We start from the raw sequence: 105,849 nt of genomic DNA, 5'->3' as shown, positions 1-105,849 counted from the left end.
ATGTCATGATTCACAGTCTTGTCTGTCAAGCTTGTCCATGAAATCATTAGGCTATTGTAAAAAATGGGTGGGTTGCAACAAATAGGCTATATTAATATTTATTAATATGCTATTTGCTTTATTTATTGTCATTTTGGTGAATAAAATGCCATAGAAATGATGTAGAAAATATTTAAAAAATTGCATTTTTTTCTATACTAAATTGACTTGTTCAAAATGCTTTTTTGTCCACTCAGCAGTCCAAACCCCCAAAAATATTCAGCTTACAGTTATAGAGGAGCAAATAAAGAACATGTTCGTGGTGCTGGTGAATTTTTGTTTTTAGTGTTGTTTTTCCGATCAATTCATGGACTTATTGTTTCAGTTTAATAGATAACCATAATTGTCCCTTTAACCCGTTACCGCCTGCTAAGATTACTAGCATTTCTCTCATCATAACATCATCACATCACTCTCATCATCACTAAACATTAATGTTAAGTCTCTTAAATACTTGCACTACCATCGTCTGGCACAAACCTGCACATCTGTACAGCTCTTTAATTACACCTGGTGTACAAACTTTGTATTGCTTTTTTATATTTAATTGTTATTGTCTATTTTATCTAATTCTATGCAAGCCCCCTGACAGTAGATGTGCTACTGTTTTATAGCTTTCTTTTATTTTTACTTATTTTTATGTCTGACTTATTTTTCTTCCATTTCTATGTTTATTGTTCTGCGCCTGAACACCAAGTCAAATTATTTGTATGTGTAAACCTGCTTGGCAATAAACTTAATTCTGATTCTTACTGTGATTTGGAGAAAGCACCTCATATGGTATATATTGATCAAAGAGCTGTAAGAAAGCCAAAATGTACGGAAATTAGTATTCTGCTAAATGCATGTATGAGAATTCACAGTGAGGTCCCATATTTGAAGTTAATTTTATTTCAAATATCACTATATCCTTGTTTTTTGTATATACGGTAAGACTAACAAGGTGCCTAATATTATATTCACATATTATTTTCCTGAAACATAGGCTGATAGAATCAATTTCATTCCCTTTGCCTATACATACTGGTGGTCTGATTAAATGTAAAGCACTAACATAAACATGTCTGTGTGTCTTCAGTATGGGACACACTCAGCCTGGGCGGCATACTTAGACAGGTCAGGCGATATTATATGTCCAGCCTCGGGCACAATGTCACGGCTCTTCCTATGTGTCCATTGTGACAGGCATCATCTGTGCCTCCTAGAGTGAAAGAGACAGGGTCGGAGGGGGGCAAGGCCACTGCTGGTTTTATAGGCCATTATATTTGTCATAGTGAATGTGTTGACTGACAGCCCCCTCTTTGAAAACAGCTTCAGGCCCAATCGACATTCTTGGCTTTTCATGCGTTGGGGACAGTTATCAGACTCCTCATTGAACGGGACAGTGCCTTCATAACTTCATATTCTCCAAACTGTTACTTCTTTCCCTGCATGTCTTGCCTTGTTTTGGCTTTCTCAGATATCTCTGGATAGTGGACACAGGGGCAGCAGGGACATGAATGGGGCCTTTGTTTTCGAGCACAGCAGCCTCTTTATTTTGAAAATTAGCCAGGAATTAAAAGAGTGGGATTCATGTGGGACTTCAGCTCATTGTGACTCTTTAAAGACACCTGCAACAATAACTTAATTTTTAGCTTTTGATGCATTATTTAAATTAAACAGTAGTTTGAAAGTTAGTCACAGGCTTTTTGCTTACAAACAGGAAGTCCTCCTTATTCTCTGGAATAAGTCACATCATAGACATTTTCACAGACTGATACACAACCAAACATGTTTTTCTAATTGACACCAAGGCAGGGGTCAGTAAGTTGTCTGCACTGGTGTCTGTCAGACTTATCTCTAGCCTCGGCCTGTAACTCACCAGTAAACAGACCATTAATGTCTCTATAAGCTTGATTTTGTCTTTGACTCCAAGCGAAGGACACGCTGATATGATGTCCCTGCTCTACAATACTGCCCTGTTTGGTTCTCGCTGGTCCTCTGCCTGCTTCCCCACAGGAAATGGCCCCATTGTCCTTGGGAGAGGAAGTGGCCTGCAGCAGACCAGTAGCTCACTGGACTGATTGAAACTGGGGTAAATTATTAATCATCACTTACGAATGGAAGACACGCAGCCAACACTGTGTAGTGTCTACTGAGGAATGTTTTATAACAATGGACAGTAGAGCTGCAGCTGACCACCTGTACAAGGGACAGATCATCTTTGACGATAAAGACATGTTTTAGAGCCTGCAGGATAATGTAAAACAAGAACACGATTTGCAAAAGAGCGAGCAAAACTATTCAATTAAACTTTATTTAACCAGGTAAGAGACTGAGAACAAAATATAATAGTGGCCTTGAGAAAGCAAAAGCCCTCTGAGGGGAGGGGAGGGAGAGTTAAAAGACAATGCTTCACTGCTAAAATAACATTTAAGCACACCTACTAACATAAAATCACGTCAACAATTACATGACAAAAAAGTATTAAATATTATTTTATATTAAATATATGACCTGTTATTGAGACTGCAGACGAAAACAAAGCATATACTCTATAAGACAAATCCACCAGATCGTCCTGTGTTAAACTGTTTATGTAGTTATGTGAGGTTCTCTTCAAACTGTGGCAACAAAGTTCCTCAGAAAAGGACACTAAAGACTCTATCTTTTCATCTTGATTGTAAATTAGTACGTTTTTAAAGGATAATTGTTTTTCAATAAAGATTTCCACATCATTCAGCAAAAAAACAAACAAAAAAACAACTACAATGTTTCTGTTAGTTCAGACTTTCACCACTAGAGGTAGACAGACACTCACGCAATCAGTTAAAACTTAACATGCGAGACTAAAGGCATTAGAACGGGTCAGAGCAGATGTGTGTGAGTGTCTGTGTGTGTAAGTCCGTGCACATTCTCACATCGATGTTGGCTCTCAGGGTTAAAATAGCTCAGCATTTGGTTCAGTCACATGTGGGTGTCCTGAGTTTGGAAGATTCAGATAAAGTAAGAGGAGCAGCTAAAAACAACTCTGGGGGTTCTTTTAATAGCACACATAACAATAGGACAGATACAGCATGCATTGCTGGTGCAATTAGTAGTGCAACCCTTCTTGTGTACATTTACTTTACTTTAAACATTTTTTTTTAGGTATTATAGCTATATATCCAGCAGTAAGCGCTGAAAGTGTGTAATCCGTTGGTCACACACACTTCTTGCAGGCTCCATCTGTGTCAGATAGGACAACCAAAAATATCAACTGGGAGTGATGCGATTTCTGTAGCTTAAAATACTTTGCATGTGACCAGTTGCTACTATAATATCCATGAGTCCACCACCCTCTCATATATATAAAACATATGGTAGTAGTAGGCCTATATAGAGGGCAAGTTACGTAAACATTATAGCCATTATTTCATGTTTTTAATTTTTAATATTGCTGAATGATATGTAGACATGCTCTAGAGTTCAGATTAGTCATCAATTAACCCCCTTTTTCCTTTTATAAACTCTAATGTTTTTGTGATAGAAAAATTAACTTGCTTGAAAAACTACATGTCCCATGATGCCTCGTTCCCAAGATGACCAAATGGAACACGGAGCAGACCAGCCGTTGTGACAGCTGAGCACCAAGTTTGTAGAGAGGAACTTCAACGCCGACTGCGACCTTTAATAAACACGAAGTAAATAGACATGTAAGTTAAATCTTTTCTCCTTTTTCAAGCTTCTGCTGTCATGTCATTGAAAGTTCTATTCACCTGTCGCTTCGGTAGTTGTTTCTGAAACTGTCCAAACTTGGTGAGGGGAAATTTCCATAACGCTGCAGGGTGTGGGGATTCCTCCTGAGTGGAAGTGTTGACGTTACGATTGAAGTTGTCCTCTTTTTAGCTTCTTACCCTTTGATTCATATTAATATTTAATCATTACTTCTTTGACTTTTTGGTCCGGCGTGAATGAAGCATTTCGGAATGATTAAACATGTGCTGTGTAAGGTATATTTGTAGCTAGGTTAGCTTATGTAGTTTGGCTTTATCTTCAGGTTTAGCTAATTATCTTATAAGTCACCATAACACCTAGCGTGAATGCCTGGAGAGTCAAATTCAGAATCAGCAGTGTCAACTACCACCCATTGACACTATGAATTTCTTATGGAGTTTTTTTTTTAATACAATGCACAGCTACTTTTTTCTGGTAATTAAAGGCATACAAATCTAAACACTCTCTTGGACTTAAAATACATCCTCTCCTGTTTAATCCTGCAGGTGTGAACTTTCAGTAACAATACTTCTGTTAACCTTAACTTTTACAGTATAGTCCTACAGCAGACTCACAGAAGGTGCACCCTCTGTACACACACAAACTAGAGGGAGATGAATGGCACCTTTGTTTGCAAACCACATTATTCACCGTGTATTCAACACAGTTGACAGAGATTGAAAGGGCACTGGCATCATCTATTCAGAATGCAAAACACTGCTAAATGAGATGTAGGGATTATATTCTGAATGCAGTAAGAAGCAAATTAATATGATTCATGTCATAAAGGGAGAAATGATTGGTCTCCTCTTTGTTTCTGTCTCTCATAAACAAGTTTTCATGTATAGTCAGAAAAGATGTTAAGTTCGAAGACATTCGAGATCAACCATTTCATTAGCAAATACTGACTACAATGTGTGTGTTTTTACTTTTAGACTCAGTGGAAATGTACCCCTCAATAAAAAAGTGTAGTATCTGTAGATTTATATGGGACTGTTTTGCAGGTCTCTTTCTCTTTTTTGCTTTTCTTTTTCTAAAAGATTAAAAAACAAATAATAATGTGTACAACACAAAGTCATACAAGACTTAACGTTCTGTTATTTTCAGTCAGATAACGTGTGTGAGGTGTTGCTACAGGCGGTTCCAGACTCCGCTCAAGGAGTTGGGCATAGTTAAGGAATTTAAGCTTCTTACTTTCTGGACAACATCTTGAGTGATTTATTTGAGTATTTCAGCCACTTCCTGTGATATCATGACTGTATCAGGTTACATGTTGGATAACAGAGGAGGTCTCGCAACCCCGCTGCTATTTTAGAAACAGGGAAAGATACATCAGAAAGTACAATGCCCTTTTTTGGTAAACATGCCACCTTACATTAGGCTCCCCTAAACTAAATAAAATGTGCCGACTAGAATTAACCATGAATGTAATTTGTGGTGGAAATCAACTTTCCTTACATCACTATGATAGATTTTCTTGCTTTGAGCACATGAGGAGAAAGTAGCATTAATAGCATCGGTCTTTGTTTTACAATGTTCTTTTTTGTTGTATGTTATTGTAACTAATCACTCTCTCAACTTAAGCTTTACGTTAAGACAGCTTTGACATAAACAGTGGCCTCTGTGTGCAGCGTGTTACACACTGCCCTAATGCAGTCTAAATGTGCTATCAAGAAAGTAAACGACCTGATGTGCACATTGGCAACAAAAATTAAGGTCCAAATAATGTTGATGATCTTTATTTTTCTCTTTAGATAATAAAAAACAAACATGCATCAAGAGGTGAAAACATTCACAATATTGTCAATCAAATGTGTCCTCTGTAACAAAATAGTACAGGATTGTTCAGTTTCAGATAGTCAGTAATTAATCACTGATTACTGCCTGTAAATCAGTGACTAGTGCAGCTGGGAAACAGACTGTGTTGCTTGTTGTGATAAAGACTGAACTACAGGCGCAGAGCTGGTTTGGATAATACAACAGAAACCAGAGCCTGGCTCATGCAAATGACTGTGTCCAAGAGGAGCAAGGAAACCCTGACCTCAGGCTGCAATACAATAACCTCGGCAAGAGCATCTCTGTCTGTCCGTCTGTTCTTTCTCAGGTTCACACCATAATAAACCAGTACGCCTTTTCTTGTACGTCCCACTTCCTCTTCCTGCTCCTCCTTCACTCCTCCTTTAGCCCCGCCTCACTGTTCCTCTCTCTCTCTCTCTGTGTGACAGGACACTCTCAGGACAGGACAGAAGCCGGTCGGTGAAGCAGGACTAGCAGCAGAGAGGATTTCATTTGATGGACACACACTGAAAGAGACAGAAACCTTCACACACAGAGCATCACATGCTGAGATAACCTCTGCAGCAGCTCAGTAAGTTTGTTTTATTCTTATTTTTTATTAGTTCTCTAGCTTGCTGGCTTGTTCAATGTTATTAGCATGTAGCATGCTGTTTCTGTGTCTGCTGTACTCAGTTAGTTTTGAGCACTGACATAAAACCTTCTGACAAATATTCACATATCAAGATAACATTGTGAGAGTTAGTCTACTTCACGTAGACAACATACAGATGTGTGTATTTTCTATTTTGAAAGGCTGGGTTGCTCCATGAGCTGCAAACTGATGTTTAAAGATGCCATTTTTTCATTGACTTTAATCGTTAACTTTAGTATGAAACTTAAAACACTTAAAAAACTGTTTTCAGATTTAAATTCTGGAGAAAAGAACTTTACATTTGTCATGAATTTACAATAAGAGACTTGCTTAGGGAGCCTTTGCAGTAGCAATTTACAGTTAAACATTTTGATGGACTGTGGGTTGGATTTTCCATTATTTAAAATACTGCTCTGATGGTGTGTGGAGGACAGTCTGAAGATGCTGTGTTGCAAGTTTGGTGTCAGTTGACCAAAAAATGTGGGAGTAGATGAATTTAATTAGTTTAATTGCTCTGCAAAAACAGAGTGACGGACACCATAATTCCTGACAACTCAAAGTATTCGAATATTTCTGCTCAATTGTTGCTGCATTTTGATATCAGTTGCAACATGGTCAACTGATTGATCATAAATTGTCAAAGGTTTAAACTTTAGATGGCTGCTTCAGCACCACAATTTAACCCTCCGTGCCAATTGAAGAACTTTGGCATAGGACTGGACCCTTGTGCAAAGTTTGGTTCATTTTCACACATGGCATGGCACGCATTTCCTGGTAGGAGGAAGGAGAATAAGAGTTTCTGATCACAGCAATCACAGTTGAACATGTTGACCTCATGCTGTAACTGTTTACAACATTACAGCTGTTTTATTAGTTTGTAGTCTGAAATTGTTTTTTTAGGGATGCATATTTTATTTTTTGCTGATATTCGATATGCTGATATTTTCCAACCCTTTTTGCCGATTTTGATACCGATATGTTAAGCCTGTTTTTTTCAACCTAAGTGCAAAGAACATCAAGTCTCCGCTGTAGTGGAATTGATATCATGCCTATTCTTATTGTAGTGGCCCACTGGCAGATGCAGAAATAACATAATACAGTGCTTTTTAAAATATACACATTCACTTGGCAATATAAGAAAACTACCTAAATGTAGGTTTTGTACAAAATGCCGTATTTATTTGTAACATTGTTAAATGTAACATTTTCTTTCAAATAAAACTGTAATACTCTTACAACTCCCTGAGACAATCCTGACACTAGCCACAACTACAGCAAACTTTACCTATTGCACAGAACAATACATAAAAAGAAATCTGTCCAAAAGGATCATGTGAAACTAAGTTGACTAAATGAGACTAATAGGCTCTAAAAACTGCTATACATCTTGCACCTTTCTTCACGCTTGACAGAAGTGGCGTTTTTTAGATCATTTTTTGGGCCAGTTTTTGCCATTAATTGTTAGGACGGCTGAAGAGTGACAGGAAACATGGGGAGAAGAGAGTGGGGGACATGCAGCAAAGGGCCGAGGGTGGGAGTCAAACCTGCAGCTGCTGCATCAAGGACTATAGCCTCCACATATGGAGCGTCTGCTCCATCCACCGAGCCAAACCAGCGCCCCGCATCCCTAGTTTTTTTTACCTTTTCAGTGTGTTTAATTTGATTGATTACCAGTTGGTGGCGAACAAATATATAGACAGAAAAAACATGCTATTTGTTTATTATAAACACATGTTTTTTCACATATAGTTTTGAGAAATAAATTATCTCTAACTAGCTAAAGTGTCGGGGTTTGTGTTTCAGAGTGACTCAATGACACTTAGTGGTTCTGCAACACAATGACTGCACACAGCTGAGCTACAGTATAATCAGTTTAGTTGAGTTAATGATATGTGGGGTTCGGTGTCCGGTATGTTTTTTTCAAGACTTCAGTTACATATTGAACTCTTGGTTGAGGTTTGAGAACTGTTTAAACTCTGAGGACTTTGCAGCTGAGGTTGGATAAAGAGTTTTCCTTAAAATGATCAAATCAAAAAGGGCTCCAGGTGACCTTGAATCTACTGCGGCTGTCTGAAATAACCTGCTCTTTTCACAACACAATAGCCATCTTTGAAGCCTAAAATCCTGCTCACTATCTGACTGGGGACACATCCAGACTTTTGTTAAAACTGATGGGATTTTGCAGTATGGAGTGATTGTTTCAGCCTTGTATCTTCTTGGTCTGTCAGTCACATATCTGTTTCAAATTTCATGGCTGTCAGTCGGCTGGATCTCAGGTGTGCAGTAGCGCAGTCTTTAACTCTTGAGTCAGCCGAGATGTTTGATGCTTAGAACCAAAGTTATATGTGTAGCTTACAGCGTCTGGAGCAGATTTAAAGGACCTAAAAGATCACATGCTGTGTGAGCAGAGCAGATTGCCCTTTAAAGAGTGAGTACTCAGTAATTTGGTGCCCACTTTCTTTCACGGTGAGTTGTTGTCCAGATTTAGCTCTCCCAGTTGTCAGGGGGACATTCTCGCTCACTTTAAGGTCCTGTGTACATCGGCCTGTTGTTTGGTTCCCATGCTCCTCTTTCTGCAGTGTTTCTGTGTTATCTTTATGCTGTAATACTGTGTGCATTTGTTCTCTCTCCAATTATCTGAACTGTGCACTCTTTCCTAGTACTGTAATTAGCCTATTGATCACATAAATCACATTGTATATCACTTTTATTCGATAGATGAGATGATAATCTATAAACGTCAAAGGTTTTCATCTAAGCGGCCTCTTCTTCATCAGTCTGGTTCTCAGGCCTGTGCAGACCCTTTAATGTGGCAAGCTTCAATATTTGTTCTGCATCAGGCATCATACCCTGTCTTCTGTCATGATGTAGGTTGTGTGTTTGCACTGTGCTGACCTGAGCATGACGTTTTAAAGAAAGATGTATTAGAAGCACAACACATATCGACATATCTGTGTTATATGAAAGTCATCCATGGTCATGACAAAGGAGATGACACAAGTAGTGCTGAATATTAACGTTTAGAAATGTAATCTAAATTTGAAACTCACATTTCACAGTTGTTCTCTCACTCACCTTTATGATTGATATCACAGGATGACTAATAAACTTGTCCTTTTATGGAGACTTGGCAGAGAACACACGGGTTGTTAATGATTAACTAAACAATACTCCTAATTCAACACTTTGGATAAGTCTGGTACTTCACAACTGTAATGTTTTAATAATAAGTACATGATGTAATTTCTGCGATTACGACACGTGGGTTTCATTACAGATCACATTTTGTTTGGTGCAGCTGGTTAGTGTTGGAATAACATTGTTGCAATAGAGAAGCTTAATCTGCTCAAGGTTTTAAAGATATACAGAGGTGGTTTTTGCACACAACATTCATCATACAGTGTGTGTGTGTGTAGTAATGATGATCACTATTTTAACTGAATTTTTGTTATCAACAGCAAATCTGCATCTCACTATGAAGGCAATATGATTACAGAGAAAGATGTTTTTTTAAACCAAAATATAACATTTTTTCATCCTTTGTTTGGATCATTTTTTGAATAAAGCTTCAGTGTGATTGTTGACTTCTGTGTAAATGTCACAGATAGCATTACCTGAGCAGCAGAATATCACAAAGGTTCCCACACAGACTGACAAGAGTAACTTGTTAAACATCGTATTGCAGTTAGATTGATCCATAAAAGTCTTGTGATGCACAGTGCGAGTGTTTATACAAGCAGATTGCAGGTAACGTGGATCGTTGGTGGACTAAACGGTGCACTCAGATCGTGACCTGATGCACGTCCGCCTATCTCTGGATTGTATTACGACATAATGTTGCAGTGTTGGGTCATGTTCTCCTTTCAAAGTTACAATTTGAACTAAAAATGTGCTTGTTTTGTTGGAACTGCATTTTCTTTTTGAAACTAATTTAGGTTTAGATGATTCTGTTGTTTTGCGCTGTAATGTCACTCAACCTTGTTTTCCATAGGTATTTTTCAGAAGTAATTAGTGGTAAACAAGCGCAGCAGAGAATATTTCAGTATTTCTGTAATGCCTCCTAACTCCTGCAAAATGATCTTACAAGTTTTAATCATTGAATTACTGCACTTATTTAGACCATGTGTACATTATTGTCTAATGTGAAGTGAAGGCCTTTATGCAGAGTGGTGCAAGCTGAAGTTAAGCCAGTTTATCTGCACTGCAAGGGATTTAAAGTAACTAACTGTAAAACTTCTTGCACATTTTTATTCTTATAGAAGTTTACACTTTCAAAGGCAGTCTTGTTTTCTACTGACTACTGTTAATGCTCCTGTTATAAGCTTTAAGAATAGAGCATGCTGCCCTGCAGGTTATGAAAGCAAGCTTTTCGGCCTGCTCTTTGAGGTCTGGAGGGGGGGAAACAGAGAATGTGTTTATACTTCCCTTCTTATTCCCTTAAAGCCACCTCTATTATTTTGTATCATCAGAGGCTCTCCTCTTACAATTTTGTTCAAGGACAAGTGAAAGGTAATTTGAAGCTTTGTCACATGACCCAAGTAAGAACCAAGGGCATGCTGACAGCCAGATATTAATTTCATTTATGAAAAGTTCATTAAAATTGACCTTTTAAACTTATCAGCGAGAGCTTTTAGGGCAAAAGCTACACCAAGCATATTAAAAAATAACTTCTTCTTCTTGTCTACATCATTTTTAAATTTAAGCCATGTAGAGAGGAGCGACAAATTGTACCACAATTGTGTTTATTTAAGAAGACTACAACTCCTATAACGTGCTAATCGCAGTAGATGATGTTGACTTTGTTACGTGAATGAACAACTGACAGTTTTCTGAGCAGTGATAAGTCCAGAGTTTTAGATCCCGTCAGCCCGTAACAGAAGAGTAAAAAAGGAAAGAGCGATCTGGCTAGCTTGCAGAATGGGACTTACTCAAGTAGTGACTAGCCCTTTTAATGCATCCCTCTCCCTCCCCCTGCTCCCTTTGCCTCCCTTTGCCTCCTGTGTGCCTCTGCTCACGTACTCACCCTCCTGGAAGGGCATTGTTTACTCAAAGTACCAACGTAGAGCTTTTCAAACACCCTTTACCTCTGTTCAGCTGAGCTCAGGTCCAGTCCAGACTCCAAGGTCGAAGGGAGGCTTTATGCGACACACTTTCAGTTCAGACGTGACTTCAAGCCAGTAGCACAAATGATCCACTTCTCCTACTGCAGTTCATGTGACTAGTTGTTATTTTTTGATTAGATTAACGTCACACTGATTCTGGTAACAGTTCACTTAAAAAACCCCTGATGGCATTTTAAGTCTGTTTTGGGCAGCGACTCTGTTGCTGTTTGTGAACAGTGAGCTAATCTTCTCTGCAGCTCCATTATGTTCTGTATGAATGATGCTCTTGCTGATTACGCGGCTGACAGTTTGGGCTTTTTTTCCTCTGGCTTGCTGCCTGGCACAGTAAAAAGATGAGAATAGAAAGGAGGGAGAGAGGGCTAATAACCATGTCCCCCAGTGTCACCCCTAAGTGGCTGACAGGGTCTCGCTTGGCTGCATGGTTAACAAACCAGCCGTGTGTTTCACTCACTGCTAAATTAGAACTGACAGATTATTAAAGTGAAAAAACATGGACAGGCCTTATTTTATCTTCATGAATGCACAAGTAGTTTTTGATGTTGTTCTTTCGTAGGTACAGGACAAGATCACTCCCCTCAAAACACACATATATTACTGTCAGAAATCCTCACTCTGGTGGGGGTGGATATAAAAGCTGAAGTGTGTGCAGCTGGTGGGTCTCCTCTGACATCTATAAGAGAGGGAGGACTGATGGGGAGGTGTTGGCCGTGACCCAAAACACTCAGCTGATTGGATAAAGTGCAGCAGAGAAGCAATAGACCAACAAGGATAAAGGCAAATGAAGATCCTCTGCTGGTGGTGATAGTGATAGTAGTGCTGGGGGGTTAATCCATGAGTAATCAGGCGGGTGTGTCATGATGTGTACACAACGGCATATGTGCTCATCCTGTACTTACCACGATAGGTGAGACGCTGTTGCTTTAATTGGGCCTCACCCTTTGCCCTCAGCCAGCATGTTTTATTGAAGCAATAACTAGGTCGAGGTATCAGGTGTCCTTCTGTTAGCAGCCTGAATAAAGCATGAAGCCTTCATGTGAAGGAGAATTATCATCATAATACACAGCCTTTTAAATGAGTGAGAATCTTTAAATCAATGTAAAATATCTGTAAGACTCAGTACAGTTAAAAATCTTTGTCATGTGAACATACCTCTATAATGACTTCTGGGCATAATGAGTAGAATTTTCATTAAAGCCAATATATAGATGTCACTTTAGGAACTGGAAGTGTGTCTGTATGAACACAAACTCTGCTCTTGGTATGTGTTTTCCTATTTTGCGTTTGAGGTTTCTAGGCGTCAACCATTGGGCAGTGGATGTGTATCCTTCAGCAAATAACGGCACGTATGGTGTGTTGACCCCAAAAATGTCCCAACTATGTGAAAGACTGTAAGATTGCATCCAAGAGGAACCACTGGTGTCCTTAAGCTTGGAGATTAGGCTGAATGTTGAATGTAGTCAACAAATCCGACTCATTCTGCCTCAGAACAATAATGATCACTTCCAAACACACAAAATAATACTTCCTTACTTGTAGTGTGCTGTTGTATATCATCACATTCATGGTTCCCTTTTAGTGTAAAAATATGGTGCTGTGGCTGCAGATATCACATAAACTTTAAGTTTCCATTATCTTTAAAACAATTCTACCCACATAATACACTCATTTGCCAGCTTATTAGGTGCACCTAGCTAAAACACATGTAGTTCTGAGGGGCTCACCACTAACTTTTAAAAGGTTTACCAGACAAGCAAACTAATATGTTAAGTTAAAAATCTGGCAGAATTTGAATCTTAAGTACTGTTGTCGTATTCTCCACAAATCAATCAAATCAAACAATCAAACAAATGGGTCCACGGCTGCAGGCTGTCTGAAACAACGATCCTCAGGAACCTGTGAGACAAGAGAACATAAAAGCTCCCAAAAGATACAAAGTTAGTGACATGAATTAATGGGACATGATTGCATATGGATAACATGACTGCATACAGATAGAGAAAGAGAGGAGGAGACCAGAGCTTGGTTTATCAAGTCCTGTGTACGTTTATTTTGGGACTTACAAGTGTAGCCTGATAATAGTGAATTGCAATAATCCAGCCTAGAATATACATATAAATATATGTAAATATACAGTATTGTGCAAAAGTTTAGGCAGGTGTGCAAAAATGCTGTAAACTAAGAATGCTTTCAAAAATGGAAGTGTTAATAGTTTACTTTCAACAATTATCAAAATGCAGTGAATGGACAGAAGAGAAATATAAATCAAATCAGTATTTGGTGTGACCACCCTTTGCCTTCAAAACAGCATCAACTCTTCTGGGTACACTTGCACACAGTTTTTTAAGGAACTCGGCTGGTAGGTTGTTCCAAACATCTTGGAGAATTAACCACAGATCTTCTGTGGATGTATGCTTCCTCAAATCCTTCTGTCTCTTCATGTAATCCCAGACAGACTCAATGATGTTGAGATCAGGGCTCTGTGGGCGCCATACCATCACTTCCAGGACTTCTTGTTCTTCTTTACGCTGAAGATAGTTCTTAATGACATTGGCTGTATGTTTGGTGTCGTTGTCCTGCTGCAGAATAAATTTGGTGCAGTCATACACCTCCCTGATGGTATTGCATGATGGATAAGTTTCTGCCTGTATTTCTCAGCATTGAGGACACCATTAATCCTGACCAAATCTCCAACTCCATTTGAAGAAATGCAGACCCAAACTTGCAAGGAACCTCCACCATGCTTCCCCGTTGCCTGCAGGCACTCATTATTGTATCGCTCTCCAGCCCTTCGGCGAACAAACTGCCTTCTGCTACAGACAAATATTTCAAATGTTGACTCATCAGTCCAGAGCACCTGCTGCGTCTACAATCCTCAACGTTGCCCGTTTCTTTGTGCTTCTTCAGAAGAGCTTGAACAGCACATCTTGAAACCCCAGGCTGCTTTGAAATCTTTGTCTGGGAGAGACCTTGCTGATGCAGTATAACTACCTTGTGTCTTGTTGCTGTGCTCAGTCTTGACATGGTGTATGACCTGTGACATGAAACTGTCTTCCACAACCTCACCTTGGTAGCAGAGTTTGGCTGTTCCTCATCCAGTTTTAAGCCTCCTACACAGATTTTTCTGTTTCAGTTAATGACGGTGTTTCAACCTACATGAAATCGATGATCATTAGTACCTGTTTGGTATAATTGGTTGATCATACACCTGACTATAATCCTTCAAAATCACTTACTTTGTGCAAGTGTACCTTGTGTAAGAATTGATGCTGGTTTGAAAGCAAAGGGTAGTAACACCAAATATTGATTTGATTTAGATTTTTCTTTTGTTTGTTCTCTTATCATTTTGTAAATTGATAAAAATAAACAATTATTTATATTTTTGAAAGCATTCTTAGTTTACAGCATTTTTTCACACCTGCCTACAACATTTGCACAGTACTGTGTATATATAGACATATTTGGATCAAATAGAACTCCAAGATTCCAAGTGTCTTGTGCTTGATGCCAGGATGATGGCATCTAGGGCAGCTATATCACTAGAAAATGTATCTTTGAGATGTTGTGGGCCAAACACGATAACTTCAGTTTTGCCTGAGTTAAGTTGCAGAATGTTGCTGGACAACCAGGTCTTTATGTCCTTAAGGCATGCTTCGAGTTTAGTTAACTGATTGATTTCATCAGGCTTCATTGATAAGTAGGATTTTAGTATCACCTGCATAACAATGAACATTTATTGAGTGTTTCCTCATGATATTATCCAGAGGAAGCGTATTAAGGTGAAAGGAATTGATCTGAGCATAGAACCTTGAGGAACCTCATGACTGATAAGGCATTGATAGGGGTCTAATGCAACAAGTGTATCATTTTGGGGTGCACATTTTGCTGTTTGTTAAGTGATTGCCACTGATGACCAACTGTCCAACTGTGTAAGAGAGGTGTTGATTCAACTGCATGGTCATTTTGGAGGATGTTACTAGCCAACACTCATCGGTACAAAAATGGCTGTTATTAGTTTGTATCTCTTCTTGCAAATTGTAGTTTATAATCTGTTGATTGAGTGAATGTTCAAATGCAAAGATTATAAGTCCTACAACAAATAACTGTAAATGACCTGTACTGTAGGGTGCATTATTTCAGAGACAATGCTGTAAGACACAGATCACTGTGACATTTGCCTCACACTGTATTGAATAAGACACACTCTCCCTAACTGTATGTTATTGTGTGTGTGTTATTCATATAGCGTGTGCTGCCACATGCTGTGTGTGTTTATAGGAGTGTCACAGCTATGCTGAGGAACCTGATCTGTGCACAGCTTCTGGCAGTGGAAACTTTATATTTGTGACCCTTAAACGTGGACAGGAGACCCGGACCTGCTTTGTTTGTAGTGAAAGGCTCTTTGATCAAACAAAAGGTCGGATGCTGAAACAGTTCAGATCTTTTGAAAACTGCATAATCTCAATCACTATGGGAAACTGTAGAGTTTGTGTTTTCAATTTGTATATTTCACCATGTCAAAAATAAAGACTTTCTTTGCAACTTGTGCTATATCAGAGATGCACAAGATGCACAGTAATTTAGAGCAGGGCTGCACAAATAATTTAAAATCTTTAAACTATTTGAAAAATACAGTTTGTCCCTCCTTAATTCACAAACCAGCTAAGACTTTGGTTACTCTATTTGATGTTTTTTCCCTTTGTTTTCAAACGATTGTGGTTCTATTAAATATTAAAACATGCAGTACTCAGTGAAATGATTCATTAACATACAGCCATGTATCAAAGACATTACTGCACAATGTTCCTTAAATGTTCTAATGTTTCTTCCGTCTTTTCTTCCCTCTCTTCCTCTTTGTGTTTTCCTCTCTGTAGTCATCACCCACTCAGCCAATCAGAGCCTGATGCCCTGGAAGCCTGCGTTGTCTCCCTGAGCCACCAGGGGGCCTCAGTCCCTCAGCGGGACACCCAGCTCTGAGCTTGTCTTCACCCTGAACCCTCCAGCTGCAGTCAAGCTGTCCCACCCTGCCTCCTCTCCCTCCTCCTCTTCTCATCCTGCTCCTCTTTCTCCTCCCTCCTGGCCCCCACAGACACACCTGGACTCCCAGTCAGCCTTCTCCCTCCATGAGGGACGGGGGGAGGTGGCGGGGGCCCTGGATGTGGCCCCTCAGCTTCTTCGTCCAGTTTCATCCGGGAACCTCCGGGGCTTGGAACAACAAATGCGCCATGATGTCTCAACTTTAACAGGTGAGTCACAAATCACTTTTAAAAAAACAGGATTATAAATAATGAAGACTTTTTCTAAACGTACAGATCAATGACTGTATATATAGATAGACAACGCATCTCCATCTGCTCCCATTGTACGAAATTGATGCCAAAATAGCCCCTGTGATAGGCGCTGCCATCTTGCAATGGTGACGTCGTATGGAGCCAGAGTCTGCGCAGTAGAGATCGGCGGGTGGCGCCGCTGTAGCCACTTTCGCTAACCAAAACACACACTTAACTTACCGAAAAAAACAGCGTGTTTAACGTTTCCTCTTGCCCTTCATCCTCCGCTCTGCTCACCCAAAACTGATTGGCTGCAGCTGCTGTATTTGTCAACAGAGCTGTCAATCTTGACTTTGACAGCATCAAATAACTAATTAAAAATAAAAAAAACTTGTCAGAAAAATGAACACTTGGACATAAATCAGCATGACAATAACTAGCTATAATGACAGAAAAATTTATTTGGTGTGTATTTTGATTTTATAGTTTGACCAACGTCGCACCTGTTAACATGGAGGAGGCGGGCTTTATGACCTAGGCGGGCTTTATGACCTATGCAGCCAGTCAGCAGGAGGAGCTCGAAATGTTTTGGCTTCACTTTTAGGGAGCTATCATGTCGTCCATCTATATATACAGTCTTTGGTACAGATTAAGACTTAAGAGTTATTGTACATTCATGAACACAGAACGATGTATGTCCATGGATCTATCACTAGAGAGCAGTGTGCCATTGTAAATGACATGTCAGACTTGTGGTTGTTAAAGTGCTGCATTCTTTCTCCTTCTTTCTTTTTCTCTCCTCACACATGAACCTTTATACTCATTCATTATTATAAACACACACATGTACAAACAAACACTCTCCACTTCTTCAGACCTTTGCTCTAACCTGCCGGAGTTGGAGATAGTGAGCCTCCTGTCAGAGGGTCAGCCCAACTACACTCTGCGGGCTGACAGTGTGTTTGGATACGACAATGACGACTGGCTGCACACCCCTCTGCTGCAACCAGAGGTCGCTCTGGGACTCACACACGAGCAGATTGAAGAGTCGCTTAAGTACTTCCGTGAGTGTTGTTTATTTTACTCTAAACATGCCAGTTTGTAGTGATAGGATTAACAGAGTCAGGCTCTGTAGGCTTAATTTAAATGATTACCCACTTCCTGTTTCCCAAGTGACCTCATGACCTTTGGTCAGACCTCATTCTTGGGATTTATTTTGCTCACAGTATTTACACACACACATTACTACATTGCTGACTTCATACTGGGTTTTTTGTTCAAATACATTTAACAGCTGAGCAAACATCCCAAATGTCTTTAATCAACAATTTAAATACAGAATGTGACTTCATGTGGTAACATTCAACACAAGAATCTGTTGTGTGTTACAATACAGTCAAAGAAAAACAGTACAATCACAAAGAGGCTCTGCCAACAGCTCACCAGTGTCTTTGTGGTCATTTTTAACCTTAGTTTCAAAAGTTTATAAGATTTGTTGAAAGTTTTTGGTCCAACGTTGATGATGTTCCAACAAATAGAGAAGCGGCATCAGGCAAAATGCATGAACATATTTTAAAGGAAGGTATGAGCGTGAATGTGAGGATGCTTTGTTTTTATTCTGACATTTTGTAGACTTAATGATTTATTGATTAGTCCAGAATCTTTTCAGTTGTTCTCTTGATCAGTAGCATGATATTGCGATTTCCTTCATTGTCATAGTTCCCCCGGTGGAAATGAACCTAAGTCGTTGTTTGTTTTGACACAAGTATTCAAGGCCTAATCTCCTGCCCCCTCTATGCTACGTTTTAGGAACAGATGTCAAATGTCACAAAGCTGATTATCCTGGCGTCACTTGGCTACCTAAACAGTTTCCGCTGGAGCCCCGCAGAGGAAATACCTCAATGACCACTCTGACATAACAATTAGCATCCTAGAGAAGGTTTATCATTGGTTGCACAGGTTGTCTACACTCATAGGGTGATGGGAGGTTGTCACTAACTTTAAGTCTGAGTTTGTAGTAGTGTGCATGGGTGATTTTTTTGTCTGCATTTTAGTGACAAGCTGAAAACACTGATCTGCTTTAAGAGTTAAAAGTCTTAGACATTCTGCTCATTAATTATTAGAAGAGTGTTGTGTAATGTTTAACTCACCTTTTAGAGACACTTTTTAGTTATGGTTTATATGTAGAGAGCCTCACTATAGAAAGATTTGACCTCCATTATGATTAGATGATAAGTGTCAAACAACATTCAGCACACAGATTAGATGTGCAAATATTTGTCATTTTACTTTGCAACACTATATCAGAAAGTCAAGAAACTCTGCTCTACCACACTGTATGCTTTGTAACGTGAACATGTAAATCTCCCCTATCTTAAACAGCGTTAGAGTTAAACAGCGGGCAAGTATTAATAATAAAGTCTATTATACAAATGAATCAAATACAACAAAAATTTAAACGGATTCTCAGGGAAGATCTTCTGACCGGAATTTCAAAGAACCAAACTCCCCTTGCTTTACGGTGAGAGTATTTATTGCGATTGTATGGCTGCACCCTCTTGAGGCTACGCAGGCTTTACTCAGCTGATGCCAACCCACATGTTTCTGTCAGAAGCAGGACAGACTAACCTGGTTCACTCTGATTGCGCCAGGCTGCAGAGTCTGTCTGAGTAGCAGGTGGCATATGGTGTTTGTTTTTAGCGTTCTTTACTTACTGATTCCTCCTCTCTTCCATCTGTTCCTGTTTTATTTCCAGTCTTGTGTTCACAGCTTTTTGCTTTGTCTCAAAATGGCTACACATTCTGTTCATTCAGATTAAGTGACTTCTCCTGGAGAGCTTGAATTTTGCAGTAAGCATTTTGTCTCAAATCGCACGTGATACACAGTTTTATAACCTACTATGATTGTAGTTATGGAGTGAATAAACTACAACACACATTTTAGAAAGTAACCACTAAAAACCCTGATCCATAAAGGAGCACATGGGAAATACCCACAAATCAACATAGACGTGTGGTGCGTCTGAGAGATCTCACTTGTCTGGTTAATAATAAACATTGTCTGCAGCATGCTTTATTGTCATAGTGGGGAACTGGAAGACTGCGGGTAGAGCATAACAATGTGTATATGTTGCAAAGACTTGTACTGGTGATATAGCGCTTCTTATACTCTTAGAATATTTTACAGTAGTGGGTTGAGTTGATTTCCTCAAGATCTTGTTCACATTATACTTATACTGTACTATACTTATGCTACTGCCTCTGTTTGTAGTTTATAGTCATGTTTTATAGTGAAAATGATGTTAACCTCATTCATCCAGGTGGTGTGTCTCCAGAGGGTTGATTTAAAAGGCTGGACTGTAGTGTTTTTCTTGATTTTCTCACAGGGAGGTGTTTCAAAGAGTCCCTGTCAAGTCCTTCCTTGTTATTGGGGGCAAAGTACTTTAGACATTACTTCCTTGTAGCCTTTATTCCCTTGCAAATCTTTTACTTATGTTGTTCTAGTTCTGGCTGTTAACTTTAACTGGTTGAACGACCTCTGTAGAGGCTGGAATGATTCACATTTACTGTATTTGTTTTATTCAGTTGTGCTGCCATAAAGTATTTTATTCTGCAAATGCTTGCAAAGACCGAGCACATGAAGAAATATGATATAACAGTTGGCGAAAGCTGCGTCTCCACTGTCTCTTGCGTGCAGCATTTGACCTGGAAAGAGTCTGTTTGTGACTGAAAAATGAATGAGGAGGTGAATATTTGATTGTAAGAAAACTGCTGTGTATAGGATTGCAACTGCAAGGGCAAGGGACGGACAGAGACAAGACAGTGAACATGAAGACCGGGTCTGGATCATCACTTGTAAATTCAGTGTTAAATCCTTTGGGCTGATTGGCTCTTTATAAAACGAAGCGATACAAGATGAAACAACCTGCTATCTAGGAAAACAGAATATTTACCTACTTTCTTTTTTTACAAAGAAACCTTTAGAGCCTTCATATCAGAAAACAAATAATTATATAAATTAAAACTATTGATTTCATCTTTAAACACTAAATGCATAAATATAATTAAGATAAATACTTTGTAGTTTTCTTGTCGTTTCCTCTCAGAAATTTCAGTCAAAACACTTAAAGTCATAAAATGTATCTTTTTATTGCCTCCATCAGACCCTGTCAGGTGGGTGTGTCCGTGTCTGCAGCAGAGTGATGCAGAGCCCTCTCTCTGTCTGCTATTACGTATGTGCACTGAACAAGAGCAGCCATTGGCATTAGGCGGACCCTACCATCTCCCTCAGGCTCACAGGGGTGGGTGGGCTTAATGCAGCATCCTTTAAGACTGCATCAGCTCTCCCAACCTGGATAATGTTATCAATTAAAGCCATATGATGCTCATCTTTATGTGCTTAGACAAGGTCAGTGTGATCAATATCAGCTTCTATGGTCTGTGCTTTAGATTGCTCTTCCTCCTTCACCCCTCCTCCTCTTCCTCCCCTCTCTTCTTACCCGGTAGTCCAACGTGGCCAGGTGCACGGAGGCAGGCATGACGACAGATGGCCTGTACTGTCTGAGGGATTATACATTAACACCGAGCAGCTCAGATTCCTCTGCTCACACAAACACAGGTGCATACACACACACACAGGCAGGGCAGCGGAGAGGCTTTCCTTCAACATAGCGGCCAGCAGAATGATGCTGAAGACACAGTCGATGTGTCACAGCCCAGAAGACGCACAGTAGAATCAGAAGAACGAGGGATTTAACCGAGTGACAGTTTTTCTTTCACCATGGAGGTGTGGAGCTCCTCTGCCTCTGAGGAGGAGGAAGAAGAGAAGATTGCTGCCAGTCTTGTTGAGGAAGTGGTGGAGGAAGAGAAGACCTGCCACAACAGCAATAACAATAACAATAATAACAACAACAAAGGAGGTCTTTCCCAGGAGGTGTCACAAGGTGAGATAAGAAACTGTGTGATGAGAAAAGGAAAAGGAACATTACAATAGTGAGATCAGTGAGAAAAATGAGACAACAGGCGTGAACTATAAAGTGTCATGGTTGGGATTAATCTTCCCTGCAGGTTACATAGTGCTGTTTGTGTTTAACACTAATTTGCATCGTCAAACTCTTTGTTATCCAAGTGCTTTAATACTTAATAGCGGACAGCATGTACTGCAGACTTGAGTGATGTCACTGAAGGTACATCACGCAAATGTTGAAACCGTTCAACAAAGTGCTTTTTACAGCTCTTGTCTTAACATCCTTTAGTTTAACATAAACATGCACAGAGGTTTGTGTAGGTTTGTCTTTATATTTAGCCTGAATATTTCCTCTTAGTCTGGTGAAGGTCACTGACTGTCTGTCTATGTGTGTGTGTGTGTGTGTGTGTGTGTGTGTGTGTGTGTGTGTGTGTGTGCTGCACCAGCATTATGAAGCCCTGTGTATATATAAGCAGTTTTCAAAGGCGGTCTTGTGAAGTTTTCCTTTGTTGTACTGTTATTATATGAAAGTCTGGCTTTGTAATGAAGGAACAGCTTTTTAACGCTATAGTTTAAATAATATTGGATTTTCCCCTGTGACATGGTTTGACTCTTAGAGAGGAATGAAGCTTTTGTAATTGGAGAGAATTAAATTAGTACAATGAGATTGGAGAGATGACCTCTTCCTAACAAATGGTTGCTGTTAAGCGTCCCAAACCGTTTACTTTTTGCTCTGGGGTTTAGGAGGACAATACCTGCAGGTGCATATGTTGTGCTGCTGCCCTAGATTCAGTCCAGTGTTGTCAGATGTCTTTGCTTAAACTATAAGACAATGACATACTTTGTTACATTTCCATGAAAAATAATATTTTTAGGGTGATTCCTGGCTTGCAGTGGAGATCGGTTTATATTGGGAAAATAATGTGGTTGCAGTGTTGTTAAATGGAAGCATGCTTTTGTAAAGAACATAGTTGCACATCTTAGTATAAAAACGGATCCGCTGCTTTAACCGAGCGGTTTGTGTGTGCAGGGATTCTCCTCTGTTCCTCCTCTGTACGGGCCGTTCTTTGTCTGAACGGGCATGTGGCAGACGAAGCGCACGAATACTGCGACACGGGCACCCCTCCAAAAAAACAGGACACTCTGGACAAATTCTAGCCTTTCTGTTATGCAATAGGATAAATAAAACAGAAAGATTGTCAGTGCACATACTTCATCTGTCTTTGCAGGAATCCCATTGTAGCGTGTGCTCTGTGATGTGTGGACGTCTGTATTGCTGGGATCTCAACGCTGAGATCCAGGCGTGGTTTAAACCAATCAAAAAGGATCTGAAGATGATAATTTAAGTTTTTAATAAAAATGTTTTGGCATTATAAAATGTTTATACACTTAAGACCTTACACTCTTTGTCCAGACAGATCTACATTCAGAATGTCAGTAACAAAACGGACATTTTAGTGTACCTACGTCAGTAGGGATATAGGTACAGTATTAGGCTAGCAGTTCAACGTATCGTCTGGATTAGGCTCAACAAAAAAGCCTAAAACCTGGCAGTGCAGCATCTCTTCTGCTGATCTGCTCTACGCTGAGGCCGGCAGGTCAGAGAGGAAATAGACCAGGTTCTTTGCCAGGTTAGACTTTATGCGTGTACATTTTAGGTGCTTGCAGAAAGCTGCATCCATTAAAGTACATATTCCAGATCCCACAAAATGTCCCAATAACATGATGCTTAAAAGAAGAGTTACAGCATTATAACCCTCGTGCATAATAAGCAGCAGCACTAGACTAGGGCAGGCTGACATTAAGTGAATAAATATGTTGTTATTGTATTGTGCTCTATGAACAGGAGTCTGAAACAGCTGACAGTCCTGCAGCTGACTTTGTTTTAGAGCTATAATCCACTTACAGAGTATAATAGGATATAAGGAAGTTGAACTATTATCTGATTAACCTTTTGTTAATTTATTAATAGAATGTAATTTCATTATGCACTTAACCCTTTAGTGCTCAAGAAGACTTATTGTTATTCTGTCAGCTTAAGTTTAAAGTACCTTAACAAGATAATTTGGTAGTAATTAGTACATTTAGTAAGTGTTAACAATCAGCCAGCAGGATCTTGTTATCAGAAATGATATGATGAAACTCTTTGTGATTAGAATATCTATGAAGAGGTTTTTAGTTGTGTAATAAACCAAATTAATTTGGAGTCTTCAGAGTTCATTCTTGAGATTGAATTAGCAAAATAATTTCATCTGAAGCTCGATTAAAAGCTGCTGCAGCACTTTAATCGTATGATGAGGATCTTTGTCTGCAGACGGCGTTTGGTTTGTGGTCGAAGTGTCATAGATGTTCGATCGTCCATGCTGCTTGTTGTTTCCGCATTCCTTTTCATCTGATGAGTTTAAACATTAACTCTCCAATAAATCCCCTCACAGCACCATGGTAATGTTTTATGTCATATATTCCCTGGTCAGCTGCAGTACACTTTATGCTGCAATAGACCCGGGCACTGATCCAAGGTTAGATTCTTTCCATTAGATTGATTAGACACTGATACAGCTCTCAAATCACTGTGTTTCCAGGCCAAATTCGAGGACCTCGATCTAATTACTTTGCTGTATGGCAACCTCCCGTCTCTTTAGCCCAGCTAAGCTTTCTACCAAAGAACGACAACATAACGGATTTTGATTTAGAGGTGTGCAGTCATTAAGATTCATTGTGAGCTAGTTCAGGCAGATTTTTTACATCCTTAAACAGAGACAAACCAGCTGCAGAATAGCCCCCACAATTGCAAGTAGTTTTATAGTAAGTAGCACAAAAATGGAATGTTACAAATGGTAAATGGACCGCACTTACTGTATGTATCGGCTTTCTACTCTCTCGATCACTCAAAGTGCTTTTACACCGCACATCTCATTCACCTTTCACACACTAGTGCTGGGAATTATGACTCTTTGAAGGGAGCCGGATCTTATGACTCTGAGACTTATGACTTTCTTTCGAACGGCTCTTGGAAAGGAACAGAGTCATAAGATCCGACGTGAGAGAGTGGTCAGACTCATGCATTATATTCCCCCATGTCAACACACGCATATTTAAAATTCTGCACTAAAATTTAAAAGGAAACGGCAGAATAATGTTTGGACAATAATTTATACCTTACACTCTGTATGACTACAAAGATGTCAACAACCAAAAAACAACTTGGCGGAGGGTTATAATGTTGCTCGTTGAGTTGCAGTCATAAAAAGCTGCCCTGCTGGTGGTAATTCGGCATAAAGGGGAGTGGATCTCGGCTGGGCAGTGAAATTTGGGAACAACTATAAAATGAATGGCTCTCACCTACACCTCAATTCCCGCCGTTAGCACCAAAGGGCCGTTCAAAAGAATCAAATCGTTTGCGAATCGCACATATTCACACAATAATGTCGGTGCCATGCATTTTTATACCTGATGGCTATGCCTCAGGAGCAACCAGGGCTACAGTGTCATACCCAGGGATATGTAGACAGGAGGAGCTGGAGATCGAACCATCAACCTCCCTAGTGGAAGATAACCGATATTTTTAATGACTTAAAACCTTGTTAGGAGGTAATAACCTTTGAAATTACAATGAGTGTGTTTTAGTGTTTGGCTCTCATACAGTTCTTTAATCGCTTTGATTAAGCATCCAACATCCCCTCTAGAGCTAACCTGAACAAAAGACAGTTTGAACTTCCATTCATTTGTTTACGTCCGATTCAAATTGGACGCAAACAATCGGATTTAAACCAAGTTGCAGGTCAAAAGGCAGTCACTGCGTTCCCATGCTATACATGTCCCGCTGGTATGGACACAGTCAGATAAGCCCTAGCTGTGTCTCCTGATGAGCTATATCTGTGTCCAGGAGAACGAGGTCTTTTCAGGCGTCTTATCTGGGCTAAAAAGGATCAGGCTAAGAGGATCAGTACGTGGCTGACAGCATAGAGATGTTGTGGTCTGTATCTGTGGGATCTTTAAAAAGAAACAAGACTGAGTCAAGGCGTCATTCATACAGAGATTTCTGCTTTCAGTCTCTGTGAGTTGTTGGTGTTTTTACAGGTGTATATTAAATAGTAATAATGTGACAAGGTCGTGACTATGAGGGCAGCCTCTCTGTCTTCTTTAGGAAAATCAAGAAGAAACTTAAAAGCACAAGCCATGGGATTTGATCGGCAAGTTGATTATTAAAACTGCTCAGACACAGAAATATCCTCTCACTTAATAAAATGAAAGCGGCTCTCTAACGTTGTTGTCTACAGGCCTGTTTACACCTCCATTCATTATTCCCTCTCTCCCTCCTCCCACAGTGCTGTGCTCAGACAGAGTGGGCCAGGTCACCAAGACGTATCATGACATCAAGGCAGTCACCCACCTACTGGAGGAGGTAAGAGAGAGACACACAAAGCAGATGAATGGGATTATAGAGGATTATAGCTATCTGCCTCGCTGACCACCATGTTTGTTGACCCTCTCTGCACTATTGTTCCGGTCAGTGCCGTCAGAAGGAAGTAAATAAAACAGAGCTACAGTTTGATTTTCCTCAAAAAACAGTGATTGTTTACCTGCCAAATAAAAAACCCCATAAATGAGCCATACAATTTTGAATTTCCAGTAAAATACGCATTTTGTGTCACTTTGCAGAAAGAGCGTGATCTGGAGTTAGCAGCGCGGATCGGCCAATCCCTCCTGAAGAAGAACCAAGAACTGACCTCACGTAATGAAATGCTGGATGAACAACTTGAAATTGCAAAAGAGGAGGTACAAACAAACCTTATGATGCAACCGCAATGAAATACATCATCAGTGTTATGTTATAATTGTGGAGCTCATGTAGCCTGCAGAGCTTTAGTGATATCCGCTGACGTTCTTTCTAGATTGCTCAACTGCGTCATGAGCTCACGATGCGAGACGACCTCCTTCAGTTCTATGCGAGCACTGAGGAGGTGGAGAACTCTGAAGCGCACTCACTGTGAGTTTACACACACAAACACACACAAGACATGATTGTACGCAGAGCTTTAGGAATGATACCACTGGTCATTTTTAGCTTCAAATCATAGTATTTAGTTTATTCTAAAGTGAAGTGTAGGTTTGTGACTTGCTCGATGTAGATAAGATTTACTGATATTCATGCAACTAGTTACTTGAATGGATCTTATTTTCTGTTTAAAAACACAGTTCAAGCTTTCAACCTAAACAGTGTTACCACAACACAATTCTTTTCACGCAGTCTTCCTGCTATAATCATTGAGTGGTACAAATGAAGTCCTTAAAAGTGTTTCATCCTCCTCAGTCAGTGTGTGAGTAAACGTGCGTCAGAACTCCACTGATCCTCTCAGCGTTTCAAGCTAAGCTGTCTGCTCGACTCTTTCACATCAGCAGTTAATAATAATGACCTATGTTATTACCACTCTGTTAATTAACGTTCTCTTTTCATTTATTTTCATAGCAACACTTTCACCATTGTTGATCATTTTTTTGCCGTTTTTGCTCAGATGTCTTTCAAAGCCATTTTTTTGTGAGTGAGGAAAAAAGAAAGATATCTTATGCAGACAAATGTTTTTATTTTGTTGTAGGATGAAAAGGAATAGTTCATGCACTTCTCTCAGCAACCTCGTCCACTACGACTTCCTGCAGCATAAGCTGAAGGATTTAGAGGATGAGAACCGCAAACTGCGAATAGAGGTAAGAAAGTTCTCAAAGATCTCACAGTCACACTTACAAGATAAATGAGCACATTTTTATGGTCTAATAAAATATCAAATTTAGCCTTTGTTATTGTTCTACGAACTATTTTATACCATTAGTAATGTTTATTTTCAGAGACTGGTTGAAAATGCATTGATCCCACAATGGGGAAATGTATGGTTTCTAATAAATCAGTGTTTACTACATTTGGTGCAGTAACACTGATTGTTTATCACAGCTTTTTTATGACATTTTCTCTGCAGGCCAATGAGCTCACAACAGAGACGACCAACTACGAGGAGCAAGAACAGGAGCTGATGATGGTGTGTGTGGATGAGCTCAGTAAGTGTTCCCTGGTTTTAACACATGAAAATAAAGCTGAGACGATCAGATGCAGGTTTATTTACAGGACTTTTGTGTTTCAGCGTCTGTCAATAAGCAGGTGGTCGACCTGTCAGAGGAGCTGGCACGCAAAGTAGAGGACACTCTCCGACAACAGGAAGAGATCAGCTCACTGCTCGCGCAGATTGTTGACCTGCAGGCCCGATGCAAAGGGGTGAGGGAAACACACACACACACACACAAGCCCCTTATGTACTGCCAGTTTAAGGCAGGATTATTACGCCTCTCTTATGTTTCATCATCTAAGTTGAGTTCACGGAGGCGGAATGGTGGAGCGAAGTCGTTCCACCTCTGAGCCGGCATTGGAGGTTGGAACTGAGGCGGAACAGAGGTGGAACAGTGTCTGTGTCTGTGTGTGTATTTGAGGCACGCGCTGTTTGTTTACACCTTGCGCACGTTTTGCTTCCACAATGCAGGAACACTGTAAAAATACACCCTGGGGCGGCTTTACGCCAGCGTTTGCATAGTCCAATGTAAAATGGTAAAGCATCAATGATGGCAGAGCTTCGTTACGGTGCTGAGGTGGAACCGCAGTGTAAAAAGGGCTACAGATACTCTAGTCAAGGTGTCATCAAGAACCATACATAAAACAGACTTTTTAAAGAGTTATGTTCAAAATATTTTGAGTCCTTGCCATCAAAGGTTCCCATGTTTATACAAATTGTGTGTGTGTCAAATCACAATAAAACTCTCTTCTCTCTGCCCCCCCAGCTCACCAATGAAAATGACGAGTTCAACCAAAACCTGAGCGCCTCCCGTGAGGACCAGCTGCGACTTAAATCAGAGGCAAGACGCTTACAATCACTTTAACATAGAGATGGTTTAATACTCTGTTAACTACAGATACCAGTGGAAATACCTAAACTTGCTAAGAGTACCAAACCCTTATCCTAACCAGCAGGGGGCAATAAGATTGCTTGTGTTGAACTTGGCACTGAAGCCTTGCATACTTTATACATCAACATTTTACTGCTGGGATTTTGCTCACCTTACACTCCCTGCTTACAACAGAACACTGTTGTTGTTTGATATCATCAAGTGGCAAATACCACAACACTCTAAACGTGTTGTTGCTGCTGGCAGCCATAATACATCCATTGTGGCAGCCCAGTCCGACTTGCTGTGTAGGCTTCTGTCTTAGAGCAGCAAAATTTCCTCTGTTTTTTTTTTCTCCTTTCCAAAAGGCCTCAGTTAGAATGTGGAAACTTTAAACATGACGGGGTCACGTGAACATTTAAAAAGTGGGCTTGGCGATATCAAGGACTGCAAAGTGTAAAAGGAGCAGAGATACAGTACTACAGATTATTGATATGCACATTAATTACTCTGTGAGCCTTTAAATTATTACCCAGAACCCCCTTCTCTGCATCCCCACACAGTCCGTGCATCCTTACAGAAGAACACTCAAACCATAATTTCTCAGTATTCACCTCTTACATTGTGGATGGTACTAGTTTTTCCTGTACTTGAGTTTGACGGTTATGTCTCCCACGTCTTCAGCTCAAGGACCTGCAGGACAAGTACTGTGAGTGTGAGGACATGCTGCGCGAGGCTCGAGAGGACATCAAGAACCTGCGGAACAAAAGCCTCCCCAACAGCACGGTGCAGCGCTACACTGCGCTGGCCTCCGTCCTCCCCATGGATTCCCTGGCTGCAGAGATAGAGGGCACCTTCCGCAAAGGCCTGGACACCCCGGCTCCCTCCGAGTACAGGTGTGTCTGGCATTTCAAACTAATCAACAATCCTCCTGAGTCTCACACATACCAACAGATATAATTACGCGTTTGATCTCACTGAAAATGACAGCAGATAATGGGTGGTGCTGCAGGGCTGGTTTGAGAACTGTCTGAGGGTGTCTTCATATTTTAAGCCTGTACACTTGTTGGAATGTCTTTTAAATGGCATAAATCCAAGATGACTACAGCAGTAACTTCCTGCACACAGAGCACTTAGTTTTGACTAGACTTTAGATTTTACATTTAAAAACTATTTTGTATTCTTACGTTGTTGTTCGGTGATTGAACTGTTTTTCCAATGTGTCTGCATTTGAGATTCACAACAATGATTGGGTTTAACCGACTATGGTCTCCCATGCCCTGTTTCTCCTGGCAGGAACCACCCCTGGCGTGTGTTTGAAACCGTGAAGGTAGTGAACAAGGCCGTGAGGTTGCGGTCTCAGTGCCCCTCCCCGGGGCTGCCAGGCTCCAGCCCTTTATCCACTCGCTCCAGTTGTGCCAGCACGCCAAGAACAAGCTATTATGGCTCCGATAACATCAGCATCACTCTGGAGGACAAGCCCAGCTCTAATAATGCTCAGAAAGAAGACAACAGGTAGGTTACAGTGTATGTTCTTGCACTAATTTAGCATTCAGTAGCTTGAAACAGTGAGTGTTTTTGCGACATGGGGTAATAACAGGTCGGAACCAGTTAAAAGACCTTCCCATCTGTTTACCACAGTGTCAGTGGGCCAAAGCGACTGGGCCAGCCAGGCACACCAGGAGGCCACGACTTGGAAGCGGCGTTGCGCAGCCTGTCAGCTCGTCAGCAGAACCACTCCTCTGAGCGGCCTTTCTTTGACGTGGAGCGAGAGCGTAAACTTCACGCCTTGGTAGCAAACTGCGAGGAGGGCGAGTGCTCCAGTGGCTTCCTGACACCAAACGACAGCCTGGTCTCCAGCCCAGCAGCATCCACAGGCACCAACTACTCCAACGGCAGCTCACGGCACTCCTGTGGCTCTTCGGGGGGATCCAGGTCCTACCTGCCCGACCGCCTGCAGATCGTCAAACCTCTGGAAGGTAAAAGCTGGGACTATGGAACATTATACCCTGTTTAAAATCAGCAAATGGTTATTTCATGTTGAAAATAAGTATTTCTATATAAAGAACATATCCCTTCATTCTATTCCAACTTGTCCCTCTGACTCTCCCCATCAGGCTCGGTGACTCTGCACCATTGGCAGCAGTTGGCCAAACCAAACCTGGGAGGCATCCTGCACCCACGTCCAGGCGTCCTGACTAAAGACTTCAGGGAGCTGGAGGTGGACATGCAACACATCTACAGTCTGAACGACCTGGAGGAGGACGAGCCTGACCTGTCGCAGCTCTCTGGAGCTCATGGCATGGGTACGACACATGCTGATACACAGCTCCACTGGCTTTGTCATTTCTGATCACTTCATGAATTCCATGTTTCCTGCTTTCTCTCCTTTTCTCTTTCTCTATTCTCTTATAGTTTGTCATTCAATTAAATTCTTCATGTGTAGTTTAATTTGCCTTCTCTCCCTCCATGACCTCACAGTCTCTCCATCCGGTCCAAACCTCCCTCAGACCTCTCCCACACATACCATTACCACCTGCCAAGTCCTCCAACCCTCCCTCCTCATCCCCTCCTTCTCCACTAGGTAAGAATACACACACTGTTCATGTGCCTTTGTGCTTTTTTGAGAATGGTGTGGTTATCTTGGTAATTTCATCACAGCTGTGATCAAGCAAATCTTTCTCCTGGATAATGAAATTACGTCTATAATGAATAATGACTTTGTATTGCTGTGATTACCCTGAGTTGCTGTAAATGCTGAACAAGGAAGATAATTCTGTGTTCATTAATCCACAGCGTTTTTGATAGTCCAGTTTTTTTGTGGATATTTCCGATTTCCTCTCTTCTATCCTTCTTTTTCTCCCCACTCATCTTCTGCTCTTTACTCCCCGTAGTGACAGAAAACGCCTGTCGAGGCTCTTTCTCCAACTTTAAAAGGAGCCTTCGGGGCAAAGTAAGAGTTGAGGGTTAAGGAATCATCATGACTGCTTGATTTCAGTAATAATGACTGAGGCTTGTCACCATGTTTGTTTAACTAAATAAGATCAAGGTTAAACATTTTAAGACTCCCCTGCCTAACCTTTAAGAAGTAATAGCATACACTGAAGACATCATACATCAGTGCTTCTGTTAAACACCCTTTGCTTCCTAACATTTAACTTAATGCTGATGAGCTGTTACATCTGTTGTACTTGTTTGTGCTCCACACATACTCTTTGCATGTAACACAACATGTTTAGTGTTTCTCTCTCTTCTAGGTTATTTCTGCAAACCATCAGATCCAGATTTACTTTACTGCCACGCTAACATCATGTTCTTTACCCATCTTACAGGAACTAACAATGAATTGACTAACTGTAACTGTTTTCATGGCGTTTTTTTTTATTATTTGTGTTGTTAACCTGCATGTTTGTGCAACAGAGTGGTGTACTACAAAGCAAGATTAGACGGTTAGCCAGATCTGTTGAGCCTTAACCCGGGGTTTTCTGTGCCACGAAGCTCTCTCTGCAAAGCTAACCTCGGCTGTAAATCGCCGCCCTTTCATTAATTATGTCCTGACGATGTTCTCTGTGGGTAATATACTGTAGATCCTCAGCTGAGTTTATATGTAAATGTAAACTTTAGGAACTGTGACGTTACACAGAACTACGCCGTGCAGTTACAGTAGCACATAATGTATGCATCGCATACCCCCTCCAGTTTCCCTCTTCTCTTTTTACCTGTTTGCTTCAGGTAAAATTCCAGCAGATCATCCAAACAGTAAAAGAGCGATGAGGACACAGCTCCAAGGACACTGCATCACGTTTTATTCTTGGTCCTAATTTCCTGCCAAGTCTGTTTTACGCGGCTGTTTTTGCAGCTGAAACGCAGATAATAAAATTGATGAGTCTGTAGTTGAATTATATATTTGGACAAATACTGAAGTTATTTCCTCACTTTTTTCATGTAGTAAAAGTATCCGACCTAACTGTCCTGTCCCTGACTATACTGAAATCATTTGTACCATAGTTAAAGTGTTTGTTACATTATAAAGAAACGAGAGGCACTGAGAGCATTTTATGTGGTGAAATAAATACATTAATTTATTTAAAAAAAAATAATACATTCATCTCTTGCCTTATTGCAGCAGCAGTGTGGTTTTTACCGTAATAACTTTTTATATAATCCTCATCGCTTCTCATTCAAAGAGTCTGTCTGAAGCAGACAGACGATGATCGCTCCTTTTAGTGCGGAAGAAGCGTCAAATGATGCGTAAAACGCTGTGAGCGCGCACAGAGCCTGAAGCAGAAATCCTGAGTTAACAGAGAAAGTTCATAACCACCTTTGTGATATCCGTGATCTCTAACTGGGGCTTGAGGCTTTGTTGACAAGCTTACAAGAAAGCCTGGGTATGTTGAACTTGCTTCATAGTACACCCAAGAGGAGCAGCTTAGAACGATTATTTATTGTGTTGTATTTCTGTTTTTAACTATGATTTTCTTTCTGTTTGCAGCCTTCACTCTTTCGGCCTGCCACCTTGTCGGAACTGTGAGCTCGTGAGCACTTCATCTCCATCTCACACACAGCACTTTGGCCAGGGAGGCCGGACCACCACCACCACCACCACCACAAATGTCACCACTTCACGACTGGGACTCGTGCAGCTGCTGCAGGAGCGCGGCATCTCAGCCTCTCGTCAACCCCATCACAACCTGCACTACAGCGAGAGCTCAAAATCTTCACGCTTCTTAACGAAAGACAGAAGTGGAGGCTCAGGCTCGACGGACAAAGAGGGGAGAAGGAACATTTTCAGTTTGAACTTGGTGGCAAAGCTTCAGAGTCTGGGGCTGCACAGGGTGGCAGCCTGGGGGATGAAGGGATGATATGACGCAGAGAGAGAGACAGACGTCCCCAGACGGTTTGATGAGGGCACAGGTTCACTCCTCTGTCTTTCAGCAGAGTGACTGTGCATCATGATTCAGACTGAGCAGTTCAGTGCTCACAGCTCTGCTGTCTTGTAAAGCCACATAAAGTGCTAGAGCCATAAGTTAACCTGTCTGTAGTGTACAGTAATATTATTTTCGATGAATGTGTGTACAGTCGTAGTGTGTACATTTGCGTGTGACATCATCATCTCAGGACATCTCCTGATCACCAGTTTGTTTGACTGCAACCTGATGTATGTACTCTTTTTACACAAAAAAAGAAACATATGAAGAAAACATATTTTTATACTTTGTGTTGTGATTATCATTTTACACTTTACCTGCCACTGGTTAAAAAAAACGCATCACCTGTGTTTCTTTGTGAGTTTCCAAAGCGGAACATCAGCTGTGTGTGTGTATAACAAAGAAAAATACTACGAGCTGTAAATTATTGTTAGTTAAAACCACAAACCAAACCAGTGCTGTCACACTGAAGATCATTCACGTGCACTCAATCACACTCCGGTCTTCCTGCTTATCTTTAGCTGCTACATTGCATGTTGTACATAAGGCTGTAAAATATACGAAATTAAATACTTGAGAAGTTGATCAAAAAAGCATTGCAAAGACACCGACTGAAACATCTTGATATCCTGCAGCTGTCTGCTCTACATGTTGTCATGGCTGCATACAGCAAAGTATCACCTGACAGCTGTTTGAATTTCTAAACCTTGTGGACTTTATCTTGAGCTAAAACTCACCAAAAACAGATCAGGTTTCCCACGCTGCATCAAAGACATTGACAAGCAATATGTTTATATATATATATATATATATGTATATTGTACTGCTAAAAATCTTGCTTGTGAAATTCTGCTGTATTTAATGTCATCAGGGGTTTTGAAATCTCTGGGATATAAATGAACTCAACAGTTGTTTTGTGAATTCTCCATGATGTTTTTTTAAAGGCCGCTAGAAAATTATTATTTAACCAGCATGTTTTTCATAACTTTTCTGAACAATGAACTGTAGCATAAGGCATAGGATACTGTAGATTAAAAAGGGAAGAATCATGAACACAGGTAATGATCATTTGTGTTGTGACTTAAATCAACCAAACCTCTGTTTCTCTGCACTGCTGTTCGCTCTATTGTGTTTGCATCACAGCTGTATGTGTGTTTGTGTGTGTACATTTTTACCACCTGTGGATAAAACTTTGCATTTCCACCCACTGCAGTTTTGTCTTTTATTACTAACAACAATGAATGAACACAAATGAATCTTGTGATGAATCTGCAGAATAGTTTATTTATAAGGTTTCAGGGAAAGTAAAACATTGACTCCAGATATAACCTGAACAAAAAGCAGGAAGTCTGAGCTCTCAGGTTGTTGTTGGTCCTGTTGCGTCTCACTCCGCCTCCCGGCGTCCAAAGTCCACCCAGCCCTGGTAGTCCCGATCCAACATGCAGTCAGAGCTCATCATCTCTGTGAACAAACCATTCCTACATGAACCACACACACAGCGTTCAGTTCACACATCAGAGTGTCCTCCTGGATCCCTGCCCACTCTCTTTTATCTTTTTGACAGAAGCGAAGCAAAACAAAGCAAAGATCTCCCACACCCCGACCCACAGCATACCTGAAATTGCTTGCATTATTTGCTTGGTCATAATCTCGCGTTCATCCTCTGATAGGTGTGTCCGTCTCTGCGTCCGTGTGGAGTGAGCCTGGGGCGCTGGCGCCTGTTTGGTGGCGGAGTCTCTGACTTTCATCCTCTTGGCTAGAAGCTGCTGCAGGGCATTGGAGTCTTTCGCCTCTCCGGGTGAGGAGGCTGCACCGGTTATGAGCAGTGCCACCAACAGTGCAAACACCACAACAGCTTTACCCGACATGTCTGTGTACAAGAAGAAAGAAAGTCAGATTTTTATTCACTCAAAGTTACAAAATAAGGAACTGTAAAACAAATGACTATACCTGAGGATGAGATATGTGCTCAATGGAATCCAACAAGAGTCTCACTTCAGTTGCAGTCCTGGTGACTCTGGACACATCGCCTCTTTTATACCACAAGTTAGGTGTGAAAAATCAAAGCCTGACAACAGGGGTCACTGATTGATTGGTGGTCGGATGCATTGGGAGGATGTGCGTAAAGGAAACGATGGACCACTACATCCACAAACCCATTATCGGGCCTTTCACTTACCTGGAAAGGTGTTTTTTGCTCCTTGGTAACAGTAAAACGAGTCAATGTGTTTACAGAAGCAATCCAATACTGCTTTAGAGGCCTGAACAGGTGATCTGATGCATCTGTGTGGCCACTGGATTGGAAAACTTGGCTTTGAAGGGTTAACACATCAACTATCTTATCAGATATCAAATATGGCACTTTTATTCAAACAGATCTAATATGTGGGAACAATATGTGGCCAAATGAGGTGTTCCCATTTCTGTGGTACATCTATTTGCCTTCCTTTAAACACTTTTTGGGCTTTGCATCCTACAAAATAAGAGCTGGATGATTATAAATCAGACAAAAACCCAAGGGTGTATACTCTAATGATTGGTTTGAGGTGATTATTGCCTTCGTAATGTCATGTTGTGATCTGGACTTTCCTCATGACGTACACTCTACCCTCTAAGTGAGAAACACTACAGAGCTTAGTTGACATAAGCGTTGTTTACATACTGTATAGATCTTTGTGCTGGTCATTGTGTGTCCTGTTTCCACTGACAACATGTAAACTGTCTACAAAAGCAAAAAGCAACATGAACATAGCCTGAAAATATTTCCTAGCAGGCAGTGAAAGCATCATCTGTCAGCTGGATTTCCTCCGTATTAATGACTGAGGGATTATCTGCTACACTTTAATTTATACAATGAGAAGAAGTGACAGCAGCACAATGGAGAGAAGAGAATGCACATGCATACGTTCACAGGCAGATTAAAAACAAATGAAACCCTGCTCTGCAGACATGATCCCTCAGGTTGTTCAAGTGATACCTATAACCTTTGTTTGACCTCAGTCTTTAGGTTTATAATCCTGTGATAAAAAGACAATCACAGGTCGTAAGATTTGACATTAATGCTCTCACTAGACTGGCGCGACACACCCACCCATCAGTGAAATCTTATGAACATACCAGACAACACACACTGCAGACGGCTTCCTTTGACCTATAGCCCGGGTTACATTAGCACAGTGTGAGACAGCAGACACTCGTCACTCCTTTTTGTTTTTTCTCTCTGGTCTGACTTTTGGTTTTTGGTCCTTGAAATGTCAAAAAAAGTACAAAAAAGCAGCAACATTTATTCAAAGAAGGCAAAGACAGATATGTTATTAGTCCTAACTGGTAAATACAATTTTCAACTATAGGTAGAACTGCAATGTAAAACTTTTAGATTAGTGAAAGTCCCAGTCGCAGAACATTGGCATGTCAAGTGTTACCTGTCACTTTGATATGATGGGTGTGTCCGACAGAGGATTGAGATGGTTTTTAGATTCCTGTGTCAATCTTTTCAGGAAGTTTGATGCTGACTGAAAGTTTGATAAGCTTCCAGATAAAAAGAGGTGTGACTCTGTGTTTGTGTGTGTTTGTGTGTGTGTGTGTGTGTGTGTGTGTGTGTGTGTGTGTGGGTGTGTGTGTGTGTGTGTGTAGGCGGCTCAGGTGTTAGGTTATGCATGGAGACTTGTGCTTCCTAAATTACTAATTGTGTCAATGACCTTTCATTCTTGTGTCTACTCCCTCTGCTTCTCTGGAAATATGCTTAGCTGTTCTAAGAAAACAAAGAACAATTAAGAAGAACCCGTTTTTTAATGACCACATACAAGTTCCTCAACTATGCTTTTCAAAGGTTTAATTTTACTTGCATCAAAGTTTGAGACAAGAAGAGTATTAGAGTGAAAACCTGCAAATGGCGTTTTTTAGGCCCTCCGAACATCAAGCAGAGAATTTATGACAGTAAAAATCATTAACTTAACTAACAGACATTTTAAGAAAAGGTATTGAAGAAAAGTCAAATTGAGTTAAATAATATATAATACGCTTGTGATTTCTTCCGCGAATGTCGCCACAGACACCCAGTCCATAATAAAACTATAAACTGCAAATGCAAAGGCTTTCCTTAGTGGGCCATAGGCTCAATCACCATTGTGTTACCTCATTCGGCGATAGATAGTGACTTAACAGACATTTATTTAGATGAAAATCTTCGAGAGTTTATGTGTGTTTTCACCATTTCATTATTAAAAGATCCATCCATCCATCCAGCCATTATCTATATCGCCTATCCTGTTCAGGGTCGCGGGGGGCTGGAGCCTATCCCAGCTGCCATTGGGCGAAGGGCGGGGTACACCCTGGACTGGTCGCCAGTCAATCACAGGGCTTATTAAAAGATCTTTTAGTTTAATTATTTACCCCATTCATTAGATCTGTCTGTTTAAATAGAGGGGATTTGAAAGAGTAAAAAAGGTTATTGAATGCAACACTGAGTTTATTAAAACAGTAGCCTCCCCTCTAAGTTTAAAAATGTTCATTGTTAACACATTTAAATTCTTTAGGTCAGACAGGAAATGTCTAGCCCCTCTGAACGTCACTTGAATGTGTCCCTTCAATCATCTGCCTCTATGATCAAACCAAGAAAAAGACTGATATATCTACTGGACAGTATCATAGGGCTGATATGGGGCTATCACAGACATATTGGTATCGGCACATGTGTTTTCAGATAGCATGTTTTAAATAATGTTTACAATGGTTCGGGTGATACACAAAAGGTGTCATCATGCAGCAGTGAGAGTGAGCTCACACCCACACACCCACAGCATCAGTGATGAATTGGTTGACAATGTATATAATCATTTTAAATATTCTTAGTTAAGCTACTTGTTCAGGACAGCAGCCTGAGTTCCTTTGGAAACTCAAATCAGTGTAAAGTCATATAAGGTACATTTTCATTCAAGCTCAGAAATGTACTATATCTGTATTTAGGCTACCGTATGGTTTGTAACCTTAGCTGAACAGTGACCACTGTGGCCAGCAGTGACAGAGCACATTCTAAAACATGGTGTAATAATAACACAAAAGGACAAGAGTAATGTAACTAAGGATGTCTACCTGATGTTTGCTAACATTAGCCACCATAAATGAAATCCGGTTTCATTTTAATACACACTTGCAATTTCTAGGAAATTTTTTAATTAAAAAGTAATTTTAATTTTAACTTATATAATTCTGATGTTTAACCAGATAAATGTAGGGCGTCTAGATCTGCTGAACTGAAGGAATAACAATTATCTTAATGTTTATCAGGGTAATCCACCCATCAAGCTGCCAAACTTGATCTTCAACCTGTTATCACCAAAGCGTCACTAATGTTTCTGTACACACCTTTTTAAAAAATATTATCTGCATTCCACACATTGTTGTGGCATGGGACAGACGCTGACATTTAGCTGCAGACGGCTATAAAATGCCCGATTGTCTGTTGCATAGTCACTCCTCGGAAACCTTCCAGCTCTGCTCATCATCACCTGCAGGTTCACCGCCACCTCCATCTCTCACCATGTCTGTCTCTCTCGTTCAAAGGAGCTACAGCAACCGCAGCATCTCCAGCGCCAGCGCCATGAGCCTGAGCGGGGGGAGGGCCCTGTTCGGAGCGGGACAGAGCCTCGTGTCCACCGGATCCATCTCAGGCCGCTCGCCCAGTATGTTCGGGGGCGCGGGGGGTCATGGGACCCGTATCTCCCAGAGTGTCTTCTCTTCCGGGTCAATGACCTACGGCGACAGTGGAGTGATCACCAATGAGAAAGTGACCATGCAGAACCTCAACGACCGCCTGGCCTCCTACCTGGCGAAGGTAAGCCATGATGACAATGATGAAAACTGCTGCACTTCCTGCACAATACTCTCAGTTGTTGTTAAGTTTATACTGTTTTAATGAATATAAGATAAAAAATTTTCATTAAATTTCATGAATGAACGATGCACGTTTTGATGTGTTCTAACACACACAGGCACACGCACACACACACACACACACACACATTCATGTCTAACATGCATGCAGAGACACAAGTGCAACTACAAATGGTAACCTATAAAGGAGAGGTTCACATTTTTCCATGTCTGTTATACAACAAGGCGTCTAAAAGGCGCTAGGCGATTATACTGACTATTAAGGGATTATTCCTTACACACTCACTGTAAGTGATGGGGTGACAATGCACAGTTTTTGTTATATGTGGAAATGTTTTTAAAGGTTTGTCTGAAGGAAATACAACACTGATGCAATCTTAGTTTCAAAATAAATGTTTTAATACATTTACATATAATGGGGACTGGATTTGGTCCCTTATTCCTATTCATAATGTATTTGGAAGGGATGTGTTAAAGACCAGTGTAAACTACAATAATATTTAATAATATTAAAAAATTAAAATTAAAATTAATTTGCCTGATGAAGACATGGCTTTGACAGTAGTTCATGACAACAAGAGCTACTGGAAATGTGGGTTTGTAGTTATTAAAAGTAAACCTATACCTTATCTCTATATTGACTGTACTGTCTCTTTAAACATTCAGAGTATAAATCATTATAGAATTAACATCCCACCAATTCAAACCTTCAAATAAGCTCCAATACAATTACAACAGAAATGTTTACAAGCTACAGAATCCACAAATCAGGAGTCATGAGCCAAAAACATAAGTGCTTTATGAGAGGCCTGATCCATCACCTGTCACCTGTCATTGTTTGGTGTCACCCTATGGTTGTGTGTGCAGGTGCGCTCCCTGGAGGAAGCTAACAGGAAGCTGGAGCTGCAGATCAGAGAGTTCTATGAGAAGAGAGCTCCTACTGTTTCCAAAGACTTCACCACCTACTTTGCCACCATCAGTGATCTCCGAGCTCAGGTACCGCTCACATTTTACACACTTTTATATATATAGGAATTATAACTCACAGAAGTGTTCTGCAATACAGTTAACAAGAAGCATGTAGTGAGCAAACAAGGATGGATGACCAAAAGCAGGCAACCAAGAAGTATACACATACTTTACACATTTTACACTTAGACGCATTATTGTGAGAGATGAAGATTTTAAACTGCATTTGTAACATGACAATTATAAATTGGATGCATGTGCTCCCAAACTGGTTAAACAGAGACAATGCAGCATAAACTTAGAGACTAGCTATGGATTCCTTGTGTGTTGCATGACAATAAATCTCTTCTATAATCTACAAAGGTTTTCAATGAAATTTCAATTTAGAAATGTGATTTTTTTTGCCAAACAAGACAAGCAAACATTTGACTTAATAACAATTTGATATCTGACCTCTTCCCCTTTCGTTTAGATCATCAGGAAATATTCGGTGAATCAGAGTTTCGTCGTGCAGGTGGACAATGCTGCACTGGCAGGAGAAGACTTCAAGATAAAGTAGGTTTACTACTTTTTTTTAAGTTGGAAAAATTTGACTGAAAAAACTCAAGTAGCCACTGGAAAAGCAGAAAGTCTGAAGACATTTTTTCATTTCACTCAGTTTAATAACTTCGCCTGGTTTCCATCTGCAGGTATGAGTCGGAGCTGAACATGCGGAAGATGGTGGAGGCTGATGTGGCTCGTCTCCGAGGAGTCCGGGACAGCATGACTCTGTCCATCAGTGACCTGGAGGTGCAGATAGAAGGTCTGAAAGAGGAGCTGGCGTACATGAAGATCAACCACACTGAGGTGAGAACCACCTAAATCCAGAGGAACAACTATGATCTGAGGATAGTGAATGATTTCAAAGCAGGAAAACTGTCTGATCTGCTTCCAAATACGATGGCGCCATCTGTTGGTGGTGGCAGCCATTACTTACTCACCTGTTGAAGGCCAACACATAAAAATGCTTTTCTTCTTCATATTACAGGAATTACGCCTGCTGAGAGTCCAGCAGAGTGGCCAAGTGAACGTAGAGGTGGACAGCGCGGCCCCGATTGATCTGACGAAGATCCTGGAAGAAATGAGGGAGCAGTACGAAGCCGTGGTGGTGAAGAACAGCCTGGAGCAAGAGAAGTGGTTCCAAGCAAAGGTGAGGCGGGTGGCTGGAAAACTGAAACGAGAGAATAAAAACGATTATGAAAGGATTTACAGATGTCTATGTCAACAGATTCATTTCATGTATTTATGTGTGTGTGTGTGTGTGTGTGTGTGTGTGTGTGTGTGTGTGCTAAAAGATGGAAAATCTCCGGGTGGAAATCAGTATGAGTACCAAAGAGGTGACGACGCACAGCTCGGAGCTGTCGGAGCTGAAGAGAACCTACCAGGGTTTGGAGATCAGTTGCCAGGGCATCCACAAAGAGGTAGGCTATAGATGAAGTGACAGAATGCACATTCATTGTGTAGGTTTAACTCAGACTTAGATTAAAAGGCAGGTTCACAGTATTTCAAATCTGTTTTTAAACAACAAGCAGCTGCCTTCATGTGCATTTGTGACCTTTACAAAGTTATTCCCTAATAGACTTTAAATGTGAGTGTGAGTTTGATACTTTGGAAATTTTATCCTAAATTGATTTTGGAAGATAGACTGGATATTTACTTATAGTACGCCTTATATTAAAGCTCCTGTGAGGAGTTTTTAGCTGGTTATGAAACAGAACTGAATACCTACTGATGCCTCTGTATGACCCACAAAAGCAAACGAGACCATTAGCAACAAGATTGGTGGATTCTACATAGACATTTTTAATGCCTATTATCACTACCACCGGGTTGATGTCAGGACAGCGGTGTACAGCATGGCAAAGACATTGAGTGATATGTTTTACTGGGAAAAGGAAGCAGGATGAGGTTTTCTTTTTCAGAAATCACAAGTTACACATGTACAGGACAGGATCAACACAGGTCCACCAGGATTAAAACAAATTTATTTATTCAATTTAATAACAGACAAAAAGAAAAAAGATACAATTTGGATGTAATTTCAGCACATAACAAAACACTTGGTGTTTTATGAACAGGGGGAACAATTACAGCAGGTTTCAATGTCCATATTAGAATCTGACAATTGTTTTAAAGCAGACTTGAGAAAATGTTAAAACATCATGAAATGTGTTTTGCGCAGATACATTTTAAAAATCTATAAATATACAATTTGTAATCTAAAGTTTTATTTTATTACAATAACAGCTTTCCTCACATCTTCCCTGTCTGTGCTGCAGCTTGAGTGCCTGCAGCAGAATCTGCTGGAAGTGAAGAATCGCTACAGCGTTCAGCTCAGCCAGCTGCAGCTGTGCATCAACAGGATGGAGGAGGAGCTGCAGCAGCTCAAGGTCTCCATTGAGCAACAGCAGGCCGAATACAACCTCCTGCTGGACATCAAGATGAGGCTGGAACTGGAGATCGCCGAGTACAGGAGGCTGCTGGAAGGAGAGCAGAGGACGGTCGTCATCAGCAAGGTGGTGGAAAAAGTGATAGGTAAGAATTCTGGTCATTCACTGAACCAGGTTTCTGATCTTATAACAATATCAGTAAATTATGCTGCTTACACACGTGATGCATTATGTGTCTTTCATCCCCACAGAGCACAAACCCCACATCGAGAGGAGGGTGAAGACCATCGTGGAGGAGATTATTGATGGAAAGGTGGTGTCCTCCTCCGTTGACACCCAATTGGAGGAGATTCAGTAACACCACTACTGCCACTAAAATTATCCTTAAATATGATTCAGCCCCTAAATGTAATACCTGGACACCTTTAAGTCTTCCTAAAGAATAATTTACTTAAGTCAGCTTTTTACTTATTCCTTCAAGTTGGCCAACCCAAACAAATTAATATTTTCTAAAAGCACTTTTGTATTTAAGGGGATCCCTGGTCTTTTGTCTTTTCTTTTCATACCAGTGATAAAAGGTTTGAGCAAATCTTTCCTTGACACATGCTCACTCTGATAAGAGTCCAAAATATGATTGAAAGCCAGTAAGCAAAGATAAAGAGGCAGAGAAAGGCAGATTATAGTTTGAAAATATATTTTAATGGTAAAATTGAAACATAGATTTATCTTTAAAAAAAACACAAATTGTTGGTGCTTAAGGTTGGTGTCTCTTTTATTTTCCTTTACAGTTAAAATGAATACACTTCCATATCTGGCATTAATACTTGGTGCTAATCAGCTAGTTAGTGCTATGTAGTATTTAGGATGTAATATCCCTGATGACCACCAGGTGTCACTATTGCCTTTCTCTCAAAAAGGGTAGTCCTTGTAAAACTGTGGTTGATTGTTTGCCCTTAATTTGCTTAAAGCAGATTGTTGAAGATATGTTTGGTAACTCAATCATTTAGTCACAGGACAATAAACAATGGTCTGCAAACAGCTCAAAATTGATTCCGTGCTTCATGATTTTCACAGAATCAAGAAAAGAAAAGCTTTGGTGATTTGGTTTGGTTTCAGCCACCCGTGATTCATGAGTGACTGCTACATTTTGGGTGGAGTTGAATCAAGTGGAGACTTGAGAGCTCAAACTATCCAAACATCAATGATTCACCTGCCCAATTAATTAATCCGACAGCTTTAAAGAATCCAATCCTTTCACTGCTTTTGTGCTGCATTGTATTAACACGTTTCTATTCATCAGCAGTGTTATAAGTGCAGTTACTTGAAATTAGTCTCACAGTGTTTGAGAAGTGTTGTGCTGCAGAGCAATATCAAGTTTGGCAAGGAGGCTATGATTGATTTGCCTTCAGGTCTAGACCTGACAAAAAGTATTCTGCATGACAAAACAGGACAAAATAATATGTCACCTGGTGCGTAACATACACAGTCCACAGAAAGTCCCATTTTAAAGTGAAATCCTAGGTGTAGAACTTCATGCTTAAATGTAAAGGTAATAACTTGTGGTACATGATGAGCAGATTCCTTGCACATGTGCTTTTTCTTTTGTACTTTTCACAGAAGATATTTGATTGACAGACGTAGAAAACTCAGTAGCTTGTGTTTCTTCATGGTTCAATGCATCACATGAGGATGCACTCAGCTGACCACCGTCATCTCTGTTATTACCAAAACACAAGCATGTAAGTGCTTAATTTAGTGCACATCGTTCATCCATTCACTCATTCATTAATTTAGTTCACTCACGGCATCAAAGACACATCAAAGCTGTTCATAATATGTTTGGTCCTTTTATATCTTCTTTATGAAAAGTGATGCTCAGTTCTGAGTTCAGATTTCTCTGTTGAAAATTTCCATCTCTCTCATTTTATCTGAGCATCGGAGTTGTTGCGCTGACATTCCCCGCTGCTGTAAAGGGTGTGGCCCACACCTGCAGGGCATACCCGCACAGCAAGAACCAACAGAAACCAGTCTGGGCGTGAAATAGAACAAAATGAAAAACACAAAGGCAGGAGCATTGTAAAAAAAAAACACCTGATGCTGCAGTGAGTCATGGCCGCCCCCTCTTCCTCTCCTTCATGAGATAGAAAGAGAGATGTTGTCTAATGTTGGTTCAAACATGAGAGGTACACACCCAGGTAAAAGCACTCCAGGCGAGTCGTCATGTCGCAGCACATTTTGAACATACTGTTCCTGTTTTCACCACAAGCCAGGGTTATTCGTGTCAATGAGGCACTTCGTACTCACACTTGAATTGGTCTTCTGCATTCTGAGGAGTCTTTCCCATTTACATGAAAAGTGGATGGGGTACGCGACACAGTAAATGTGTCAAAAAGACTTATTGATATGGTTTTTGGCAAAGGCCCTGTAAGTTCAACTGCAAGTAAAACTCCCGCACATGCCGTGTGCACCGCATAACTTATCCATCTGCCAGATACAGGCTGTAAATCAAATACTAGTCTGCTTTGAGGTTTCTGTATATTTTAATCTTATCTTTTGAAAAGCTGAAAATCCCTCTTAGCTATTGGCAAATACACAAGTTCACAGGGTTATCAAATTAAAATGGATGCATACCTCATTAATAGCTGCTTCCCACATGAAAACCACAGACACACCTTACCTTACCGCCACTCATACCATCACCATTACTCACTCAGCTCACAGAAACCACAACTTTGTCCATATTTGTTAGAGCAGAAGGGTGTGCATGGTGTCTTTTCATTGCTGTTCATTGTATTAACAGTAAGATAAGATGAGATAATCTTTTATTGATCCCCAGAAGGAAAATCCGGTTGTTGCAGCAACATAAACACAAAATAGCAAGTAGTAAGTACCAATAAAAGTAAAAGTAGATAAAATAGAATAAAATATGAGGTAACTTGTATACAAGTAGGAGTAAGTGACAAGTGACAATACAAACCTAATTTAATTTTCAAATGAATTCAATCTACTATTGTGTAGGTTGATGACACAAAGGAAGCACAGTGACATGGAGATGCACGCTGCAGGAATGTGGGACATTGTGTTGAAACAAAATATGAAGTCTGTAACACTTTTGTGTTTTTCTTAAACAAGATAGTCTGAATATAAATGCAAACAAATATGTACAAGGTTAGACCCAGGGTAATTAACTTTTATTTGTGGGTTTGCAAACACTCGTTTGCAGCAAAAATATCCTGCCTAGCCCTCAATCCTGAGCAACCACAGATTCATCTGAGCAGCTCCTTAGAGAAGCAGGGAGTTAAGTCAAGTCTGAAGTAAAGAACACTCCCTCTTAACATTCACCGCAGTTTGTGGAGTTTAAAGACGAAAAACTTTAATTCCAACATGAAAGCTGATTCAGTGCTAAATGAAATAGTCCTGCTGGTAGCCTATAGCCAACAATATGACACATATCATATTAAATCTGAAGTAAGATTTGTTTTATTCTGCTGGGCACTGGACTCTTCAAGAGGACCTACAAAGATGTGTCCTTTTTTACAAAGTAGGCTCAAAAAACAGATCAAACGTACCACTGTTACAGTTCAGTTCATGCAGCTAGAACTAATACAAGTTCATAGTCCATAAACGTGAATAAACTAAGTCAAAAGACAAACTAGCAGCTATGTGAGCTGCTAGCTATCTAATACACAGCAGCACGTCAAACTAAATGCTAACATCAGCATGCTACTGTGACATGCTAACAATGACTACACTATCATGCTGATATAAACTATGTGCAATGTTCACCATGCTGACATTGTTAGTTTAGCGAGTTAGCTAGCAAACATGATCTTACTAGAACAACATGAGGTACAGCTGAGGCTGACGAGGATGTCATGGGGATGTCACACAGATATTTGGTCTCTTGGACAAATACAATTTTTAAAATGAAGATTTAGTCTCGCTAGATGTGATTACAATGGATGGGATGGGGTGGGACAATGAATGTGTCTGTTCATCCATAGTTCTTTAAATAGTTCAGTGTGGACACCTCATGTAAGAGAAAATGGAAACTTGTTACTACTTTATTCCTTTAATGCAAATATCTATAGTAACATTATACTTTAAATGTTGGACTTTTTGTAGCAGTTATTTGAGTACTTATGTCTTCTGTGTGGTCCATGAAGTCTCACTGATTATCATATTTGAATCTCTTTTTATTCAGGATGAATACCCCTGCTGTATTTGCTTTAATGCTAACATGCTAAATGCTACATACTAGCTAAATCATTGCATTTTATGTTACCATGTTTCAAACAGATGCTTTGGTATAGTTTTGGACCTGTAATGATAAAATGCTAAACAGATGTTTAACACCTCATCATGATTTAATTTGCAGATATGCAGCCATATTTCTTTCCACATTTTGAAAAATACCAACTTTGAAACTAAACCGTTTGTTCACCTGAAGTCACACTCTGCAGCTTTACGTTCTTGGAGCTGCAGAGCGGTTTGATCATGGGATAATTGTGCTGATGCCATTGCTGCCAACTGCCTGAGGAGAATTGGCTCACTCTGGCTGTACATCATTTTGACAACAGCCAATAAAGGTCTATTTAAATATGTGATTCGTGTTCCTTATTTTTTCCATTTTCTTATTAGGATAGTAACTTACTAACTTGTTATTTGCGTTCTATTTTACGAAATGTTAGCTATTTGCACTTTTGTCAGTGTATAGAGTGTTTTAGTCTTGTGCACTTGATTTAAGTGAAGCATGTTTTTCAGTGTTGTGTCTGAAATCTTTTAGACATGAACATTTTATTGAAAAAAGCTTTTTTAGTTTTGACGCTATAGTGATCTTTGCATAAACAAACTCAAACAAAGCGTTTTGTCATCATCTAAACTATCGAAACAAGTGCCCCACCCTTACACACGGCGCATAAGTGACTCTTTTGTGTTTCTCTTTTTAATGTGAACTCACGTTTACTCCAACCCTTATTTCTGCTGGTGGTGCAGAGACAAAAGCGTCTATTATTATTTGGTAGATGTGTGATGTGTTATTATTTTGCTACTCCTTTGTGCTATAAATGCTTCCAGTCAAACTTGAGACCGTAATACGACTAGTGGCGGCCTTTTTTTCATGAAGCATTGAAACTCATAATTAAGTTCACCTAAACTGAACAGAGCTATACATAACAGTGTACACACAAGAAGTTGGTGCGTCTGTGTGAAAATGCTATCTCCAGAGAGACAAAAATATCTCCCCTCATATATTACTGTGGTTTCAAACTAATCAGCAACTTGACAATTATCTATTGCCATTTAGCATGTGCATGTGATGAGTGTGCAACGTCAAGATGAAAAGCAGCAGTGAAAAGAGACATCTGGTTTGTTTTACTGCTGCATTTATGCACAAGTCTGTAGTTGGCATTCATAAGAGTTAAAACAGCATTGTGTTGGATTTAACCAAAGCAAAGTGTACCATTTACAGTCAGCATCTGAAAAATGAATCCAAAACGGCAAGCAGTTCAATCCACCTTTCCACATCCTTCATAAAAGACAGTTATGCATAATCCCCAGGGACATTGTAAAAGACATGAATCAAATACTGTGGTAAAATGGAAAGAAGGAAACAAGCAAGAGCTTGTTCTTGTTTGGGCATGATGCACATGCCAAAACACAATGCCAAGAAAAATAAAGAGCGTGCAGCTACATCTGTGGTGAGCCTTCCAGCAGAGCCGTGCCCAGTCTTGAACTGGCCCAGTATCTACTGACTTCATGAATGTCTATAAAAACTGCTTATAACTGACAAACCTGCAGGGTTTTGTTGAGCAAAGCACAAACAAGTAAAATCTCGAGTTAAGATGTGAAAAATAACAGCAGCTATGACATACAACAGAACCAATACTTAAAAAACGTCTTCTGTTTAGGCAACACAGAGAGAGCAGACAATAGGTGTGTGAGAAGAGGTGTGCTATCTGAGTGTCAAGTGAAGTACGCAGATCAAATTTACAGTGTTTACAATGCTTGTTGCCTTGGTAATGCAACAGGTTTGGCCTGCACAGCGTGGCAGCATTGTGCAAGATTTATGGAACAATTTCAGTGAAGACACATCACAAAGTTGAAAACCTGCTTGATTTTACTGAATAACTAACCTAAGGCTTAGAGTAACGGGTGTGGCTTTTTTGCATTTTACAGTATAAGCTACTTTGCAGACTGAGGTAAGGGCTCAGAAGGACCGAGTCCTCGTGGAAATGAATATGGATCATGGGATTAAAGTGAATAAATAAAATAATGAAGCCATCACATTTTGTTTGAGGTTTGCAACTAGTTCTGAGGTTAGAAAGAACTCACTAAATTGCTTTACAGAACAGGATTATATTGAGCCCCCTTTCTCTTCTTATGAAAATGAAAATGAGTGTGTGTCTGTGTGTGTGTGTGTGTGTGTGTGTGTCTGTGTGTTCGTGTGATGGGTGGGGCAGAGCAACCATTTTAGGTAATGCTCCTCCCGTCATCCCTACATGCCCCCTCCCCCAGCAGCAGTCTTGTGCAGCATAAAAAGGCGACAGAGGTAGAACTCTGCATCTCAGTCCATCTCATCCTCTCCAACGTAGGCCAACCTCCTGAGAAGTCTTCACGATGTCTGGGCGCTCCATTGTATTTAGAAGTGGTGGAAGCATGGCTGGAGGCATGGCTGGAGGCATGGCTGGAGGCATGGCTGGAGGCATCGGTGGAGGCATCGGTGGAGGCTTGTCTGGCAACATGGGTGGGGTCCGCATGATGAGGTCATATTGCTCCAGTATGTATGGTGGTGCAGGTGGCTCTGGAGCAAAAATATCGAAGGCCTATGGTGGTGGTGGTGGCAGCAGTTACAGTTTTTCCGCGGGAGGCGGTGGAGCAGGTGGAGGCTACGGTGGAGGCTTCGGTGGAGGCTTCGGTGGAGGCTTCGGTGGAGGCTTCGGTGGAGGTGATGGAGGCATAGATATTGGGGCCAATGAGAAGGCCACCATGCAGAACCTGAACGACCGTCTGGCCTCCTACCTGGAGAAGGTGCGCAGCCTTGAGAAGGCCAACGCAGAGCTGGAGCTCAAGATCCGCCAGTTCTTGGAGAGCAAGACTTCCCCCACTTCCCGTGACTTCTCAGCTTATGAGATGACCATCTCTGACCTGCAGGGAAAGGTATGTCCCATAATTGAATGAGATAAAATAGCTTGTCAATGTATTTTATCTTATAATGCAACTATCAGATGAAAATGTTTAAAATGGTGCATTGAAACCCTTACAGCTCTTGTAACATAATATTGCATCATAACACAGATCCAAGATGCCACCTGTGTCAATGCAGGCATCTACCTGGCCATTGACAATGCAAAACTGGCAGCAGACGACTTCAGAACCAAGTGAGTATCAGGATGAGAGAAAGAGAAAGTCTAACACAAAGAAGAATGTAACAAACGCTTTAATTACTCTGAGGCGATACATGGAGGATACACACTGATGTTAAAGTGAAAACATTTGCTTTCTCGCTGCCTCACAGGTATGAGAATGAGCTTGCCATGCGTCAATCAGTGGAGGCAGACATCGCCGGTCTAAAGAGACTGTTGGATGAGCTGACACTGGGAAGATCAGACCTGGAGATGCAGATAGAGGGCCTCAAGGAGGAGCTGATCTTCCTCAAAAAGAACCACGAGGAGGTGGGTAACAGACGCTCAACTTCAGTCGTTTGACTTGCTTTGCTTTTTAATTAATTTTACTGAAAATGTACTCTAACAACTCCGCAAACCATCACCTCTCAACGAATTACTCTTATTTAACAGGAAATGGCCTTAATGAGGAACCAAATGAGTGGACAGATCAACGTGGAGGTGGATGCAAAACCACAGCAAGACCTGTCTGCCATCATGGCTGAGATCCGTGAGCAGTATGAGACTGCTGCTGCCAAGAAACAGAAAGAACTTCAGTCCTGGTTCAATACAAAGGTAAGACAGGACCAAAACCCAGTAGTTTCAATTTGTTGAAGTAACTGCTCATTGCCTGCTTTGGCTGTCGCTTGAAACGTATATAATTATTTGTGAAACTGATGATATCTTTTGCCTACTGCAGACAGAAGAACTGAACAAGGAGGTGGCAGTCAGCACAGAAAGTCTCCAAATGTCAAAATCAGAATCCACTGAGATCCGTCGCACACTGCAGGGCCTGGAGATTGAGCTACAGTCACAACTTAGCATGGTAAATATATTCTTCTTGACCTGTCCATCCCCTACCATCCTAAGCAAGATACAATCTGATGGTGGTAATTTAATTATTTCTTTTTCTTCTTCGTCACTCTTCTTTTCACCTTCCTCTTCCAGAAAGCATCCCTGGAAAACACATTAGCTGAAACAGAGGGACGATACGCCATGCAGCTCCAAGGCCTCCAAATGCAGGTGACCAACATGGAGGCACAGCTGCTTGAGCTCCGTAGTGACATTGAACGCCAGAGCCAAGAATACCAGATGCTGCTCGACATCAAGTGTCGGCTGGAGATGGAAATCGCAGAGTACAGGAGGCTGTTGGATGGAGAGGGCAGGTAAGTTGGCGGCACAGAACAATTCTGTTCTTCAACATAAACTAATAACCAGTTCTGCAAGATAAAGTATTATACTGACTTCTAATGTAAGCACTATAATCCCCCCCCCCCCAGTGCTGGCAGCAGTTCAAGCGGGACACTCAGTTCTACCACCAAGGTGGTCGTGCTCACAGAGGAGCTGAGGGATGGCAAGGTGGTGTCCTCCACTACTACCACCACCTCGTAGACTCCCTCACGCAGCAAAACATGGAGCGACACCTGAAGACATCTGAACCCTATGCAAATTCATGTACACATGTGAATGCAATAAAAGGCTACAAGTTTGCTCCCTACAACATTGTCTTGTTTGCTTGACTTATTTGTGTGTTATTTCATTTGCCCATGTTTACACTGGTGTGTATTGGCATGAACCAAAGGTCCCATTTCATCATCATCCTGTATGAGTTACTAAAGATATTTGACCGGTCTGATATAAAATGACTTTGAAAGTGTGTAAATCTTCAAGCTGTAGTATTTTCAGCCTTACAACATCCTCAATGTTAAATGATTAGGGAAATTAGGGCTATGAACATAGGTTTGCTAAAATACTTCATGAGGCTAGTGGGGAAAATGTGAGCAAAGATTAATAATGCTCTCCACTCCTCTCTTCTGAGATATCAGTGAGCCTCAGAGGCTGCACGGTGTTTAATGATACAGTTTTACTGAAATCAGAAGCACAGCATAATTAAACTAACAGCAGACATACTTTGCAGAATTTTTCTACAATAAATATCGTTGTAAACCCATCTGAAAACACATATTAAGGAGAGCCACGATACCTGCAATGTACAATATGAAACCTGGGTTTGAATCAGGTTCTCAAGCGCTCTAACACATTTGGATGTTAGCATGAATTCGTCTCTTTGAAGTTTGACTGAATTTGGAAACTAGTCACGTTTGTCTCAGTTTAACCCCATGCATGCTGGGACAGGTCCCACAAAGCTGCCTCAAACAATGCTTGTCCACAAAGGGGCAGAGAACATGTGTATTTTAAGCAGTATTACCAGATGTTTGCCACTGAGAAAGATTAACTTTCCTATGTGCTACACAAATAATAGTAATATAAAACAATGAGAGGTTGCCACTGAGAGAAACTGGCCTAACCTGCCACACCTTATCAATGTAAACTAATGCTGTTTTCACCTCGGGCAAAGGAACTCTTTAATTAGCTGAAAGATAATACAGTAGCTGTTTTGCCAGGCACGTCAGTCAACACCTTTGCAACCAGCAGAAACAGTTCAACTCTGGAATCCCATTTGAGCCATTTCCACAAATATTTATAGATATGTAGTGTACAATGCTTTTTGGCTTAATTGCTATTAAACAACTTGTTTGTAAAAGCAAACCATATAGTAAATGCCCCATTATTCAAAACTATGAGCTAAAGGCTAAATATAGAACCTTAGGGGTTTAGGATTGTCAATTAAATCCCTTACAACATGTTTGATCTGTTAAACATGGAGTTTTGCAGCTTTAAAGTCCAGCTGAAACGGCATTTTGAGAGTATCTAAAGGCAGTAAAATATTTTAGCATTCTGTTCATTAGAAAGAAACACCAGATAAGAAAGTTGAAGTCAACTGCATGATCTTTATTGATTTTCACTGTTGCTAGTAATTTATGACTCAATCTGATCCACATCCACGTCAACCGTCTTGCTAGTCTGGACCACCTTTCCATCCACAACCGTCTCCACCACTGTGATGACCTTTGTGACCACTGAGGACAAGAAAAAAAAACAACAATCATCAGCAAACCACATCACATTTCTTAAAACCATTAAAAACTTGAGTGGCAATTTAATGATGATGAATGAATAATAATCATAGAGGTGAAAAACTGCTTACCTTGTTTTGAACTGGCAACGGCAAGAAAAAGAAAGATGGCAACATTAGTCTTCAGCATTATTACATTGGCATTAAATGGTTACAGTTTGATTGGGTGTGTCTCACCTGTCATCCTCCCCATCCAGCAGCCTCCTGTACTCTGCGATCTCCAGCTCCAGCCGGGTCTTCAGGTCCAGCAGCATGTCGTACTCCTGCTTGTTGCTGGCAATGTTGGAGTGGAGCTGGGACAGCTGGGCCTCCAGGCTTGTGACCATGTTCTGGAGGCTAGCTAGCTGTGCAGCGTAACGCGCCTGAGTCTCTGCAAGGGTGCCCTCCAAAGATGCTTTCTGTTGGGGTCGGAGGAGGAAGTTGTGAGTGGGTCAGTTTTTAAAAGATGTTTCTTATGCTGGAATTCAATGTTTAATATGTTTATAACTACCATCATGTGCCTTTTTTGCTTTTTTGCTAGTTAGGTGTCAAGATTGATGCCACTCATGTCTGTATGCTGAATTTTAAGTAACTGCCTGGAGCCAGTTAGCATATAGCTTAGCATTAAGACTGGAAAGGGTGAAACAGCTAGCCTAGCTCAGTCTGCTAGTACATAAATCTGCTTAGCAGCATCAAAGCTCACCTATCACATGTTACATTTTATTAGTGTAATTATAATTCTTAAAAGACAAAATGTAAAAGCGTCACATTGTGGCGACACATTGGTTTATGCCGCGGTGTAATTCTTGGCCAGGCTCAGTGACTTCTTGGAGTCTTGCAATCTCAATGCAAGAATTTTGGAAGTTTCTGGAAGTCTTTATGCTTACTGCTAACGTAAGCTAACTGGGTCCTTGCTAGCTGTAGCCTCATAGTTAATGGACAAGTATGCTTCTTTAACTTTCAGTAATTGAGTGAATTAACATAATTCTACAGAAACTTCAGTGTGTTACTTAAAATATCTTCGAGGATACCTTTATGTGAAGTATTAGTGTTAAATATTAGCAGCAAATAAATCTTAATTGTTATACACTGTATATTGACATACCATGCTCATATGGGACTGTAGTTCAATCTGAAGCCTCTGGAGGGTGCTCTTCAGGTCCTTGATCTCTGTGCGGGACGTCGTCAGAATCTCTGTGTGCGTGATCACTTCCTGTTCAACGGCTGTGATCTGGACAGATCATCAAACAGCATTAACCCAACATTGACAGTAGTTACTGATATAATAATACAATTTATTGAACTCTTGAAGTTACCAGTTCTTACTCACCTTGTTCTGGTACCAAGCCTCCAGTTCCTTGCGGTTCTTGCTGATCACGCCCTCGTAGTGGTCCCTGATCTCTGACATCACCTTGTTCAGGTCCACAGAGGGAGAAGCGTCGACGGCCACATTGACCTGGCCGCCCATCTGACTCCTGAGCAGAACCAGCTCCTGCAGGGGTCAAAGGACAACAGTCCAGTCAGTCAGCTGGTAAGACAACTTAAAATGATCTATCATTTTTGAAAAGTGTTCATGGAGCGTCATTGTGTGACCTGTCAGACCTGTTTATAAAAACATGAACCTCACATGGGATTTCCTCAGTGTTATCAGAGGTGAGGCAGAGGGCATGTGTGTGCAGATTTGTCCACAATAGACGGCTGAGATCAATGGTGACAAGTTTGTTTCACAGTGAATAGCTGCAGTGTTTAAGTCCCTGCTGCTGAAGAGATTAATGATGAGGAGCTCTACTGATCACTAGAGTGGTAACATGCTTTTAGGTTATGTACATACACAGAGTGGGTGTTGGAGTGTGGGAGTGTTTCAGGGGTGTTGACAGATGTATAGTCTTCAGTTGAGCTGCATCAACAAACTGTACATTGGTTAAAATGGGTGCAGCATTATTAACTCTACCTCTTCGTGGTTCCTCTTGAGCATGATGAGCTCGTCCTTCAGGGCCTCATACTGACTCTCCAGATCCATCCTGGCCATGTTCATCTCATCCAGCACCCTCTTCAGTCCAGCGATGTCTGCCTCCACAGCCATCCTCATGGCCAGCTCGTTCTCATACCTGAGGAGGCGAGCAGGTCAGAGCAGGTTTTAGTGGGTGGTTTAGATTACAAGTTCTCAGTTAGACACAAGTTCATGCTTTGGTGCGCATGTCGAGTTTCACTTGTGTGGCAGAGGAAAGAGGAGCAGGGGTATAAACACACGGAAAATACACTCACTTCATTTTGAAATCATCTGCAGCCAATTTTGCGTTGTCAATGTCCAGGACTGTCTTGGCATTGAGCCTGGAGGCAATGCGGATCTGAGGAGGAAACAAAACAGGGAAACAAGTCAGAAAAAGCTCATGTTTCATGCAGTGTTACTGCCCACAGAAACCCTACTGACGTGGGATTTTAAAAGACTGAGAGGGATTGAGATGTGTGATTTGAAAAATACCTTATATACTGATTAATGGATTTGTTGATATTTCACTGATTCAATGTTTTGGAAAAGATTTCTGAGAGTTTCGGCTCTGACAGAGTTGTTTCAAACGGCCTCAGGAAGGATGTTTTTATATTATCAGAATGGTTTGTCCAAAGAAACACGGTTGCATAGTTGTATTTATAGACCAGGTGTACCATTGAGAAAATGAGCTCCTTAAATTGTTTTGAGTTATCGAGAGAGTGGGGCTCTACTGGAAACCTACATCTTAAGCTTTTGTAAAGATCACTACATCACTGGGCGCTGATTGGTGTGCAGGAATGAATCTGTTATGACAGTTATGAAAATAAGCATCCTACGCTCTGTGTTTGTGCTATGTGCTTTCTGATAAGATGGCCTACTTCTCTATTTGTCACTGATGGGTTCCATGGCTCTCTCAATCATATGCCCCACATACACTTCATACCAACAGATCCCCACACACTCACGGTTAAAATCTGAAAAAACTGCAACAACCAAGCATGTCTCCTTCTCTTACCTTGTCCTTCAGGTCATCGATGATGGTGAAGTAGCGGGTGTAGTCTTGGGTGATAACGGTTTTGTTCTTGTACCAGTCTCTGATCTGCTTGTCCAGGCGGTCATTCTCCTTCTCCAGGGTGCGCACCTTCTCCAGGTAAGAGGCGAGACGGTCGTTGAGGTTCTGCATGGTGACCTTCTCGTTGGCCCCAACGTGAAGGTCCAGGCCATCGGACAGGTTGAAGCCTCTGGGAGAGCTCATCTGGGAGGAGGAGATGCGGGTGCCATGGCCCCCTGCTCCACCGTAGACACTCAGGGTCTTCTGGCCGTAGGATCTTGCGCTGAAAGACATGTTGGAAGGTCTGGATGTTGACCAGGTAGGATTACTGGAATAGATCTGCAGTAGAAAGCATCACTGGTCTCCTTGGTTATATAGCCGGCCCACACAGCAGAGTGGGATGGGCCAGGAGGAGCAGTTGAAAGGGAAGAATGTGACTGACAGGCTAACCCCCTTACTCTATGCAATCTCTCCATCAGCAGGGGTGTGGTGACGGGTGGGTAGGGGCGCCTTTTTCAGGTAGAACTTGTGATTCCACATTTTGTGGTTTATCAGTGAAAGGGCATTCTTTGAATACTCCTCTGTTCATTTGCAACAGTCCTTAATCTTTAGCTGCTGAAATGGCAGACTTCTTATTTGGTTGCCTGTAAGCAGGTTTAGAGACAGAAACAGTTTTAATGATGCATTCCTGTAGAAGAAACTGCTGTGTGCAGCTATCTTGTAAAATATTCACTCACAGCGGTGGCAGAAATGACACATGCCAGCGACAATTTCACCTCAGTGAAACGTGGGGCCAAAGGGTGAGGACGAGGCATTTTTAGGATTTCTACAGTTATTTTTGTCACATCAGCTTTTAGGCAAGCTGTTTAAAAACGTGTTTATTAAGATTCATACAATCAAAGTATACAATGAAGTGTAAATATAAGAGCATTTTTATTCAAGTTTTATCCTTGTTTTATCATGGATGATGAGAGGCTTCCCAGAGAAGTAAGAGAAAACAAAGGGGAAGTCAGAAGAACACATGGTTTTTGGTCTCATCCTCTCCAACGTAGGCCAACCTCCTGAGAAGTCTTCACAAAGTCTGGGCGCTCCATTGTATTTAGAAGTGGTGGAAGCATGGCTGGAGGCATGGCTGGAGGCTTGGCTGGAGGCTTATCTGGCAACATAGGTGGGGTCCGCATGATGAGGTCATATGCCTCCAGTATGCATGGTGGTGCAGGTGGCTCTGGAGCAAAAATATTAAAGGCCTGGTGGTCACAGCAGTTACAGTTTTTCCATGGGAGGCGGTGGAGCAGGTGGAGGCTTCAGTGGAGGCTACGCTGGAGGCTTTGGTGGAGGTGATGGAGGCATAGATATTGGGACCAATGAGAAGGCCACCATGAAGAAACTGAACGACCGTCTGGCCTCCTACCTGGAGAAGGTGCGCAGCTTTGAGAAGGCCAACGCAGAGCTGGAGCTCAAGATCCGCCAGTTCTTGGAGAGCGAGACTTCCCCCACTTCCCGTGACTTCTCAGCTTATGAGACAACCATCTCTGACCTGCAGGGAAAGGTATGTCCCATAATTGAATGAGATAAAATAGCATGTCACTGTATTTTATCTTATAATGCAACTATCAGATGAAAATGTTTAAAATGGTGCATTGAAACCCTTACAGCTCTTGAAACATAATATTGCATCATAACACAGATCCAGGATGCCACCTGTGTCAATGGAGGCATCTACCTGGCCATTGACAATGCAAAACTGGCAGCAGACGACTTCAGAAACAAGTGAGTATCAGGATGAGAGAAAGAGAAAGTCTAACACAAAGAAGAATGTAACAAACGCTTTAATTACTCTGAGGCGATACATGGAGGATACACACTGATGTTAAAGTGAAAACATTTGCTTCCTCGCAAATTCATGTACACATGTGAATGCAATAAAAGGCTACAAGTTTGCTCCCTACAACATTGTCTTGTTTGCTTGACTTATCTGTGTGTTATTTCATTTGCCCATGTTTACACTGGTGTGTATTGGCATGAACCAAAGGTCCCATTTCATCATCATCCTGTATGAGTTACTAAAGATATTTGACCGGTCTGATATAAAATGACTTTGAAAGTGTGTAAATCTTCAAGCTGTAGTATTTTCAGCATCACAACATCCTCAATGTTAAATGATTAGGGAAATTAGGGCTATGAACATAGGTTTGCTAAAATACTTCATGAGGCTAGTGGGGAAAATGTGAGCAAAGATTAATAATGCTCTCCACTCCTCTCTTCTGAGATATCAGTGAGCCTCAGAGGCTGCACGGTGTTTAATGATACAGTTTTACTGAAATCAGAAGCACAGCATAATTAAACTAACAGCAGACATACTTTGCAGAATTTTTCTACAATAAATATCGTTGTAAACCCATCTGAAAACACATATTAAGGAGAGCCACGATACCTGCAATGTACAATATGAAACCTGGGTTTGAATCAGGTTCTCAAGCGCTCTAACACATTTGGATGATAGCATGAATTCGTCTCTTTGAAGTTTGACTGAATTTGGAAACTAGTCACGTTTGTCTCAGTTTAACCCCATGCATGCTGGGACAGGTCCCACAAAGCTGCCTCAAACAATGCTTGTCCACAAAGGGGCAGAGAACATGTGTATTTTAAGCAGTATTGCCAGATGTTTGCCACTGAGAAAGATTAACTTTCCTATGTGCTACACAAATAATAGTAATATAAAACACTGAGAGGTTGCCACTGAGAGAAACTGGCCTAACCTGCCACACCTTATCAATGTATACTAATGCTGTTTTCACCTCGGGCAAAGGAACTCTTTAATTAGCTGAAAGATAATACAGTAGCTGTTTTGCCAGGCACGTCAGTCAACACCTTTGCAACCAGCAGAAACAGTTCAACTCTGGAATCCCATTTGAGCCATTTCCACAAATATTTATAGATATGTAGTGTACAATGCTTTTTGGCTTAATTGCTATTAAACAACTTGTTTGTAAAAGCAAACCATATAGTAAATGCCCCATTATTCAAAACTATGAGCTAAAGGCTAAATATAGAACCTTAGAGGTTTAGGATTGTCAATTAAATCCCTACAACATGTTTGATCTGTTAAACATGGAGTAATGCAGCTTTAAAGTCCAGCTGAAACGGCATTTTGAGAGTATCTAGCTTCCGTATCGTGACGTATTTCCGAGTGAAACAGGACGTGCAGGCGGGACATATCATTAGAGGGATTTGATTTGATCGCTGAGAAGTGGGCGTAGACAGACGTTCTCCACAGCGCAGTAGCTAGCTAACTGACCGAGCGTTCTTGGTGCTCTGCAGCTAAATGTTGCAGATTGATAGGTTGAAATTGTTTGGTGCACGCTTGAAATTTTGTTTTACTGGAAGAAAAAATGATCGGATTTTGATATAAGAATACGAAGAAATTGATTTTCTCTATTTTTTTTGGCCTATATTGTCAAATAGATGCACAGTGTTACCGGGGATGTGATCTTAAAGGATTCAAATGACATTTTTCATTCCAACTCGACTTTAAGAATACACCAATAGTTAAGTTTGAGCTGCAGGCTATTTTCTATTAGAGCAGTAAAATCATTTAACATTCTGTTCATTAGAAAGAAACACCAGACAAGAAAGTTGAAGTCAACTGCATGATCTTTATTGATTTTCACTGTTGCAAGTAATTTATGACTCAATCTGATCCACATCCACGTCAACAGTCTTGCTGCTCTGGACCACCTTTCCATCCACAACCGTCTCCACCACTGTGATGACCTTTGTGACCACTGAGGACAAGAAAAAAAAACAACAATCATCAGCAAACCACATCACATTTCTTAAAACCATTAAAAACTTGAGTGGCAATTTAATGATGATGAATGAATAATAATCATAGAGGTGAAAAACTGCTTACCTTGTTTTGAACTGGCAACGGCAAGAAAAAGAAAGATGGCAACATTAGTCTTCAGCATTATTACATTGGCATTAAATGGTTACAGTTTGATTGGGTGTGTCTCACCTGTCATCCTCCCCATCCAGCAGCCTCCTGTACTCTGCGATCTCCAGCTCCAGCCGGGTCTTCAGGTCCAGCAGCATGTCGTACTCCTGCTTGTTGCTGGCAATGTTGGAGTGGAGCTGGGACAGCTGGGCCTCCAGGCTTGTGACCATGTTCTGGAGGCTAGCTAGCTGTGCAGCGTAACGCGCCTGAGTCTCTGCAAGGGTGCCCTCCAAAGATGCTTTCTGTTGGGGTCGGAGGAGGAAGTTGTGAGTGGGTCAGTTTTTGAAAGATGTTTCTTATGCTGGAATTCAATGTTTAATACGTTTATAACTACCATCATGTGCCTTTTTTGCTTTTTTGCTAGTTAGGTGTCAAGATTGATGCCACTCATGTCTGTATGCTGAATTTTAAGTCACTGCCTGGAGCCAGTTAGCATATAGCTTAGCATTAAGACTGGAAAGGGTGAAACAGCTAGCCTAGCTCAGTCTGCTAGTACATAAATCTGCTTAGCAGCATCAAAGCTCACCTATCACATGTTACATTTTATTAGTGTAATTATAATTCTTAAAAGACAAAATGTAAAAGCGTCACATTGTGGCGACACATTGGTTTATGCCGCGGTGTAATTCTTGGCCAGGCTCAGTGACTTCTTGGAGTCTTGCAATCTCAATGCAAGAATTTTGGAAGTTTCTGGAAGTCTTTATGCTTACTGCTAACGTAAGCTAACTGGGTCCTTCCTAGCTGTAGCCTCATAGTTAATGGACAAGTATGCTTCTTTAACTTTCAGTAATTGAGTGAATTAACATAATTCTACAAAAACTTCAGTGTGTTACTTAAAATATCTTCGAGGATACCTTTATGTGAAGTATTAGTGTTAAATATTAGCAGCAAATAAATCTTAATTGTTATACACTGTATATTGACATACCATGCTCATATGGGACTGTAGTTCAATCTGAAGCCTCTGGAGGGTGCTCTTCAGGTCCTTGATCTCTGTGCGGGACGTCGTCAGAATCTCTGTGTGCGTGATCACTTCCTGTTCAACGGCTGTGATCTGGACAGATCATCAAACAGCATTAACCCAACATTGACAGTAGTTACTGATATAATAATACAATTTATTGAACTCTTGAAGTTACCAGTTCTTACTCACCTTGTTCTGGTACCAAGCCTCCAGTTCCTTGCGGTTCTTGCCGATCACGCCCTCGTAGTGGTCCCTGATCTCTGACATCACCTTGTTCAGGTCCACAGAGGGAGAAGCGTCGACGGCCACATTGACCTGGCCGCCCATCTGACTCCTGAGCAGAACCAGCTCCTGCAGGGGTCAAAGGACAACAGTCCAGTCAGTCAGCTGGTAAGACAACTTAAAATGATCTATCATTTTTGAAAAGTGTTCATGGAGCGTCATTGTGTGACCTGTCAGACCTGTTTATAAAAACATGAACCTCACATGGGATTTCCTCAGTGTTATCAGAGGTGAGGCAGAGGGCATGTGTGTGCAGATTTGTCCACAAAAGATGGCTGAGATCAATGGTGACAAGTTTGTTTCACAGTGAATAGCTGCAGTGTTTAAGTCCCTGCTGCTGAAGAGATTAATGATGAGGAGCTCTACTGATCACTAGAGTAGTAACATGCTTTTAGGTTATGTACATACACAGAGTGGGTGTTGGAGTGTGGGAGTGTTTCAGGGGTGTTGACAGATGTATAGTCTTCAGTTGAGCTGCATCAACAAACTGTACATTGGTTAAAATGGGTGCAGCATTATTAACTCTACCTCTTCGTGGTTCCTCTTGAGCATGATGAGCTCGTCCTTCAGGGCCTCATACTGACTCTCCAGATCCATCCTGGCCATGTTCATCTCATCCAGCACCCTCTTCAGTCCAGCGATGTCTGCCTCCACAGCCATCCTCATGGCCAGCTCGTTCTCATACCTGAGGAGGCGAGCAGGTCAGAGCAGGTTTTAGTGGGTGGTTTAGATTACAAGTTCTCAGTTAGACACAAGTTCATGCTTTGGTGCGCATGTCGAGTTTCACTTGTGTGGCAGAGGAAAGAGGAGCAGGGGTATAAACACACGGAAAATACACTCACTTCATTTTGAAATCATCTGCAGCCAATTTTGCGTTGTCAATGTCCAGGACTGTCTTGGCGTTGAGCCTGGAGGCAATGCGGATCTGAGGAGGAAACAAAACAGGGAAACAAGTCGGAAAAAGCTCATGTTTCATGCAGTGTTACTGCCCACAGAAACCCTACTGACGTGGGATTTTAAAAGACTGAGAGGGATTGAGATGTGTGATTTGAAAAATACCTTATATACTGATTAATGGATTTGTTGATATTTCACTGATTCAATGTTTTGGAAAAGATTTCTGAGAGTTTCGGCTCTGACAGAGTTGTTTCAAACGCACTCAGGAAGGATGTTTTTATATTATCAGAATGGTTTGTCCAAAGAAACACGGTTACATAGTTGTATTTATAGACCAGGTGTACCATTGAGAAAATGAGCTCCTTAAATTGTTTTGAGTTATCGAGAGAGTGGGGCTCTACTGGAAACCTACATCTTAAGCTTTTGTAAAGATCACTACATCACTGAGCGCTGACTGGTGTGCAGGAATGAATCTGTTATGACAGTTATGAAAATAAGCATCCTACGCTCTGTGTTTGTGCTATGTGCTTTCTGATAAGATGGCCTACTTCTCTATTAGTCACTGATGGGTTCCATGGCTCTCTCAATCATATGCCCCACATACACTTCATACCAACAGATCCCCACACACTCACGGTTAAAATCTGAAAAAACTGCACCAACCAAGCATGTCTCCTTCTCTTACCTTGTCCTTCAGGTCATCGATGATGGTGAAGTAGCGGGTGTAGTCTTGGGTGATAACGGTTTTGTTCTTGTACCAGTCTCTGATCTGCTTGTCCAGGCGGTCATTCTCCTTCTCCAGGGTGCGCACCTTCTCCAGGTAAGAGGCGAGACGGTCGTTGAGGTTCTGCATGGTGGCCTTCTCGTTGGCCCCAACGTGAAGGTCCAGGCCATCAGACAGGTTGAAGCCTCTGGGAGAGCTCATCTGGGAGGAGGAGATGCGGGTGCCATGGCCCCCTGCTCCACCGTAGACACTCAGGGTCTTCTGGCCGTAGGATCTTGCGCTGAAAGACATGTTGGAAGGTCTGGATGTTGACCAGGTAGGATTACTGGAGTAGATCTGCAGTAGAAAGCATCACTGGTCTCCTTGGTTATATAGCCGGCCCACACAGCAGAGTGGGATGGGCCAGGAGGAGCAGTTGAAAGGGAAGAATGCGACTGACAGGCTAACCCCCTTACTCTATGCAATCTCTCCATCAGCAGGGGTGTGGTGACGGGTGGGTAGGGGCGCCTTTTTCAGGTAGAACTTGTGATTCCACATTTTGTGGTTTATCAATGAAAGGGCATTCTTTGAATACTCCTCTGTTCATTTGCAACAGTCCTTAATCTTTAGCTGCTGAAATGGCAGCCTTCTTATTTGGTTGCCTGTAAGCAGGTTTAGAGACAGAAACAGTTTTAATGATGCATTCCTGTAGAAGAAACTGCTGTGTGCAGCTATCTTGTAAAATATTCACTCACAGCGGTGGCAGAAATGACACATGCCAGCGACAATTTCACCTCAGTGAAACATGGGGACAAAGGGTGAGGACGAGGCATTTCTAGGATTTCTACAGTTATTTTTGTCACATCGGCTTTTAGGCAAGCTGTTTAAAAACGTGTTTATTAAGATTCATACAATCAAAGTATACAATAAAGTGTAAATATAAGAGCATTTTTATTCAAGTTTTATCCTTGTCATCATGGATGATGAGAGGCTTCCCAGAGAAGTAAGAGAAAACAAAGGGGAAGTCAGAAGAACACATGGTTTTTGTATCGACATGAGATATAAACTTAAAGTCCTTTGTAAGCCTTAAACAAAAACTCTTCTTTAATCCTCATTCATTTATCACGTCAGACAGGAGAAGCTGAGTGCAAATAATGTGTGTGTATGAACAGCACAACATCATCAACTTTTCTTAAATTACACTTTCTGTGCTCTGAGGCTGGGAGCAAAAACAGACCTTACATTAAGGCTGATTTATTATTGTAGCAGTGTAACAGTGTTCCCAGTTTAGAGGAGTTTTTTTTCTCTTTACTAGCTTTGAAACAGTCTCGATGTTATCCGTCCTCTATGTGACCTACATAAGCAAACCAGACTCACAGTATGAGCAGTATGATGACTGGCTTTTCCATATAATTGTCTCAGTGCTTGCCTCAGGTTAGATTCCAACCAAGCAATTTAAAGCATGCAACAATTTACAACATGCAACATGTCTGTGTTGTCAGTGTTTAGCAGGGAGAAGTACATTAGACCGTTAAAGGGAAGAGGCAGGAGGTTGTTATTAACAGAATACTAACATATGCATGTACAGGGCATCATGATCATGGGGAAAACACAAGTCAATCTGGGTCTGACACGGATCTTGATTATGTAGCTGTGTACAGTCTTTAGAGGTCATGTTGGACAAAGATAGAAGAAATAGAAAATAAATAAACGGAAATCTCCGGGGCTGAAAATGAGGCCGCCATGGATGCGCCAAAATCTGCACTTCCTCAAATGTCGACTAGAGGCTGACTCCCAAACGAATCGTTTCCCCATTCTTAACAACTGCATGGGGCCGATTAAATTATAGTAAGGCTTCATTTTGCATAATTCAGAGCAAGGCTACTTAAATGACAGCTGGATGGATGGATGAACTGTGCAGTTAACTGTAACAGCAGACTAGCTGTGGTTAACTATCTAAGAGGCTAGCTAATAAATTAGACTTTGCCAACCCCATGATTCTCTCAAGCTTCACCCCTCTCGTCCACATCTGGTTGATCTTGCTTAAAGAAATCAAACATGGTGATGGCAAAGATACTCAAGCTCGAGGCTTTAAACAGCAGTCACCAAACCACTGGGGGGACATCAGGGAGGCTGCGTCCACTTCAGTATCATCTATGAAATATAATATAATATCTCAACACATGCACCTTATGTATGCAACCTAGAAAATCAGTCTGAAAATCATACTGCTTGATAATTTGTGCCAATGCTGTGGATAGTACAGGCAAATTGTGTTCATTGTTTATTCTTCAGAAAGAAGGGAACAAATGTCTGCTCATCTGATGCTAGTATGTTATCGTAGACGGTGAAACTGAGATTTTATAGATACAATAGAAAATTTAGTTTTCTTTAGTTTGTGGGATTCCCTCCTAAGACAAGCCAGACAGGTTATTGATGAACTAGACTTGTTCCCCTGGTGAAACTGCCCTCACACCAGTCACAGGCCTACATTCACCCCCCTGTATTGTACATTCTCAGTTATAATCACTACCAACATCTAGAAGTCTGACTTTAACGAAAAGTAGCAGCTAGTTTATTGGTTGGTATGATCATCGTGGCCTTCTTATAACAAGAGCACATCCCCATGACAGCAGAAAATGATCACCTTGCTGTTGTTATTTCTGTTAATTCCTTTGAACAACGTGGCAGAGCTGCCTTTACTCCATCATCATTTCAGCACCTCTTCAGTCAGCAGCCCCACTGATAAGCAGGGTGACGCCTGTTAGAGCTGGTGACTGATGGTAAAACTGCGTGTGAAAAATGTCTGTCAGTCTGATTCTTTAACAATGTGGAAATAATATGAGAGGTGCACGACATACATTTTATTCTGCTGACATATGTCTGGTAGTAAAACGATTTATGTGGGCTGACGCCTGTTTGAGCTCCTCGGCTTGAAAATCAGATTTCTCCATTTCAGTTTGTGTTGTAGCTTTAAATAAGGGATTAAAATGGATTGAATGATGGATTGATTAAATGATTGGCATCTTTTAACTGAAGATAAGGTAACGCTTTATATTAAGGTATTTTAATGAGTGTTAGTTAATAGGTAATAAGACCCTTATAAGTCCTTATAAGATGCTTATAAACATAGATATATGTTAATAAGACCATGTAAGTGTTAATAATAGAGGGTTTAATACCCAAACAAGGAACTGTTCTTGTTTTAGATCCAGTAGCTGCAAAAAAGCATATTGTTAATAGGCACATAGTTAATGGCTAATTACTGCATAATAAAGCATGTATTCATCTTAATAGAGCAACTGAAAAGTTTAGTAAAGACTTAACAAAGGCATAATAGGTAAGTGAGTAAGACTCAATGAATGAGTTTGTAATGCTATGATAAACATTATACATACATATTAACGTTCTTAAGCTGTCTATAAATTGTTTACAAGTTTGTTGTAAGTGCTTATACATAATAATAATAATAATAATAATAAAATAAAAATAAAAAATAAAATATAAAGCAAACAGTACATGTTCAAAAAGGAGTATGATAAAGTATAAACTTATTTATTCTTACACATTAACTACAATGCACCAAGTATTATGGACGATTTCAGTTGTTTTTAACACCCCAGTATACCCAGAGTGTGTATAGTCAAGCAGAGAGAGGAAAAATAAACCATCTATCACTGCCTTTCTTCCGCTCTTTACCCATCATAAGTGATATTTTTTGTATAATTTCTTTGTAGAAACAGAAAAAAATGTGTGCTTTGTTTGAGTTTAAGGTTCAAACTGTTTCATAAATCCATCCCACAGATTGTTAAACACTTTGTCTTCATGGATGTGTGAGTATTTTTAGGTTGAGGTTTAAGGTCTTAACCCATTAATGTCCACAGTGGCCTTTTATGATTTCCTTCACAGCACTCAAAGTACCAGCTGAGCTAAGAACAAATCCATTGAATTTTTTCGAATCGGTCAAAGTATGAGGTCACAGCACCAGTTTGCAAAGTGTCTAGTTATGGCTTTTGTTCTCTCCCTCTGATTGTGGGGGCTTAGGCTAATTAGACTACATTCATTCCTATGGGCCCATTAGCCGTTAGCATGCATCCTTGAAATACATTGGAGTGAATGGAAGCCCTGTTGGAAACACCTGGTTTTGAAGCTACATTTCTCTTCATTTCTTCCTAAAAGTTGATCGGAAAATATTTTTTAGGATTAATTCCTACTTGAGTCTATCTGGTCTTTAAGTGCATGAGAGTCTTTGAACATGTGATTACAGGAATCTCTATTTCCACTAGTTTTTTTTGTAAAAACTCAAAAAACCTGGCTACCCTTCTGTCAACTAAAAATAGTATGTTACAGAAATGGCTGTATCTCAAAAACTACAAGGAGTTAAATCAAATGCTTGGTATCATTGGATTCAGAACAACTTAAATAAAGTTGAATACTATATGCATTATATGATTCAGTGTAAGTTGGATATTTAGTATGACAAATGAATGTTAAATGTGTTTTTGTGAATTTCTAAATGGTAAATGGTATATGGACTGTACTTATATAGCGCTTTTCTAGTCTTTGCGACCACTCAAAGCTGATTTTACACTTCATATTACATTCACACACTGATGGCAAAGGCTGCTACATAAAGTGCCCAACTGTCAATCAGATATCACATTCATACCCGTTGGCTATGGGTTCAGTGTCTTGCCCAAGGACACTTCGACATGTAGCCTGAGGGAGCTGGGGATCGAACCTCCGACCTTCCGATTGGAAGACGACCGACTCTACCACTGAGCCACAGCCTCCCGTTTTTAAAAAAAAAACACACAACTTTGTCAACCAATTAAGGCATGATAAATATTCAAAATCATACATTTTAATTTTGTTTTGTGTAGCCACATCTATTTATTGTATTTCCACCTCCAACAGAAAACATTCTGTGGGACTTTTCCTTAACATTATCTCACATTATCTCAGTATCTCACATTGTTAACTATCCTTATTGCTCTTTTTGTAATATGCATAGTGACTGTAGGGTGCTTTTGTAGGTGTGACCCCAAACTTCCACACAGTGATTCAGGTATGGCAGGACCAGGTTACCAAGCTATCAGCGCTTTATGGAAATAGGGAGGCAATCCGGTCGCACAGACAAAAAACTGCATTATTACCAGAATTTACAGGAGGCAAATTGACTACTTTGGGTTGCTGAAGACAACAACTGAGACATTAAGAGACAGTTAGAGACATTTAGATACTCGTGACAATTGTAAACACACACATCAGTAAGTGGTGTCTCATTAGCACACAGTTTGTAAGTATAAGGATGGTTATACAATAAACCAGCCTGCATTATAACAGGGGTTGATGTTATTAGTTCTTCTGGTTTTCCTGCTATAAAATGTTAAAATGTCTGCAATGAAAGAAAATATATATTAAATTATTATTATAGTAGCATTCAGTGGGATCAACATTATATCTGTCTTTTAAAGGTCTTAGATCCCTTTCAGCAAACCTACTTTTACACTAAAACATTGCATAAATCTTGTCTAAGCTGTGAGTTTGACTAAAGGCCTCTAATAACTTCAAGTCAATCAAGAAGTTTAACGACTTCAAACTTCTTTCCCCCAAGCCTTGCAGGCCTAACAGCCATGCAGCACTGCCATGAACTAAAAGGCATGAATATCTTGTCAAACTACTTTCTCAGTTTGATCTTTTTAAACATTTACAGCTCAAAATGGGAACGTTTTTCTTGTTGTCTCGTTCGAGACAAAAATGTTGCTCAGCCTGCTCCTCCGACACCTCGCATTGTTTCTACAAATTCTTCCCTAAAGACAATCGATGTTGATGGTATGTTTGCATGGGTATGAGGAATTTCACTCCTTTATTTACTCATGCTAGTGCAAACAGGCTTTATGATCTACTCATACACGTAACTGTATGTTGGATAATTTTAGTACACACACAAATGAGTTGACCTTGGAGTGTTGTAAAAAAGAATCACGTTAATTCAAGGAATAAAAAAAAGTTGAGACAACAAATGCTATAAATGTCTCAGACTTTCTGTCTTGAGACACCCTGACAGAAACACAGACTGAGACAGAACACGGAAATAGTTAAACTCAGTGTGAAGGGACAAACAGTCCCTGCAAGAAGTGTTCACTCTGCCCTCTATTGTCGTTCTTTTTAAATACTGACCCATAATGGATACAAATTTATTAACATGAAATATACTTTGACTTTACTATGTAAAAAATAAATCATTGAATGAAGACAAGGGAATACACACAATACAAGTATATACTTGTTTAAGTACGATGTGGGGACCATGGACCTCAATGTCCAGTGAAGGAGGGGACCATAATAGAATAAGTGAACAGTGACAATTATTTTATTAATGAACAGCTTTGTGTCAGTTTTCACTGTGCTGTTGCCATATTTATCTCACAAATTGGGTCTAATCTATCCTTCAGTGTTTATCGGAAAATTCCTTTAATCCAAAAAAAGTTACATAACTTGGACCAATCCTGGCCAGCAGAAACTCGCCACCTCCCATCAGCCCTCCACACCCACTTTCTCTCTCTTTCAAAATTGAGCAGCAGTAGGGGAGAGAGACACGGGCTTATCTGCTTCCAAGAACAAGACGGACTGCTTTCTTTCTTTTTTGTTTTTACATCAGCCCAGATTCTTTCAGTCATTCACATGGCAACACGTTCAGATAGGAGCAGTTGTGTGCATTGAGCAGCCGCATGCTTTGTGTTTGACTGTGTATAAAGCAGTGGGAAGCAGAAGGAAAAAACAGGAACCTGATCATAAACATTTTACTTTAACTGCATTAATAAATCCTACCTGTTCATTAGTCAGGTGGTTTCATGGATTGAGTCTATAATCCTCTTTACCTCTGATCCCTTTTGTATAAACTGTGATGATTTGAGCCTAACCCTCTGTCAGCAGCTCTGACTCTTACTTTTCACAACTCTTTTGGGTGTGGCACGGTGATTCACTTGTGCCTCCCGCACAGACAACATGCTTCATCTTTATTGTTAGCAGTATTACCGAGAGCGATCACTAGATGGCGCACTTTAGCCGTGACTCTCTCCTCCGCTGCCCTGAAACCTCTTGAACAGTCAGGGTGTGGCCGTGTGATAGTCTGTTGCATTTTACAAGTCAACAGAGAGATTTATAACCGTATTACAGCGTCTCTTTTCTGTCTGATTTATCAACTGTGGGTGTGAATGTGCAACGTTAACATTATGTGACAATTTCATCATTTCAAGCTGTTTCTTTATTTTAAATTCTCTTGTCTGAAGCAAAGGTCTGCTCAGAGTCAAAGAATGCTCTGATGCATTTTAGAAAGTCAAGTTATGTTTGTGTCTCAGCGCACAGCCGGCAGATTAACAGCTTAATTGATGTAATAGGTCGACTACACTTGCCAAACACAATAAAAATTAAGTATCCTTTTGTGTGAGTTTACTTTTATTCTTTCACAGGTTTATAAGCAGTTTAATGGTCCAGTAAAATGGAGCGACTGCAGAGGAGCTGAGTTACATACAGAGAGCATTTATTCTACTTGCACTCTTTATCACTTTGAATCACAACCGGATTTATCTTTTTCATTCCTGGCAGAAGCAACAATTTCACTTAAAGAAGACAAAACAACTTTTATTCTACACAACTTCATTAAATGTATCAATGAGAAAAGGCAGGTTTATTCTCTGCAGTTACAGTGGACTAATGACAGAGTCTGTATGCACAGCTGATAATTCAATGCACAACGTGCAGGTGAATCTTTAACTCTATGTGAAGAAACTGGTGTCCCATTGATGGAACATAGGCACCAACTCCAATATGTCACACCGTGTCACACCCACAAACACACCCGCACACACTCACTCATTTACACAGGCGTGATCCCACCTCTCTACTTACACTGAATGTTCTGTCAGTGATTCAGTCCAGGACCTTTGCCAGAAATGTTGCATGCTGGGAAGTTACTTTTGCCCAGTGCATGCTGAATAGTTGAGCAGGATGTGATAATGCCTGTGGAGGGGTGTGGTTCATTTTGAGGAGGCTCTGTGTGCCGTGTTGCTCCCTGCAGGCTCACATCTGTGATTCATTGTTAGTAACTCTGCACAGAGCTGCTCTCGCCGCTGTTTCTGTCTGTCTGTAAGCATTTCACAAAGATTAAGAAGTACCTCTCCTAAAACTTTGTTCTGTTTGTTATTTAGTAAGAAAGAACTGATTAACTCTTGTGCTGTTATAAAGGCAGCAGGCAAGCTGGTATGTTCATATGAATACTTGGTGTAATGTAAGATCATTTGCTGTAATCTGTCAGCTTAAAGACAAAACAAAGACTTTATTTCCTCGGCTGTCTTTCATCTTTTTGGCCAAGTGCACAACCTCTTCTCCAGTTTGTGATTAAGAGTGTCCTACTGTTCAAAAACCACTCGAGGACCTCTATGAATCAGCCTACAGTAATAACCAGTTAAGGCTGGCCAGTAACTCCAACCACGTTGTAAACACTGAATACAAATTGTTACCATCAAACCGGAGGTACAGGGTTCCACTTTTTAACGAGGTCAGACTGAGGCACTCTGTTGTACACCAGTCAAGCTTAAAATTAAAAAGCTTAAACCCAGATCAGATGTACATAAAAGGACCTTGAATAGTGCCTTTTGTTTCTTTGTGTCCTTTCTTTGATGTCGCAATGGAGCTGCTGCGATTTCAGACTCTGTCTTACAATAAAGAATGAAAATCAGCATCATCTCTAGACACAGGGCGGATATGGCTTTTCTCTAAAAGTCATATAACTTTGGAACTGATTTACAGATCACTCATAGAGACATACCCTTTATTATTGTTGGCCCAGACAAATACACACAGTACCACTGTAACATACATCCTCTTTAACTGCCATGCATTTCTTTCCAGTATGTGGTGCAACGGGGCTGCTTCACGGTTGCTGCACATACAGCGCTCTTTGTATCTGTTTGTGCAGAGGCAGGAAAAAATATGTCTCATCAAAGGAAATAAAACCCCAATCCATTCGTCAACGTCTTTACTTTACATAGTGGTGTTACGCTGGTATAATGTCGAACAATAACTAATAATAACAATAATAATAACGATCTACATGCTCACATTTGCTAAATAGGACCGAACACAAAGTAAAGCTGAGGCAGATGGGAACTCTTTAGTTAAAAAGCTAAAGCTAGTTGAAAAATCAGTTACTCTTTTCAAGGAGTCTAGATGCTGTTGCAGTAGTTTTTTGTTCTGCTGCGCTCCAGAACGTCCTATCTACATTTTTACTTAAAGAGTAACTGCACACTTAAACATGTTTTTAGAGCTGTGATCTAAATTATACTGCTGTACTGTGATGAAACGCATCAATGCTGGTGTTAATATTGACAATTCTTAGCAAATTTATACAAATCTCCATTTCATGGGTTGGAAATAGCTCAAACACGCCATCTACTGTTTTAAATCAGCCCCAAACCTTGCCCGCCCATGGTGACGTGGAGTCGAAACAAAACTACGTCATGAAATTTATATAAAAAAAGAATGTAAACGCCTGTCAATCAGAGGTGGGCGGTACTTGAACCTTCCATAACCATTAATATCTGCTTCAGACCTACACAACAAGCTGTTCTGCTGGTGAATGTGCCGATGTGAGGGATCTCACATTAAATCGAATCGGCAAATTAAATGTGTGTTGTGCTCAGCGGAAGAGGCGGTACGTGAATACTGCGGCGCGGGCTCTGGCTCTAAATGTGCAAGATGGCAGCGCCCGCTGTGGGAGTAATTTTGCATCACTTTTGTACAATGAGTGGAGGTGGAGACGCGTTGTCCATCTTTACAGTCATTAGACAGACACTCCCATTCCTGAAGCCACGCCACAAGCATGGCTAAAAAGAAAGACCACTGCTGTCATATACATGTGCTTAGAGGTCTTCACATCACAACGTTTCAGCACTGGTCAGTCTTTTAGCAGTGAATTGTAATTAAACAAAAAGATGAAGTTGTGGGTCTTAGAGGTAAGGTACTCAACTTCCTCCTCTAATGAACATTGCTCCTCTTCCATACTAATAACCCAGGATGAACAAACTTATGTGCAGGCATTTAATAAAAATGTGTCTTTGTATTAAAACCAAAATGGTAATAAGATGAAGATTAAGCTTTCATTTTTTGAATACTGGAATGGACAGCTGCATGCTGTTGGTACGAGTACATCTCCACATGGGAGGAACAGCAGCAGTCACAAATATCAAGAAGCTAAAACAGAGAAGAAAGAGGACTGATGTCAATCTTGACATTCATGAAGTGATCACTTTTCACAAAGGAAGTACCCAGTTTGTAAAAGACATGGGAATGCCGGCTAACTCTAATTCCCACCTCACGACAAACGGATAGCAAAGACACTGTTTTTTGTTTGTGCTCAGGTGCAGGAATCCAGACCGTCCAGACCTCGAAACAATAGCCGAGTTTCAAGCATGAGTAGTGGCACCTACTCTAACATCCTCCTAGTTGCTATGCAGCAAACAAACAGTGGATTATTTTGATGCTGTTTTCAGATCATGGTTACTTTCAGGTGATATGCCTGATTAAAGAAACAGAACAGACTTCCGTTCGTGCCTCCTCTTTGTTTTTACTTTGAATACAAACCGGTCCTCTATTCTGTACGGCTGAACAAAGGCGACTCAGAGCAGAACATAATGAATGGATGTATTATTAAACTGTTATTGCTGGGGATTATGTCTCTGTTGCAGTTCATCTTGAGCCAACTTTAATGTACTACCGTGCTGCAACAAATCAATCTTTAATCACTGGTGATTTGATACAGATTTATGACTGTAATACTTAATGAGTGTTTTAAATTATAGGGCCGTGCACAGTCATTGACATATAATTGCTGCATTACATGATTCAGAGAAGAATCATTGAGTTGCACCATGACAGAAAAAATCAGATCAACAATGGCTCTGTCTTCTTTAATGAAGGTTGAGGTCTGTTTAATGAGGAATCTTATCTTAAGTTTTACTGGGTCATACAGTTTATTACTCCCACTGAATAACAGAATCCTGGACATGTAGATATGTAAGAAAAAAAGGCTTTCAAAGTTTAATTGGATGTAATTTGTCCAAATCAGTGATTTTCCCTGAGATATGAGACAATGTGCGTTTGTTTTAAGGTTTACTGTTACTCACAACTTGTAAGCATTGTTTGTTACAGTAAAGATTTAGTATCATAGATCTCTGGGTTTATGCTCTCATGAAGAGCTGTAAACAATGCATCTCAGTCATTATCTATTGTAGTTACAATGTAACTAACTGAAAATGGTTGCATTGATATAATAAATAAAATAGATGGAAAGGAAAAAGTTTGAGAATTTTTTTGTAAGATTGCAGATGGGATTTAAGTCAACCCTTTGCATGAGTCACAAGGTTGTTTCAACACCCTTCTAAAGTGTCTAAACCCTGCAGACATGACATCAACCACTTTGCTTTGACACAACATGAGACTTTGTCCTAACAAAGCAATGTTTCAGCTCACAACCTGATCAAGGTTATTACTTGTTTCTCAGTGCCCGTGCCAACATTCAGTTTACGCTGCTATGCAAGGACGTCTCAACACAAAAAGATTCCTTACAACTGATAAACTCAGTTGTGAATCATTTTTCGATTGACAACTCATTTCAGGAATCCAGCACAGGTGACAATCAGTAAACTCACCTGAATTTTAACATCAAGATAAACATTGCGTAAGTCTGCACACCTAGCTGCTCTTCCCAGGGTTTTGTGTGCTTTCCCCCTCTGAGCTCCTTGTGGGAGATTTTTCTTGTTCTCAGCAAAGGGTCTTAGTTTGGTGGAGTCATTTTTCACATGCTGTTATCTTAATGTGGGTGCTGACAGGCCCGCTGAGACTATACATAACAACGATTAAGGGCTAAACAAATACATTTGACTTGACTTGTTTTTAACTTCAAGACAAGATCAACCTGGGACACCCATATTTTTAGATTGTTTCAACTCCCCAAACCACAAAAAAAGCTCCGGAGAGCGGAGCAAACTATGTTCAGAAGCCCAAAAGTGTATAGAATAATACAAAAGGAATCAGCCTGAGATGGTGCAGTGCACTTTTACTTTGAGTTGTATTAGTCTTATGCCAGAATTCTGTCTTGCCAGGGGTTCAATGAGAAGATTGATACCACACATGACTATATAAAGCTTGAGCCAGTTACCGGTTAGCTTAGCTTAGCATAAGACAGGAAACAGACCTGACAACCTCACTCCAGGACATGAACCACAAGTTGTGATTATTAAAAAAAACACTACACATAATGTGTTTTGTTGAGTTATAAAGTTTGACGGTGCTGCTTAATGGTGGTGGATTTCTTTTACCTTTAGACAGAGCTAGCTTAGCTGTTTTCCTCTACTTTCACTCTCTATGCTAAGCTAAGGTAACCAGCACCTGGCTCTGCCTTTATAATGGTTAACTCTTCACACACCACTATGGCCTGTAAGGTAAGGCTCAAGTGACTGATGAAGACAGCCAAGGGATCAGTTGGCTAGCTTTTAGCAGCATACTAACGAGTTGTTCTGTAGAACATAGTAAACTCTGATGAAGCCAATCACACATCTACCATTAAAAAAACAAACTTTATATTAATCAGATTTAGAAAAACACATTTAAGGGTCCTATTGAACTGTCATACTTTAAAACTGAATCACAGAGTCTTCCGCTAGTTAGCCAGCCCTCTTAACATTGTCCACAGAAATAAAAGATAAGACTAAAGACAAAGCTCAATGCCATTGCAATAAATCACTTTCTAGATAAAAAATAAGTAGTCTATAACATTCGGGGAATAAGTGCAGTCTTTTGGATAAATGGACCATAATTACACAGTAGCCATTTCCTGTGACATCACACTCAGGTTGGGCAGCTCGATTGCTGTCAGATCTTACTGCTGCGTTCTGGGCTATGAGTCATTTAATGCAGGAATTTGACCTTTACCATATCAATGCTTCAAGATTGATCAGCAACTGTGAGGCAACAGCTAATCAAAATCAAAATCAAATCACTTGCTAACGTTACCGTTAAATAGGAATTTAAGGCTTTAGGCCTTTCCCATTGTATCATACAAGACCAATGACTACATATAGATGGAGGATGGGTCTCCATCTGCTCTCATTGTACGAAATTGATGCCAAAATAGCCTCTGCGACAGATGCTGCCATCTTGAGATGGTGGTGATGATTAGACTCTTTTTATAACATTAAATAACTCATTTAAAATAAACTTTCAGAAAAATGAACACTTGGATGTAAATCAGCGTGATAATAACTAACTATAATGATAGAAACCATGTTTGAGAAAAAGTTATTTGGTGTGTATTTTGATTGTATAGTTTGACTCATGTCCCATCTGTTAACATGGAGGAGGCGGGCTTTATGACCTGCAGCCAGTTGAAATATTTTGGCTTCACTTTTAGGGAGCTGTCATGTCGTCCATCTTTTTATACAGTCTATGTAAACGACTATCAATAGGAAATGTTAGCAATAAACCACTTCCTGGCTAATGGCAATATTGGCTCGGAATTAGCTTAAAGTTAACATTAGTTGTTTAATTGTAGATAATGTGTTATCAAACTTGAATATGGCCCCATGTTCCTCCATTTTTTCTAATGAAATGATAATTATGTGATAAAATAAATGATATATTTAACTGCATTTGAGCTTCCCACCCTGAGCATGATTTCAGACGAAAATGGCTGCTGAGTGGATACAATGAAACATCTGTCACAACTCACACAGCCAATAGTTGTCAGTAGGTAGCCTGAACATCCTTGTAGTTACGCAATATGGGTCAAATAAATGTTAAAATGGCTTGCCATACATTATACTTTTATATACTATTTCTGTATGTGTTTTTTTGTCTGGTTTCATACTTTATATTCATCCAGAATCAGTTGCACTCTAACACAAGAATCTATGAGCAAAACCACCATTTTTTTAAGGTAGATTAGGTAATGCAGTTACACACGCAGTTCATAAGAAACATGATTCACTTCTCCCTCTAACTGAGAGGTGACCCCAATGTGCCTCCTTGCCTCCCCCAAGCTGACAGCAGATGTTACAAGAGCAAGGAAATTGGCCAGAGCCCAACACTGAGATAAGAAGGACACACACAGAAACACACATGACTGCACACCCAACAACCCACGCATTTGCCCGCATACACGAACACAGCAACCACACAGAATCCCTTTAAGACGCTCTGACCCATCCCTCACACAGCCCGCGACACAGGCCAAAACCAACAGAATGAACTGACACGCATGAACACACAAACACGCTCACACACACACACACACACACACACACACACACACACACAGGATACAGGAATAAGGGGGGATGTGGAGTGTGATATGGTGAACAATGGGGTCTGACGAATTCCCTTACATGGGTTAGATTGAAAACATGGGAAAAAATGCTTGTTTGTCGTTCAAGGTTACAAAGTCTACATGCAGATGTCACTCAGGACATTCAGTTACTAATAGATTAATAGAAAACAAGTTTGGCAGTATGTTTGGGTCAAAAGTCACATAATGAACGTGAAATGTTTATTTCCCTTAGGATTAACTTAATTGTAATATGATCTTATATTCATGGTTAATTTCTCAAAAAAAAGAGCCCTGGTGAAAGATAATATTTACACAGTGCTTAATGTGAATGTTGACATATGGCGGGATGCTTGAACAATAACTGTAAGCCTTCTCTATTTGCTAAGGTTAATAATTGTCTGGTGAGATCAAGACTAGACTTTCAGGTATTTATGAAAGCATTCACAAATCATACAAGTAAATGAATACACTCACACACACACACACACACACACACACACACATACACACACACACACGTAAGAAAACACTATCAGAGCGAACCCCACGGACCCTCAGAGCCCTGACTCACAAAAAGAGAAACACACTTTGACACACACATTCCATAACAGTTCCCTCACAGGAGAGGAAAGAAACCGAACCCTGGTTCTTAAAGGAAAACAAATGGAGGTTCTGCCAAGCCCGTGGCTGAACTGTAAAGGAAAACTCCCTCCTTCCCTCTCTCCACCTCCCTCCTCCCAGCCTGGCCCGCCCTAGGTCCAGCACTATATCAAGAGCCAGCCTCCCTCTATCAACCTCCACAGTCCTGCTACAGTCCACAGCTGTATAACGGTCCTCTCTCCTTGTGTCCTCTCTTCACCAGCAGTCAGGCATCATGTATTACAACCATAGCATCTCTCCGAGTACCTCCTTCATCACCAGGCAGAGCCGCAGCTACACATCTAGTGCTGCTCCTCACAAGGCCCACAGTGTGGCAGGACTCAGCTTCCGAGGAGGCCCCCGCATCTCCTCTACCCAGGTGCGCACCGTCTCCTCCGGGTTTGGAGGTGGAATGGGGCTTGGAGGCGGCATGGGGCTTGGAGGGGGCATGGGCGGATTCGACCTGTCCGGTGCCCTGGACCAGACCAGTGTCCACCTGAACGAGAAGGCCACCATGCAGAACCTGAATGACCGTCTGGCCTCCTACCTGGAGAAGGTCCGCTCTCTGGAGGCGGCCAACACCAAGCTGGAGAAACAGATCAGAGAGTACTACGAGCAGAAGGGCCCTGCAGCAGAGAGGGACTACAGCAACTACTGGGCCATTATCAACGACCTGAAGGACAAGGTATGTATGCCAGCCTCGAAATGCACCAGTCAAGTCAAATGTTTGCTGTGCTGTTAATGATTACCAAAGGAGGGTTTTAAAAGGGTATACGTTACATGCAGGCAACGTTTAGTAGAGTCTGCATGATCCCTTGTGTTCCTGAATCCTTAGTGACTATGCCGGAGAGTAAACGATGATGTATGAATCGTAAAAGCTCAAAATAAACAAGAAACGGCTGTCATGTGTGTAGGGGAATATTGTGCATATTGACTCAGGGTGAGGCTTGTGATGCAGCTGAGAAGAACTGCATAGGAAGTAAACTGATATTAGTGTGTAATTCTAGAAACTAAGTACTTAGTATATTTTGCCTTCTGAGTAATTCAGCCTGTTATTCTTCTCTAAAGATTGCTGCTGCCACCATCGGCAATGCCAGCATCCTGCTCCAGATTGACAACTCCAAACTGGCTGCTGATGACTTCAAAACCAAGTAAGCTAAAGTCGTCCGACTTTCGTTGACCTGTCTTCTTCTCAAAACCCAACATGAAGGCATAACAGTGTTAGTCATCTCATATCCATGTTCTCTACTTTCAAAACTGATTAGATTTGAGCATGAGATGATGATGCGCCAGTCAGTTGAGGCTGACATCGCCAACCTGCGCCGCCTGTTGGACCAGACCACCCTGACGAAGGCTGACCTGGAGATGCAGATCGAGGGTCTGCAGGATGAGCTGGCCTACCTCAAGAAGAATCACGCAGAGGTGACGAACACACATCCTCTTGCTATAATGATTGCTACTCACTATGACAACAAGAAACCTGCTTTGCCACACCCGTAGAAGGTCTGCAAATAGATATTAATGATCTTTTTTCCGCCTTGGTTGTTTAGGAGCTGGCAGCACTGCGCTCTCAGCTTTCTGGCACAGTCAACGTGGAGGTGGATGCTGCACCTCAGCAAGATCTCAACAAAGTCCTGGAAGACATCCGCGCCCAGTACGAATCCATCACCGATAAACATCGTCGCGACCAGGAAGGCTGGTTTAATGAAAAGGTAAACAGAGGCACCATATCCCACACGTTGCAAATGACTGGGTTTACTCCCTCAACAGTCAAACCTGTAATTAAACATAATCTTCTGTGAAACTGAGCTGAGCAATCATAAAGAGCTTTTTTTCTTCACAACTGTGTTTCTTGCTCTAGTCGGCAACCCTGACCAAGGAAGTAGCCATCAGCACAGAGACAATCCAGACGTCCAAGACAGAGATCGGTGACCTGCGGCGCACACTGCAGGGCCTGGAGATTGAGCTGCAGTCTCAGCTCAGCATGGTGAGACAAAAAAAAACCTGAACCCAAACCATCTGTTCACATCTCACTGATCTCGCCTTATATGAGCAAAATTCCCGGATCCCTGTCTTGTCAGGGGAAATAGAGAAACAGACAGTGATAGAGGGAGGAAGAGAGGAGGTAGGGTATGAGAGGGAGGCTTTGCAGAAAGAACAGGGAGAGGGAGAGAAAGATAGGAGTGATTGGAGCTTTGGTAGAAATGTCTGCCTGTGAAGAAACTTTTCACAGACATCTGCTCAAACTCTGGAAGACATAAAAGAGCTTGAAGAGAGCACAAGGAATGCTGGAGTGGATGACCCAAAAGACATACCACCGTGGATTATGTGTGCCCAGCTGCAGTAAATCATTTAACACTCCCTGCAAGAGCAGCATCTGCTCCTGTGTAGCAGCTAAAAACACATGCATTCAAAATCCTACACATACGCCTCTGCTTTGTACTCCATCATAAAGGAGTGGGAATGCTAGACAAAGAAGGCGTGCTTGTGTCTGATATATATAATCCAGGGTGTGGTTGGTGGCAACAGACTATAGCTTTTAATTGTCAGAACTTAAAGGATTTACTACAGTAAACCTTTTTTTGCAACAAGTTGTGAGTGTTAATTCAGCTCCTCCTTCCTCCCTCTCCATGACAGAAAGGGGCTCTGGAGAACACACTGGGGGAGACAGAGGCTCGTTACAGCGCAATGCTCGCCGGTTTCCAGAATACGATCAACATACTTGAAGGAGATCTCGCTAACGTGCGCTCAAGCATCGAGCAGCAGGGCCAGGAATACAAGATGCTGCTGGACATCAAGACCAGGCTGGAGCAGGAGATCGCAACCTACAGAAGCCTGCTGGAAACAGAGGAGTCAAGGTAGACACACTGAAACCGGAGCACTGACTTATGGGACCATTTAGTCCAAAATGCACTCATTTAAGTACCATAAAATGCACTTGAATAATTGTTTTTTCTTCCCTCTCCTTTATTCTAGACCAATTGGTTCAGGTAAGTGACATCACTTTTAACAAGACATTACATAACAACAGTACAGTCAGTGTAATGAAAGCTGGAGGCTCAGCCCTCATGATTTTTTCCCTCTTTTTAACAGGGGGCTCAAAAACCACAGTCACAACCACCACTGTGCGCAGTTCCAGCTAGGAGGTCCAACTGGCAGGACAAGCTGTTCTCAGACACACACATACACACACACACACACACACACACACGAATAAAAGCTGTTACAAGAGACGACTGAAACTGTACTGAAAAGACTGAGTGAAGTTGAAAGTGAAGCCTGTGTTAAAGTTAAGTATAATTTGAATGAAGTAAACCTGACTTACTGTGTGTGTGTGGGATTTTGTGTGTGCGTGCGTGACCTGTCTGAAAAATAAATTGGCTGGTGAATACATCTTGTGTTATTCTTTGTCTCTAATGGTCTTTTATAAAAACGGACGGTCCACATCTTTTTCAATAACATCCCTCTGTTTACGCAGTTTTCATGGCAACTGTATGACATTTTGGGAGGTGGGATGTGGAGCTGCGGAAATCTGTGTTACGTAACAGGGCTGTTGTCAGGAAAGGCTGAACAATGGTTAACAGGCCCCAGTGTGGAAAGCATTAGGCCTGAGAGAAAAGACCCCTCTGAAGCTGTGTGGTACTTAATGCTCTCTGAACCCAAACAAAGAAAGAAAACTTCAGGAAAAGTGCAAGTTCTGCGAACACATAAAGTAAATGACCCTAGAGTTTGCCTGAAGACAATTTTAAACAAGACACACCCAAATGGTTGACTAATCTTTGCCCTGGAGGCTTTCAACACAGTGTTACATGAAGTCTGTCTAGCTCCTGTCACCTAGTAACAAGAAACACACGGCTCAGGATACAAATACTGAGTGGGAACGCAAACACTGACTAACCGAACAAAGAGGGTCATTGTGGGAACAGGTGATATCAGGACTGCACTTCGGCCTCGTCTATGATTTATGGCAAATGACCAATAAGCTGTTATGATAAAGTGTCATGCAGGGTGGAGCTCCTCTCTGCTGCTGGTGACTTCATGCATGTTTTGTGTGAACAGGAGGCAGCAAATTGCTACGTTCATGAGGTGTGTGTTTGTGTGGGAGAGGCAGAGAGAGAGAGTGTTAAGCATTTGAGCCTTTGCACTCTGTGCAGGTCAGCCGTTGCAGCCTCTGAAATTACAGTGAAATCCTGTTAAGAGTTCATCATTCTCAAATGATGGTGTAATGTTAGTTTTGGAGAAGAGAGATTATAGAGGGGATCAAATTGCAAAATCCAACCCCCTCTGAGCAGCTTCACTCACCCATATTTGGACCCGTATCTTGCACATCAGCGTCTCCTCCGCACTGTTAATGATGTTTGATGACAAAGCCTTTCCAGTTGAGCTTGTTATAGGCTCGGACATGAAGAATCCAGAGCAGAGGTCATAAAAAGATGTTGCTCTAACGTCAGATCAGATCAGTTAATGATGCAGGCCGAGGAAAGCAGTGACTGAACTTCTGATTACAAGCAAACTAACACCAAACTTTACAAGTCCAATGAGGAAGTTACTTTCTCATAATGTATTTGTCTTTGTATGTTATGCTAGTATTTTCCCATGCATTATGCATTATGCCTCCCTTGAATCTTTTTCATGTGAGTGGCATTTGTTTCAGCTGTTTCTGTAGGAGTAAGAGGGCACCTTATATGGACAGAAGTGTTCACAAAGACAGTCCAAATCCTTCTGCAGTTGTTTGGGATAACCGATTTTACTACACGCATTAGAAAAGTTAAACCTGAGCATCTAATGCTGCTGATGAAGACACCCTTGGGTGACACAGATGATTCAGGACTCAATAATGAACGACGTGATGGCTAGACGAAATGGAAATATTACTGATACCTCTTTCATGTCTGCATGTAAAAAATTTAAGCAAACAGGGGGAAGATGGTTGCCTGGTAAAGACAAAAAAACCACCTTCCAGCAACTAAATAGCACATTTTTTAAGACATGGTATAATTAGAAAAAAAAGTGTGCCAAAAAGATCATTTTCCAGCGAGAAATAGTCCTGCACATAACGCCCTGTCAAACCAAACTGCACATTGACATAAACTGCCATTTTCCTCTGACGTCATGCTCGTTACTAGAAACTAATGCTGTGTTCCAGGTTTGCAAACCATGTAAACTAAGGCAATCTGACAAATCATTATTATTTCAACAACTTCTCAATGGATCAGCAAATGAAAAGACAAAGGATAGCGAAAATCTGGAGGGAAACACTAGCCGTTTTCAGTTGGCAATCAATCTGGCTGTGGCAAAATGATAACGCTAAGATTTCCTACGTTTATCCAATGTGCGCTCTGGAAACACCAGTACACCATCATAACAATTAAGCTTTTCAACCTAAGTGGAAGTCAGAGGACAATTGCCGCCCTGTGAAAAGAGTGAAATGTTTTTATTTTCTTTCTTTGAACAGAGTAAGGCTAACTTTTTTTTCCTGCTTGTGACCTAAATAGCTACAAAAAAAAAAAGCTTCTAATCATCTCGGTCTATTTTAATGACAAAGCAAAGTATGTTGTGGGTCAGCAGAAGCTTCAGCTAAATAGGGACAATTTAAAGGAGCAAGTGGTGGAGGCATCAGGACTGCCCTTTCGCCGGATGGACAAGATGGTGATACTTTTAATTTACAGTGAGTTTAATATGTAATTGCTAAACCACCACCATGCCCAAATAACTGGAAGTGGGAGCAGTTTGACGATTAGCTTCAATTTGTTATGAATCCTTTAGGCAATAAGCCGTCATCATCAATTAACTGTGAGGAAATGATATTTAATGATGGATTAAAGAGATAGCAGAGTAATAGGTAGAAAAAAACAAACACAAGGAATCTGACACATAGCAGTAGTTAAGCTATTATTTACAACATGAACAGGCAGACTGTCTGCACACTGATAGGCAGCAGTGGCAAGTTGTCAACTGTCGTTTCTGTATTTTTTCTCTTTATTGGCTGTTTGCCATCTGAAGCTAGCCCGAGGCTAGCGGAGCGAGATCAGAGACAAAATGAAGATGTTTCTCACTGTGACTCACTGATGTCATGAAATACTTGACTTAGGTCAGGTCAATTCAGTTAATGAAAGTTCATGATGAGAACATGAAAGCCAGTGTTGTTTGGATACTTGAATCTGTCTTGATACTGAAACTGGAAGGAACAGGGAGTTCTCACATAACCCTTGTCATGCAGCTAAAGCCCCTCATCTGTGTGCTGTAAATCAAATGTGTGACAACTTACTCAGTGCATCTTATTAAGTGCAATGAGCCTCAGATGTACACCAAAATTACATGATTAGAGGAATAGTTTGACATTTTGTGAAGTGCTCTTAATTGCTTTCATGAGAAGAGCGATACTGCTGTCAGGTTGGTATGCTAAATGTTAAGCTAGCAGGCGTTTTTAGCTTGGTTTACAACTAAGACTGATAACAAGGCAGATGTTTTTACACACAAATGAGATATAACATCTGAATTAATGAGCTTTGGTGTTGATGTTAAGTTAAATTGGCCAACTCTGGACTGAATATGTCAGGCTGTTTCCCTCAGTCTCTAATCTTTATGCTTAGCTAAGCTATGCTGCTGGTAGCTTTGTATTTAGCGTACACGTGTGAGAGGGGTATCAATCCACTCATACTACTCTCTGCAAAAAAGTAAAGCAAAGTTCCTAAAATTATAATCCATTTCTTCACAGTAGTATCCCAATTTAACGTTTTGATTAACTCAATCCAGGAATGTAAATACTCTTATCAAAACTCTCTTGAACGTAGGCCTGCTGTATTTCAAAGTGGAATTTTACCAAACAGCATTAAGCTCTCATATCAGTGAAATGTTTAGTTAAGTATTATTCATATCTGCAACAGTTTAACTGGAGGCTGACGCCCATATCAGCAGGAATGTCTGATGTCTCAGGGTCAAAAAGTCCATTAAGAGGCTGGGGAGAGAGGGAGCATTCTTCACTCGCCTGGCGGACTCTATTCTGGAGCTGTGTTAGGTTTTACACTCAAGCTGAGAGGAATGCCTAACCTCTTTGCTAAAGGTCTCTGAGCGCTGTATGGCATCAGACCTTACTGTGAAAGTTTTCAAACTGTGCTCAAGCTGCAGCGAGGCATAGGAACATTTGAGAGGTAGAGAGTGGAACAAGACCAAATACACTTCAGGGGCTGACGGGCCGGCCGAGCGTGAGATAGATGTGATTTTTTTTTCACTTGCATGGCTGTAAGTTTGGTCCTCCTGTGCAAGTGAGAACAATCACTGTCAGTCCAATCTTACCACTAAAACACATACTGACATTGAGTATCACCCCCTTTGCAATGCTGGATGGCTAAAAGGTGGGGTTTTAACAGGAAGGGTTGGTTTGAGGATCACACCCAACATATAGTTTAAAGAGCTTACACACCAGGATGAATTACAGCAGCTTAGCAGCTATTGTGAAAGAATGAGCTCATACAAATAATAGGTTTCATCCTGTTGCTTTTTTCCAATTGCAACACATCTTTTAAAGCTTCCTATGGGCTGGGTGGATGAAGCACAGCATTGTTTGTATTTAAAGAAATAAATCCATATTAAGCTGCACAAAAATTAAAAATAAGGACCACACAGGGAAAGAACTACTGATCAAAACCACTCAGAGGCACAGTGAGGCACATTTTCCCTGAAAAACTGCTCCCGACTATAAACCTGTAGTATGACTCTGATTTTCCAGGTTGTAAAGGTTGGTTTGTGTAAAGTTACCTTAGAGGCTCACAATAAATGTTTTAACAAAGGTGCATTCATTGCAGCAGCCACATAAAGAGGCAGGCGTACTAATAAACTTGATGTTCTGTTTCTAGCTCTTGATTACTGATTTTAGAAAGGGGGACAAGCTCTCCAACACAGAAAGTGATTAATGAAATCATGATGTCGACAAATTAAGTCACATTAAATCTAACTGAAATGGAAAGTACAACATGTTCATATTAGCACTATACAGCAAGCATAAACAGCTTTCATGTCATCAGCTTACAACATTGCAGGTCATTTTGGCCACAGACTCAACTCCCCCTGCCCTATCAATGTTGCAAGACTGCCTCCACGTGCTGCTTTTACATACATGTCTGAAATCATGAAGACGTTTCTGAACTCGCTTTGTCTGTATTTTGTCAATTCATGGAGAATGTGCTAGTCTTAGTTTGATGTGAAAATCCAGCAAATACGTTAGCTGACAGTTTAAGGTCATATTTTACCACACAGCCACAACAAGACAGCTGAATACAAAATGGATGTGTGCTTATCAGTGACAAACAAGCCATGCAAAAATTTCAACCTTAGCTAAGATGGGACTGAATGTTTTAGCTTTACTAGCTGCAGCAACAATGACTGTAGACTGCAGAACTCATAAGGAATGCAGAGAGAAGCATAAAAGAAGCACATCTAACTTCAGTTTGCCCTAAAAGGCCATTTCTTTCACTCTGTTCTACAGATATACTCCTCCTCAAGTCCTCTCTGTCCACAGCGACCTGTGCTGCCCATGTGATGACATCATGCTTTATTCTGGGTCCAGTTGACCTTTAAAAAATCTAGTTCTTCAATCAGCTCCAATCATGATCATGCTTTGAGGCATTTCTAGCCCTGTGGACGTTTCCCATATAACAATACTGCCATCTAGAGGGCAGGAGTAGTAACAGACAACATACTCATTCCCTCTGTTCAGTCTTTAAAAAAAATCACTTTAACTTTACATTAGAGCTTAACTAGTTACAAGTGAAGTTACTGCATCATGGTTGCATACCTCAGCCAACCAGTCAAGTTGCAGTTAGATTCCTGTCTGTCATGGCTGACCAGACACACATAATGAATAGCATCAATTGTATGCAATGAATAATTTTGTTTGAGAAACATGCCGTCTAACTTGTAAACTGTTTTAGAGAAGTCCAGAGGATGAACGTAATACTTCATCAACAAAGTGCAAAGAAAGACACCTGAAGCTTGATATCAACAACTGAGCGTGTTGTGGACCACAGCTTTCTTCCTCTTTGGTCTATATTCTTTTAGGTCTCAATGGTGGAGGAGGTTGTGTGCTTCAGGTCTTTGACATCTTGGGTTGCTCGTCGTTCTCCTGTATCCTTCGTAGTTCTTGGTTTAAAAAACAATCTCTGGAAATATATCGTCGTGATTGTATTCTGTAATGTGAAGATTTCATAGTCTCTCCTTCACTTGTCTTGCTGTGGTTTCTTCCACTTTGTCCATTAATGGGAGTTGTTTCTGATCCAGTTTGAGGGCCTAATGTTGGTATTTTTATGTTTGTGATATAGGGTATTAACATAAAATTGACTTGACTTTGTTTAGCTTGTTGTTCTTGTTCTGCTGTTTGACAATTTGTAACATTCAGAAAAAAATAAAGTAAAATTGAATTGTCCATGTTCAAATGCTTGGCCAATAAATCTGATCTAATAGAACACACGGTTGCAGCCATGGCAGTTTACAGTGCTTCAAATATCTACACAAAGAAGGTATAAATATTAAAACGTCGATGCTTTACAGACGTCTTCATCCTGGGAGCACAGATTTATACACTTCATACTGTATATCACCTCAGTTTCATGGTGAGCACTAATTTAGTATCAGACCAAATGTGAAGTACGGTCTGTGAGAGAAATTCCTTTGATCAACATGACTTTTCATCTATGACCATGTGTTTGTCAATATGATCATGCCTTTGCTGAGAATTGATTCCTAACCGTTGAAGAAATGTGTCTCATGTGTTCACCATTGTATTACTTTGTTCATGTTGTAAGTTAATGTTAAATAAGACCGCTCAATGGAAGGAAGTTTATCCTGGAAGGGAGTGTAAAACCCCTTCCTATGTGTGTGTGTTTGTTATATACTGTCTGCTGTATCAAAGAGGTGTGTGTGAAAGAAGATTAGGGATGATAGGCATGTGACATTCTCAGGATGGTGAAGACAGAACAATGTGTGATATAGTAAGTTGGTATTGATTATTTAATGAACTCAAATGACATCCCGAGTGTAATCATGTGTATCCTGTTGTTTCATCAAAGCCTTAAGTCCACTGTCTCAAATGCTATAAGAAGGGGAAGACACTGTTATTCTTCAGTCATTACAGAATGGCTCTTGCTCGCAAGCAATACAAGTCGACTTAGAAACTGAAATATTGTGCTGGGTGATATTTTGTTACCCTCTCTCACCAATCCTAGACAGAGACTGATTTTTCAGTTGCCGCGACAGGTCACAACCTCTCCTTCTGTTCCCGAGTTATGCCGTTGTATATTGGCTAGAGTGTTTTTGGAGAACATTAAGATGCCACAGAGAAGTTGATATCAAATGTAATCACCTCATTATTTAACCTGATTTTTGATTAAAATGTTGTCAAAATCATTGTGGAAATTTTTGAGGTTTTGGCAACATTTTGTGAGGTCACAGCAACCTTTGACCACGAAAGCTCATTGTTTAGTCCAAGTCGTGATTTGTGCCAAATTCAAAGAAGCTCCCTCAAAGCCTCACTGAGTTGTGTTCATGAGCATTGGACAGATGGACGTACAAACTGCTGATAGGTCACAAGTTTAAGATGTAAGTTAAGGCACTCTGGTGCCTTTTGAACTTTTAAAAACTGACTTGGTGAAAACCTAGTATGTGGCTGACCGCCTCAGATCAATGTGAGCTTTTGAGGGCAATGTGTTACAAGGACTGTCCTTATGAGGCCGATGACAACGTGTTTGAAAGCAGGTGCGCACTGCGGACGTAGATGAGGACAGCAGAGGAGCAGCCCCGCCTACTCCCCGAACAAATTATCCAGAGCCGTATAGACAGAGAGTCGCATCAGTGGAGGTCCAATATGCTCCATGATCATGACGTTGATGTTGCAACTCTCTCTCTCTACAGCTGTGAAAGTACGGTCACTCACTCCATCACTCAGTCAATCACATACAGACCCGTGTGTAGGGCTGACCCCGGCGGTCAGCCAAAAATGAATCATAGAAATCACGTCAGAGCAAGTCATTTATTACCACTTTAATTTTATAGGGGAACCACAAGTACTTTAAAAGAAGGTTATACAGCGCTGTACATTGGGGAGCAGTACTGACAGACTTGATAGTCAAATCTTCTCCCTTTAAATACTATTCATTAAATGTTCTATAATCTTATAATGATACAGTGATACAATAAAAGCTTGTGTAACTGGTCCTGCAGCTGCTCTGATATGTCGGTATCATTTTTGTTGGGACTGTTATTTCCTTGTCATTTTTTTTCCAAAAAAGGAAAATAAAAGTTATGATCAAAAACCATACGACAGGCAGAAACTGCCAGGCTGTACTCCTGTAGGACTCCCAATTCACTCACACAATAGAGAGAAAGAGAGACAGAGAAAGGGAGAAGGGAGAAAAGAGATAGAATTTCCATGTTGTGAAGGCTGGTCCGCGACGGAGACGGGCGTCAGTTTATAGTGAGACGCAGACAAGCACAAGATACATTTTGCACTTTCTGCAGCCTCGCCTCTTACTCTGCCCGACCATCAGCCCGCTCTAAGGCTCACTTCCAAAGCTGTGTGCTCAGAGTCTGGCCAGATCCAGTGGCGGCCCATCCACCCATAGCTGACGGAGGCTGAGCGAAGGCCATCTGACCACCGGCACCATTCAGAGTCAACCCTGACATCTGCTGGTTCACCTGAGGATGACACAAAGATCAGCATTAACATCACAACATAACCTCTAATCTGTAATATTTCACTTCTGACCCACACCCCGTCCTGACACTACGCGCTGCTCTCTTTATCTTAACTGAGACACAAGAAGGTAAAATAATTCTTTAAAACTTGGGGTCAAAGTTGAGCTGGAAGCAAAGCTCCTCCTGCATCATCTCTGCACTGGACTTCACTCTTCCCCAGTGTGCTTAGGTGTCTCCTTTCTGCCTTCTAGTGGGCAGGTATCAATTATTGAAGACCCACAGAGAACCTACAGCCTTTCTGTGTCCACATAATACATGCTAGGTCTATTCACTGTTACTGTGCAATAGTCCCTGTTAGGATACTGTGTTTGTAGCTAGTATACAAAGAAATGTTCACAATTTGCAATTGTATACTATGACGATACAACACCTGTGGCATTAGATGTCAAACAAGCTGCAACTTCAGAAAACTAGCACTTCCTAAACTTTGAAAAGAGACAGGTGATGTTTTTAAAATAATGAAGTAGTTGTCTTTTTCTTTTCTGTGGTGTTCCTGGTGCTTCTGAATCACTACCCACAGTTAATTAAAAACTTTTACCACCTCAATGTATTTTAAGCATTTTATTGTGGGCACACTTCAAATAAAGTTCCATTTCATATCAAAACCTTCTCAGAAGTGTTGTGTAGTGTGGATTTGGGTTACAGCTCCTGTTTACAGTCCTTGCTGTGCTGCCATCATGTGGCTGCTGGTTGCTCTGTCCACAGCAAAGCACCTTACACGCACTACTGCAATGCATCGTCACAGCTGGGTGTGGTAACATGTGAAATATATCCTTCATGACAGACCACCACTCACTTGAACACAAGCAAACAGAAGTGTGAAATAGCTGTTTGAAACACCTCCTACAACACTGCAGTAGTTTACATTACACGAAGCCTCTCTTACCTGACCCATGTTCCACTGAGCCTGCTGCCCCGGCTGGATGGCGTACATGCCCTGAGCAGGCACCATGCCTGCAGGCATCGCACCTCCCTGCGGTCCCATCATCCTCGGCGCCATGCCCATCACACCAGTGGCTTGTGCGTTCCCCATGAAACCGTTAGGCATCGTCATCCCGACCATCATGCCCGGATTGGGCCCCATCATGGCTGCTCCACTCTGAGCCATCATGGCACCCATGACGGTTGTAGGTGGCATGGCTGTGCCCATTCCAGGGAAGGCCTGATAACCAGCAGCAGCCTGGACAGGAAACTGCATCTGGGAGGGGCCCATGAACATGCCAGCTGGTGGGGAGAAGACATGATAAACAGAGGGAAGAATTTTATGTAGATGTTAGGTGTGACAAACAAACTGGTATTTTAATGTGTGATGGGATGACTTCAAATAGTAGTTAAATATTTGGTTGTGTGTTTAAGGTGTCTTTGCTTTAACAGGATGTGAAGTCAGCACAGTCTCTGTGGGACTGTGTCAGGACAAACAAGCCTGACCTATGAAGCCAGTTCAACGTACCCTGGATATCTTTTGCTTATCTGGCTTCACAAACATTAACAAAAGCGACCACGATAAGTGGTCACATGACACTGAATATCGACTCAATAAGTCAATCCAGGGTTTCCATGAGTGTATCCACATAGGGGCGTTGTTTGTAGCATATGACCAATGGCAAACATGTCTTCTATCAGCAGAGCAGCATCATTTACAAACTTGGAGCAAACTACTGAAGAATATTAAACAAATAAAGTTAAACACAATTAGTGCTGAAAGCAACACAGGGGCAGATGGATAGCTGGCAAAATAACCGATGGGGTGATGAATCTCCCCCACCATTAGGGCATGAGTAGTCCTCACTATAAATTACATTTATGAAACACTGTGTACTCCATAAATATAATGTGTTGTTGCTAAGAAGTTCTTTCATGGTGTGAATAAATTGAGCCTTATTCCTTCAGCTGCAGCCCCGGCAGTGTCAAATCGACTTACAGAAAAATGATTATGAAAACATAATTCAAAGCCTTAAACAGGCTGACAAGTTAACAGAACATAAACAACAGGGCTTTAGTCATTAAATCAGTCTCTGTTGTAGGATGATATAGTTAAAAAGTACAATGAGAGTCTCTCGACTGAAAAATATCTGTGAAAAACGAATTGTTTTGCCGGTCTCTGAGCTCTCTCCACTTCTCCCCTCTCTGGATCCACACACAGCTCCGTGAAGAGAAGTCATTGATCGGTGGATGATGCTTATGAATGGGTTGATCTCTAAGTTGTTGACTTGCTGACTGCAAATTGTGCTCTGTACAGGCCCGACTCTGTGTGGATTCAGGTCAATACATTCATAGATCTCAGCACTACTTTGGAGAGTAATATGTTACAGTAGCTAAAGGTTACTACAACCCCCCCCTCCACCCTTAGCTGTGGGAACTACAGTTCTGATAACTTGCATTGTTCAGGGAATGTAAACAGGAATTAAAATGTTAACTTGGAGACAGTAAGTTCCCTTCAGATTACAACTTGAAGCCTGTTTTTACGGCTTTATTTGTTTACATTTTGGAAAAGTAGCAACATTTTAAGTCTGCCTAAAACGGTATTAGCAATCCCTGTTGCTGCGAACCGATGAACACACAGAAAAGTAGAAAACTATCAGTGCAGAAACTTCATCATGTAGAAAACTTGAAAACGAATGATTCTCAGGCAAATTCTGTAGTTACATGTAGCCTCTTTCTTTTCCATTTTTTGGTTTAGACCAAGCTTTTCTTTAGGGCAGGGTATAATGAAATGCCAACAATCAGAACCTGGCATTAAATGTCTGGAGAGATTTGTAGCTGCTCAAGTGTTTCCTGATTTAGATAAAGTCATACAATGTCAGATTGGCATAGTTCTTGTTTGACTGCTTATGTTTGAACAATGTTGTACATTTTAGAATTTTCTCTTATTTTGTTCAATGAATGCAACATTTTCCAAAAATAATTTCTCAAGATATAAAGAAAACTAATGTAAAGAATTGAATGAACATGAAAGTAATCATGTCTCAGAAATAGGACATTATAATACGGGAACATAACATTCAGGTCCTCACCAGCGGGGGCCTGTTGGGACATGCTGTTGGTTCCATACAGGGACAGGATGGAGTCCTTGGACAGGGGCTTTTTGGCTGTGTCTTCAGTTTTAGTGGTACTACTGCTGTCACTGAACAAGTCCAGGTCTCCCTGCGCTGACCCTGAGCTCACTCCGCCTCCTCCTCCTGCTGGAGCTTGTGTGGAAGTACTAGCCATGTTACTGGAGCTCACCTGAGAGGAGGAAAATTATCCAGACTTAATGAAAACTTAGTGCTCAAAGTATGAAAAAACATCAGCTCAGATTGTGGACCGATTTACTACTGAAGAAAGAAAATTGACAAATAATTTGGGTCCACTCCCTGATCACTGTCCTGACCTTACAGGTTTCAAATAAACCAACATATTATCATCAAAAAAGATTCAATAATTAAATATGTGACACATGCTTCTTCTTCTCACTGAGTCTGAACAGTGCCTGAGTTTACGCCCTGGTTACCCTGCTGGCGAACAGTCGTCAGCTGTGGTTTGCCAAATGTGACAGAATGGTTCGCATATTTTATTCATGTAGAAATGCAGTGATAACAGCCTGTCCTGAATAGTTATGCCCCATATTTTAGTTTTGGCCTTTAGGCAGGCTGTTAGAGGCTGATACAGCCTTAAGGCCTTGTGCTACTTAAATCCTGACCAATCTACAAGTTTTTATAGCAGTACAACGTGTACCTTCACACAGCAATAACTAGTCGGAACAGTAGTGTATATCTAACATCACTCTATGTCTATTTGTTTTTAGCCTTTCCATGTATCCCCATCACAACACAACGGTTCCATACTTAATTTTTGGCATGAAGAAGCAATAAATAAGAAAAAAAAGTTTTATAGAGACTAATAAACCATATTTAAAAAAACAAACAACTAATCTGCTCCTTTGTTTTGAATGAAATCTTTGGGTTCTTGTTGGATGAACAAACCAACATGGTAAGCATTGTACATCAAAAGAATAATAACTGAATGAATCACTAATGAAATCTATCACTGGTAACAGCCCTCTCTGAATGTTTAGCTAACTGATTGCCTCATTAGCTGCACTCATTTTCTGTCTGCCTCTCTCTCGCTGTCTCTCAGTGTCTGTGTTGCCGTCTTGTGGGCTATTGATGCTGATGGTTATCATTTGAATTTATATTTTTTACTGCACACTTAATTTAAGTTTATAACTAGACAAGCATGACCGTGAAGCCCTCCTGTGCAACATCCAGAAACGAATGCTAAATCTGGACGAGGGGATTTTTGGTGGGTTGTACCTGAGAAAACTGAGCTGCCGACGAGGACGCAGGGAGGGGGTTGGACACCATGGGGCCGAATATATCCAGGTCATTGTTGTTCTGGCTTGTGCTCGTGCTACCATTGTTAGTTGATGCAGCTGTCGGTGCGTCTGTAAGAGACAGGTGAAATAACCAGTTTTACAGGTGGAAAACCAGCTCACACAGTTAGAAGACACAACAGTGGACTACTATCTTCACAGCATAACTCACTGATGAAATTGTACCTGAGCTCACAAAGAACACAAAATTTAATTGCTGAAGGGGCTGTAGAGCTCGTGTTTGCTAATATGTGATGTTTGTTTTTATTGAATTGTAATACCCCCCGCAGCTACATAACTGACGCACAATACGCATAAAGGTTAGTACAATAAAAAAATGAATCAGCTTGTGCTTATTACTTCATTGGGCACAAAACAAAAATAACAGTAAATCATTATATAGTAACGCCCCTCAGAGCCAATCATGATCATAATTATGTCATGTACATGACTGTAAATATAACTGCTGTGATAAAGTGATAACACATTATTCCCAGGTGTCAACAATCAGTCACTAATGTCAAAGCCTGACACTTTTTATATGATTGTCGTTCAGTGATCAGGTGTTGCCTAATGTCACACCATCCCTCTTCATCTAACAATTTCAGTGCAGATATTTTTTACAGTTTATCCCTTGTAAAATTTAACACTGATCCCCTAAAGCTGGTCCAACAACTTGAGATGTAGATGACAGAGTCAGCAGCTCAAGCGCGTCGTTGTAATCTCCGAGATCTCAGTTTCGTTCTCATAAGCGGGACCTTGCGGGAGCACACTTCCCAGAAATCCAGACAGTGTCGCATGTGTGACATCTACGGTTGGCTCCGGTTGTTACTCTTGATTTTCCTCGCTGGCGGTCGCTTTCTTTTTTAGACTGTTTGCCTTCATCTAAGCGTCAAATTTGTTTCTTTTCTTTGGATTTCCACTTATTTTTGAAGTTGTATCTGTAGTCATCGATCTTTTCTTCGTTTGTGCAGCGATAGTAGATTACTGTTTACTCGCAACACTTGCAGAGACCGGAACAGCAGCCGCTTAGCTCCGCCTACCCTCTCTGGCAGACCAACCACTGCTGGCTGATGGAAAACGCGTCACTAACTGGGTGCCGCTTGTGATTTTTTCCGGCAAAGCTGCACCAGACACCCCGTTCATAATAATACTATATACTGCAAATGCAAAGGCTTCATCAGTGGGCCATAGGCTCAATCACCATTGTGTTACCTCTTCGGCGTTAGATAGTGATTTAACAGACATTTATTTAAATGAAAGTCTTCAAGTATTTATTACTATAAATACTAAATATAATACTAAAAAATCCTTGAAGTTGTTCACTGGTGCCAATCTTTTATATCACCATATTTTATATCACCTGGAATTTTATAGTCTGAAATAAAACAGCTTAAATAACAAAGACAGTTCAGTTATTGAATCTTACAGTTCAGATACCGAAAACATAGCAGATCTCAGATTGGTCAGTGTGCTGACTTTTACAAAACAGACTCTTTCTCTCCGCTCCAGTGTTTGATTGTTACACATCGGGCCAACAAATTCACATTGAAAACGTTGCGCCTCAAAGGACCACAATTTCTCGCTTCAGAGCATTCATCACCTGCTGTGAAGACACACTGAAAAGGCAAAAGAGCACAGCCATAACATGTCAGAGCACCAGCATGCTACATCGAGCAAGAGTTGCATGCAATCTGCAAACTCTTTATTCAGTACAATTCCAATATACAATAATGCCAAAAACACACTTAATGAGTATGAGCACACTTAAAGTGTATAAGATCTGCAGAACTGGCAATAAAAAGAAAAGTGAAACCGAAACAATCGAAGCTTAAACCTCATTTAGACTGAGACCAGTTCCATAAATACCTCAGCTTCAGTCAGCAGATTTCAGATGCTTTTATTTTAAAGGATAATGGTTTTGAAACATAAGAAGATACTCACCAAGGCCTAAAAGGTTCACAGAGGGTTCTGAAGTCTTAGCAGGGCTGATTTTGGGAACTGGCCTTGGCTCTTCGCTCTTGAAAATATGAAGCAGTTATTATCAACAAAATTAGCATACAAGGAAAGTCAACAATGCTGAGGAGCAGGTTTCTTTAGCTACAACCATGACGGGATATGTGAGAGACTCTTACCTTGGTGTAGGATGACACCTTGCTCCCTCTGTCTGGCTCCTTCTCTTTCTTACTATCTTTTGGCTGTGCCACAAAGAAACAAAAGAAACTCAAAATGAACAACAGAAAAATGTATGCCTGTCTGTTCATGTGTTCGCTCTACTCTAAAAAAGCAAGTACATTATAGGAGTGAAGTGAAGTGAAACATACACTGCTTCCATTGGTCACATTCTTGCTGTAGTATTTCTTCTTCTCATATTTATCCCTGATGAAGAATTCCACAGCTCTTAGGTCAGAGTTAAGGGCAAAACGGCAACAAGCAAGCCAATATGAATAAGTATATGGCATGTTGAAGTTATGTTAAGTGTGTCTGCTCATAGTAAAGGATACTGGTCTGTTTGAGGTCTTCTGAAGCTTTCTGGAAGGTTGGCTTCATAGAGCTGCCTGGCCTTGGTGTTACCCATGTCCTGTATACTCTGTAAAAAGGATAAATAAAGGGATGAATAGAAGACAAAGTCTTGTCCTATAAACATGCAATAATATTCAAAGGGCCACATCACTGGATATAAATACATACATGACGTTAACCCGCCACAGGCAGTACTCCTCAGCATGTGATTACAGTGCTATAATGTGTTCTTTGGCTTTAATAGAGCTATTCTAACGTTTGTGAAAGCAACCCAGATGATGAAATCAGGGTTTACGAGCATTACAAACCAGGGACTAAAAATTGTTCCGAATTGAACATATTATATAGTGTTTTCCAGTTGTAAGCATGGCTTGGATGTTCAAATTATTAGCCATTTGCAAGTAGACAAACTGTAATTATTGTAACTGACATGAATGATGCATTGTTACAGTTTTCGTCATGGGATGTGTAATATGCATTTTATTTGACTCTTGACCAACACTAGGGACAAAAACTGATGATCCTTCTGATCCGTCTCCCGAAGTCTGCCAGGGTTGTTGAGGTGCAGTACTGAATTATTGGAGGTACCCCTCTTGAGAGGGCAGTTTTTAATGTTCTCACAGGACTGAGGCACTAAAGGGGAAGGGTATTTTCAATATAAAACAGACGAAAGGTAAAAGTTATTGAAAACAGTCTCCTAAAGCCCCATATAACACAGATCTGAAAATAGTGCCTCACCAAAATCACCAGACTTCATCTTCTGTAGTTGAATAAACGTACAGTACCTGGATTTGTTCTGAGGTCCATTGGTCCAGGTTGACCGATTTTACTCTGGATATGTGTACTCCAAGGTTCCTGTGGATACCAGCACACCGGATGCAGATAAATACTCCCAGATTCCAGGATGCCCATCTTGGACCTGGTAAAGTGAGAAACAGGGTTGTTATTTGAAAATGGAGACAAAAAAAAAAGACATGCATGATCAAGATTCAAGATATTTATTATCACTCCAGTTATACAAGTACAACTGTGCGAGGCTCCATTTAAAAAGGGGTACATATTAAATATAAAAGACAAAATATATAAAACAAAATAAGGAAGCAGTACAAAAAACCGAATAAGAAAATTTGAGGGGGGGGAATGTACATGTGTGACGTTAGTGTCTTAAAGTGCCCAAGGCAGCTCTGAATTCTTGACAAATGACCAAACATGAAAATGAGAAAAAGGAAACAAGTTGATGTGGAGGATCTGTCAGTTTGCTTAGGAGCCGAAAGCTGAGCTGAGGGCGGCGCTAAGAGAGAGGCACTGAGGGGAGCTTATGTAGATTTAGAGAAGTTAGCTCGCTAGTTAGCCACTTAGTTTAGCTTAAGGGGAAGTGGTGTCAGCTGACTAGCCTGAACCAGTTACACACTGGCGAGTTAGCTTAGCTACGCTAACAAACGCAGATGATACACTGATAGTTAGCGTTAGCGGCGAATTCTGGGTGAAAATATTAACTTTGTGTGGTAAAAAATGTATTTTTTTCGATAGCGTGACTGTCGTACCTTTCGCCTCGCAGTCGGCGCAGTACTTGTTGTCTTCCTCTCTCAGCATTTTAGACAGGATGGCCTGGTGCTGCTCGTTGAGTTTCTGGGCCTTCTCCCTCTCCGAACGAGTCGTCATATTTACGGCTTCTGTTGGACTTTGTTAATAAAAAAAACTCTACTATAATCAGTCGTCAATTGAGAGAAGTTTCTGATAAAAGACCATAATCAAAGGGATGAACGCCTCCGAGAGGGATATGAAAACACCCGGAACCGGAATCCCTTCTCCGCCCACAGGAATTCTAGAGCTGACGCGGCGGTCGCACCCGATTGGACAACAGCTCTGACGTCGTATGACGCACAAAGTTTCTTATGAATTAAGTTTTACATTGTCATAAAATATTCATTATCAGCGATAAAAGTCCATCTACCACCTCCCATTAATAATATCGAATGGAAAGATGCCTTTGTACTGGTTGGCTAGATAAACAATAATCAATGATTCTGATTTTTTTTTCTTGAACATAACACTGCATCTGTTAGTCCAAAGTTTATTGAACATGAACATGAAAATATACACAATCAACTTAAAATCTTAATATTTACAGAGCACAATACATGAAAAGAATACATGACCAAAAAAATAACAACATGCATTGATCTAAGCTGTTTTAGGTTAGCTTACCTTTCCTTTAATAACAAAGATAAAAAATATAAACAAAAGAAAGCAGTTAAGAGAAGACTTTGAACCCTATTGAGTTTTTATTTGAGTTACATTAAATTGAAAGCACTTTGTTCAAAAGTTACTACATATATCTCTAATACATTTGAATACTTTCATAACATACATTTAGGTGTGGTTAGAGTTTTTAAAAGGACCCATGGTTACTCTTTAGATACAAAACAGTTCTTAACAAAGAAAAAAACATACTTATGTGAAGCCTAAATGGGTAACTTGTGAAATACCCATTTCACAATGCACTCAGCTATGATACATACTACTTACATACATACAGATATTAGCCTTTTTTCTTTCTTAGCTCTGTCAATTCTTATAACAGCTCACATAAATATCCATAATAATAGCACTATTCAAGCAAGCGCAATTTAGAAAGGCCAGCAGACAAGTGTTTCATGAGAGTCCTAGAGCACCACTGCCTTACCAAAAGGTCTCCAGGCGGATCCTGAAGTTATTGTCTTGGTGCCTCACTGCAATGCCATAGCGGAGGAGCAACTCTATGTACGGTGGCCAGAATGTGTCGTCTATCGTCACATAGGGGTCGTGTGGTGTGCTCAGGACCTTGTTCATGAGCAGCTGTAGGGAAAAGAAGATAGAGGACAACTGAAGTTAAAGGCTGGCAATTACACATGAACAGTGTAATCTTTGTCTTTTTGTCAGGGTTCCCACTCTTTTCAAGAAATAATTTTCCAGGACATTTTCCAGAAATCTTTGACAAAACAGGACAGCACTTGCTCTCAAACGGTCATATAATTTACCGGTAGGCCTAGTACTGATACATTTAACCCCAGTTTTATTCCTCCTTTTTTTAATAACTCATGGTGCTGAATTGCTAAGTGCTACTCATGGTGGATTCATGTTGGGCCTCTCTTTAAATAACTTAACAAAGAGTCGGTCTAGACCTGCTCTTTCTGTAAAGTGTCTCGAGATAACCCTGGTTATGATTTGGCGCTATACAAATAAAATTTGATTGATTGATTGATTGATAATAATGCAGGGTTCATGATGAAGTGTCTCAAGCCCCTTTTACACTGCCAGTTCAAGGCGGGATTATTACCACTGTTGTGTTCCGTCTTCTGTGTAAAACGCAAGGAGGTGGAATGGCGGGGCGAAGTTGTTATCCTATCTCATAACTACCCTTTCCCACTATGATTACCCAGGTCTACAGCAGAGTCATTTGACCTGGGTCTGAATGCCTATTGTAACCTTCCCCATTAAGCAAAAAAGGCGGGTGTTAGCAGGTGTTTTGACCAAAAGTGGCTTAAGCCTACATCTATCCAAGTTACACCTGAAAGAATACTCTTCTATACTTTTCTATTGTTTTTCAGTTGGTTAGACAGTGCCTCAAGGCGGCAATCTTATATCGCTTGCAGGACTCGATTGCGAATGTGACAGCTCTGGGAGCCTAGATTAGAGTTGAGGTGGCAAACTTGTGCTACCACTCGCTGACTTTAGAATATGTCATCAAGTAATTTAAAGTCAAAAGGTCCGGTGTTTTAGTTGCGCGTTTACAGAAATTAGCATCGTGATCGCAATAATATCTAAACAAAATCGATTTTACTTCACATGCTTAACATAAAATGATGTGTGCTCATACTTACAGGAATATAACTAACTATTAGCTGCTGACTTTACATTGCTAACAATCTGCTTCTTCAATACTGCACACTAACCAGCTACAGCAACCTCAAAGGGTCAAAACTCAGAAACGCAATGGGTTGAAAAGTACAGCCACCACTTGGAGGTGACATTGCCAGGAGAGAGCAAACCTGTCATACTGCACAGCTTATCCAACCAGCACCCCAAAATAATTGGTCAAAGAAAAACTGTACCATCCTATTTTCAGATAAGAGTTCAAACTAAATCTAATCTTAATTCTAATAGAAATCTAATATTACATTTGTTGCAAAGTGTGGTTTTTCCAGAGTGGCATGAATGTTGTTAATTGAAAAACACTTTTAAATTGTTTTCAATATTTGGATGGCTATGCACCAGAGCACCAAGGGAAAATTCCTTGTATGTTAAAAAACAAACTTGCCAAGAAACCTGTTTTCTGATTTTTGATATTGACTGCTTTCTGTTACTGCAAGCATAATTCATCCACATCCCAGCTGATGCATCACAACCCACCTCAAGAATTTCATTAAGTGAAATGAAGTCTACTTTTTGCTCCTGGTTGATGTTCTGAAATTGAAAAAAAGGAGTTTAGTTGCACTGGAGTAGTAACTGTACAGGTTTTAGTTGTAAATAATCAAGGAACACAGAATATCCTGCTGCACCTTCTTCTTCTTGTTGGTACTGGATTCATTCTGAGGCAGAGGGACGTGCTTCTCCAGGACGTCCCCCAGAGACTCCATCAACCTTTCCTCATAGAGCTTCATCTTCTGGATTTTGGCCTTCATGTCCTGCAAAATACTGTAAAATACAAAACAAACACACTTTTAAGTATATTCAAATTCATTTATTTCAGGAGAACTGCATTCTTTACCCTATCTATACAGTTCTGTTACCCTTCATGTGCTTTGCTGCCCCCCAGTGTAAACACACCCTAAAATTAAAAGCTCCTCTGGTTTCGTGTGACTCTGCTAACACACTCACCTGAGGTCGGATAATTTCTCCTTTTCACTTTTAAGTTTCTCAACATGATCACTGGCAGCTATCAGCGCCTGTTTCTTCTCCTCCAGCCACTTCAGTTCACTGAAAGAAGAAAAGCTTCAGAACAATACACCAAGCTAAAGGAATGAAAAGTTCCTGAAGGGTCTCTTCTATTCACTTCTGCAAAGCCTCATTTTTATGCCCCGAGGAAGGACAGTAGGTTATAGAGAGCTAAAGGTCACGTACAGTTCTTTGGTCTCTTTCAGTTGGTCTCGCTTCGCTTCGTAGCAAGAAACAATCATCTCAAGTTCAGAGCACAGCTTGAGCATCTATGGGAAACAAAGATAGAAATAGGAGCAATGTAATTTAATCAGACAATTTAATAAGACACATTCTTTAATGCTGCACTTGAAACACAGACATACCTCATCTTTTCCAGCTTGAAGTAAAACTTCTGAATTCCGTGCCAGCACTGGATGGAGAAAAATAAAACACATAAATTCCTTTAAAAACGCTTATTTTGTAAAACAAACATGAGATACAATCCATTTGATCGGAAAGACTGGACTGAAAAATTTGAGTGACAAAAATGTGAAATTAAATCTTGTTTAAACAGTAATGTTAGTCACACTAGTCCCTAGCCATACACATCAAACTTAACTGCTTCTTTTGTAATGTGAATAATATGAAACAGTTGACGTGGCAGAAGTTGACGTGTGGTTCTGATTTTATACTCTATACTATACTATAGTAGTGCTTATATGATATAGTGACAGCACCAATCACAGTGGAAAAGAAGACTTACACTTTGGCTCTGCTGTCATCCACTGCTTCAGTTCAGCTTCTGTTGCCATCAGCTGATTCACTGACTATTGGAGATAAATATTCACAATGAAAGACAAAAAAAACACATGAATGTTACTAAAATATATAACATTTTTGACATTTTAGTGATGACAAACAAATTGTCTGACAATAGTAGAAAGTGTTGGATAGCATTCATTTAAGATTTTGTGAGATGTTGGAATTGGACACTAATCGTTTTGTACAAACAGTGGAGAATGATATGATTCTAGTTTGTGAAAGGTGGTTAGGTCCGCTTGGTTAGGTTCGGCTCAACACAGGCCAGTTAAGATGGGATACGAGTAGGGATGCACGGTATTTTGCCGATATCCAATAGGCCGATATTTCCCAAACCTTTTTCGGGATACCGATATATTAGGCACATGTTTTTTTTCCACCTGATTGCAGAAAACATCAAATCTCCCCGTAGTGGAATTGATATCATGCCTACTCTTATTTTAGTGACCCTCTTATTGTAATGCCATATTTATGTTTGTATGTAACATATTCTTTTTTTAGGGAACCGTCGAACATTTAGGCATAATTAAAGCGTTGCTACATTGGCAGAAAAATGACATATCTGCAGATGCTGATAACGTGCTGATAATATTGTGCATCCCTAGTGAGGCAGAGTGGTACTTAAAAAAAACATATAACGATTAAGGAGACTAATTGGTTGTTTTGCTTACCTGTGTAAAGACCATTTATATACACAATGCCTACAACAAAGTGCACTTTCATCTATGGAAACAAAGGGTGCTGTCTGGGCCCTTAAGTCAAATAATTTTGTTTAAATGTGTTATAAAAAAGAATATTGTGTAGACATATATACCTCAAAAATTGTAAAAAGCATGCATTGGAAGCATACAGCAAAGTGACAGAAAAGTAGATGATCAAACCACAGACTGTTTATGAAATAAACGTTAAGAATGTTAAATCCTCTCACCTGCTCTTGTGGATTCTCACAGAAATCTGGTTCACACAGTATAATCTCATTCTGAAGCTGCAACAGAGAGAAGCACACTCTACAGTTTGTACAGTTTATGTGCACAGCAGATTAAACTGACTCCTCAGGTGAAAACACAAGTTTACCTTTTCCAGATGAGCAAACTGATCCTCGCACAGGTCCATCAGCTCGTTCCGAGCGTCCTCTGACAGCTCTGCTAGCTCAGACTGAACACGGAAATATAAACATACACATATTATTAACATAAAGATATATTGTTTATGGTGTGTTTTTGTGTTGTGCAGCTCAGAAAAAGTTTGCCCAGTACATGGGTTTGGTCTTACTGGCTTGGCTCATGACGTGGACATAAAAAGTTGAACATTAGCTTATCTACGTGAGCAGGACGGATATTCTTTAAAATGAATGTGAAAAAATAACTCTATATTGTAAAGTATATATTTGCAATACAATAAATAGTCAAAGGCCGTGTAATCTTACCATTTTATTGAAAATACCAGTTTGTTTTCTTCACGACGCTGACTCCAACAACAGACAGCGGAAAGCTTCTGTTTCAAAATACCGCCAACATTGATGACATCACGTCTGCGACAGAGAAGGTGCTGAGGAGCGCACATGCTGCGCAGGACTGCGCATTAGCAACGTACAACGTTTAGAAATGAGTTCTGCACTGTTCTTCTGGCCCTATCAGTTTAAAACTGTGTTTCGCAGTCATGTAACATAACTTAAGTCTTCTTAGAGTATATAATAAATATATACAGTTCTATATATGTGGGCCAATATGAATTTGAAAGCAACGTGATTCATCTTTAGAGAGTTGCAAAAATCCAGCAGCAATTTAAACACAATGCTTCAGCACAAAGGCTTGCTGTTCTTCAGTAGATGACAATATGTCCAACAAAGCCAAAATCAAGCATTGACATAGGTGAATAATAAAAGAGATAAAAAGATTAAAACCACAAACAAACTGCACTTAGTGGGCCCACTCCTGCTTCAGTAGCCTATTTCTACTTTAGGTTACTTCAATCTTTACTATTAAAGTTGAAAACATTTCACTTTTTACTTCTCTACATACGAAAAGCTAATGGTCATCAAATGAAGACTGCTACAGAGTAAATCAAAGTAGATCTACCAATGTTAAATAAGTCTTTATCTAAATAGCCCACTGATGCAATTGTCATAAAATTCCAATATTGTAAAACGCTGACAGAGGTCATTCTATATTTTACGCTTAATTTAACATTTTAAATACTTAACTGTAATTACACTTTGACTTTGCACTTTCACAAAGATGAGGGTTTAGAAACATAACTTGTGGAGTATTGAATATGGAGTAGGCTATTTTTTCTGGCTGAGCAGTCATGGTCTAGGGAAACACAGTGAACAATAGGAGAAAGACAAAGAGCAAGATATTCATAGGAAAACCAAAATATGTTGTGAAACACACACACACACACACACACACACACCATGGCTGGTTAACTTCTCCCTGTAGTAGAGTGCACTGTCCCATGCGCACCAGCAGGTGTCTCTGTTTCTCTCCTCAGTGGAGGAGTAGCTGACTGCACTTTGTCAACATCTGCACTTTCTTCCTGTTTCTTTTCTGTAGCTCACAATGAACTGTTTTTATAACCTGAATGCTTCGATCTGATATATGACTTATACAACGTATGTGTTGGATTTGTATGTGCCTCCAGCTGATAAACACCAGGGAGTACGTCAGTACTATTCTATGTGTTTATGGTTATTTGGATGTTTTTCTTTTGTGTAAGTAAGAAATTAAAGTCTACCACATGACTTTACCACCTGAGCCTATTTAACACTTTCAGTGCCTCCTTTACAGCCATCTAGTCATCCATATTATTTTCTTTTTTAAATCACATTTAGGTGCTGCTAATATATTGGAGGATTATTCATAAAGAATTAGACTTTTCTGTACATTCTTGGTTCAAATCCAGCTGCTGAATAATAGTAATATTGATGCTGGTGCAGATTTAATCATATTTACTTTAGGCCTTCACCAGCATTAAGGAAGACCTGCTCATTAAGCAGATATAAACATTGTGACAAATTCCTTTTTAGACACAATGCTTTCTCATGTATCCATCTGTAGTTTACAGTATCTAATTGGAAGCTGTTTATAAAATCATGTATTAAAAATCACTCTGCTGTGGTATGTTACATCCCCAAAACTGATCTTACTCCCATATTCTGCTGCCACCAAGGCAGTAGCACACAGGAAGGTATGTTTACACAACAACTAGGTGGCAGTCTGTGCAGTCTGTTTTTGCCTTTTATTTTAACTTATCGAGAGCAGGAAAATGCTTCAAATATAACAAAATGATCTGCATCTTCTATCTATCCTCATGCACAGTTTTCTGAGACAAATATAGAAATGTTTGTTGTTGTTGGCTCGTAATAATGTTCATCTCTCAGAGCATCAGTTGCAACAAAACTAAACAAACAGCTGAGTCTAAATGAGGTTGAATCTTTCCGATTGTTGGATTTGAACACAGCGCACAGACAGCAGCAGAGAACATGTGAGTGTTTACGGAGCTCTCTGCTTTATGCCTCACATGTGTTCCAGCTACATCCCCCTAACATCACACAG

General features: G+C 40.7%; 9 protein-coding genes across 9 annotated transcripts; 4 read left to right on the top strand and 5 right to left on the bottom strand.

The window, feature by feature from the left end:
* The first annotated feature begins 16,212 nt into the window (after positions 1 to 16,212).
* On the top strand, positions 16,213 to 34,615 carry hap1 (huntingtin associated protein 1). The gene is made up of 15 exons (XM_069665568.1): positions 16,213 to 16,568; positions 17,468 to 17,656; positions 25,886 to 25,962; positions 26,220 to 26,336; positions 26,453 to 26,547; positions 27,155 to 27,263; positions 27,530 to 27,608; positions 27,692 to 27,822; positions 28,380 to 28,454; positions 29,169 to 29,380; positions 29,781 to 29,999; positions 30,126 to 30,463; positions 30,602 to 30,790; positions 30,966 to 31,068; positions 32,977 to 34,615. The coding sequence occupies exons 1-15, from the start codon at positions 16,541 to 16,543 to the stop codon at positions 33,344 to 33,346; spliced, it is 2,331 nt and encodes a 776-aa protein (XP_069521669.1). The 5' UTR covers positions 16,213 to 16,540; the 3' UTR covers positions 33,347 to 34,615.
* Positions 34,616 to 34,796: 181 nt separating this feature from the next.
* Positions 34,797 to 35,280, bottom strand: LOC138595356 (uncharacterized). The gene is made up of 2 exons (XM_069666734.1): positions 35,028 to 35,280; positions 34,797 to 34,873 (listed from the first exon to the last, which is right to left on the bottom strand). Exons 1-2 carry the CDS (start codon positions 35,278 to 35,280, stop codon positions 34,797 to 34,799), a joined length of 330 nt encoding a protein of 109 aa, XP_069522835.1.
* A 3,539-nt stretch (positions 35,281 to 38,819) lies between these two features.
* On the top strand, positions 38,820 to 43,748 carry LOC138594169 (keratin, type I cytoskeletal 19-like). The gene is made up of 8 exons (XM_069665164.1): positions 38,820 to 39,245; positions 40,172 to 40,300; positions 40,746 to 40,828; positions 40,963 to 41,119; positions 41,301 to 41,462; positions 41,608 to 41,733; positions 42,592 to 42,847; positions 42,954 to 43,748. Exons 1-8 carry the CDS (start codon positions 38,859 to 38,861, stop codon positions 43,058 to 43,060), a joined length of 1,407 nt encoding a protein of 468 aa, XP_069521265.1. The 5' UTR covers positions 38,820 to 38,858; the 3' UTR covers positions 43,061 to 43,748.
* Positions 43,749 to 49,255: 5,507 nt separating this feature from the next.
* krt15 (keratin 15) lies at positions 49,256 to 51,585 on the top strand. Its single transcript, XM_069665410.1, has 7 exons — positions 49,256 to 49,860; positions 49,999 to 50,081; positions 50,219 to 50,375; positions 50,499 to 50,660; positions 50,785 to 50,910; positions 51,033 to 51,250; positions 51,365 to 51,585. Exons 1-7 carry the CDS (start codon positions 49,321 to 49,323, stop codon positions 51,474 to 51,476), a joined length of 1,398 nt encoding a protein of 465 aa, XP_069521511.1. The 5' UTR covers positions 49,256 to 49,320; the 3' UTR covers positions 51,477 to 51,585.
* Positions 51,586 to 52,856: 1,271 nt separating this feature from the next.
* Positions 52,857 to 56,429, bottom strand: LOC138594350 (keratin, type I cytoskeletal 13-like). The gene is made up of 8 exons (XM_069665419.1): positions 56,046 to 56,429; positions 55,306 to 55,388; positions 54,992 to 55,148; positions 54,371 to 54,532; positions 54,146 to 54,271; positions 53,239 to 53,459; positions 53,134 to 53,144; positions 52,857 to 53,005 (listed from the first exon to the last, which is right to left on the bottom strand). The coding sequence occupies exons 1-8, from the start codon at positions 56,373 to 56,375 to the stop codon at positions 52,905 to 52,907; spliced, it is 1,191 nt and encodes a 396-aa protein (XP_069521520.1). The 5' UTR covers positions 56,376 to 56,429; the 3' UTR covers positions 52,857 to 52,904.
* A 3,288-nt stretch (positions 56,430 to 59,717) lies between these two features.
* On the bottom strand, positions 59,718 to 63,299 carry LOC138594345 (keratin, type I cytoskeletal 13-like). Its single transcript, XM_069665413.1, has 8 exons — positions 62,907 to 63,299; positions 62,167 to 62,249; positions 61,853 to 62,009; positions 61,232 to 61,393; positions 61,007 to 61,132; positions 60,100 to 60,320; positions 59,995 to 60,005; positions 59,718 to 59,866 (listed from the first exon to the last, which is right to left on the bottom strand). Exons 1-8 carry the CDS (start codon positions 63,234 to 63,236, stop codon positions 59,766 to 59,768), a joined length of 1,191 nt encoding a protein of 396 aa, XP_069521514.1. The 5' UTR covers positions 63,237 to 63,299; the 3' UTR covers positions 59,718 to 59,765.
* A 14,807-nt stretch (positions 63,300 to 78,106) lies between these two features.
* Positions 78,107 to 81,345, top strand: krt94 (keratin 94). The gene is made up of 8 exons (XM_069665412.1): positions 78,107 to 78,637; positions 79,021 to 79,103; positions 79,218 to 79,374; positions 79,503 to 79,664; positions 79,814 to 79,939; positions 80,590 to 80,810; positions 80,929 to 80,942; positions 81,046 to 81,345. Exons 1-8 carry the CDS (start codon positions 78,188 to 78,190, stop codon positions 81,093 to 81,095), a joined length of 1,263 nt encoding a protein of 420 aa, XP_069521513.1. The 5' UTR covers positions 78,107 to 78,187; the 3' UTR covers positions 81,096 to 81,345.
* A 7,616-nt stretch (positions 81,346 to 88,961) lies between these two features.
* On the bottom strand, positions 88,962 to 98,379 carry LOC138594343 (stromal membrane-associated protein 1-like). Its single transcript, XM_069665411.1, has 10 exons — positions 98,119 to 98,379; positions 97,360 to 97,493; positions 96,556 to 96,641; positions 96,376 to 96,451; positions 96,187 to 96,249; positions 95,996 to 96,071; positions 93,993 to 94,123; positions 92,715 to 92,925; positions 90,587 to 90,924; positions 88,962 to 89,640 (listed from the first exon to the last, which is right to left on the bottom strand). The coding sequence occupies exons 1-10, from the start codon at positions 98,234 to 98,236 to the stop codon at positions 89,506 to 89,508; spliced, it is 1,368 nt and encodes a 455-aa protein (XP_069521512.1). The 5' UTR covers positions 98,237 to 98,379; the 3' UTR covers positions 88,962 to 89,505.
* Positions 98,380 to 98,651: 272 nt separating this feature from the next.
* cenpk (centromere protein K) lies at positions 98,652 to 103,781 on the bottom strand. The gene is made up of 10 exons (XM_069665421.1): positions 103,719 to 103,781; positions 103,367 to 103,447; positions 103,221 to 103,277; positions 102,237 to 102,300; positions 101,857 to 101,903; positions 101,678 to 101,760; positions 101,435 to 101,533; positions 101,116 to 101,251; positions 100,967 to 101,020; positions 98,652 to 99,412 (listed from the first exon to the last, which is right to left on the bottom strand). Exons 1-10 carry the CDS (start codon positions 103,719 to 103,721, stop codon positions 99,257 to 99,259), a joined length of 780 nt encoding a protein of 259 aa, XP_069521522.1. The 5' UTR covers positions 103,722 to 103,781; the 3' UTR covers positions 98,652 to 99,256.
* Positions 103,782 to 105,849: the final 2,068 nt, after the last annotated feature.

The sequence above is a fragment of the Semicossyphus pulcher genome, unplaced genomic scaffold (genome assembly GCF_022749685.1).
Source record: "Semicossyphus pulcher isolate SPU_LCO1_2020_fin unplaced genomic scaffold, fSemPul1.0.p SCAF_17, whole genome shotgun sequence".
NCBI classification, from domain to species: domain Eukaryota; kingdom Metazoa; phylum Chordata; class Actinopteri; order Labriformes; family Labridae; genus Semicossyphus; species Semicossyphus pulcher.
This window is presented reverse-complemented; position numbering and strand designations above follow the sequence as displayed.

Bases quoted from the DNA above. Each gene is read 5' to 3' on its own strand.
- LOC138594345 (XM_069665413.1), bottom strand. From the start codon at position 63,236: ATGTCTTTCAGCGCAAGATCCTACGGCCAGAAGACCCTGAGTGTCTAC. The intron at 61,394-61,852 runs GTAGAGTTAATA...TGACCCCTGCAG, and splicing joins TCAAGAGGAACCACGAAGAG to GAGCTGGTTCTGCTCAGGAG. The intron at 60,321-61,006 runs GTATGTCAATAT...CGACCCCAACAG, and splicing joins TACAGTCCCATATGAGCATG to AAAGCATCTTTGGAGGGCAC.
- LOC138595356 (XM_069666734.1), bottom strand. From the start codon at position 35,280: ATGTCGGGTAAAGCTGTTGTGGTGTTTGCACTGTTGGTGGCACTGCTC. The intron at 34,874-35,027 runs GTATGCTGTGGG...GTTTGTTCACAG, and splicing joins AATAATGCAAGCAATTTCAG to AGATGATGAGCTCTGACTGC.
- hap1 (XM_069665568.1), top strand. From the start codon at position 16,541: ATGCGCCATGATGTCTCAACTTTAACAG. The intron at 25,963-26,219 runs GTAAGAGAGAGA...GTCACTTTGCAG, and splicing joins TCACCCACCTACTGGAGGAG to AAAGAGCGTGATCTGGAGTT. The intron at 27,264-27,529 runs GTAAGAAAGTTC...TTTTCTCTGCAG, and splicing joins ACCGCAAACTGCGAATAGAG to GCCAATGAGCTCACAACAGA.
- LOC138594343 (XM_069665411.1), bottom strand. From the start codon at position 98,236: ATGACGACTCGTTCGGAGAGGGAGAAGGCCCAGAAACTCAACGAGCAG. The intron at 96,642-97,359 runs GTACTGTACGTT...TCCTTTTTACAG, and splicing joins GGACCTCAGAACAAATCCAG to AGTATACAGGACATGGGTAA. The intron at 90,925-92,714 runs GTGAGGACCTGA...TCTCCCCACCAG, and splicing joins GTCCCAACAGGCCCCCGCTG to CTGGCATGTTCATGGGCCCC.
- LOC138594350 (XM_069665419.1), bottom strand. From the start codon at position 56,375: ATGTCTTTCAGCGCAAGATCCTACGGCCAGAAGACCCTGAGTGTCTAC. The intron at 55,149-55,305 runs GTGAGTGTATTT...TCGCCTCCTCAG, and splicing joins GCAGATGATTTCAAAATGAA to GTATGAGAACGAGCTGGCCA. The intron at 54,272-54,370 runs GTGAGTAAGAAC...TGATCTGTCCAG, and splicing joins AGGCTTGGTACCAGAACAAG to ATCACAGCCGTTGAACAGGA.
- krt15 (XM_069665410.1), top strand. From the start codon at position 49,321: ATGTCTGGGCGCTCCATTGTATTTAGAAGTGGTGGAAGCATGGCTGGA. The intron at 50,661-50,784 runs GTAAGACAGGAC...TGCCTACTGCAG, and splicing joins AGTCCTGGTTCAATACAAAG to ACAGAAGAACTGAACAAGGA. The intron at 50,911-51,032 runs GTAAATATATTC...TTCCTCTTCCAG, and splicing joins TACAGTCACAACTTAGCATG to AAAGCATCCCTGGAAAACAC.
- LOC138594169 (XM_069665164.1), top strand. From the start codon at position 38,859: ATGCCCGATTGTCTGTTGCATAGTCACTCCTCGGAAACCTTCCAGCTC. The intron at 40,301-40,745 runs GTACCGCTCACA...CCTTTCGTTTAG, and splicing joins TCAGTGATCTCCGAGCTCAG to ATCATCAGGAAATATTCGGT. The intron at 41,734-42,591 runs GTAGGCTATAGA...TCTGTGCTGCAG, and splicing joins GCCAGGGCATCCACAAAGAG to CTTGAGTGCCTGCAGCAGAA.
- krt94 (XM_069665412.1), top strand. From the start codon at position 78,188: ATGTATTACAACCATAGCATCTCTCCGAGTACCTCCTTCATCACCAGG. The intron at 79,104-79,217 runs GTAAGCTAAAGT...AAAACTGATTAG, and splicing joins GCTGATGACTTCAAAACCAA to ATTTGAGCATGAGATGATGA. The intron at 79,665-79,813 runs GTAAACAGAGGC...TTCTTGCTCTAG, and splicing joins AAGGCTGGTTTAATGAAAAG to TCGGCAACCCTGACCAAGGA.
- cenpk (XM_069665421.1), bottom strand. The intron at 102,301-103,220 runs GTGAGAGGATTT...TATCTCCAATAG, and splicing joins GTGAGAATCCACAAGAGCAG to TCAGTGAATCAGCTGATGGC. The intron at 101,021-101,115 runs GTGCAGCAGGAT...TTTCAATTTCAG, and splicing joins GTACCAACAAGAAGAAGAAG to AACATCAACCAGGAGCAAAA.